Here is a 144,179-nt window from a genome sequence, read left to right as displayed (position 1 = left end):
GCCCGTAACGAAAACACAAACCAACAGAGTGCCGGTTTATGGGTGCTTTATTCGGGGCCCCGGGAACCTGAGGACTAGCGTCCCAAGTCAGGATTCCGAAGACCCTCATTTTCAGTTCAGTTTTTATACCTTTACACAAACATGTCTACGTGCAGTTCTTACTTGTAAGCAGTTACACTTAGTTACAAACACAAACTCATATTTCATACTGATAACAATTGGTAATCATCTACTTTTAATCATAAATCTGTTTAAGTTGTCCTACTCCATAGAAACCCCATAGAAACTGTTCAGCAAACCCTTACTGTATCTAAGGTAACAAATCGTTATATACATGCTTGGCTAAATCTTTTGATTATTGTTCCTACCTCTTCAGTACATTCCATTCTCACGAACAAGGCTGCTAACCTACTACTTTGGAGTGCTGCTCTCTAGGCCTACTCTCCTACTAAGCCTTAGCCATTCTACTACTAAATTTGAATCATTCTGCAACAACCTTGGTTGGATGCCAGGTGCCCACCCAGCCGCTCTATCACTCCCCTTCCCAGAAGGAGAGGGGAGAGAGCAAGGTGGGAAAAAAAAACAACTCGTGGGTTGAGATAAGACAGTTTATTTAAAGCAAAAAGCAAAGTGAAAGATAGTAGGTTTTATTCTCTACTTCCCATGAGCAGCGATGGTCAGCCACTCCTGAGAAGCAGGGCTTCGGTATGCATGATGGTTTCTCAGCAGGCAGCCATTGGAGACAATGAATGCCCACCTTCCTGCTCCATGCCTTAGCTTTTATATCTGAGCTGATGTCATATGGTATGGAATATCCCTTTGGTCAGTTTGGGTCAGCTGGCCTACTTGGGTCTCCTCCCAGGATCTTGCCCTCAACTGAGGAAGGAATGTTACAGTGTTGGTGCTGTGCTCAGCAGTAGCCAAAACACCAGTGTGTTATCAACACCCTTCTAGCTACCAATGCAAAGCACAGCACTGTGAGGGCTACTGTGGGGAAATGAACTCCAACTCAGCCAGACCCAATACAATAACAAAGAACTCACATTCAGTTTTGATCTTATTATCTGAAACAGACTTACAAACATTTTCATCTTCAGACACAGCACTCTAATAGAGCTGAATTAAAAGAAACAGTATTGTATCAAGGGTTAATTATGCTGATACTTTTGGTCTGTGTTTGGCCCAACCACCTGTAAAAGTTTTGTTCTTTCCCTGCCAAGTTATGAGAAAACAAGAACTGATAAAATGGGAAATTTGTCCTTAAAGAGAGTTCTTGTATAAACTATATTTAATTGGTATTCTGTGATTGGCTAATCGTTCTCCAAGGTCACTTGAAGGAGAGATTGAGGAGGAGGAAGATGAAGTAAACCCACCGACAATTAAGAAAGACCCCTCCAGGTGCAGTACGCAGGCACAGGGAAAGCCACACATGCGCAGAAGAGATATTACTTACATAACGGGGAGTGGGACTGAGGGCCTCTGACTGGGCGGTGCTGGTCATACCTGCCTAGGTTGAGGTCACTCAGTTAATTGTATAAAAGCAGTTAGCTCTTTCTTCACATCAAGGACAATGTTGCCTTTTGGCGGGGACGCCTGCCAATTTGTGAACTTACTGACTTTCCAAGGATACAGCTTCTGCCTTGGTAAACTGAGACACCCAGCTAAAACCAGGACACTGTGCCATAGCTAGGTGTCTTGCTGTTTTAATCACATCACATTTGTTTGCAGCAGGTTCTACAAAGCAACCCTCTCAATAACCCAGTGTAGGCATCATTCTTGCTGCACTGTAGATTCCTCCCTACCTTTACAACAGTTTCAAAACAGAGAAGATTCTGAGTTGCAAGGGACCCACAAGGATCATTAAGTCCAACTCTTAAGTGATTGGTCCATAGGGGGATAAAACCCACAACCTTGGTGTTATTAGCACCATACTCTGACCAACTGAGCTAATCTCAGTTCCTCATTCAGTGCTCCATCACTGCACTCACTAAGAAGTAGGGGCAAAAATACTGAAGGAGTGGTTGCTTTTACATTTTTATGAGCAATAATCTTGAGTAAAATTATAAGAACCAAGGAAATATTTACTAAGAACCCCCTATTCATGATTTTGGTTTCTTATTCAATTAAGGTGTGGGGGTTTTTTCTTACACACATGTTGTTCTGTATATGCATTGGGAAAATAGAATTAACTCTGTGTCTCGCTCATATGCTTAAGTCAAAGTATTTCTTTGAACATTTCATAGTTATTATGCAATACCCAAGATGCACGATCTGACACTACATGGTGTTTCTGTTCTCTGAACTGCATCAGCTGTGATATGATTCTGTCTAAAAGTCGTAATTACTGAATTTTGTTTCCAATACACTCCATACAATGTGTTTTCTTTGGTTTCGCTTGTTGAAAATCAAGTAAAATGAAGTATAAACCTACTAACACATTTCAGGCAGCAATTTTTTTAATTTAATTTTTTACTATTGCGCTCTCATAAGGCTTCAAACACACAAAACATTTGCACTAAGATGAAGTATTTAAAACTTCAGTCTTTCCTCCCCTTGGAAAATTATGAGAATACAAATAAAATATAATCCATTTATCATAATGTCCTGGGTTACACAAAAATTCTGGTATCCACCTTTTCTCTTTTCTCCGAATATGCCTTTTTGGTGTTTTGCCTTCTTTAAAGAGACTGAACTGCTAGTGATTAATGACTCAAACATTTGACCACCTGCAGTGACCTCTCAGGTGCTGTAAGAGACTGGACTATTGGTGCTAATGGCTCAATCAACAGTGTGCTTTGTTAACAATGTGCAGAGTGGCCACTCAGGTGCTGAGGGTGTACACATTCGACACCTCAGGCTACAAGCTGAGTGTTGAACAAGACAAGGAGGCAAACCCTGATAGGCGGGGTAGGTTTCTTTGTCCTTACACAGCTGACTCAGATGTGATAACTCCCCTCTGGGGAAGATTAGGGACAATTCATACATAGCCTGAAGATATTCATCTCTGCTGATGGACCATAATGGATCCACCTATGCTGACATAACAGGCAGCTGTAACATCTTGGAAGGTGTCAAAGACTCCTGAAATGTCCCATGATCCAGTATTACATCATCCAGTGTAGAACTCCCCATCCCAGGGGAGGTATTGGGGGCATTCCCAGTTAACCTAAGCCAAATAAAAGACCACACTTGGACTTCACCCAACGCTTGGTTTTCTTCCCTCACTACATGGGACTTTCCTTACCACCTGGGGTTTCTGATGCCTCAGAGCTTTTTGGATTTTTTAATTTTGTAGATTTTATAAGTAGTTGTGTAGTAAATGTAGATTTTAATGTAACTGCATTATATCCCTTACCCTTAATGTAGCAGTTTACACATACCCAATCCTATTATCCCATTTCATATCCCTCTAAATTCTGTTAGCGCGTTTAGTCTTCTTTTCAAGGTAGAATTGTAGAAAAACACCTCTGTTTAAGAAATCCAGCACCCTAGGCCTGGACCAGGAGATATCACGCAGACACAGCAACCTTCAAGCCCAGAACTTTGGAGGAGCTCCAAGGACTGTACATGTTGTGAAGATGAAGATGAGGAAGAAGGGGTCCCAGAGACCCCAAACCCAATTCCAGAAGGGGCATGTCAGGGGCAGAACTGGGCAGAACCAGGGGGTAGATAGATCTGGAATTGGATGGACCTTATTATAAAATCATAGAACCACTGTCTAGGTGAGTGCGCGCATGGTGTGTATTCCCCTGGGCCTGAGGCCTGATTAAAGGACCTGCTCTTTTTATCTTATTTTACTCACTAAATTGGCCTGGAGTCTTTTTCTCCATGATCTCTTTAGGTTGCATTCCATTTTACCTCAATGGATCCAGACTGCAACCACCACTTTGACTAACAAACATCAAAACTGCAACAACCAAGTCTCATCGCTGGATCCAGCGGGTGGCTTGTGAGTGCTTCCAGTTGCCTGGGGGGTCTGCAGCCCAGCTCTGACTACCTGTACCAGCACCACAGCCTCACTCCAGCACCACATAAATGTCTGCAGGTATCGAATCCCAACTATCCACCATTTCCTGCCAGCACTGACTCTTCAACCATTCCTGCCAGGTTTTCTGGGCTTGGGGGAGGAGAACCACTTGGAAAGGCAGCCATCTTGTCTCTGTCCTCTGGTCATGTGTGTTTTTCTGGGTGGGGGAGGCCAGTCGCCATCTCAAATTGGTCCAGTGGGTGGGGCTAGGGAAGCTTCTCCTTGTCAGTTGGTTTAAACCAGTTTTATCAGTATCGTTATTAGCATTTCTTCTTGGTAAAGAGTTATTTTCTTCACTTACATCCGAACGTATTTGGTCAAGAGAAACCAGCAGTATTGAATCTGAGGGAGGAGTCTCTGATCTTCACCCTCCAAATTGTCTCAAACCTAGACACCTTCTCATTTTGTTCCAGAAAGGCACTCAGATACTATAGTTTGTGTAAGTATTGCATAAATGCTCTATTGTATTAATAGTTCTAGAGACAGCAAACTTGTTTTTTTACTCTTTTTTTTATTGCTACACACAGGGATGACATTCTCTCGGTTTCAGCTGCAAATTAATGGAAAAAGCATCTGTTATTGTGACAAGTTTTATTTAATTTCATTACACTACCTACTCCAGATATTGACATCATCATCATGGCTAGGCTTCGTGAACGAAGATTTGGGAAGGACTCTACCCACGTTTGTTGCAAGCGCATTGGTGGCTAAAAAGGCCAATATGAGATAGGCATGACCGGTTGCAAAAGGCACAGCAGAAAGACTCCTTAGATGGTGTATTCTGCAAGGCATGATTCTTTCTGCGTTGTCTTTTCTCCTCAAGGATGATCCTGCGTGCTTTCTGAAAAGCATCAGCAGCGTTATAGGTAGTGTGTCTCCAGGCCTCCTGATTGGAGGTCAGAGTAGACCAGTTATGATGATCAATATGGCCAAGGCCGAGACGTTATTTCAGGGAGTCCTTGTATCTTCTCTTTGAGGTTCCTCTCTTGCGGCAGCCGGTGGCAAGTTCACCATAAAGCAGGATCTTAGGGAGGCGGTGGTCCTTCATCCTTGAGACGTGACCTGCCCAGCGCAGCTGTGTTCTCAGTAACATGGCCTCAATACTTGTGACTGCTGTTTGTTCAAGAACAGATGTATTGGTCACATAATCTGACCAGTGGATGTTAAGGATTGTGTGGAGACAGCGTTGGTGGAAGTGTTCTAGGAGATGCAGGTGGTGATGGTAGATGACCCATGATTCAGATCCGTATAAGAGAGTAAGATATTAACATATAAAATATGTAATTACATAAACACGTGTCATGCACCAGTATGTCCATGTAATTAGCATTATTATAGGAGGTGTCTTCACCAGTCATCATTACATGTATGTCTTTTTAGCGCTTTTCCTTAGAGTATAGGCAAATATTCAGCCTTAAAAAACCCCAAACAAAACGTAGAGTTGTTAGCTTTTCTCCTCCAAGATTTTGTGTAATGTCAATGGTGGCAGGAAAGCTCTTGTCTCCAATAAGAATCAATATCTGTAACAGTAATATTCTCTAAGAACTGGACATTGATGTTGCTTCTTGATCAACTCTCTTTCAAGATGGCACATATAAAAAAAACAATTACACATACAATACTGCAAAATTTCACATTTCTGGTTTATGCATACCAGTGCAACCACTTCCAATAATAAAGTCTGCAGTATAAACTAGATTACTTTAGAAATAAAACCTTAGGTTTAAAAAGTTCATGTTAAACTAAAGTTTAAAGTCTAAATCCAAATAACTGCCAAAATTGTATAATATGAAGATACTTTACAGTGATTTCAAAACACAGTATTTCACAGAAACTAGGTTGGAAAAGACCTCTGAGATCCTCGAGTCCAACCTATGACCTAACACCACCTTGTCTACTAGACCATGGCACCAAGTGCCACATCAATTCTTTTCTTAAACATCTCCAGGGATGGTGACTCCACCACCTCCCTGGACAGACAGCCTATTCCAATGCCCAACCACTCTCTCTGTAAAGAACTTCTTCCTAATGTCTAACCTAAACCTCCCCTGGAGCAGCTTAAGACTGTGCTCTCTTGTCCTACTGTTAGTTGCCTGGGAGAAGAGACCAGCCCCCACCTGGTTACAACCTCCTTTCAGGGAGTTGTAGATAGTGATAAGGTCTCCTCTGAGCCTCCCTCTTCTCCAGGTTAAACAACCCCAGCTCCCTCAGCCACTCCTCATAGGATTTGTGGTCCAGACCCTTCACCAGCTGCATTGCCCTTCTTTGGACATGCTCCAGCACCTCAACATCCTTCCTAAACTGAGGGGCACAGAACTGGACACAGTACTCGAGGTGCGGCCTCACCATTGCCAAGGACAGGGGAAGAATCACTTCCCTGGTCCTGCTGACCACACTTCCTGATACAGGCCAGGATGCCATTGGCCTTCTTGGCCATCCAGACACACTGCTGGTTCATGTTCAGCCTGCTGTCAATCAATACCCCCAGGTCCCTTTCTGCCTGGCCGCTCTCCAGCTACTCTGTCCCCAACCTGTAATGATCCATGGGGTCATTGTGACCAAAGTGCAGGACCCGGCACTTGGTCTTGTAGAATCTCATACCACTGGATTTGGTCCAACTATCCAGCCTGTCCAGGCCCCTCTGCAGAACCCTCCTACCCTCCAGCAGATCAACACTCCCTTCCACCTTGGTGTCATCTGCAAATTTGCTAATGGTAGACTTGATGCCTTACTGGTGAGTTGAGGTGCAGAAAGGACTCCCTTGCTTTCTAAACTCCTTCTGAGGGAAGGGCTTAGGTGCAGCTGAATCCTATCTTAGCCTCGGACTGTGTTAATGGTTTAAATTTAAAGGAATTATAGAGGTGTGATTAAACCACTCTGTCCCGCAGGTTTTAATGATGGCAAAACAGGTATATTTATATAAAGATATATTTATATGAATGAAGTATTTATTATGACAAATTAACAAACCGGTGAACAGACGAAAGATCTTAATCATAATTATTTACTACACAGTGTAAAAGCTAAAAAATCTACTAGTAGGGTATTATATATGTTATGAGAAATAAATAACCTGGTTTTATTATAAGCAAATGAACTTAGTAGGAAGATGGAAGGGGGGTTTTTTTTGTTGTTTTTTTTTTACCCAAGAGGTTTCTTTTTTAGGCGTACTGCAGAAGGTGTAAGGTGGATGGTCCTGTCTGGACCTGATGACAGGGAACCTTTCGCGGCCGGGAATGGGGAAAAATACAAAAATAAAGATGTATCCTCTCTTGTGGAAGTAAATCTGCAGTATATGAGAAAACTGTGGTTTAAACATGTTTCAAAATGGCTTTTTGTAGTCTCTTTGCTAACTCATGCTTTCTTCTTCCCAAGACCCCCCACAACAAGTGTTATCCCATGCAGGAATGTCCTGGGAAGATGTCCTAAGGTGTTCTCATTGGACCTTGTTAACCCCTTCCTGTGATTGGGTGTTCCTGTAAGCAAAACATGCAATGCGGGCAATGAGAAAACTACCCACATCAGATAAAGACACTAACTTGTCATTCACAAAGATAATGCAGGGCCCAACAGAACCATACACACAATTCCTAGATCGGCTGCAATCTGCCCTAGATAGGCAGATTGAAAACGAGGAAGTCAGGGAAATACTTAGCAGGCAACTGGCTTTCGAAAATGTCAACTCTGATTGTAAAAGAGTTCTGCAGACCCTTCCTAAAAGGGAAACCTGTAGCATTTCAGAACTGGTTCGTGCCTGTCAGGGAGTTGGTTCTTTGACACATCAAACTGATTTACTGGCAGTAGCACTGAGTGCCGAATTAAGAGCACAGGAGGGAGCCAGACCCAGAAATGGTTGCTACATTTGTGGGGCCCCCGATCACTTTCAGAGGGATTGCCCTAGGAAACCCCTAGCAGTGGCACCCCGCAAGCACCCAAAAGCAAGGGTGCCAAAAAACTGGAGGCGAGGGGCGCTGCAGCACGCCCCGATACAGCAAACACATGCTACACAGGGGAACAGGTTGGTAATTTGTGCCCCCCCCCATCAACCAGCACTCTGTGCCCCTCCACCCCAACCAGCGCTCTGTGCCCCTCCACCCCAGTCAGCACTGGGCTGGACCTATCCAACAGGGACACAGTCTTCATAACTTCCATGGAGATAGTGCTAATCCTGACTGGGCGTTGGGGTCCCCTTAGTCCAGGGGTACACGCACTGCTGATTGGAAGATCCTCCACCACCAGAATGGGTTTATTTGTGCTGCCTGGAGTGATAGACTCAGACTCTCATAGCGAGATTCTAATAATGTCCTGGACCCCTTCACCCCCCTGTTTCATTCCAAAGGGACAGAAGATTACTCAACTAATACCCTTCTACAGTGTGTCGCCTGCAGGGGAGGGAGGAGGGAACGGGGTTCAGGGACCTTTGGTAGCACAGGACACCCACAAGTTTACTGGGCAGCAGCCATCATAGCCACACAACCGCTCATGACGTGCCAAGTTAATGGACACAGATTTACAGGCCTTGTGGATTCGAAGCTGATATTTCCATCATAAAAGACTCCGAATGGCCGCTTGACTGGTCTACTGTTTGCCCAGTTGCAACCATTCAGGGGGTGGGAGGCACACAAAGGCCCAGACAGAGTGCCCAAATGCTCACTGTCTTGGGACCAGAGGGACAAATAGCAAAAGTAGCTCCCTTTATTGCTCCAATTCCTTGTTCTTTGTGGGGGAGGGACATACTTGGACAATTTGGCACAGTCATGCAAATTCCTCCTGCAAGCAGCCAGGGTTTTCAATAGGGGCCATTGGTCAGCCACCCAAACACCGATTAAGCTAGTCTGGAAAAGTGACCAGCCAGTCTGGGTAGATCAATGGCCTATGAAAAGGGAAGGCTTGAACATTTAAAAAAGCTTGTAAAAGAGCAATTAGAAGCAGGACACATTGTGCCAACAAACAGTCCCTGGAATACTCCTGTGTTTTGCATCCCCAAAAAGACTGGCAGATGGAGGATGCTACGGGACCTAAGGGCAGTAAACGCAGTCATTGAGCCCATGGGAGCACTGCAACCAGGGTTACCCTCACCTGCTATGCTTCCAGCAAATTGGTCACTAATAATAATTGATTTAAAGGACTGCTTTTTTACCATCTTTCTGCACCCCGAGGATGCGTCAAGATTTGCATTTTCCATCCCGGCAGTGAACAATGCACAGCCTATGCAAAGGTATCACTGGGTTGTCCTTCCTCAGGGGATGAGAAATAGTCCTACCATATGTCAAACAGTAGTGGTAAACGCTATTCAACCCATCAGAAAGCGTTTTCCTTCTGCAATAATCTACCACTACATAGATGACATTTTAATTAGCATGACCACAGAACATGAACTGCAAATTGTTGTTAGTGCCTTGACTGATGCTGTCCAAGAAGTGGGGTTGCAGGTTGCTCCAGAGAAAATCCAGCGATCGCAACCCTGGACTTACCTTGGATGGAGAATCACACAACAAGAGATTTCCCCACTGCCACTGCAGCTTGAGGTAAAAGACCTTACATGAGTTGCAAAAACTCCTGGGAGTCATTAATTGGTTAAGGCCTATTCTAGGCTTAACCACAGAGGAGCTACACCCTCTCTTTGTGTTACTAAAGGGGGACTCTGACCTAACGTCTAACAGGGCTCTGACAACAGAGGCCAAACAGGCGTTAGACATTTGTGCCAAGGCGATAGAAAATAGGCAGGGCAAGAGGAGAGATCCTGAACTGCAAATCTGCCTAGCCTTAGTTCCCAGCAGGTACCAGTCATTTGCAGTCTTGTTTCAGTGGGATCAGATTGAGAAAGACCCACTGCTGGTTCTGGAATGGCTTTTTCTGCCCCATACGCCACCTAAAACTGTATGGACAATTAATGAAATGTTTGCTAAGCTTGTTATTAAAGGCAGAGGACGACTACAGGAACCGGACGGAAGAGATCCGGCTGTCATCTATATTCCAACCACGAAGGACAATTTGGATTGGATGCTGGCTGAGGACGCAGGATTCCAAGTTGTCTTGGCAAGTTTTGATGGTGACATTTCAGTTAATCTCCCTAAGCACAGGCTTTGGGCAGAAATCAGCAATTTACCTTTAAAGACCACAACCAGATGTAAAACTGAGCCGGTAAAAGGCCTCACAGTCTTTACAGATGCATCTGGGCGAACACAAAAGGCTGCAGTGACTTGGGTAAACCCTGATACAGGACAATGGGAACGAGAGGTACAGACCATGAACCAATGCTCTGTGCAGGTTCTGGAACTGGTTGCCATTCGTATTGCCTTGGGAAAGTTTTCTGAACAACCTGTTAATATTGTTACTGATTCTTGTTATGTTGCAGGGTTAGTCTCACGTCTGGAATGTTCGTTTCTCCGAGATGTTTCTAATCCTCATTTGTTGTTTGAAATGCATTCTATTTGGTTTCTTGTCAATCACAGAAAGTTTGATTTTTACATAATGCACACCAGGTCTCACACTGACATGCCAGGGTCAATAGCTGAAGGGAACCGGGAAACTGACAAAGCAACTATGTTTAACACAGTACCCAGGACCCTAGAGCAAGTAAAATTGTCCCATTCATTTTTTCATCAGAATGCACGCTCTCTAAAGAGACAATGCAAAATAACAATCAGGCTTGAGACATCATATTGACTTGTCCAGATTGTCAAAAAATCACCCCCATACCATCTCAGGAAGGCGTTAACCCCAGAGGGTTAATGTCAAATGAGATCTGGCAAACAGATGTCACACACATCCCCGAGTTTGGCACCTTAAAATATGTACACGTAACTGTAGACACACATTCACAATACATAACTGCTACAGCACACACAGGTGAGAAAACCAAGGATATAGTGAGACACTGGCTAAGCTGTTTTGCTACCCTTGGCACCCCAAAACAGATCAAGACCGATAATGGACCAGTGTACGTCTCTGAAAAGGTAAGAAATTTCCTATCAGAGTGAGGAATTTCACATATCACAGGAATCCCACACTCACCTACCAGACAGGCAATTGTAGAAAGGGCACACCGCACACTGAAAGAAATGCTAGCAAAACAAAGAGGGGGGGAGAATCTGTATAGTCCGCAAGAACGTTTGTGGAAAGCCACATATGTTATCAATTTTTTTAATTGTGACAGTGCTGAAAGAAGTAGGTATGAGAAGCAGCACAAATCTCAGGTGTTTGCCTCTCCCAAGCCATTAGTCATGGTAAAAGATTTGATTTCGGGACAATGGACGGGACCTCTAGACCTTATGACTTGGGGGAGAGGGTACGCTTGTGTGGCAACAGGAAAAGAACTGAAGTGGATCCCCTCCAGGTGCGTAAAACCCTATTTAGGTACACAATCACAGCCACAGGAACCAGATAACGCAGGAGTTTAAAAAGAGTTATGTTTATGTTCAAGTTTATATTAAGGAATGACCAATGTGGTAACAAGCAGTCTACAAAATATCAGTGTATGTATGAGAGTGAGTGAATGACGGCCGTCAGTGAATGAGAAGAGTGAATGAATAAAAGAATTGTGTGACTGGACAAATATTAAAACACAAAACACCTCACAAAACCACATTACCTCCACCACAAGGTCACTTTAAAAGAATTGAGTTTTGCTAAACTTACCCTGTTTTTTAAATAAAGTTTGAAATCCCCAGTTATTTAAAAACCCTGAGGTTAATAAAGGTTATAGTTTTATACACAGTTGGGCTAAGGCCCTAAGTTAATAAAGTAATTTCTCCAAGTTGCACTACCCTATAGGAATATAAGAAAGTTTTAAAAAGGTTTACAATAGAAGTATAAGAAACCAAGTGAGCAGTGTGCTGGGTCACTGAGAGTTTGGTAGTTTACAATGTTCTGATTGTTTGCACGGTTGTTTGCACTGTTGTTTTGCACTGTTTTTGTGACTTCTTTAGATAATTAAGGGAGGGGATATGTGGGAGGCGTGTCTGAGGCACAAGGAATGTACTGAGGCAGTGAGGCCCAAAAGAGCATGCGTCGACATAGATAACTCCATTGGCTAAAGAAGTCACATGGTATGTAAGGATCAAAGAGCGTGGATTTTGAAATAAAGTCTCTTTGTCCCACCACCCACGAGGAGCTGTATTTCTTCCTTGTTATACAAGGACCGCGTCTGCTACAAGACTGAGGATTGCTACCAGACAGGAGATACTTGAACAAGCTAACAGGGCTGACTCAGAACTTTCCTGCTTCAAAGCTGGTGCTGTGTGTGTATGGTGTGTTTTTTGCAGATAACTACAAGTTTGCGTCTTTGTTATCGTGCAAAGGGCATGACTAGAAGCAGGTCAAAGCAAAAGCTAGAAATGGGAAACCAACAGGGAAAACAAGAGGTTGATAAAAGCCCATTAGGATGTGTTTTAACACACTGGAACGAAATTGGGGAATCCCAGGGTGGGATTACTAACAAGAAAACTCTAATCAAATATTGTTCGGAATAGTGGCCCCTCTATAAACTAGAGGAAGGAACAAAGTGGCCAAAGCACGGATCATTAGACTATAATATTTTACTACAGTTAATGTTGTTTTTGCAAAGGCATGGAAAATGGGATGAAGTAGTTTATTAACCGACAGAATTGCACACAAATCAATATGATTGGCAAAAATGTCCCCTTTATTAGAGGAAAGGCAGCTTATATGCTGCCTGTGGCACAGAGACATGTGATTCTTCCCCAGGTTACATTGGATACATAAGGAAAACATACTGTGGTGTACAGCACTAATTGGATAACTGCAGGTGTCCATAAAACTTGTTTTCCTGTCAAAAGAACTCCTCCTTCACCTTGGCACAAGGCCTGCAACCATATTAGTGGTGCAGTAATTATTAGTGTCTGCACCCAGTCATGCCAAGGTCACAGAAAGGCAATAAAATTGTTCACACAATTTCTGTCCTCCGACAGTTTATGGTGATATGTTCTTTTCCTTGAGGGAACACCCAGAATGGCAGAAGGAGTGTGGTATTAATTTAGCCCCACGAGACCCGTTTGTTCTAACATTAGAGAGAGACAATTTAAAACAAGGTATAGGAGAGCTCAAAAGGTGTTGTTCAGCCTGTTCAATAGGTCAGAGGTGTTTGAAATATACCAACAGGGAATTAGAAAGTGGAATTGATGATTATGTAAGTCCCTTTGGAGAAACGGCAAATGAAATAGCCGAAGGAGGGGCTTCTGCTCCCCCCCAGGACCGAACAGTGAATTGTCCGCATCTTCAAGACAACAAGGGAGGGACAGGGATGGAGAGAGGGGGAGAAGGGAAATCTCCTACTCCCCATCCTTATCTCCCCTGAGCAGGCGGACACGCAGTAAAACGAGAGCAAAATCTGTCTCCCCACACACAGAGGCCAGGCGGACTATACAAGCCCCTTTAAGAGAGGTTGCAGGACCACAGGGGCCTATAAAACTTAAAGTTAATTTCTCTATGGGAGATTTAGAAAATTGGAAGAATATTGCTCGTAAATATAGAGATGACCCAGTTGAGGTAGCAAAGAAATTTAAAGCATATGTTAAGGTTTTGGACCCAGATTGGGAAGATGTGGACTTGATGTTGGATGCTTTGACAGAAACTGAAAAAGAGTTAGTTTTATAAGCAGCAAGGACATATGCACAAACTAAGTTAGCAGCTGGAGATGATTTGAATTTTTATTTCCCACGAGATAAACCACGTTGGGACTATAACGACCCTGACCATTATCAAATTCTCCAGAGATACCGGGGTTGGGTGGCTCACGGAATAGAAAATGCAGTTCCCAAAGTTGTAAACTGGGGTTCTCTTTATGCAGTAAAACAAAACATTGGAGAAACCCCTACTGAATTTATAGATTGATTAAAGGAAGCAATGCAAACTTAGACCACCTTAGACTCGTCAGGAGACCAGGGCCAACAGCAGCTAATTTCATTGTTTTTGGGTCAATCTTCAGATGACATTAGGCGCAAATTACAAAAATTAAAAACTGAAGATCAGAGAAATATCGAAAAATTAATTGAAGAAGCGTGGCGGGTATACAGGAACAGGGAAGGGGTAGAAAGACAGAAATTAGGTAAAACTATCACAAAGGCAACCATTTCTGCCCTGGATAAAAGAGACCATCACTCCGGGAGACCTGGATGGCACCCTGGAAATAGTGACCATCAGAAGTTGAGATCAAACCAATGTGCAATTTGTAAACAAAATGGACATTGGAAAAGAGAATGCCCTCAAAGGAAGTAAAAACCTATTTTAATGGCAGAATTGGACCAAGATTAATGGGGACCGAGGGGTTTGCCCCCAGGGATCCCTTGGTTATAATGGAACTGAGGAAAAATAAACATAAAATAGAATTTTTAGTAGATACTGGAGCAACATTCTCTGTGTTAAATCAGGAATTAGGCATTATAGATGATGTATCTTTGAATGTGATAGGAGCCACTGGTCAAGTTGAAAAAGTACCTTTTATGAAACCACTAAGTTTTAAATTAGGTAAGACTTTAAGTATACATAAATTCCTTTAAATGCCTCATGCACCTAAATCACTTTTGGGAAGGGATCTATTAGAAAAATTGAATGCAGAAATTAGGTTCAACAATGGAGATATGCAAATTAAAGTAAAAGAAAATGAATTAATTGAAATTTTAAGTCTTGCTCTAATCCAGCCACAGATATCGGGAGAAGTACCACCAGCAATCTATGACCAAATCTACCCTGGAGTTTGGGTTGACGGGACCCCAGGAAAAACCAGACACGCTCAACCTGTAACAGTAAGCCTAAAACCTGGGACATGGTCGGTAAGAATTAAACAATATCCTCTCAAACTAGAAGATAGAAAAGGGATTAAAGAAATAATTGACAATTTTATCAAATTTGGTTTACTAAGTGAATGTAAATCAGAATTTAACACACCTATTTTGCCAGTCCGTAAACCAGATGGCAAGAGTTATCGACTAGTTCAGGACCTGAGAGTTATTAATAAAATTGTTAAAGAGCTCCACCCAGTGGTAACTAACCCATATACACTTCTAACTAAACTAAAAAATGAATATGTCTGGTTTTCTGTTTTAGATCTAAAAGATACCTTTTTCTGCTTGCTTTTGGACCCTAAAAGTCAAAAATTTTTTGCCTTTGAATGGGAAAACCCGGATACAGGAAGACGATCACAGCTCACATGGACTGTTCTTCCACAAGGATATAAAAATAGTCCAACAATTTTTGGGGACCAGCTTACCAAAGATCTTGAAGAATAGACTGCACCTTCAGACAGCGGAGTCCTCTTGCAGTATGTAGATGATTTATTAATTGCAATCAAGACACAGGAGGAATGTGAAAGTTGGACTGTGAGCTTATTAAACTTTCTGGGGCTGAAAGGATATAAAGTATCTAAAAATAAAGCCCAGATTGTCAAGAAAGAAGTTACTTATCTAAGATATGAAATCTCAGGAGGACAACGTCGACTTGGACCAGAAAGAAAAGAAGCTATCTGTAAAATACCTTTGCCCCAGACTGGGAATGACTGGTTGGTGTAGGCTTTGGATCTACAAATATGGACTAATAGTCAAACCTCTATACCAGATTCTACAAGATGGGGATCAACAATTAGCATGGACTGGAGAAGCTAAGCAAGCCTTCCATCAACTTAAGAAGGAACTGATGCAGGCACCTGCACTGGGCCTCCCAGATGTAACTAAACCTTTTTTGCTCTTCACATGAAAGGCAGGGAATTGCACTGGGGGTCCTAGCCCAACAGGTCAGACAATATCGCCAAGCAGTGGCATACTTCTCTAAACAATTAGATGAAGTGAGCAAAGGATGGCCAGGATGTCTGAGGGTCGTAGCTGCAGTAGTACTGAACATCCAAGAAGCCCGAAAGTTCACAATGGGACAGAAAATGACTGTTCTAGTGTCACACGTGGTTTCAGCAGTGCTCGAACAGAAAGGCAGTCACTGGCTCTCGCCCTCCAGGTTTCTCAAATACCAAGCCACTCTAGCAGAACAAGATGATGTTGAAATTGTCACCACTAATATCGTAAATCCAGCAACATTCTTATCAAGTTCAACAACCACAGGGGAAACGGTGTATCATGATTGCATTGAAACAATTGAAGCAACATATTCCAACCAACCGGACTTGAAAGATACACCACTACCTGAGGCAGAAATGTGGTTCACCGACGGAAGCAGTTATATGAAAGATGGAATCCACAAAGCTAGTTATGCGATAACAACCACAGATCATGTCCTCGAAGCACAAACACTCCCTGCTGGCACCTCTGCACAAAAAACAGAAATAATAGCCCTTACCAGAGCATTGCAACTAGGAGAAAGAAAAGACATTAATATTTGAACGGACTCAAAGTATGCCTTCGGGGTAGTTCATGCTCATGGAGCAGTGTGGAAAGAAAGAGAGTTACGTCACAAGGAAAACAGATAAAGCACACAGAAGAAATCTTAAAATTACTTGAAGCTGTCCAGTTACCGAGAAAGCTTGCTATTATGCATTGTAGAGGACATCAAAAAGTGAATACAAACCAAGAAAAAGGCAATTGATTGGCAGATCGAGAGGAGAAAAAGACAGCAGAAAACGACCAGGTAGAACTTGCCTCCCTAATTCCTGATGGCAAAATCATAGAGGTAAGCCCTAATGTATCATATTCAAAGGAGGATTTAAAATTAATAAAAGATCAGCAAGTTCAATGCAAAGGTAACATGTACTACTTAGAAACAAGACAAATAGTGGTACCTGAAAGGGTACTATGGAAAGTTGTACAAGCAAAACATAACAAAACTCATTGGGGGGCAGATGCACTACACAAATATCTAAGGAAACAAATTATAGGATGAAATTTATGCACTACAATAATCCAAGTTACTAAACAATGCAAGACTTGCCTTCAAAATAATCCTCACACAACCAATAAAATCAAGATAGAGACAATTGGCAAAGGTAATCTCCCAGGGCAACACTGGCAGATAGATTTCTCTGAGTTGCCTAGGAAAGGAGGTTACAGATACCTGTTGGTTTTGACAGATACTTTCTCAAATTGGCCAGAGGCTTTCCCGACCCGAAGCAATAAGGTTCGAGAAGTTGTCAAGGTACTACTTAATGACATTATCCCCAGGTTTAGAGTACCTGACATCATCTCCTCGGACAGAGGACCACATTTTGTAGTTAGCATAATACAAAGAATTAACAGCATTCTGCAAATCAATTGGCAATTGCACACTCCATATCGACCACAGGCAAGTGGTCAGGTGGAGAAAATGAATCATTTCATAAAACAGCAATTGGTAAAAATCTGTCAAGAAGTAAATCTACATTGGTACCAAGCTTTACCTCTGACCTTATTGCGAATAAGGGTCAAACCTAAGACTAAAGAAGGGCTGAACCCTTTTGAAATGTTATATGGAAGACCCTATGGGAATTATTATCAGAGATCTCATACAAGTTGGAGAAGGATATGTATGGGAATACCTGATCTCATTAAGTAAACAATTGTCAAAAATTAACAAACAAGTAATGAGTACTCGCTCAAGAGGAATAGACCAGCCTTTACATAACATTTCCCCTGGGGAATGAGTATATGTTAAAACTTTTTCAGGCCAACCATTAGAAGAGAAGTGGAAAGAACCATACCAGGTGCTTCTGACAACCTACACAGTAATCAAAATTAAAGAACAACCCACCTGGATTCATTATTCATGAGTGAAGAAGGCACCTTGAGAAACATGGATGTCAGAACCTGTAAGACCAACCACCCTCAAGTTTACTCGACACTAACCGCTGGAACTTTGGTAAGTATAATAACTCTGTCTCAAGCCATTACCTTAGACTGGCCATGGTCTAGGGTTTATATTGGATATTCTAGTATGTCTGGAAAAAACATTTCCAATTTAAACCTGACCACTGTGGTCATGCACAAAAATAGACCATGTCTTGATTGAGAAAAAAGAAATGGGCTTAGTACCTTAACTAGAATAAGTGGGAAAACACAGATAGGATGTAGAGGAATTAACATACCTGACAATGAGAAACAAATGTCCCAAACACAAATCACTGTAAGAGAATCTATAAAAAGAAACCTGATTGGTAAGTCCATCTGTATGTCCGATCAATGCTGGCACAACTTTACCATAGATACACCAGTTTCTGTAATATGTCTTTGGGCTACTCTGAAAGGAGACAAAGCACTATCAAAGAAATTTATAATAGACACCACAACAACAGCAACATCACAGACTCCTGCTCCTTCATCACATACGCCCTCAGAATGTACAAAAAGAAATCATAATCTTTCCCTTGTAGGACCTTATGTAATTAGGCAATCTAATGAGCAGAAGTTACTCTTGGACCCTACATATTCTCTGAAAAAGGTCCAAGTAAAAATACAAACAAATATATCCTCTGTAAACGAAGATTGCCAACCCTTCATTCTCCAAAGTCTTAAAGGATGGAGTGCTTGGTTAAAAACTAGATCCCATCATGAAAGAACCCAGAGAGATCTAATGGGATGGTTTGGATCAGGGTTAGGAGTATTAAATTCAATAGATCAGGAAATGTTAATTAACAAACTCAGCACTGTAACCTCTGATTTGGGAAAACTAGAGGTACCACTCAGATCATCATTAATGACTATAGTTGAAACACAATCTCTTACTACAGTTTTGATGATCTTGTTAACTGAACACACATCTAAAGATTTTCAGGTTGTGACTAACGTCTTTGGAAAATTACAAAAAAATGTTTCAGTAGCAATACAGTGTATCCAAACTCAGCAATGGATACAATCTGTATCGGCAGGAATTATAAGAGAAAGAACATCAGGAATTTTACCTCAAGAGATAAGAGAGATCATATCCAGACAAGACACCACAAGCAAATTTGAAAAAGATCAAGCATGGTGGCAGTTAGTAAACTTCAAATATAACACAGAGCAGGAGCAGATAGAGGCATATGTTCTTACCATCCGTGAGGCAACAGACCATATTTCCTGTTTTAGGATTAAGAGCAATACACCAGGACATTGTAGTTAGACCTATAGGGCATAATGTCTGGGCAAGCTATGACAAGGACATGGGGAAGTAGCAAACTGTCAACACAAAGGCCTGTATACCTAGAGAACAAGTAGGATATGTGTGTGAAAATGCTGTAATAGAAAAGGAGGATTTATGTTTAGATACAGAAGACAGTGTGTGTACATTTGAAATGTTCCCAAATACACAGGCACAGTCCCAAGTGTATTATGTGGGTAAAGGATGTGCCTGCATTAAGACACCTTGCACAAGTATAACAATTGATAATTGTAAAGAGTTAACTAATGGTACTAATTTCTGTGTTTGCAATTTTACTAAAATAATAGGATGTGACTTTAGATACACTGCTCCTGTGACCACCATGCAATTGATCTCGGATAAATATATGTTATATCATAAGGTGCCTAAACTACAAATAGGCATGGACATTAATATCCTCCAGAAAATGCTCTATCATCCTGATATTGAACAAATGATGGAAAAGGTAAATGCTACTTCAAGTTGCATACTGTGGCAAGTGAAACACGACACAACAGAGATAAAAAACATTACAGAAGTGACAAAGACTGGAGAACATCATTGGTGGAGCATATTTTTGAGATTAACCAATAGACATTCACCCATGGCAGCTCAGCTATTTAACTTCCTGATTCACCCAATCTTGGTTTTGATGCTGGCAACTCTCCTCCTTACAATCATCAATCTTTGGATGTAGTGGAAAATAAAGACTATAGCACAACAAGTACATGTGCTCTAGACTGTACAAAAAGTGATACAAAAGAATTTGCATTAGTTAAAAGAAAAGGGGGGAATTGATAATTTTAAACTTGCTACTTTCAAACTGTATAAAAAGCTATGGTATTTCTTTACTCAGTGGAGTGCACTGGGGAAAACACTTGCCCCTTTGCATTTCAGATTGTTCAAAGGTTTCTTTGAATCAGTGTAGCCAGTAGAGCTGTCCACCGCGGTCTGCCTCTTCCTGAGTCGTCTGGGTAGTCTTGGGCAGCCAGCGTCTCTTGGCGAGGAAAATGCTGATGATCGGGAAGACCAAAAACAGGGCAAAAGGGTGATTCCCTTGCCTCTCTCCCTTGCTTATTCCCCGTTCCTTGGTCCCGGCGGGCCGATTCTACTGTCCGGTGTGGAGTAGAGGCAGGCAATGGAGGGGTGCCCCCGCAACGGTGCGGGAGCTGCCCCAGAGGGATCACGTGGTATCACAGAATCATAGAATATGCTGAGTTGGAAGGGACCCAGAAGGATCATCGAGTCCAACTCTTAGCCCCCCAAGAGTCACACCATGTGCCTGAGAGTATTGTCCAAACACTTCTTGAACTCTGGCAGGCTTGGTACTGTGACCACTTCTCTGGGGAGCCCAAGGGGAGAGGAAGCCCCTAGTTTCTCCTACAGGCAATGGACAGAGGGGGTTTTGAGGGTTCACTTACAATCTGAATAGTTAAGATACTTTTTTCTCTTCACCAATTGAAAGATAGGATATAGGTAGACCAAGCAGTCTTTTCACTTATATTGTTCAGTGACATTGGGGGAATATCATTTGCACTCCTTCCATGGATAGATGTATGGATGATCTGCCAGCATCAGTGGTGTGAAACAGCTACCCCCTATACAGCTACCTCAGAGCAACCCTGGCAACACTTTTTATGTCATGGTTTGAGATAGCCCCAAAATCCAATTCCCTAGCTCCATTCCCCCTCCCACATCTCAACCCACTGTGAGATGGGTTTTTCCAGACAAAACACACCAGACTCAAAGTGGGGGAAAGGGAATATATTACAATGACTGTACAAATAAATACTATAACACATTATACACACGATCACAACTATGTCTACCATGACATATAGTATTTACAATGGATCAGATCTCTTCTCCCCTCCAAATAAAAGTCCAGGAGGGAAAGAAGGACAGATCCCTTCCAGTCTCTCAGGGCAGCAGCTTCTTCAGAGTAGCAGTCTATCTCTCTCTCATGCATGCAGCTGTTGCTGGATCTCTGCCAACACTCACGAGGGAGGTATCCAAGCTCCCTCGACCCCTTGACGCAGGCAAAGGGGTCTTCCATGGGCTTCGTAACCCCAGACAAGGTCGTTTCACCACGTCATATCACGAAACGCAGGGGGTCTTCGTGACGGTCTGGTATCTCCAGGAGATTCAAGCTCCTTGCAGGGCCTCTGTGCCCTGTCTCAGGCTGCGAGCTTCTTTGTAGCTTGCAGCAAGGGAGGGCCCCCAAGGCCAACCTCCCACACCGTCCTGGTTCAACTCTCAGGACAACCGAGCTTCTCAGCTCCTCTCTCTCTCCGCTGCTGCATGTACTCCAGGGCTCCTCTCAAATAGGAGTCCATCTATTCCTCCTTCTCGGAGGTCTCAAAGGAGTTTTGGGGGGTCTGGAATCAGTTCTTACCCCCAAGAACTCTGTAGTTCTGCTGCTAGCTTCTGCTGCTTCTCCAGTTCAGTTCTTATCTGTCCTGGCTCTTAGCCAGAGTCTCCGGACGCTGCGTCTGCCGCTACTCCTGCCCACGATGGAGAGAAAACATCTCCCATCATAACTACAGACACTTAGTCCAGTCTAACCCTGTTCCAGGTCCCTGTAGCTCCCCCAGCCTGGGGTTGGGGGGCCAAAGCCCCCCTGTGTGGTTCAGAGCCCCTTCCTCGTGGTTCTACAACATGGCTACTTCTTCTAAACCAAACTACAACTCATCACTTCCAGTGAGCTTGTGGGATGTTGACATTTTTGCAGGAGCGCCCATTGGGCAGAATTTCAAAACTTCCAGGGGTTTCTACCCCTTGGGGTCTACCACTTTTCTTAGCCTCTGGGGGAAAACAAAATCCAAACCACTACAGGGTGCAACTTTGTTCATGATTGCAAAAGCGAAGTGGTGAAAAGATGGTGCAAAAAAAGCCTTGGTTAGCTTTTTGCAGATAGTATTTCTTGTTATTTAATACCAGATCACCTGACAGTACAATTTTTATATGGATTGGGCATGAGCACAAGTAGTAGTTCTCTGAGGTGGAACAAAACAATGTTGATACTGAACTTATGCTAGCTATATGCTGGTTGAACCAATGGTATTTTATCCAGTATGGTGTCAGAGACTGAAATGGTTAATGATTTATGCATTCTAGGAGACTTTTACAGGCTTTTGACTTGCATGATACCTCTGATGAGCAATTGGGCCCCTCCCTCCCTCCAGTGCTGAAGGTGTGAAATCCTGAAAAGGCAAGAAGCCCAGCTCGCAGGCCTTTGACTGTTGATACCTCTGCTGAGCAATCAGGCCCCTCCCTCCCTCTGCTAATTTGGAAAGGCGGGAACCAGGCAAGGCACAAAAAAAAACTCAGCACAGACCCGGGAGATGTTTGGAGGCTCGAGGCACGGCCTGTGACACTGACCATGAATATAACTCACAACTTCTTGGAGTGTGGGGGCTTCCTTCCTTCACCCCCAGCGGATCAAGGCCACTACTTCAGACATGGAAGCATCGTTGGACCACGTGGGCGGTGACTATATACATCTGTCCACCCTCAGCTTTTCTTTCTCTTACTTTCCCTTACTGTCATCCTGGTTTTTTTTTTCTCTCCCCTATGCATTTTCTTTGCCCCCCAAAGGTTATCTCTGTATCACATTGTTGTATGACAGCACCCAAACTGCTAGCATGCCTGTTGATACAGAATTGTTAAAATAAACCTTGCCAGTATATGTTTTCAGACACCGATTATTTAGTGTCGTTTCACTTTAATCCACCCCAAGGGAATTATTGATAAAAACCTGAGTTACCCCCTCCCCCCCTTTTCCTGGGGCGGGTCGTAACATATGGATAAAGTAAAAATAGTGTGAAGAGATGATATCAGACCTATAATAAAGTCTGCAAAACCAGTTATTTCCATTTTGAGCCAATCTGAACTGACAAAGTAAGTTTAAGTACTTTGTGCTTTATAGTTATGTCATCTGCTATTAGATGCCCTGATGTTTAATATATCAATATATTATATACTAAGATACCACAATCTATTCAATCATGACTCATGTTGCTTCTGTGTGTCAAAAGTGAGGATTATTTTAAAGTGCAGTTTAAAAAAGCTAGAACTGTGAAGGAAAACTGCTGTTAAATCCTAGAAGTTACTTTAAAAAGAAAAAAAATCTGTTTGTAGTACATTTAAATATATATAATGTCAACATGTATCTATTGTAATGTAATCAACAGTTAAAAAGCAGCAACTGGAGTTGTTTGTACATTCAAGATTGTTTATTCCCTCTGCACTCCTGTTCTCTGCATATTAAACTTCTGAAGCAGTCTATGTCTGTAAAAGATTCCTTGGCAGGCAGAGGAAGCAGGGACTCATCCAGTGATTCCTTGGGTGCCTTTCTCTTGCCTCATTTGAGGCATTCTGTTACAATTGCAAATTAGTTAATTGCAAGCACAAGAGAGGCATGACTTGTAGACTCATTGAAAATTACTGAGTTTTGGAGGTTGAGTATTGTAGACTGAGTTTTGCCCTGGTTCTGCTGAAATAAAGATAAAAGTTTATGCTCTTTCATAAAATTGTAAAGTTAATCAGGTCAATATTTTGGCAAGTCCACAATGTGCAGACATCTGCAAGCCAACACTTGTCCAAGTTCATATGTCTGCACAGCAGCACTATGCAAAGAAGTCCCATCACCTTGCTGCCATGTCGGTGCCAAAGCCAAAAATGTCAACCCTCTCATCCAGGCTTTGTAGCCTCCTAGTAGCCTTACACTGCTATGCTTAGTACTGGAACTGGCATAGTTGGCACAGTCTTCTTTGTTGGAAAGGCATACTCTCATCCTGTTTAAAGGGCAGTGCTGAAATGTCATAAGTGTTTGTCTTTCCTGGATTGAATTAATTAGGAGAAATTATGAAGAAAGATAATCCACTAAAGGTTGGAGGTTAATTTTTAAAAAACCCCTTCCTCTCAACACAAAAATTACTCTAAATTCTATGTCGATAAGGGGGTTTTTTTCCCTACTGTCTTAAATTTTATCTACTGAAACACTAGTATGCCATCAGGAAAAGAAAACTATGGACAGTCATTTCAGTCTTACCTTTGATTTTTTTAATCTTTTTTTTCTGTACCCACTACCTTTGTTAACATAATGGGTGTTGCCGGGACAGAGAGAATGAGCAATTTTCCTGCACTCTGTAGGCCTTGCTTGCCATGGAAGTGTCAAGCTGTATTGTTTATACTTATAGACTGTGTGAAAATATGTGATGCTTATACTTGTTAGCTGTGTGTCTAATTATAAGGTTTGAGAACATAATATGTTTATAGAAAGAAAACCTTGAGAAACTGAAGATAGTGAAACACCTGCAAATTTAGTAAAACCCTAAAAGCAGATTAATTAGAAAGAGGTTTCTATGCCAAGGATGATTTCAGATCGCGTGGACAGAACAACAGGTCCAATGAACTGGGGACATGAGATGCGTGCACAGACTGAGCTATCCAATCATCTTATTATGAACATGTACCCTGAGCAAACTAAACTGTATAAAAGTTAACTGATTTAAATAATAAATTGACATATGCCGACCATAATGGCCTGTGAGCATTATGTTCATGCCTCCCCATCAATAACTGGTGCCCGTAATACAGGGACATCCTCTTCGTCGAGTTCTGAGGGACGTAAGGCGAATAGAAGGACGTGGGAGAAGCAGTCGTTTACAGGTAGCGTGTCCCCCGGCGCTACGGAACAAAGCCATGCGCATGGTGAAAAAGAAATCTTGCCCTGATCCGGTAAGTCGGCTGAAGAAAGGAGAATCGGGGTCTGCAGAAAGAGGCAGTGCAAACGTTCCTTTATTTTATTCTCTCCGAGAGAGATTCTAATTATGACGAAAAAGCCCTTAAAGAGTTACTAATCCCCACAGTTAAAGCTGCCTTTGAGGTGTCCATTTGGGACGCTATTAAGGAACATTAAGGAAAAAAAAAACACAAAAAGATTTGACGAAGCAGCTCGCTATTTCACATTGTGGCAACTGCTGACTGAAACAGAGCAATTTCTAAGGACTGAGAGGCAAGTTACAGCTTTAGCCTATGCTGCGTTAGCAAGCAGCGAAACTGAAAGCAAAGAAAGCGAGTCATTTTATCAGTTTTTATTCATTTTGTCAACGATTGTGCTGCCGGCGAGTTTCAAAGTGCAGGCTTCTGCCCAACCGTCAGCCAGTGGCCCTAAGAGCAGTTCATCCTTAGCCCCGGAGAATTCCAAAGTGCAGGACGTTAGGGAGGCCACTGCCAGCTGCGCCTTCCCTCGCGGTGAGCTCTCCACCACCCCGCCCGCCGCAGCTTTTCCCGCCGCTGCTTCTAAAGTTGCTGCCGCGCCGCCGCCTAAAGCCGTGCCCGGCACTGTCCTGCTGCTGCGTGGAGCCGCTCCCCCCGCTGCTCCCCCGCCCGCGCCGAGCCCCGGCCGAGAGTCCCAAACTGACGGAGCCCCTCCGGCGCCACCCTGGCCAGGAGCCACTTGCCCATCTGCGAACGCGACCGCCGCTGCCGCAAACCCCGCGCCGCGCCCTGCCAGTCCTGCCGCCACTGTCACTGTGCGCGACCCCGCCTCCGCCATAGCCCGCGCTGACCGACCACCGTCGCACCCTGATCGACATCATCACCGCGCGACACCGACCCCGACCCGCCGAGAGCCACCATCGCCCCCCCCCCCCCGCCGAACCCGGCAAGAGACAGTCTCGGTAAGAAGAAACGGGGAGGGGGGAAGGAACCACGAACCAGCCCACTCCCGTGCCGCCCTGTCTATCGCTGCTGCCGTCTGCCCCCCTGTTCCCGATTCGACATCGGACTACGAGAACAGACAGAGAGAAAAGACCCGAGTGCAGCTGCAAGAAAAGTTTTGCAGACATCTGTGGCAGTACAGAAGTTAAAGCGACAAACCCCCTCTTGCCAGCTCCCTGTACCCCCATGCAGGCAGGTTTCCCCAAACCCTTTTTTTTCTGTCGCTTCCACCACCTCCTCAAACTATTTCAGGGAGGGGGGAGGAGGGTGGGACCGTGCTGGAAAGATCTGTAAATCTGCTGTTTGAAAGATCAGGGGCTGGCGAAAGTGAAAAGTCTGGAGCAGAGATAGAAAGAGATTCTGTTAGATGCTATAATAAAAACTTTAGTTGTTAACTCCTAACACATTTCCAGTTATAACAGATGCGGGAGACAATAGAAGTTATTAAGCATTAAATTAGAAGATGCTAAAAGAAGCTACATCTATAATTATTCAGTATGGGTTGAGAACAGGTTATACTTCATTTGTGTTACAGCATTTTAAGAATAAGTATTATCTTAAATAATAATGATCTTTTTTTTCTTAGCTCTTTAAACTTTATCTGAGATTCTAGTAGCAAGAATACTTGTATAAACTGGAAACACTGAAGTCTGTAAGAGTCTGTACTGTTCTTGCACTGCAGTATTTTAGATTTTTTAGTTTGCAATGATCTTTAACTATTTGAGAAAGCTTTGAAGTTCTTGGACCCCTAGAAGAAATATTAGAGCTTAGTTTTTATGCTCCTTGTCAATTTGCTAGTTTAATATCAAACACCTGATTTAATTTTTATTTCTTTTCTTTTTGCTGCATATATAATTTAGCTTTCTTAGGACCTTGTTATGGCTTAGATGAGACTTAAGTTACAGCACTATTGATTGAGAGAGTTTAAACATAAAAAATGTTTCCTGAATGCTTACCTTGTTTGTATGCTCATTTGAGCTAAGAAAACTGGAAAAGGCCTTTTGAATTTAGGCAGATGAAACATTTTATAAGAAAAGCAAATGCTGGTGCAGCCCAGAGCAAATGTTACCGAGTATGACTGATGCAAAATATGTCCTTTTTCAATGAGAAGGAGTAGACTTCTCTGATTGCTGCTTCTTTTTGCTAAGACAGATTTGCACCTATTTTCTCTAGCCTTTCTTTACAGGCCAAGCCTTTGTAAGAAATCCAACTTTTTGGTGCAAAATACATTACTTTTCTTTTGCAAATCCCATTTAACTGTAGGCCTGAATGATCTATAAAAATTCTTTTCTTTTCACCCATGTATCTTATTTTGTACTTATTATCTATCTGTACTTTTCAGCTGAAACGACTTTTGTAACACAGCTGTGAGTTGTAATCAGAAAAGCAACACAAGCAGCACATGATAAGACAGCTCCATCCTTTACTACAGTACGACAGGAGCTAACAGAACCATTTGGGAAATGTATTGGTTGCATCACGTAATTAATACCCATCCTGACCCAGATGAGAATATGAAAGTAGAATTTTTGAATCATGTTAACCTATAATTTTATCAGAATTGTTAGAAGATGTAGATAGTATTAGCATACTCTGTTATGAAATAGAACTGTTACAGATTTTTGTTATTAGCACAAAGGTATTAAGTAATTCTTAACACACTTTTGCAAAGTGAAAAGGGGGAAAGAAGGATATCAGTTCTCCTCTATTGACCTGCAAAAGTGTTTCATGTGTTTAAGTCTTTTGCAGACAGGTGTTCTTTGGTTATCTGCATGATGAATGAAGCCTTGGTAAGAAGCTGGTTCTTTAGAACAAGGTTGATGTTGTTCCTGCAGGTGACTGTGACACCAGAAGTTGTTGTAGCTAACAGTGTCTTCAATATTATTAAAGTACAAGTTTTAATACTTTTAAGGCACATAATGTTAGAAGTTAAGAAGTATATAAGTTATAGAGGGTAAGAATTTAAGTATAATGTATTGTATGACCTTTAGATTACTCATTAAGTATTGGTAAGGGAAAGCTTATCTATCTGGTTAATTTTATCTGTTTGGTTGAGAAACTTTGACATTACAAGGTACTAGAGAATAATTATGGTTTCTTAGTTCATGAAACACAGTGACATGAATTTCAAAAGTATGTCTGTGTGAAAGTTTGTTTGATGGTGGCCACCGTGTGAAAGTGAATGAATGAAAGCGTATGTACGTGTGAGAATATATGAACAAATACACAAACAACTTTGACACAAACACCTTAAATAAAAACAGAACACACATAACCCTAAGTTGAATGAAGTTCCATTTGCAGAAGTGTTTTTAGATTGAATAAAAGCTTCCAAGAATAAATCCTATATTTAGAAACACCTTTAAGCACAGAGTTAAGAGCACAAACTTTGAGATCAATAGGTGGTGAATCCGAAAAATCGGTCTAAGAAACTGCTCAGAGACTTTGATCTTTTGAGCAGCAAAGGTATTTATTTGCAGCGCTGGGAGCAAGCCAACTCGCGCTGGACAAACTTGCTCACCGACTCTTCAGAAAATCAGCACTTTTATACAATTTTAGATGTGATTAAATGCATATTCAAACGATTACAACATCTATCAATACATATTAAAAATAGACGGAGAATAGGTGGAGCTTGGGGCGGTGCTTCTCTTGGCACCCCATTTCGAGGGGTCATTCTCATCTTCCTCCATGGGGCAGGGGGCTTTAACTCCTCTTCCTCAGCTTGACCTTTCTTCTTTTCCATTGTTCTTGACCCGCTCACTGAAGCTCGGAAAAGGCCCTGGTTCCAGGCCTATTTCTCCTATTCAAATGTCTACCTGATCCTGCTGTATTCCTAATTTATTGCCTCTAGGCCTATTACATGTTCTTGTACTGTTCTCTTAAGCTTTTGGTCCAGTAAGTAGAACAGAACGGGTACAGATCGTTTTAGATGTTGATAACTTGTTTGCAGGCCCAAATTTCTTAGTTAACTCTTTTGGACCTAACCCCTTGTATCAGTGGTTAAGTTTGTTAATGGTAGTGGTATTATTATATGTAATTGTGTTTGTTAATATGTTATAGGTATGATGAAGAATGTTGCAGGAGTGCAGAAAAAATTGTTGAAAGCAGAACTGGGGAATTGTTGCTGGGACAGAGAGAATGAACAATTTTCCTGCACTCTGTAGGCCTTGCTTGCCATGGAAGTGTCAAGCTGTATTGTTTATACTTATAGACTGTGTGAAAATATGTGATGCTTATACTTGTTAGCTGTGTGTCTAATTATAAGGTTTGAGAACATAATATGTTTATAGAAAGAAAACCTTGAGAAACTGAAGATAGTGAAACACCTGCAAATTTAGTAAAACCCTAAAAGCAGATTAATTAGAAAGAGGTTTCTATGCCAAGGATGATTTCAGATCGCGTGGACAGAACAACAGGTCCAATGAACTGGGGACATGAGATGCGTGCACAGACTGAGCTATCCAATCATCTTATTATGAACATGTACCCTGAGCAAACTAAACTGTATAAAAGTTAACTGATTTAAATAATAAATTGACATATGCCGACCATAATGGCCTGTGAGCATTATGTTCATGCCTCCCCATTGATAAATGGGTCAGCATTTATTCACTTTTCAAAGTCAAATAGAATTATGGTTGCAATCTACTGTCTGAATTTAGTGCTATTTAGTATATTAGCAAGATACTTTAAAAAATTTGAACAATCTTATGAGGCAATGAAAGTAATAAAAATATATATTAGGTGCAATCAATATATTTTGTACTCATGATTTTCATTTTACAAAAAAAATAATTATCACTTTCCTTATGTTAGCATGGAGTTCAAGGCAGAAGCAAGGTTAATCACAGGGTGCTGTAAGGTTTGTAATTTGGCATCTTACAACATTTCTGGGTTGTGAAAAACAAGTAGGATTTTCTTTAATTTTGTAAATCTAGGTAAGGAAACCCAGACCAGTGAAAAGTCTGTCAGAAAATGGAGCCCACAAAACTGAAGAACTGTAAATATTAACCTTTCTTCCTGCTTTCTTCAGGGTATTCTAGAGTGCTTAGATGTTGAAGAAACTGTGGTTGGAGATGGAGGATTTGTCTTTGCTCTTGAAAAGAGGGGATATGTAAAATCTGGGCCTGAAGCAACAGTAGAACACCCAAAAGCAGGTCAGTTTTACCAGGAAATGGTAATTCTGTAGTGAAGGTAAACATGGTTGGATAAATAATAAATATATAGGAACTTCTAGTGCATTGCTCAATGATGTCAAATTGCACACTGTTTCATTTTTTCATGGCTAGTCTTCGCGAATGAAGATTTAGGAAGGCACTATCCACGTTTCTTACAGGCACACTGGTGACTTATGAGGCCAATACGAGATAGACATATCCGATTGCAAAAGGCACAGCAGAAAGACTCTTTAGGTGGTGTATTCAACAGGATACGATTCTTTCTGCGGTCTTTTCTCCTCAAGAGTGATCCTGCGTGCATTCTCAAAGGAAACAGCAGCGTTAAAGATGGTGTGTCTCCAGACCTCCCTGTTTGCGGCCAGAGTAGACCAGTTACGATGATCAATGTGGTCGAGGCTATGTTGTTTCGGGGAGTCCTTGTATCTTTTCTTCGGGGCTCCTCTCTTGCGGCAACCGGAGGCAAGTTCACTGTAAAGTAAGATCTTAGGGAGGCGGTGATCCTTCATCCTTGAGACTTACCCTGCCCAGGGCAGCTGAATTCTCAGTAACATGGCCTCAATACTTGTGACTGCTGCTTGTTCTAAAACAGATGTATTGGTCACATAATCTGACCAGTGGATGTTTAGGATTGTACGGAGACAGCGTTGATGGAAGCATTCTAGGAGTCGCAGGTGGTGGCAGTAGACTACCCATGATTCGGAACCATATAAGAAAGTGGACAGCACTATGGCTTTGCAAACACTGATCTTGGTGCTTTTCTTCAAGTGTTTATTACGTCATACTCTTTTATGGAGTTTTCCAAAAGCACTATATGCCTTTACTAATCTGTTGTCTATCTCCCCATCAATCTTACCATCTGAGGAGATGAGGTTACCTAGATAAGTAAACTGTTGGACTGATTTAAACTCTGACTGACCAATGGTGATATGGGGATGATGGAAGGCTTCCTGAGGTGCAGGTTGGTAGAGGACTTCCGTCTTTAAACTGACTTCCAGCCCAAAGAGCTCTGCAGTGTCTGTAAAGCAGGATGTTAAACGCTGAAGAGCTGCTTCTGTGTGGGCAACAAGGGCGGCGTCATCAGCATAAAGCAGCTCCCGGACAAGATGGTTTAAGGTCTTGGTGTGGGCCTTCAGTCACCTTAGGTTGAAAAGGCTTCCATCAGTACGGTATCTACATTCGATATCGAATGTAGATACCGTCCTGATCATCGAGGTCTGCTGTGGCCCTTTGGAGCATGATGCTGAAAAAGACTGTGAATAGGTTTCACACTATTTTTTATTAGAAAGGGCTCAGAAAGTGCATTGCCATATCTGACTTGGCCGTGCTGATCCTCATGGAGTGAGATGATCATTTTAAGGAATTTAGGGGGACAACCTAAACGTTCCAAAATCTGCCACAGACCTTTTCTGCTCACAGTATCGAAAGCCTTGGTGAGGTCGACAAAGGTTACATAGAGACCCTTGTTCTGTTCCCTACACTTCTCTTGCAGTTGTCTGAGAACAAATACCATGTCTGTGGTACTCCTGTTGACTCTGAAACTGCACTGACTTTAAGGAAGAATTCCTTCTACTATAGCAGGTATTAGTCTGTTCAAGAGTATTCTTGCCAGGATTTTGCCAGCAATGGAGAGCAGAGTAATACCACGGTAATTTGAGCAATCAGATTTTAATTCCTTTCTTCTTATACAAAGTGATAATGACTGCATCTCGAAGTTCTGATGGTAGCTCGCCTAGTTCCCAACAGCGCACCACAAACTCGTGAAATTTGGTATGGAGTGCAAGGCCCCCATGTTTCCAGACTTCAGGTGGAATTCCATCAATCCCAGTTGCCTTGCCGATTTTCACCTGCTGTATGGCTTTGAGGGTTTCTCCTGAAGTGGGGGCGGTATCCAATTCGTATTTCACCGGTTGTTGTGTGATGGACTGACTTGCTGAGTCTTGGACTACACGGTTGGTACTGAAGAGAGTCTGAAAGTGTTCAGACCATCGATTCAGTATGGAGGTTTTATCTGTTAGAAGGGTTTGACCATCGGCGCTGAGTAGAGGGCTTTGGACCTGGTATGTAGGCCCATATGCTGTTTTCAGGGTCTCATAGAATCTTTTGTGATCTCCCGAATCTGTGCATAATTGAGTTTTTTCAACTAGATCAATCCACCACTTGTTCTGGATGTCACGGAGTTTCTGCTGGAGCTTGCTGCATGCAAGACGAAAGACCATTTTTCTTGCGTGACAGGATGGCAGTGCAAGGTTTACTTGGTGGGCCGTTCTCTTCTTCCTCAACAAATCCTGGATTTCTTGATTGTTTTCATCAAACCAGTCCTTGTTCTTCTTGAGGGAGAACCCTAAAGATTCTTCAGAGGATTGCAGGATGCTGTTTTTAATATGGTACCAAATTGTTTCAGGAGAGGAATCTGCAGAAACTGTGGAATGGTTTTCGAGCCTAGTTTGAAGGTTTACCTGGAATCTGTCTCTCACTGTGGATGATTGAAGATTGTTAACTTGGAGTCTTCTCCTTGGGATGTTGCCCCTTTTAGGTTTAAATTTGAGATTGAAATTGAGTTGACAGCGCACAAGTCGATGGTCTGTTTGGCATTCTGCGCTGGGCATCACGCGGGTATGGTGGACATCACGAACATCTCTCCGTCGCACCAAGACATAATCAGTGAGGTGCCAATGTTTAGAACGGGGGTGCATCCAGGTTGTCTTCAGACTATCTTTCTGCTGAAAGATAGTATTAGTGACAGCGAGCTGTTGCTCTGCACAGAATTCTAGCAGAAGTCGACCATTATCGTTGCAGTTTCCAACACCATGTTTGCCTAATACTCCTTTCCAGGCTTCAAAATTCTTGCCTACTCTGGCGTTGAAATCACCAAGGATAATGATCTTATCGTCTGCAGGAACCTTTTGGGTAAGGAGGCGCAGGTCAGTGTAAAATTTATCTTTTTCATCAGGGTCAGCTTGGAGAGTTGGGGCATATATACTAAAGACGACAACATGTTGCTTGTTGTTTAGTGGAAGGTGTAGGGAGATAATGTGGTCAGAGTGACCTGTCGGCAGATTTTCAAGTTTAGGAACAATAGAGTTTTTGATCATGAAACCGACTCCTGAGAGATGTTTTTCGGTTCTGGGCTTGCCTGACCAAAAGAGTGTGTAACCGGCACCATGTTCTCTGAGGCTGCCTTCTTCATGAAGGCAAACTTCACTGAGAACGGCAATGTCGATGTTGAGACGAGCCAGCTCATGGGCAATTGGGGCAGACCGACCCTCAGGACATCCGCTATCCGCAGAATCGAGCATGGTTCTGATATTCCAACATGCTAGAGTTAATTTAGGTACACCTTTGGAGGCAGGTGCATGCCTTTGTCTTTTGATCTTTGTGCGACTGCATTGGAAGAAGATGCCCGTTGGTCTGCGGTTAACCAACCGGTTGGAAGTGGAGATGAGCTTTGCTTAAGTCATTTTTTCTAGGCCCCTCTCCGAGTGGAGCAAGCAGTGCTGTCCTTGAAAAGGCTACTTGGTCGTTCAGGATGTTGCCCCAAGAGACTGTCATCTCCAGTCAGTCTCAAATGACCAATATCCTGAACCGCCTGCATGCAGGGTTGGGTCTGCGGCTTCCAGTGCACTTTTCACCTGCCGTTTCGACCCTCACCCGTTGCTACAGGACTTTTTGCATGTGGGTAAAGCCTTCAAGCCTGCGCAATGGATTTCTTAGGTGAGATACAGTATGCACGGAACTGAACCCACCCTTTAATTCTTAGGTTAATCTGCCAGGGCTGAGCAAGCTTGGATGGTGGCAGTGAGTTCCTCAGGACGTAGGTTTGATTAGAGTGACCTTCTCTTAGATGGATGGCCTTACAGGGCTAAGCGAGCTCCACCTGCCCGGGTTTGGGACTGGAGTTGTCCTTCTCCTAGGATGACTGCCAGGAGGCTAATGAGCTCATCCTGCCCAAGAATGTATTAAATCTGGTCCTACGGTTTTGATCTGTCTGGCATGGGCGACCCTACTGGAGGCATGTACCACATAGCTCGCAACCACATAGGTGTACAGAGGCTATGTTCCTATTAGAACGATTTGGGCAAGTCTTTCATTTCCTACTTTATTATCACCTATCTATAAACAAACTGAAGGAGATACCCAGGAACAACCCTTTGTCCTGTCCACCATTTCAGGATGTAACAGAGCAAAGCAAATATATCCAGAACATGCCGAACCTGGGCAGTAGCCACAGGTGAACCAAAAACAAACAGACAAAACAAACAAAGCAATCGTTCTGACCCCAGTACCCATCCAGGCGGGGGTGGCTTTCATGGCCCCAGCCTGGCCAGGACCCCCATTATTCTAAAAGAACCCACTATCCACCCTGACCTTATCCTTCCCCCACTGTGTTTCCACGTATCTGCAGGCACACTGCTCACCTGCGACATTTCATACGGGATTGTGCTGCTCTCCCTCCTGCCGGTCGGCGGACACCCTCGACCCGCTTGACACCCTGACCTAATCCCCCCCCCCCCCCAAACCTGGAACGGCAAACCTCTGTGTGCTCCGAAGCTTCCCTCTCCTCTTTCATGGAGGCGCAGTACCTGCCGGCAAGGTTCCCCTTCTCTCTCCTTTCTCCTGCAACAACTGCGCCCGAGGGCTCAACCGTGCGGGAAAGCTCCCGGCAGCCGAGGGTCCCGGCCACATGGCACGGGAAGCCCTCCGTAGCCGGGGGTCCCGCCCCCGGAGCGCGGGAAAGCTCCCGGCAGCCGAGGGTCCCGGCCACATGGCACGGGCACATGTGACACACTGTTAATAACCTAAGAATCCACAGACCAAATGCTTATCTTACCCCTTATTCTTGCTCTAACACTAGTCAAAAGCAGTTGACTGGGGAAGAAAATGAGTAACACATAGTGATACGTCTCCAGAATGCTCTTCCAGTCTTTGATAATTTGTAAAACAGGGACTTTTTGACCCAGATATGGTATCTTTGTATTTAATAACATTCTGAGATTTCTCTCTCATGGACTTATCCAGTCTGTCCTTGAATTGATATAAAGTTTATCATTCACAACAACTTGTGAGAAAGAATTCTGCAATGAACTCTTTTTTGTTGTGTTCTGACCATTATAAATGAATATAGTTTGTTTATTATTCTTTCAGGGCAACAGCCGGTTTTCATAAACAATGGAAGAGGGGTATTTAATGTATCTGGCTCCACTGTGAAATGTGGAATGATAAACCCCATAAAAACCTAAGAATTGCAATAAAACTGCATCGGTTGCAGAGTCAAGGGTATTACCTCAGCTTCTGCCTATCACATTTAATGGAGTGACTCTCTACAGCAGTGGGACAAAATGAGGATTCATTCTATGCCTTACAGCATAAAGATTATAGTGTTTAGCATAAATAGTGCAAAAGCAGGTTGTTATAGGTTATAATCTGAGAGCAGAATTTTCTCTTTCCCCGCTTCCCTGTAAGAAAAACTGAGTGAGTGGGGGGAAGGGAGGTCATTAGCTTTACAAAGGATGTAACTCGCTAGCCTGCATTCCTCACTAATGGGACAGTCAGAGAACTCCGGACCCCCTCTTCCCGCGTGGTGACTGCCAGAGACCAACAGCGCCCCCTGCTGACCACAAAAGGGTACTGCAGACCCTACACCTTCAGTGATCCCACAGCGCCCCCTGCCGACCACGCCAGGGTACTGCAGGCTTGACACCTTCAGTGATCCAACAGCGCCCCCTGCAGGCAACAAAAGGGTACTGCAGGCCCAACACCTCTAGTGATCCAACAGCGCCCCCTGCAGGCAACGATTAGGACTGCGCTAAAGGACAGAGAAGTATTCCTTCAGACTACCATCTAGTTTTTTTTGTGTTCTGTTACTGTTTTTGCCAACATACATATATCTTTTAATAAAGGGTTGTTATTTCTTCTGGTTTTTTCCACACTTCCTCAATTAAAGCCCCTTAATTTTGAATTTACAATTGCTGAGAGAGAGGAGTTTGGTCTATCTCATAACTCATCCTCTTTAGCAAACATTCCAGTCTCATCAGACTGAGACACAGGTGCTATTATCTGTTTATATATGCTTTATTACAATTAAAAAAAAAAAGTGTGAGTTGAAGGCTATTATCTCTGTTACAAGAGAGGAGAAGTTTTACCAGACCGATAAGTTTAGAAATGAGGTCTAAATATTTTATCTGAGCCAGATCAGGTATCTGAACTACTGCTCTGTACTGAGTAATATGATTATGCACGTACTGCTCCCATCTCCTGTTAGCTTAAGTCTGTGTCTTTTTTGAAATGTCCATCTCATGGTGGATTGAAATAAAAACTAAGTTTTCTATGTCTGACTCCTAAAATGCATCAAATTGTTAATAATCGTTTAGCCTCATGTGTGGCCATTATCCTCATTTCTCAAATAGTGGAGGAAAACAGAGCTTCAGAAATATGCTAAATGTAACATAAGATGTGTGTGACATCCTTATGGGGGACTTCAACTTGCCAGATGTTAACTGACAATGCCACACAACTGGTACAAACAGGTTCAGAAGATTCCTAAAACACCTGGATGACAACTTCATGGTACAGGTATGAAGAAAGCCGACTTAGGAAAGATGCCCTCCTTGATTTGTTGCTTGTTGTATGAGTCAACACAGGCAGGCAGCCAGAACAACCACAAGACCACGGATGAAATGCAAAGAGTAAATTTATTTCATTACCTTGCTAACCACAGGATCCCAAAGTGTCATGGTTTGAGATACCCCAAAATCCAATTCCCTAGCTCCATCCCCCCCCCCCCCATCTCAACCTAATGTGGGATGATTCTTTCCAGACAAAACACACCAGACTCAAAGTGGGGGAAAGGGAATATATTACAATGACTGTAAAAATAAATATTATAATACATTATACACACGATCACAACTATCTCTACCATGACATATGTATTTACAATGGATCAGATCTCCTCTCCCCTCCAAATAAAAGTCCAGGAGGGAAGAAGGACAGATCCCTTTCCAGTCTCTGAACAGCAGTATCTTCTAAGGTAGCAGGTTCTCCTCATCTGTCTTCCATGCAGAGTTGCAACTGGATTGTTGTAGCTGGATCCCTTTTCAGTATACACAAGGGGGTCTCCAAGCCCCTTGGTTCTCCTTCGGTCCAAGCAAAGGCCTCACCTGTGGACTGCCAGCAGGGACAAGACTCGCTTCACCACAGGTATATCACGAAATGCAGGGGCATCTTCATGAAAGTCCCTTCCTCAGGGGTTCACCCCTGAGTCAGAACATCTTGGGCAGCATTCAGTTGCAAGCCTTTGCCTCAAGAGTTCTACCAGAGCTCCTGTGCTCCGTCTCAGGCTGCCAGGTTTGTCAGCAGCAGTGGGGGGGCCAAGGTCAACTCCCCCCACATTCCTCTCCGTCCCAGTCCAGCTTCAGGACGCTTTTGAGCTTCTCAGCTCCTCTCTCTCTGGTACTGTTGTACTCCAAGACTCCTCTCAAATAGGAGTCCATCTACTCTTCCTCTCTCTAGGAAGGGTCTCCAAGGGTTTTTGGGGGGGTCTGGTTCAGTTCTTACCCCAAAAACTCTGTCTCTCTGCTGCCAGTTCTCTATCTCGGCTCGAGCAACTCTGAGTCTTCCTTGGTTGCATGCTGTTTTGCTACTTCTACAGTTATCTCTTGGCTCTTAGTCATAACCTCTGGACGCTGCCACCGCTTCTGCTCTGTCTCTGCTCACTCACGGTGGAAAAACATCCCCCAGTTCACAGCTACAGACACATAGTCCAACTTAACACTGTCCAAGTCTCTGTAGCCCCCAACTGTGGCTGGGGGGTCACAGAGGCCCCAAGGGGCTCCGAGCCCCCTTCCTCGTGGTCTTACAACATGGCTACCTCTTCTTCTACCACCACCAAACAACAACTCTTCTCTTCCGTTTGGTTGTGATATGTTTATATTTTACAGAAACACTCATTGGACAAAACTTCAAAACTTCAAGAGTTACCACCCCCTGGGGGTTACCACTTTCAACTGCAGGGGGAAAACTTGGTTTAAACTACTACACAAAGCAACACCCAGGTGGAGACACACAAGTGGGAACACAGGCATCGTTAGGCTCAGGTCATGCTAGTGGGCGGCGAGCCTGCTGTTTGCACCGATTTATCAAGGGCCTGCACACATGTAGTTTGCCACCATGCTGTGATCTCCCCTGTGTTTTTTATGATCTCTGAGCTTTGATCTTCTCTCTCCCAAAACAGGGAGCTCAAGCATGTCTGTCAGAATGCCTTCAAGTCTCTCCAAACACCTACGTTATCTCTACAAAGAAATTCTACTTCTCAAAACAGACAGAGGATAAACAGCAATAAGCATAATGTATGGGGTTTCCCACACTGTTATTCTTCAGGCCTTGGCATTCCCAGCTGCAAGGTCACCTGAGCGAATCTACCATCCTCCTTGCCATTTTTCTGCTTTCAACCCTTTCCTCCCAACATTCCACCCCCTCGCTCAAGAGACCGCTGCCACTGGGGTCAGAAGTGTAGGACAGGGGAATTTGCAGAGGCACTTAATGGAGCATATAGGAAAAAAGGAATAAACATATAATGCTCTAAGGTAAATGTCCCAGTCCTCCTGTCAGGGAATTAAACCACTCAGGCATCACCGATAGGTCGCCTTAGTTGATGTATGAAGTCCTGTTGATGTCAAATGTTCTTCTCAATGCAGCTGATTCAGCAGTCGTGTTGAAACAGCACATGCGGTCAAACTCTGAACAGTCAATGTGGTGTTGAGACAGGAGGTAGCTCATCAGCAACGGATCTGGTAAGATTCCCAGGTGTAATGCAGTTACTTCCACATTCAGGGAAATGATTTCCTTTGATGCCCAATTTAAACCTTAGGTGAAGTCATACCCCAGGTGCTCTATATCTATGTGGAAAAGAAAAAGGAAAAAAGTTACCACATGCAAGTATTTACATAGCAATCCTGCAGTTGCCCCTATACAGAAGAAAAAATCCAAGACCAAATCAGTTTGCATAGTGAGGGATGAAGAGGAAGCAGGGCCCTCAGAACAGGAGGAAGAGGCAGGGCCAGAGATAATCACCCAATCCCTATCTGCAGGTGAGCTGCAAGATATGCAAAAAGATTTCAACTGCCAGTTGGGTGAGCCCCTGGTGACCTGGCTGCTCCGATGCTGGGATATCGTGGTCCGCGATATAAAACTAGATGGTAGTGAAGCCAAGCAACTGGGATCCCTGTCCTGGGATGTGGGCATTGCCAAGGGGATTGGGAAGAGGACAGAAACTCTCAGCCTCTGGAGGCGACTCCTGTCCAGTGTGAGGGAAAGGTATTCTCTCATGGATGATCTAATAGTGCTCCCAAGCAGGTGGAACACCATGGAGAAAGGTATACAGTACCTGAGAGAATTAACTGTGCTGAAGGTAATCTAGAGGGGTTCAAATAACGAGCAATTCCCTGTAGATCCAGATGAGGTCCAGTGTAGAGAATCCATGTGGCAGAAGTTTGTACAGAGCCCATCATCGTCATATGCCAACTCATTGGCATTGGTGCCAACGAAACAAGGAGAACAGTGCTGTGGAAAGACTCTAAGAAAGCAGACAGACTCAAAAGATTCAAGCAAGTTAGGGAGGAAATGTCCCATGCCCCGCCAGTATGGACCAGAGTCTCTGCTATTAGGAGCAAGTGCCCCCCTGCTTGAGAAAGAGGGTACACACCACAAGGTAACCTGTGATTTTACCTGCATGACCTTGGAAAAGACATGAGGAAGTGGAATGGAAAACCCATCTCTGCCCTAGCAGCATGGGTACGTGAGTTGAAAAGAACAACCATTGCAGGAAATTCTTCAAGGATAAATGACGCTAAAGTTTCCAGTGCACAAGTCCTCAGAGAGAATGGAAGATGTTACTTCTGATCCTCTTGAAGGGACCTCCATATTTACAAGAAGTGAGCAACGAGTACAATGACCAGGACTAAAGGGGCCCTGCCTCCAGCCAGGTGGAGGAAAGGGACAATCATATCTATTGGACTGTGTGGATCCGATGGCCTGGCACATCAGACCCACAAGAGGTTTTAACTGACACCGGCACACAACGTACCCTGATGCCATCAAGAATATGTAGGGGCAGAATCCATCTCTATTTCCGGGGTGACAGGGGGATCCCAACAGCTGACTGTACTGGAAGCTGAAGTGGGCCTGTCCAGGAATGAATGGCAAAAACACCCCATTGTGATTGACCCAGAGGCCCTGTGCATCCTTGGCATAAATTACCTCAGGAGAGGGTATTTCAAGGACCCAAAAGGGCATCGCTGGGCTTTTGGAATAGCTACTGTGGAGACAGAGGAAATTAGACAGCTGAATACCCTGCTGTGGGACTCCTGAGGGTTGAAGAACAACAGGTACTGATTGCTACCACAACACTGCACTGTCGATGATACCGCACCAACCAGGACTCCAAGATTCCCATCCGTGAGATGATTTGTGAACTGGAGAGCCAGGGAGTGGTCAGCAAGGCTCATTCACCCTTTAATAGTCCTATATGGTCAGTGTGTAAGTCCAACAGAGAGTGGAGACTGGTAGTAGACTATTGTAGCCTGAATCAAGTCATACCACCAATGAGTGCTGATGTGCCGGATATGTTGGAACTTCAGTACGAACTGGACTCCAAGGCAGCAAAGTGGTGCCACCATCGACACTACTAATGCTTTTTTTCTCCATTTCTTTAGCAGTAGAGTGCAGACCACAGTTTGCTTTCACCTGGCGGGGTGTCCAGTAGACCTGGAACTGACTGCCCCAGGGCTGGAAACACAGCCCCACTATTTGCCATGGACTTATCCAGACTGCACTGGAAAAGGGTAAAGCTCACAAACACTTGCAATACACTGATGACATCATTGTGTGGGACAACACAGCAGAGGAAGTTTTTGAGAAATGGAAGAAGATAATCCAAATCCTCCTGAAGGCTGGTTTTGCCATAAAGCAAAGTAAGGTCAAGGAACCTGCCCAGGAAATTCAGGTTTTAGGAGTAAATTGGCAAGATGGATGTCATCAGGTTCCAATGGATGTGGTCAACAAAATAGCAGCTATGTCCCCACCGACCAGCATGAAGGAAATACAGGCCTTCCTAGGCACTGTGGGTTTTTGGAGGATGCATATTTCAGATTACAGTCATATTGTAAACCCTCTCTATCATGTGTAAGGGCAAACATCCTTTTTGCCGGAAGAATTCACTTCAAGGAGACAGGTGTTGCTTAGGAAACCTTCCGTGCCTGGAAAGTGCCTTTCTCAAAGGAGTTAGATGATTATTTTCCTTTCCCTTCTGCATTTCAGAGAAAGTTGAAAAGTTCTCTTTCTCTGGTATGCAGAGAGATAAGCAGATGCCTCAGGCCTCTGAAGTCAGTGGGGAGAGCTGGGGGGGGGGGCAGCGATAATAAAACCCTAAGAGGGAACAGGAGGCGTGTCTTTCTCAGGCCCAGTGCTGCTTTGCAGCCTGGTGTGGTTTTTCCTTTGTAAGTTTTTAGCGTTATTGTTTTCAGAATAAACCTTTCTGGATTCTTTCCACTACCTTGGCATTTTGGGGGGTTACCTGTGTGGATCTTACTTCACATTCTGGCGTAGCTTGGCAGTCCCCCAGAATAACTATGCAGTGGTTGAGGAGTAGATCAAGGACTGCGGAGGCTGTGTCGGTGACTCCCCATGTCGTCACATAGCCTGACGATGATTGTTGGGCCCCTGTGGCTGCCTTTTTCTCAACAATGACTCCTCTGGAAGCCTGGCTCAAAGTGAGGTCTGTGACAGAAGCTGACCAGCAAACTATCAAAGCAGTTCTGCATACACTGCCATAGGGCTCAACGTGTAACTCTGCTCGCATGCTGGCAGGCAGGGTGGGCTGGTTTCTGTTGACTGGACTTAGAGTTCTTGACCAGAAGATTGTGGCTTTGCGGGGCCAACTGGCAGCCCTGGAAGAGCAGATTGGTGATCTGAAATGTGCACGAAGCTTAGAGCAGGCTGTGTTGGTTGCTCACAAACAGCATGACCGTGAGCTGCAACGAGTCATGGAGTGCTTGGTGTCCTGCCTCTCTGGCGTGCGGCTGATGGAACAGGGTGCAGGTACTCTTTCCACTTCTTCAATTTTTATCCCTGTCCCAGATTTCTTTGGAAGTCCTGGGAAGTGTGATGGATATTGTTTGACAAAGTCTTTGGTCTCCGAAGTCGAATGTGAGCCCAGGCCAGTAGATGCTGGCCTGGTGCGGACCCTGCCCTGGCTGCGGTGTGTTTTGCCTGGCGGAGAGGTTTAGTTTGCTGGGTCGTATTCCCCAGGGACATTGAAACAGTTCTTAGATGCTTGTTGATGGGGGTCTGGGGACTGCGTGCTGGCTGGATTTTGGCGAGCAAGTCATGGAGTTGCTGCGTCTAAAAAATTTTGCTGCTTGCAACAACCTGCAGGAGAGGCATAACCCTCCCTTGCCTCCCCCCCTCCTTCCCTCGCAGCTGCTTGGAGCTGCATCTCCTGGCAGAGGCTGGAGCAAGGGGGCTGGCTCCACCCTGCAGCTGAGACCCCATGCCACGGGAGGAGGGGGGGTGGCTCTGCGGTTTTGTCTGTATTCATGGTCTGTATCACTCCCCTTGTGGTCTAGTGGTTAGGATGCAGCACTCTCACCGCTGAGGCCTGGATTTGATTCCCGGTCAGGGAAACTCCCCCGGGCAGATGGAACTCCTCAGCCCTGTAAGGCCATCCATCTAAGAGGTCACTCTAAACAAACCTACATCCTGAGGACCTCACTGCCACTGTCCAAGCTTACTCGACCCCGGTAGATGAACCTTAGGATTAAAGGGTGGGCTCAGTTCAGCCCACACTGTGTCTCACCTAAAAAATCCACTGCGCAGGCTCGAAGGGTAAAGACCTTTCCCAAATCTTCGTTCCGGAAGAGTGACCATACATACATCACCCCCCTTGAAGGTTTTGTTTCAAGTGCTAATGCAATGAAGATGGTTATCTTAGGGTTTCTCGAGGGGGGAGTGAACAGCAGCCCTCGGCTGGTAGATAACTATACCTTGGTCGTTTCTACTGATTCTGCTTGAAACTCATACAGTGTTTGGAGAACAGCTGTTACTTATGACCGTGTGGGCAGAGTCCACCATTAGCTCCCAGATATGATATCAGATGTGTTTACCCCACCGAGAGACAGGAAGGGGGTATTTGATTCAGGGAGGATGCAGGGCCCTACTAAATTGTACATCTTTCTGGGGTACTGGTGAACCTTTGTTCCACTCCTGGCAGCCTTACTGAGTTACCTGCAAGAACTGACCAGGACGAGAACTGTTTGGCTGTGGACCGAACAGCAACAAAAAACCTTGAGCACATGTAAGAAGGCCTTAATTAAGTATGCCCGATTGTACTTAATTGTATTTGAAGAGATTACATAAACCTTGGAGGATGTTAAAAGGGGGTCAGTAGGTTTGCTGCCTGGCAGGTACCTGCATTGACCCCTCTGCCCCTGTCAAGAGGGTGACGACACATGTTCATGAGCCATGGGTACTTGTGCTGCATTCTCTGCTAATGTCAGCTTCTCGAGTTCCTGTGTTTCAGGTGTTTTTTACAACCCCCAAGGCCTTCTCCTAAAGGGAAAGCACTGAACTCGTGTTTTTGAATTTTGGGCTCGCACTTTGATTGACATCCTACTTGGCTAGTCATTTGTGCCTCGTTGGTCTGGGTGGGCAGTTACCCCATCTTGAGTTATCAGATTTGGATGTATCCTTGTAGGATTACCGTGTGTATACTTGAGTGTAATATTTCCTCTAGGTTATTTCTACTTTCCACATAGTAGATACAGAGCACCTGTAATGCGTTTGCAGGTAAGAACTTTCCCAGTCCAGTTGCTGCTATGCTGCCTTATGTCTTAATGCTGCACATGCTGTTTGAACCTGATGGTCTGTGCTGTTTATACATAACTGCTGACCCAGATGCATTGAGAGAGGCCTTGACAACAGCAAGACTTCAAAGTGACGACTGTGGCACCTTGTTGGTGATGCCTGGCTGGCTGAATGGTTTAATTTCACAACAGAAGGATTGGGACATTTACCTCATAGCGTTACGTGTTTATCCCTTTCATGTATGCTGTGCCATGTGCCTTTGCACGCTGTCACATCCTGTATTTCTGTTCATGAGCGAGGGGGGTGGATCAAGTCAGGTTGCAGAGCTGAAAACCTTCCAACTGGCTTTAGATATCACTGAACAAGAGAAATGGCCAGTGCTCTACCTCTACACTGACTCATGGATGGTAGCAAATGCTCTGTGGGGGTGGCTGGACTGATGGAAAAAGACCAATTGGCAGCGCAGAGGGAAACCCCATCTGGGCTGCTGAATTGTGGCAAGACATCGCTGTCTGGGTAGAGAAGTTGGCTGTAAAAGTATGTCATAGATGCACATGTACCCAGGAGTCAGGCTACGGAAGACAATTGGAACAGTGGACAGGTGGATAAAGCTGCCAAGATTCAAGTGTCTCAGGTGGATCTGGACTGGCAACATAAGGGTGAATTATTTCTGGCACAGTTGGGCCCATGATGCCTCAGGTCATCAGCGAAGAGATGCAACATACAGATGGGCTCATGATCGAGGGGTGGATTTAACCATGGACACTATCTCCCAGGTTATCCAGAACTGTGAAACATGCACTGCTATCAAGCAGACCAAGCAGGTAAAGCCTCTGTGGTATGGGGGGCAATGGTTGAAATATAAATATGGGGAGGCCTGGCAGATCAATTACATCGCACTGCCACAGTCCTGCCAACGGAAGTACTATGTGCTTACAATGGAGGAAACAACCACTGGATGGCTGGAGACATACCCTGTGCCTCACGCCACTGCCCAGAACACCATCTTGGGCCTTGAAAAGCAAGTCCTGTGGTGACATGGCACCCCAGAAAGAATTGAGTCGGACAATGGGACTCATTTCAAAAATAACCTGATAAACACCTGGGCCAGAAAGCACAGTATTGAGTGGGTATATCATATTCCCTATCACGCACCAACCTCTGGGGAAGTTGAATGGTAAAATGGACTGTTAAAAACCATGTTGAAAGCAATGAGGGGTGGGACCTTCAAATATTGGGAGCAACATTTAGTGAAGGCCACCTGGTTAGTTAACACTAGGGGTTCTACCAATCAAGCTGACCCTGCCCAATCAAAACCTCCATGTACTGTAGAAGGTGATAAAGTCCCCGTGGTGAATATGAGGAATATGTTAGGGAAGACAGTTTGGATTAGTCCTGCCTCAAGCAAAGGCAAACCCATCTGTTTTTGCTCAAGGACCTGGATGCACTTGGTGGGTAATGCAGAGGAACAGGGAAACACGATGTGTACCTCAAGGGGATTTGATTTTTGGGTGAGAACAGTCTGTAATGTTGAATTGTATAATACTGGTTGCTGAATGACACTGCCACTGTATGTCATAACTACCATGGTCAATGAGGATGGACTGCTCCACATACACCAGTCGTGAGCTCCTGATGCAGCTTGCAACCAGTTGACAGCACACCAGCCCTCCTGCCCTGGAAGACATCTGGGATGGATAGAACCCACAGTCATGGACTAAATGAACTCAACAGACATCTTGGACAGATGACCATTGACTATGGAAATGATACCTCTGTGTGTATATATATATATATACACGTATAAAGTTGGAAGGTGTAGGATCTGGGGATCTGGGCTTGAACCCCCTCAGAAGTTGTTGGGACAGAAGCATGTCTCCTCTTGGCATTGCGATTGCCCATGCTACATTGGATGTTCAAAGGAAACATCCCCATAACACATCATGCAACCAGTGCTACATGAAGTAAGTGGGTAGCATTAACTACACAATGAGCCCAAATGGGAAAATACAATTTCCCAGGAATCCTGGAAGAGATTATGGACCGGACAGAAGGCAGAGATTTTGGAGCATTGCCTGAGAAGGTGACTCATGCCCAAGAAGTGCGACTATGTAACAAATTACCAGAAAATGAAAGAGAATGCTCTGTTTACTGATGGATCTTGCCATGTGGTAGGAAACCATCTGAGGTGGAAAGCTGCTGTGTGGAGTCCCACATGACAAGTCGTTGAGGCTGCTGAAGGAGAAGGCGAGTCAAGCCAGTTTGCTGAAGTGAAAGCCATCCAACTAGCCCTAAAGATTGCCAAACGAGAAAAGTGGTCTGTGCTATATCTCTATACTGACTCCTGGATGGTGGCTAATGCCCTGTAGGGGTGGCTACAGCAATGGAAGAAGTCCAATTGGCAGTGGTAAACCCATCTGGTCTGCTGCATTGTGCCAGGGCATCGCTGCACAGGTAGAAAACATGACTCTGAAGGTGTGTCACGTAAATACTCACATGCCCAAAAGTCACGCCACTGAAGAACATCAGAGCAATGAACAGCTACATAAGGCTACCAAAATTGAAATAGCTCAGATAGACTTAGACTGGGAGCAAAAGGGTGAGCTATTTATAGCCTGATGGGCCCATGAAACATCAGGGCATCTAGGGAGAGATGCAACACACAGATGGGCTCATGATGGAGAGGTGGACCTGACCATGGAGGCCATCACATCACTCATGAATGTGAAATGTGTGCTGCAATCAAGCAAACCACATGAGTAAAGTCTCCCTGGAATAGAGGGCGGTGGATGGATTTCCAATATGGTGAGGCCTGGCAAATTGACTACATTGGACCACTGCCATGAACACGCCAGGGCAAGAGCTACATACTGGCTGGCTAGAAACATACCCTGTAAATCAGGCCCCTGCCAGAAACACCATCTTAGGCCTTGAGAGGCACATTCTGTGGTGACATGGGACCCCAGAGAGAATTGAATCGGACAATGGGACTCATTTTCAAAATAACCTTATAAACTCTTGGCCAAAGAAACATGGCATTGAGTGGATATATCACCCACAAGCCTCTGGAAAGACTGAGAGGTATAATGAACTGCTAAAGACTATGTTAAGAATGTTACGTAATGGGACATGGAAGCACTGGGATGCAAATTTAGCATAAACCACATGACTGGTTAACACCAGAGGATCTACTAACCACCCTGGTCCTACCCAAACAAAAACCCTACATACTGTGGGAGGAGATAAGGTCCCCATACTACACATGGGGAAGTGGCTGGGGAAGGCAGTGTGGATTTCTCCTCCCATGAGAAAAGGCAAACCCATTCTTGGGGTTGTCTTTGCTCAAGGACCAGGGTGCATTTGGTGGGTAATGAGGGAAGATGGGGAGACCTGGTGTGTGCCTCAAGGAGATTTAACCTTGGGGGAAAGATAATCTGTGTTCTAAGTTGTATATTGCAGGAAGTAAAGTAGACCAATGAAGAACAAATTTTGCGAGGAACAAGGAGAGTGTGACGATGACCTGAGCCAGACTGGTGTCGGTGTCCAACGATCGACTGTGTTGCTTCTCCTGCCCTGAGTACCCATCCCGATGGAATGGAGCCCAGGATCTGGGGAGGTGGAAGAAGACCATAAAATGGGATCTGTGAAAGCATGGGAGATAGTCAGATATGGGATCTGAGTATGATGCAAATGGTATGGAATAAGGGGTGGAGATTGTATTGGGTCTGGCTGAGAGGGAGTTCATTTCCCCATAGCAGCTCTCACAGTGCTGTGCTTTGCATTGGTAGCTAGAAAGGTGTGATAACACACCAGTGTTTTGGCTACTGCTGAGCACAGCATCAGCACTGTAACATTCCTCCCCCAATTGAGGGCAAGATCCTGGGAAGGGACACAAGTAGGTCAGCTGACCCAAACTACCAGAGGGATATTCCATACCATATGACATCAACTCAGATAATAAAGCTAAGAAAAGGAGGAGGAAGAGGGAGTATTCCTTGTTTTCAATGACTACCTGCTGAGAAACCACTATGCATGATGAAGCCCTGCTTCCCGGGATGTGGCTGGACATTGCTCGCTAATGGGAAGTAGAGAATAAACCTTGTTATTTTCTGCTTTGCTTGTGCGTGCGCAAGCTTCCCCTTTTGCTTTAGTAAACTGCCTTATCTCAATCTACGAGCCATTTTCCATCGTATTCTCTGTCCCCTGTCTGGCAGGGAAGGGGAGTGATAGAATGGTTTGGTGGGCAGCTGGTATCCAGCCAGGGTCAACCCACTGCAGTGGCATACAAAACTGAATCTACTGATGAGCTAAATAGAAATCCTCAGTCATTCTTAGCAAAGAAAAACTAAGGAGAAAATTTTCTACCTAATGTTCTAAGAGTGGGAAGAAAGGAATTCTACATAGACTGGGGTACTGCTTCTACTCTTTCATAATCACTCTTTTAGTAAACACAGTGTCATTTCTTTTACAGTAACATTAATTCAATAAACATTTAGTTTGGGGATAACAGTAGTAATAATTGTACCAAACATCTCTTCATCTCTTAATTCTTTGCAGTTTACCAGCTTCACTGGGAATTCCTCAGAGCTGGATACAGTGTTCTGCAGACATTCATCTTTTATGCCAGTGAGGACAAACTAGAGAACACGGACAATTATGTAGATGAGAAAATAAGTGTGAGTAAAATACTATTTTGATGGAGATCAGAACTAAGTGGATTAATTTCAAAATGTCTAGTAGAAAGAATTATTTAGTATTTTCAAAGTTTGTCATAACAGTTTTGGTTATATTTGAGGACCAAAGAATGAGATGATGCAATTTCAGAATTTGGAATAGTAGGAAAGGCAAGGTTAAAGGAGAAAAAATACCATAATGGGACAAGAATGAAGAGAGGAAAAAGGATCTTATTTTTCCCACCAGAGAAGATCGTTTACTAGAACTTTGATACAATTTATAGGGAGGACTAAATGCACAGAGAACTAAATCAATTGAAAAAAAAGAAATACTTTAACATCCAGAGAAACAAATCAACTGTAAAAATACTGAAGAACCCTAGAGAATAATGACTGTCTAATAAGAACTCAGTGGTTTTTAGAACCATGTCTTCAATAAAGTAACAACTAAAAAAATCCAAGTTATACACTGTGGACAGTATTTTCCTTCTCATGTGTAAGGATAATCTGGTACAGTAACAGAAGTACCATGTTGGTGTTTTTTTATACCCTACACAGAGGAGCTGAAGAATGTTGGGTACCTTCAATAGATGCAGGCCCCATCTCTACTGGGACTTCTGGCACAAACATTTCTAGATAGTTCCTTTGAGACTAGAAGGCAAGTACAAAGGCAAGTGTTAGATTCTGCACCTGAAACAGGGGAATCCTGGATACATGTATAGACTAGGGAACAAGACGCTGGAGAGTTGCCCTGTGGAAAGGGATCTGGGGGTTCTGATTGATGGCAAGTTGAATATGAGTCACCAGTGTGCCCTGGCAGCCAAAAGGGCCAACCATGTCCTGGGGTGCATCAGGCACAGCATTGCCAGCTGGTCAAGGGAGGTGATTGTCCTGCTCTACTCTGCACTGGGGCAGCCCCACTTCAAGTACTGTGTGCAGTTTTGGGCACCACAATATAAGAAAGATATTAAGCTATTAGAGAGCGTCCAAAGGAGGGCAATGAAGACGGTGAAGGGCCTAGAGGGGAAGCCTTATGAGGAGCGGCTGAGGTCACTTGTTCTGTTCAGCCTAGAGGATACTGAGGCGAGACCTTGTAGTGGTCTACATCTTCCTCATGAGAGGAAGCCAAGGGGCAGATACCAATCTCTGCTCTCTGGTGACCAGTGACAGGACCCAAGGGAACAGCGTGAAGCTGTGTCAGGCAAGATTTGGGTTGGATATTACGAAAAGGTTCTTTACCCAGAGGGTGGTTGGGCACTGAAACAGGGTCCCCAGGGAAGTGGTCACAGTATCAAGGTTGCCAGAGTTTAAAAAGTGTTTGGACAACAGTCTCAGGCACATATCCAACTCAGGATATTTTCTGATTCTATGAATTATAAGAACCAAGTGAGACATAAAATCATAGAATATGCTGAATTGGAAGGGACCCATCAGGATCATCGAGTCCAACTCCTGGCCCCATGCACGATTCCCCAAGAATCACACCATGTGCCTGAGAGCACTTGTATATAGATCAACCACCCTGCATGTTATCCTGACCTTTAAAAGAAAAATCCCTATATTGTTCAAAACTATACGGAGCAAATATCCAGAAAAAGGAAATCTTTTTTTATTCTATGACACTGTGTTAATACAATAAATAGACAAAGCTTCTGAACTACTCAAACATGCAACAGAGGAACAGAAGTGCATTTGTAGAGAACTATGACATTCACCAGGATGGCAGAGTATTGTTAGTAATTTACAAAATATACAAACATCCCCAAGATAAATAAAACCAACTCCTAAATTACAGAGCAATGACTACAGACATTCCAGTGTTTAAACTTTGTACTCAGTTTTCCACAATACTACAAAATGACAACTTAAGTGGGCACCATATTCTGATTAATTAATAAGAGGTTGTAAAATCTAGTTTTGCTAGGTACAAAATATTCTAATAAATATCAACCTTCTGTTGTCAAAGCTAAACTCAAACTTCTCCCTCACTTTTGGACTGCAAAGCATCAGAGATTTCTGGTTTAAATAATTCATGTGTAACTGAACCTTGAATTTCACTTAGGAGGTTAAAATCTGTACATTCAACCCATGACATTACAAATCAACAATCTCTATATATAGAACATTAAATATGTTTTCCCAAAGAACAGTTAAACATTTGTGTGTGTGGGGGGAATCTACCTGTCAAATTCAGGTTTTATTCCTAATGTTTCTTCCATAATATATTCTGGTAACGTATGTTATTATGCAATCTTTAAATTGCAAGGATGATGTCCCTAGGATTCATAGCCAAGAGATATCCAAGAGAATTGCTTAAATTTAAAAGTAATCTATAGTAGAGTTCCTAGATACAACCTTCAAGTTAGAAAAAAGGCAACGCAGAAAGAACCGTGTCTTGCAGAATACACCATCTAAGGAGTCTTTCTGCTGTGCCTTTTGCAATCGGATATGTCTGTCACATATTGGCCTCATAAGCCACCAGCGTGCCTGTAGCAAATGTGGATAGTGCCTTCCCAAAATCTTCGTTCGCGAAGCCTAGCCATGATTACATAGAATATTTAAATTACTTTTAACTTCATGATGAAGAGAATATTTAGAAGCAAGTATATTCATTAATATGAACTTCAGCATAGGTGAAACTACTACATTTATCCAAATTCAAGATGGATTTAAAGAAACTGGTAAAAGAAAGGATACTAATAGGGACTTCATGGTAACAGTACAGTCCTGACTGGGGGATTAAGCTAAAGGTTTCCTTTTTTGTAATACTCTTATGCTATTATAAATATACTGCAGTGAAAAAGAATTTATCTATGAAAGTCTGTTCACATTCAGAACATGAATTTTATGCTCAGTCTTACTAAAGGTAACTCACCCTAAGAGCTGAATTCCTTCCAGCTACAGTGTGTACTTATACAGGTTGTGGGATGTGGTCCCTTCCTGTTTTAATTTCCTAAAACAGAGTTAAAAAAAAAAGCCCAACTATTGTGCATAAGACTCATGAGGCAATCCAAGAATATCAAATAGCCTTCAAAGGAGAGAAATGTTGCTTTATAGTAAGACATGATTCAATTCTAGAATATTTTGATAGTATGCACCATTATGGACTGTTCAGTTCCACAGCACCAATTTAACCTCTTAGGACTCCAGTTCAACCAGCTAAAATTAACTTTGTGAAAGATGAAGATTTCTCACTTTTCAGACTCAAAATAGTTTAAAAGCTTTTCCCCCCCAGCTTAAATCAAATCACAGAAATGGCTGAGTTATGTTAAAATGAATGCATGTATCTGTTAAGTGTCATTGCTTAAAAAGCTTTATTTTAGAAAATTAAATACTGTATATTTAGATTTTTGGACAAGCAGTAAACATTGTGACTGATAAGGCTAGAGATTTTGTACCACTGTTAAACACAAATCTACACGTCCCAAACACAACAAAAATACCACTGCTTGTAAGAGGGAAGGGTGGCACAAAACTAGGGTTCTAAAGGTCAATATTTTTTTCTTTTCCAACAAAATGACTACCCCAAGACATGAATACTGAAATTAAAACTAGTAAATATATAATCATTTAGCTCTGTGATTGAAACCATCAGTTAACTTCCTTAAACTATAGACTGCAGTACACACTCTATTAAAGACAGCATTTCTGCACCATAGCAATTTCTCACAGATAGAGAATACTCCATGAAAATAGATACAAACAAACACTATAATGCAGCACAGGCAAATTTTGGACCAAAACACTATTTAAACAAGATCAGATAACAGTATTCATGCAAACTTACATGTTTATATCAAAAGACTTATCCTAAAAATAAAACCAACATAATTTATATCTATCGTACTTGTATTTGTCCTCCAGCAGCTGCTGAAATTGCAAAAGCAGTAGCCAAACCTAAACTTCTACATCTCTCAGTCTCCCTCACTTATAGAAGAAATAGAGAAAACAGTTCTTACAAAGAAAAAAAAATGGATCCAAAGTCCTTTCCTGAAGTTAAAAAGAAATACCAGAGTGAACCACTAAAAACCCCTCCAAATTCATAATATATTTATTTGATCATTATATACCACAATTCATTCTCAGGCCAATTGTTGAAATTATTTATCTTCCCTAAATAAGGAAAACTTTATATTCCAAAATGCAACATTTTAAAGAAGCACAGAGAATGGTTATCTTTTTAAAAGAAATAAATTTATTATAAAATAAACCAAACATTTCCCATTTTACCTATGCACTGCTGCAGAAGAAACAAACATGCTGTGTGCATTTTGGTATATGTTTTTAGAGAATATAATAAGTGACTGGAAAATAAAGTACAATGGAAGAGAACCATCATGACTTTTTATATTTCTCTACATTCAGTTACCCTTGAACACATTCTGAGCTCCACTGGTTGCTGCTGTTGATGCGGCGTTGGCTGCAGCAGTTTGTACAGTTTTGTTGGACATCACTCCTGTTGCAAACTCCTGCTGTGCTTTCTCAAAACTAGCACCAGTTGTGCGGTAGAGACCATGCACCTAGGGAGGTGGAAAAGCAGTGAAAAAAGTGTGCTGAGCCTTCCATTTCTTGGTAGAGTAATAGCAAAGTCTCAAACACGAAGTAGAGCTGTGTGGTGGAAAAATATGATTTGCTCATATGTTTGGAAGGATCTGAAAATGAGCAAACAGATTTTTTTTCCCCCCACAAACTCTACAACTTCTGACTGCCCTGCTGTCCATGCAGTTTGACTGTAGGGATGCCTGTAACTTTTTGCAAGTTTATGTGTGTGCTATCTACTATCTGAAACAACACATTTAAATACACAAATAGACTGCATCCTTAGCATAAGGCGTGCTAAGTGTGCATGTTTAAAGCAACAGCAGGAAATAAAAAAAAAAAAAAGTATTTTTGAATTTACAGTGTAACATTCTGTTGAACTTTTTTGTACATTAAATTTTTAGAAACATCTTAATTGCACTGATTGACATAGTTGCAAGAACCTATTAAACTAAGCTATGACTGAACATTTGTCCTGGTTTCAGCTGGGATAGAGTTAATTTTCTTCTCAGTAACTGGTACAGTGCTGTGTTTTAGATTTAGTAAAGAATAATGTTGAGAACACACTAATGTTTTGGTTGTTGATGAGCAGTGCTTACCCTGAGTCAAGGACTTTTCAGTTTCCCATGCTCTGCAAGTGAGGAGGTTCACAAAAAGCCATGAGAGCATAGCCAGGACAGCTGACCCAAACTGGCCAAAGGAATCTTGGATACCATGGAACATCATGCCAAATATATAAACTGAGGGAGTTGGCCAGGAGGGGATGATTGCTGCTCAGAGACAGGTTGGACGTTGATCAGTGGGTGGTGAGCAATTGTATTGTGCATGACTTATTTCTCTTGAGTTTTATTCCTCTCTCTCCTTTTCATTAAAGTTATTATCATCATTATTATTGTATTTTATTTTGTTTCAATTATTAAACTGTTCTGATTCTCCTTCCCACAGAGGGTATGGGGAGAAGTGAGTGAGCAACTGCATGGTACTCAGTTGCTGGTTGGGGTTAAACCAGGACAACATTAAAAAGTATAAAATATCCCAATAACGCAGATAAATATCCACTATACTAATGTGATGAGCAATTGTTCTGTATAGCAAACAAAAGTATTAAACAATATGTCTTATCATCTCTAGTACAAAAAACCCCCAACCAAATCCTGAGTAACTTCCAAGTATCAAGTATTAAAATTCAAATACTATTTCTGATTCATATCTAATCAGGTTGCAGGGAGTGCCAGAGCCTGGCACTGGTATTAGATGGCAGTAGAGACAACAGCTCTCTGAGGTGCAACGAGGTGGATGATCTGCTCAGCCTGGTGGCAGAGGTGAGAGCAGAAGTAGAAAGGCTAAGAAGTATTAGGGACTCTGAGGAGGAGACTGACTGGTGGAGCTGTACTCTATATCATCCCTTAGACAAATGCACATGCTGTGCACATCACAAGAAGCAATGGATCCCCTGCTTTCTCACCATCAGACAGGAGAGGACCTTAGGGACGGAGGGTAATGGAAACAGGTTTCTGCTTGAGGCAGCAGGCGAATCCTCTCCTGACCTACCTCATCTTCCCAGGTGCCCTTATACAATAGGTATGAGACTCTGGAACTTGAGGACCAGGGAAATGAGAATGTGGATGAAGGTCCATCCAGGCTGGAGGGGTAGCCTAAGGCAGGGCAGCCTACCCCTGCATGGTAATCACTTCAGTTAAGAAAAAAAGAAGGGTAGTTGTCATTGGTGACTCCCTTATGAGAGGAACAGAGGGCCCGATATGCTAACTGGACCCAACCCATAGGGGCCCAAGTAAGGGACATAACCAAGAAATTTCCCATCCTGGTATGGTCCACTACTGGTTTTCCAGGTAGGCAGCAACGAAGTCCCAACAAGAGGTCTGCGGACAATCAAGAGGGACCTCAGGGCCTTGGGATGATTGGTTGAGGGATCTGAAACACAAGTAGTGTTCTCTTCTGTCCTGTCAGTTGCAAGGAAGGATGGGGAAAGAAACAGGAAGATCGTACAGATGAATACCTGGCTTTGAGACTGGTGTTACCAGCAGAATTTTGGGGGTTTTAATTATGGGTTGGTTTACATGACACAGAGCCTGCTGGCAACACATGGGGTCTCAAAGGGGAAAAAGGATCTTGTCTCAGGAGTTAGCAGGGCTCCTAGACAGTTTTAAACTAGATTGGAAAGGGGACAAGGATAAAGCCAGGCTTCGCAGAGATGAGCCTGAGGGTGGCACACCACTGCTTGAAGGATGGTGTGCTAACAAGGTCCTTCGGTCTGCCATATCAGTGGAGGTAGGGGATGAAGATCCATACAGCAGCAAGGATGCAGGGGTTATTGATGTTAGAAATCCCATAAGTACCTGAGAATGGTCACACAGGAATTAGGTCTTTTCCCTGCAAAAAGGCAGCAGGGTCATTAGCCCAACTGAAGTCCATCTACACCAATGCACACAGCATGGGCAACAAAGAGGAGGAAATGGAAGTCATTGTGCAGATGGAAAACTATGACATTGTTGCTATCATGGAAACATGGTGGGATGACTTGCACAACTGAAATGCTGCAATGAGTGGCTAAAAACTCTCCAGAAGGGATATGCAAGGAAGGAGGGACAGTGGGGTAGCCCTGTATCTTAGGGAGTGTTTTGACTGTCTAGAGCTTAATTGACAGAGATGAAAGGGTTGAGTGTTTATGGGTAAGAATCAGGGAGAAGGCCAACAAGACAGATCTCCTGATGGGAATTTGTTATAGATGACCCAACCAGGATGAAGAGGCAGATTAAATATTCTATAAACAGCTGGGAGAAGTCTCACCATCATTAGCCTTTGTAGTCATGAGGGACCTCAACTTACCAGATGTCTGATGGAAATACAGCACAGCAGAGAGAAAACAGTCCAGGAGGTTCCTGGAGTGGGTGGAAGAGACCTTCCTGACACAGCTGGTGAGCAAGCCAACCAGGAGAGGTGCCCAGCTGGACCTGCTGTTTGTGAACAGAGAAGGACTGGTGGATGATGTGATGGTGGAGTCCATCTTGGGCACAGAGATCACAAAATGACAGTTTTTGATTCTCAGAGAAGTAAGGAGGGGGGTCAGTAAAACTGCCACCTTGGACTTCAGAAGGCAGACTTTGGCCTGTTTAGGAAACTGGTTGAGAGAGACCCTTGGAATGCAGTCCTGAAAGGCAAAGGAGTCCAGGAAGGTTGGGACATGCTTTAAGAAGGAAATGTTAAAGTTACAGGAACAGGTCTCCCCCATGCGTCAAAAGACGAGCCAGCAGGGAAGAAGACCAGCCTGGCTGAACAGACAACTTTGACTGGAAATCAGGAAAAAAGAGAGTTTACCACCTCTGGATAAAGGGGCAGGCAACTCAGGAGGACTATAAGGATGTCATGAGGTCATGCAGGGAGAAAATTAGAACGGTCAAAGCCCAGTTAGAACTTAACATGGCCACTGATGTAAAAGACAACAAAAAGTGTTTCTACAAATACATCAACAACAAAAGGAGGGCCAAGGAGAATCTCCATCCTTTATTGGATGTGGGGGGAAACAGTGACAAAGGATGAGGAAAAGGCTGAGGTACTTAATGTCTTCTTTGCCTCAACCTTCAATAACAAGACCAGTAGTTCTCAGGGTACCCTAGCCCTCTTAGCTGGAAGACAGAGACAGGGAGCAGAATGAAGCCTCCATAATTCAGGAGGGAATGGTCAGCAACCTTCTATGCCACTTAGACCTGCACAAGCCCATGGGGCCTGATGGGATTCACCCAAGAGTACTCAGGGAGCTGACAGAACTCACCAAGTCCCTTTCGATCACTTTCCAGCAGTCCTGGGTTACTGGGGAGGTCCCAGTTGACTGGAGGTTAGAAAATGTGATGTACATCTACAAGAAAGGTTGGAAGGAGGATCCAAGGAACTACAGGCCTGTCAGCCTGACCTCAGTGCCAGGGAAGGTCATGAACAGATCATTTTGAGTGCCATCAGGCAGCACATATCAGGCCCAGTCAGCATGGGTTTATGAAAGGCAGGTCCTGCTTGACCAACTTGATCTCCTTCTATGACAAAGTGACCTGCTTAGTGGATGAGGGAAAGGCTGTGGATGTTGTCTACCGAGACTTTAATAAAGCCTTTAACATCGCTTCCCACAGCATTCTCCTGGAGAAACTGATTTTCCATGGTGTGGATGGGTATACTCTTCACTGAGTAAAAAACTGGCTGGATGGTTGGGCCCAGAGAGTGGTGGTGGAGTTACATCCAGTGGTGTTCCCCAGGGCTCAGTATTGGGGTCAGACCTGTTTAATTTCTTTATCAATGATCTGGAAAAGTAGATCGAGTTCACCCTAAGCAAGTTTACAGAATCACAGAATATGCTGAGTTGGAAGGGACCCACAAGGATCATCGAGTCCAACTCCTAGCCCTGCACAGGACCATCCCCAAGAGTCACACCATGCACCAGAGTATTGTCCAAATGCTTCTTGAACTCTGTCAGGTTTGGTGCTGTGACCACTTCCCTGGGGACCCTGTTCAGTCAGTGCTCATCCACCCTCTGGGTGAAGAACCTCTTTCTAATATACAACCTAAACCTCCCCTGACACAACTTCAGGCCATTCCCTCAGATCCTGTCACTGGTCACCACAGAGATCAGTGCCTGTCCCTCCTCTTCCCCTCACGAGGAAGTTGTAGACTGCAATGAGGTCTCCCTTAAGTCTCCTCTTCTCCAGGTTGAATAGACCAAGTGACCTCAGCCACTCCTCATACAGTTTCCCCTCAAGGCCCTTCACCTTGATGAGTCTTGGTCAATTGTATGAGATTCAATAAGGCAAAGTGTCAGATCCTGCACTTGGGTCACAATAACACCATGCAACGCTACAGACTTGGAGAAGAGCAACTGGAAAGCTGCTCAGTGGAAAAGGGTGCTGTTTGAAAGCTGGCTGAACATGAGCCAGCAGTGTGCCCAGGTGGCCAAGAAAGCCAGTGGCATTCTGGTTTTTATCAGAAATAGTGTGACCAGCAGGACTAGGGAAGTGATCATTCCCCTGTGCTCAGCACTGGTGAGGCCACATGATAAAAGCTTGTGTTTAGGTTCTGGGCCCCTCACTACAAGAAAGACATTGAAGTGCTGGAGTGAGTCCAGAGAAGGGCAACAAAGCTGGAAGGGGCTGGAGCATAAGTCTTGTGAGGAACAGCTGAAGGAACTGGGGTTGTTTAGCCTGGAGAAAAAGAAGTTCAAGGGGGTCCTTATCTCTCTCTACAACTACCTGAAAGGAGGTCGTAGTGAGGTGGGCGTCAGTCTCTTCTCCCAGGTAACAAGCGACAAGATGAGAAGAAATGGCCTCAAGTTGCACCAGAGGAGGTTTAGATTAGATATTTGGAAAAATTTCTTCACAGAAAGGGTTGTAAAGCATTGAAGTCGACTGCCCAGGGAAGTGGTAGAGTCACCATCCCTGAAAGTGTTCAGAAAACATATGGATATGGCACTTGAGGACATGGTTTATTGATGAACATGGTGGTGGTGCTGGGTTGACGGTTGGACTTGATCTTAAAGGTCTTTTCCAACCTTAATGATTCTATGATTCTATAAATGTAGCAGGAAAATTCATGTTGTAACTTTTTTTGTTGTTATAAATGTCACCAGATCATATCTGAGTATACATGTTTTTTTGAAAAGAATCCAGATGCATTTGCCTGGAGTCTTTTTTGGCTCTCGATCTTAAGGCAACAGTTTCTTTCTCTTATACCTGAGTATTTATGCAAAAATCAAACAAGGAGAAGGGAAGTTTCTACCTTACTGTAAATAGGCCAGTAGAGTTTGGGTACATGAAAACCTTCAAATGTAACTGTAACTGAGGTTGAATTATTAGAATTACCAGCACATCAGCAGCAGAATTCTCAGTTACATTTAATCAAAGCAACATAAAATACTTACTAGAATATTATTATCTAAACTGAGGCCTTCTGGATGGAAATTCACAAAAAGAAACCAAGGGAGAAAAGCATCTGAGCTTTTATGCTATGCAATCATTAATTGACAGCAAAATGTTAAAATAATGCAAGCAGAGAAATAAAAATCCTTTTCCGAGGTGCCAGGCATCTCACTCTTCTATTGATTTTAATGGGAATGATTTTTATATGAGCTGAAACTTAGCAATCATTTGAATCATGCTTCACTCAGCCTGATGAATAACCACAGATTTGAAAATTGCAATCTTGCATCTACAGGTCCCTATCTTAGTATCCAGTGCATTCACCTACCCTTTCATTGGGGGTTCACCTCCCAACTTCTCTTATTCAAAGCTATCCTTCCCCATTTTAGTTTGCGGAAATAAGTGCACTGTTAAAACAGCATTTCATAATTCCATGACAGTATAAGCAAAAAAGTACTAGTTAAGCACAGTTGTTAAAAGGTAAGGTACAGGCACATGCCCAAGAATATAATTTAATCCCCATTACTTTCTGAGCAAGTACCTCTCAAGCAGGAAAGTAAATTCCAGAACACAGAAAACAGAAGAGGGGAATAATAAGTAACTTACCTTTTTAAACATAACTAATGAAATAACAGCAGATGCTGTGAAAAGTGAAGCTATGATTATCATCATAATGCCAACAGGGATACTCTTATTAAGACCAGTAAGAGATGAAATCCACCCACTGAAGAAAAAAGAAAAGACAAACTTGACTAGCACAGCACAGGAACCATTCAACCACAGGTATCCACATCAAGGGAAGCTTTACAATATCCTGGTTCTGATCAACTGAATATTTTTGAAGAAAAACTAATGAAAATTATACATGAGTATATTTCTGTTCTATAATAAGCTTTTATAGCTTAGCTGCAATTTTCCCAACACATGCAATGAAATTATAAGGAAAATTTTAGCAAAGATGATTATTCTTGAGGAGAGCTGTGAAGAAATTAAGAAAGACATTAGAGAGTTGCTCATCAACTTCTTGGGTTTTTTTTGTCATACTCTCATTTTAGAATAATTTAAGGCTACATAACTTTGTGGAAGAGAAAATTTCCCTAAAAAGATAGCGTCTAACTTCTTCAAAAAGAAAAGAAAAAATATGGCACACAGACAGAGCTTCTGTGGGAAAATTAATTTCATTGTATCCACACAGTGATGCTTCCTCAATTGGGGTTAATATATTTTTTTAAGTAGATAGTGTCAGATTAAGAGAACAGATTGCTATATCAGTATCTACTTCAAATATTTCCCCATTCTTCAAATTTGAAACATCAACATAAACTTGAATTCACAAAAATCAGGTCGCCTTAGGAAAAATAACACATTAAGACAGAAAAGATTCTTTCACCAAAAAGAGCAAAAAATTTCTGTAAACCCAAACAACCATAAAACTTTCTTCTACTTGTTTCAAATTGCTTTGATATCCCCTATGTTCAACTGGACTCTACCACAGAACTCCAAAATCAAAACTGCAATTAGCATCTGATGATGATCTGCTACTTTTCATACCCCTTACCCAAGTATCCTTAAAAGCACACACCCCATACTTGGAGAGTTGGTCCTCTAAAATCACTTTTTTACTTTGTTCATGTCAATCGAGGTATCTATGAAAAAGCAAAATAGTGGCTTTGAGAGCAAAAATAATAAAGCAGGATTTTTTCTTACACTCCAGTTCTAAAGTAATGATGTTTTTTCTGCCTTATGTACATTTGGAGGTCAGCAGAAAACCAGTGATACACAGAAATGTCATTACCCAGGTACATTATTGCCAGTCATAGCTCTCCATGCTATCAGTTGACTACTACAACCATGCTTTTTGTTAATTCAAGTTTGTTGTTTTGTTTTTCTTCCAAGAAGGGTGAGCGATTCCCAATAGTTTTTCCTTGTAAAATCTTAATATTAGACCTTGAAGCTTCAAATAAAGCTATACCTATATAAAAACTTCAAGTAAAAGCTTAAATATTTATAACCATCAAAATGAAAAATCAACTATTACAGAATAAGAAGCTGACTCAGACAAATGAGTTTTTCAAATAATATCAAAGATATAACACTATATTCACTCAAATACATTATTGCTTCATTCTTCAAATTTTAACAATAAATTTCATCAGTATATTAATATAATTAGAAATAACAAACGATACAAAATAATATTCAAAGAGTAAAATATTACAGCCTAAATTATTCTCATTTTCTCCAAGTTTTGCTTATTTATTTATCCTAAATATAGAGCAAATTACTTCTCCATACACCACTAAAAGAGGAGAGGTAATATATAAAAGAGTAGTTCAAAGTGGCTGTGCTCGTTTTGGCTGGGGTAGAGTTAGGCTTCATCACAGTGGTTGGTATGGGGCTGTGTTTTGGATTTGTGCTGAACACAGAGTTGATAATACAGAGCTGGTTTTGCTATTGCTGAGCAGGGTTTACACACAACCAAGGTCTTTTCTGCTTCTCATAACTGCCATGCTGGCAAGGAAGCTGGGGGTGTGTGGGAGGTTGGAAGGAGACACAGCCAGGACAGGTGATCCCAACTGACCAAAGGGATATTCCAGACCATGTGACATCATGCTCAGTATATAAAGTGGGGGGAAGAAGGAGGAAAGGAGGAACGTTTGGAGTGATGGCATTTGTCTTCCCAAGTAACTGTCACATGTGATGGGGTCCTACTCTCCTGGAGATGGCTGAACACCTGCCTGCCCATGGGAAGCAATGAATACATTCCTTGTTTTGCTTTGCTTGTGTGTGTGGCTTTTGCTTTCCCTATTAAACTGTCTTTATCTCAACCCATGAATTTTCCAGCTTTTACCCTTCCAATTCTCTCTCCCATCCCCCTGGTGGGGGAGTGAGCAAGTGGTTGTGTGGAGCTTGGTGGTGGCTGGCTGGGGTGAAACCACGATAGTGGCTTACACTGAAAGAAAATTTTGACTAGCCTAATAACAGAAGTATCTCACACTCTTGGGATATGTTTCACATACTTTTTCTTGTTAAGAGCACTCCAAAAATGCTTTTTTGAGTGCTAAATGTAAGAATTCCAGTGAACACAAGATTATTTTTTCTTTTAAAAACACAGACTGGTTTGTAGTTTCTATATCAAATATGAGCGTTTGTCTTACAGACAGTACAATACTACAGAAAGCAGAATACTCACCAGTTTCCCCATCTTTGAAATCCTGCAGCTTGAAGTATATGTACAGCAAACTGACAGATATATACAAAGAAGAACACAAAGAACCTGAATGAACTGTCACTCCTGAAAGAGGGGGGGGAAATTAATGCAGCCAGGAAATTTATTACTTTTTACATATATTGTAGTACCAACCTAAATTTTTTTTCTGCATTAACTAGAGGAAAACTGCTTTTATATTTTATTGATGGTGACTTGAAATATCAGTAATTCTGTGGGTTTGTAGAGTGTTTATTTGTAAGAACTGCTGCTACTTCTTTAATATAGTACTTTTGCCACTTGCACCTCTAACAGAGGCAAGACTAACAAACAGCCAGATACTATTTCTTAGTGTTCCGTTCAGCACACAGCAGGGCCTCTTAGACTAAACATACAACTTTTGTTACAATGCATTAAGAACAAAAATCCGGTCCACTTTCAGACTGAAGTTCACAGTGCTGGCATGATGAGAAGAAAATATTTTACTTGTAAGAGACAATAAAATCTAATATGGAATTACTGAAACACAATTCAGATCAGAATACTGAAGCAGCTGTTGTTTTAAAATAAAATATACAAAATGTTTGCTGTTTAAATTACTAAAACGCTACCCTGACAAAGATGGAAAGCATTAAAAGCCTGTGAAAAAAACCCCAAATATAAACATACAGGCAGAATCTCAAAGACCTCAATGTATTACTATGAAAATTAATGACTGCATGATATGCTTTCTACCAAATTTCTAAAGGAATTAAAAATCACTTAAGTCAGTGAACCAGAATTTGCCAGTAATAGCTCTTTCTGCAGAAGGGAATTTGTTAATTTCTATTTATTCAACAAATTCAGTTCAATGACTATTTCAGTTGAACAAATGATTGAAAGTTGAATATGCAAGTAGTAGTTTTCCTTTTCCAAACAATAAATATTCACTAAGAAATGCTAAGGAAATCTAAAACCCTGAAAGATAACATGACACTGAACTCCACCAAATCAGGAATAATTATTTCATATAAAAGAACACTACTAAGAGAGAATATGTAGGATTTATGATGAAAATGAAATGCTATCAATTAAAAATACTGGTGACTCTCTGCTAAATACAGCAGGATGATCACCTCTCTTGACTGGCTGGTTCTACTGTGTTTGATGCACCCCAGAATGCAGTTTGCCTTCTTGGTTGCAAGGGCTCACTGCTGACTCCTATTGAGCCTGGTGCCGACCAGCATCCCCACATCCCTTTCTGCAGGGTTGCTCTCCAGCCACTCCTCTCACAATTTATACTTGTGTCCAGCATTACTCTGTCCCAGGTGCAGGATCTGGCAATTGGACTTGTTAAATTTTATGCCACCAATGGTTGCCTGGTGCTCCAACCTATCTAGATCCCTCTGCAAGGTCTATTGTCCCTTGAGAGAGTCAACAGCACATCCCAGTTTAGTATCATCAGCAAACTTGCTAATGGTGCATTCAACTCCTGCATCCAGATCATTGATAAAAATATTGAACAGGACTGGCCCTAGAATTGAACCCTGAGGAATACTGCTAGTGAATAGTCACCTGCCAGATGCAGCCCCATTCACTACAACCCTTTGAGCTCTGCCCTTCAGTCAGCTCTTCACCCAGTACACCATGAACTTGCTCATCTTGCAGTTGGACAACTTGTCCAGAAGGATGCTGTTTGGGACAGTATCAAAAGTCTCACTAAAATCCAGAAAAACTACATCCACTGCCTTCCCTTCATCCACTAGGTGATTGACTTTATCGCAGAAAGATATCAAATTAGTTAAACAGGACTTTCCCTTTGTGAACCCATCTTGACTGTGCCTGATGATTGCATTATTCTTTAAATGTCTTTCAATAGTACCCAGTATGACCTCGTCCATAATTTTTCCAGGAATTGAGATTAAACTAACAGGTCTGTAGTTCCCTGGGTCTTCCCTCATGCCCTTTTGTAGATTGGAATAACACTGGCTAGCTTCCAGTCAGCAGGGACCTCCCCAGACTCCCAAGATCTTTGGTAGATGATCGAGAGGGGTCCTGCCATAAGATGCGGTAGGTCCTTCAGAACTCTGGGACAAATCTTGTCAGGCCCCATGGACTGATGAACATTCAGCTGATACAGCTGGTCCCTTACAATTTCAGCATCTACAAATGGAAAGTCACTGTTCCCACACTCATGGTCCTCTGACTCAGTATTTTTAAAGAGACAATAAAAGCATTTTATGTCTCTGTTTTTTCTTTATCCCTGTTATTCAAATGACCATCAAGTATTGGTCCAATGTTTTCTTTAGCCCTCCTCTTGCTATTGACATACTTAAAGCCCTTCTTGTCTGACAAAACACTGGTCAGTTTGAATTCTAGCTCAGCTTTGGCATTTCATGTCTTCTCCCTGCATATGTGAACCATGGCTCTGTAATCTTCCTGCTAAGCCTGACCTTTCTTCCAGAGGTCATACAATTTCTTTTTCCTCTTGAGTTCCACAAAGAGCTCCCTGTTCAGCCAAGCTGGTCTTCTGCCCCACTTGCTTGGCCTTTGACACACTGGAATTGCCTGCTCCTGCACTTTTAAAATGTGGTTCTCAAAAACTGACCAGCACTTGTGGACTCCTAAGCCCTCAAAATCAGGATACTCTGCTAGGTAGCTCCCTGAATAGCTTAGAACTCTGCTGACCTTTTTTCTCATTACACTGAAAATTTTAAACTCAGCCATGGTCACTGTGGCCAAGACAGCCACCTACCATCACATCTCCCATGAATCCTTCTCTAGTCACAAACAAGTCTAGGAGGGCATCTTTCCTAGTGGACTCCCTGAGTCCTTGTGTTAAAAAGTAAGCTTTCACAAACTTCAGGAATTTCCCACACTTGTCTGTCACAGCAATATGGTATTCCCAGTTGATGCCTGGGAAGTTGAAATCTCCCATGAGGACAAGGGTCACTGATCCAGAGATTTCTATTGCCTATAGAATAACTCATCAGTGCTATCATCCTGTCTGGGCAATTGGTAGTAGACACCCACTAAGACATTTCCTTTATTTTGTATCCCTCTAATCCTCACCCACATCATCACTAACTGTAAGGGCTGTAAAATCAAACCTCTCCCTTACATACAGTGGAACTCCTCCTCTGCCTCGCCTGCCCTGCCTATCCCTCCTGAACAGCCTGTAGCCCTCCATCCCAGCACTCCAGTCGTGGGACTCATTCCACTAAGTCCCACTAATACCAATGATATCACAGCTCTGGGAACTGATGCTTCCAGTTAATCTTGCTTGTTTCTCATACTGCATGCATTGGCATACAAACATTTCAGATGCACTCCTGGACCTTCAGTGCTCTCAGGAGTAAATAGTTTTAAAATATTTTAAAGGATATTCTATGATAATCCTAACCACTGCCATTGACATTTCAGATACAGCAATCAAATTAATGGCAAATGTTCTATTTGTTTCTAATGAAATTATATTGAAGGATTATCTTAATGATAAACAAGCAAATTCTGGAATGTTCATGCATTTCAGCAAAGTGAAGTATTTTTTAAAAATATTTTAAGTCAAGCTGAAGTTCTTACCTGAAAGCTCCATAAAGTGGTCTGTACCAGCAGACAAAAGAACAAGGGGTAAAAAGCAAGAACCAGAGGATACTCAATCCAAAATCAACCCCTCGTGTAGCATCAATGTAAAACCAGGCCAAACATCCAAAGATATTAAGAAACAGTGTCACTGTATGGACTGCAGAAGCATAAGCAAAAGAAAGTCTTAATTATGTTCATATAATAAATTATTGCAATTGTTAAGGTAATACCCAAAACGTGCATTTTTAAACAAAACATAAGCATGCTGACAATAAATCAACATCCTCTCTCAGCAATATGTTTGTTTTTATAGTTTTCTAAGTTTCAGGTTAAAGTAAACGTTTGCAACTGAAAGTAGTGAACATGAAAATTCAAGTAATATCAGGTGTATAGCAAGGAAAAAAATCTGTCATAAAATATTTTCAAACCTAAAATGAAAAAGAGGTTTCTACAGCTGCAATAACTGATACTTATTCTACAGTAATTACTGGATAGATATTTGTACTTTTTTGAACATGCTAGTTAATTATTTTTTCTTACAATCAGGCAAGTAAATTAGTGCAGGACTGTCAGCCTTAATATTAAGATACAAAAGGAAAATTAAAAAAAAACCACTCTTTTAATGAAAGGTCTTTGTCTTACATGTAACAGAGCAAAAAAAATCAGCTAAGTAAAAAGGCTTCTCAGTAAAACAAGATCTGCAAGAAGCTGTTCTAGAATCTTTAATACATATTGAATACTCAAATATTTCTTATAATATTGGTCTTAAAAATCTGCTTTTTTGGTGCTCAGTTTAGCTCAATACTGACATTTTCTCATTGGTAGACCTTGTTAATGGTTAACTACTGAATTTCTACTAAAGAAAATGCATTGGCATTACAACTTCGCAGTTTTACCTCTTGGAACAAAAAAAGATACAACAGTAGTAAGAACCATTACAACTACTATTTTCATGCTATCTGGCACAAAAGCTAGTTCTGCCAGACTTAAAATTTTAACATGAATTTCTGTCTTTGTTCAGCAACAACCAGGGATTCAGAAGTGATTTCATTATATCAGAGGACAGTTTCTATCCTTGTGGACCAGGACAAAATAGAGTATTTATGAATGAGAGTGCATAAGCAGCTCCTTACAGGAATGATTTATTATTTAACTCCACATAAACACTCTAGTTATTCTACTGGAAGTTAAAGTTAACAGAAGAATCATAGAATGATTTTGGTTGGAATGGACCTTTAAAGGTCATCTAGTCCAACCTCCCTGCAATGAGCAGGTGTTCCATCCCTCTGATCATTTTCATGGCCCTTCTCTGGACCTGCTCCAACAGGTCCATGTCTTTCCTGAACTGAGGACTCCAGAGCTGGATGCAGTACTCCAGGTGAGAAGAGAGAATAGAAGAGCAGAATCACCTCCCTTGACCAGTTGGCCATGTTTCCTTTGATGCAACCCAGGATAGGTTTGGCTTTCTGGGCTGCGAGCGCATGTTGCTGGCTCATGTCCAGCTTTTCATCTGCCAATACCCCCAAGTCCTTCTCTGCAGGGCTGCTCTCAATCCCTTTATCCCCCAGTCTGTACTGATATCTGAGATTGCACCAACCCAGGTGCAGGACCTCGCACTCATGTTGTGGTTTAACGCCAGCTGGCAACCAAGCCCCACACAACCGCTCACTCACTCCTCCACAGTGGGATGGGGATGAGAATCGGAAGGGTAAAAGCTAGAAAACTCATGGGTTGAGATAAATGCAGTTTAATAGGGAAAGCAAAAGCCATGTGCACAAGTAAAGTAAAACAAGGAATTCATTCACCACTTCCCATCGGCAGGCAGGTGTTTCTCATCTCCAGGAAAGCAGGGCATAATGTTTACTTGGGAAGATAAATGCCATAATTCTGAACATTCCCCCTTCCTCCTTCTTCCCCCAGCTTTATATGCCAAGCATGATGCCATACGATATGGAATATCCCTTTGGTCAGTTAGGATCAGCTGTCCCAGTTGTGTCTCCTCCCAACTTCTTGTGCACCTCCACTCTACTCTACTGGTGGGGTTGTACAAGGAATAGAAAAGGCCTTGACACCGTGTGAGCACTGCTCACCAGTAACAGAAACATCTCTATATAATCAACCCTGTTTTCAGTGCAAATCTAAAACATAGCCTCATACCAGCCATTGTGAAGAAAATTACCTCAGCCAAAACCAGCACAACTTTGCCTTGCTGAATGTTGAGGAATACATCTAGCACAGGCAGCTCCATGTGCAAGCTGTAGTGCAAGCTGCAAATTGCGTGCTAGGTGGGGGGAAATGGCTGGAGTCCCAGGCAACAAGCCATGAACTAGTACTGACCCTTTGCAAGCAGGGAAAACAGACCTGCTATGACCAACCAGGTGGCTGGTCACCCAGAGACTCTGCAGGAGCCAATGAACAATGAGAAGATCCCAGTCTACATATCACCATTGGATTGGGTGCACAGACTGTAAGACTATAAAAGCCCAGGGATTCCTCCCTGGAGGTACTAGTTCAAGCTGTTATATTGTGGCAGTACAATTAAAACACTTAAAGGAATCAGATGTCTGAGACTGCTATGGGAAATGTAGGGTCAAGCTAGTAAGGGAAACATGTCTGACTGTGTGAGTGTGATGTGTGTAGGGAGTCAAGCAGGGCATGCGTTGGCTCACTGGAACCACCCGCTGTGAAGGGGCTTCAGTCCTAGTAGTTACAAGTCTGAGGTGGTGCAAGTGTAACTCCCAGAGTGGCTCCTGAATGGTCAGATGGGAAAGTTTCCTTAACATTGAACCTCATGAGGTTCCCATGGGCCCACTTCTCGAGCTTGTCCAGGTCCCTTTGCAACATCCTGTCCCCAAGGCATGTCAACCACACCACTCAGCTTGATGTCATCTACAAATGTGCTGAAGGTGCACTTGATTCCACTATGTCATTGATGAAGACATTAAACAGGACTGGTCCCAATACAGACCCCTGAGGGACACCACTGGTCACTGATGTCCATCAGGACTCTGAGTCGTTGACCCCTACTCTCTGGATGCAACCATCCAATCAGTTCCTTATCCACTAAATAGTCTACCCTTGAAATCCATCTCTGTCCAATTTAGAGAGAAGGATGTTGTGGGGAACTGTGTTAAACGTTTTACAGAAGTCCACATAAATAACATCTGTAGCCCTTCCCTTGTCCACTGATGCAGTCACTCCATCATAGAAGGCCACTACGTTTGTCAGGCAGGACTTGCCCTTGGGGAAGCCATCCTGGCTGTCTTGGATCACCTCCCTGTCTTCCATGTGCCTTAGCATAGCTTCTAGGAGGACCTGTTCCATGATCTTCCCAGGCACAGAGGTGAGGTTGACAGGTTGGTAGTTCCCAGGGTCCTCCTTTCAACCCTTTTTTAAGATGGGTACAATGTTTCCCTTTTTCCAGTTGCCGGGGACCTCACCTGACTGCTGTGACTTTTCAAATATCACAGATTGGCTTGGCAACTACATCAGCCAATTCCCTCAGGACTCTGGAATGCATCTCATTGGGTTCCATAGACTTATGTACGTTCAGGTTCTTCAGGTGGTCATGAACCTGATCTTTACTTACAGTTGGAGGGACTTTGCTCCCCCAGTCCCCATCCTGGTGTCCACTCATTTGAGAGGTGTAGGAAAAGAGGTTGCCATTGAAGACTGGGTCAAAAGAGTTGTTCAGTAGCTCAGCCTTCTCCTTGTCCATTGTTACCAGTTTGTCAGCCTTGTTCATTGCATTGTACACTTTCTTTGACCTTCCTTTTCTGGTTGACATAGCTGTAGAAGCCCTTCTCATTATTCTTTGCATCCCTTGCTAAGATCAGCTCCAGTTGTGCCTTTGCCTTCCTGACCCCATTCCTACACAACCAGACTGTGTCCCTATACTCTTCACAGGATACCTGTCCTTGCTTTCACTATCTGTGCATTTCCTTCCCATCCTTTAGTTTGATCAGTAGATCTTGACTCACCCTTGCCAGTCTCTTGCCTTCCTTGCCTGATTTCTTACACTTGGAGATTGAGAGATCTTTTGCTTTACTGAAAGAATGCCTTAAGATCTGCCAGCTCTGTTCTGCTCCCTTGTCCCTGAGGGTAGTTTCCTAGGGGATTCTATTGACTAACTCCTTGAAGAGCTGTAAGTTTGCTTTCCTAAAATTATGGGTCCTAACTTTACTCTTCGTCAGACCCGTATCCCTCATGACTGCGAACTCCACCAGTGCATGCATGATCACTGCAGCCCAGGCTGCCTTCCAGCTTGATGTCCCTGATTAGCTCACTTGTGTTGGTGACCAACAGGTACAGTAACGCATCCCCTCTGGTAGGGCTGTCTATTACCTGGCTCAAGAAGTTATCCTCCATGCATTCCAGGAGTCTCCTGTATTACCTACAGCTTGCCATGCTACTTTGCTAGCAAATGTCAGGGTAGTTGATGTCCCCCAGCAGGACGAGAACCTGTGAGTGCAATGCCTCCTGTAGCTAGAGCAAGAAGGCTTCATCAATAGGCTCCCTTTGATCAGACAACCTGTAGTAGACACCAACCACAAAGTTCCCTTTGTTGCCTCGGTCTCTGACTCTTACCCATAAGCTTTTGACCTGCTTGTGGCTATTCTTCAGAGACAGCTCTTCACGATCTATGAATTTCTTGACAAAGAAGGCAACCCCTCCACCCCTCCTTCCCCTTCTGAACAGACTGTAACCATCAGTAGCTGCACTCCAGTCATGGGATTTGTCCCACCAAGTTTCAGCAATGACAACTAGGTTGTAGCTTTCTAGCAGCACGGTGCCTTCCAACTCCTCCTGTTTGTTGCCCATGCTGCATGCATTGGTGTAGAGGCACTTCAACTGGGCTGTCAGCCATGTCACCTTCCTTGAGAAACACCCCTTAATTCCTTTGAGATATTTCATGGGTGTTTCCCTGTTGGCTCTTATTACCTCAGGAGCCCCTGGCTCATCTCCATAATGCTTCAAGTGTGCTCCAGTGTACCCAGTACATCTTAGAGCAACAGGCTGAGGTTCCTTGGTTAGCACCCCATCCCTCAAACCTTGGTGCATTGTCCCATGGCTTGCCATGGGCAAGCCTGATATTATCCCCCTCCCCTTTCATGTCTAGTTTAAAGCTCTGTCAATGAACCCCACTAGCTTGTGAGCAAAGACCCTCTTCCCTATTTGAGAAAGGTGAATGACATTTGACACCAGCAGGCCTGGTGCCATGTAGGCCATCCCATTATCAAAAAAACCAAAATTGTGGTGTTGACACCAACCATGAAGCCATATATCAATAGCCTGGGCCCATGTTTCTTCCAGTATTGCTGCCTGCAACTGGAAGGATAGAGGAAAAAATAACCTGTGCCCCAGATTTCCTTATCAACTGTCCCAAGGCCCTGAAGTCTCTTGATTGCCCTTGAGCTATGTGTTGCAGATTCATCAGCACCCACGTGGAAGAGAAATAATTGCTAATAGTCTGAGGACCATACCAGGCTAGGAAGTTTCCTAATGATGTCTTTAACCCAAGCTCCAGGGAGGCAGCAGGCCTCCCTAAAAGGAGGGTCTGTCCAGCATATTGGATCCTCTGTTCCCCTCAGAAGGGAGTCACCTCCAACTATAACCTGTCTTTTCTCCCTCACGGAGGTGGTTGTGATACAGGGGGTATGCATTTCTGACCTTGGTGTAGATGGACCATCATCCACATCAACTGACTAACCTTCTCCAGATCCAGAGCCTCATCATACCTGTTATATAGAGGCACTTGGGAAGGCAAAGCAGGCAGTTCGCCTGCCACCTGAAGTGTAGACTTGCCTTTAAATTACTGCCTTCTGCCTGGTGGGGGGAGGATATAGGATCCCCCAGTCTTGTGTTTTTTCAGGTGAATGTTCCTGTTTCTGTCTCAGGGAGGGCAGAGCACGATTCTAACAATCTATCTCTTTCTCACACTCCCTGATGCTCCTTAACTTTTCTACTTCCTCTCATAGCTCTGCCACCAGGCTGAGCAGATCATCTATTTGGTCACACCTCACACAGGTGTTCTCACTACTGTCATCAGGTACTAGTGAAAGTCTCTGGCATGTCCTCCAGCCTGAGATGTGGGTGGCTACATGTTTTTGTGGGAGCTGTCTAGACTGCCACATCAGTTCTAGTGAGTGCAGAGGACATAGCTTTCTGCTGTGTGGATACCACAGATAAGTTCCTTCTGGGAGGGTGACGACCACCAAGTGAATGGGCTTTTTGAGCTCTTTCTGTGCACCCTTCCACGCAAACTGTCGCACAAATTGCTGTGCCACACCCTGGTCACTAGCACTCCTTAGGCTGTTTTTTATAGGTGTGGAGGTGGTTGCAGTTGCTTTGGCAATGCCCAGGCCTCACAAGAACTGTAGGCTCCTGGTGGGTCTCTGCTGTCCTGGCATTTCCCTGCCTCAGGAAACCCCCCTGTACACCAAGATCTGCCTTGGCTCCAGAGCAGCTCACCTTGGCTTTGACTGTAAAGAACTGGCAAGATAATAAATATTCTGAAAAATACTCTTTAAAGATGTTTGCTTCCCCCTTATTAAGTACTTAAATAAGCCCTAAATCAACTTAGTGGAAAAAATCTTAAAGCAAAATGCCCACATCAATGCATAAAGGGCTAAAGGAACTCAAAATACATTTCCCTCAGACAAATCATATTTTCCTTCAACAGTTGCCAGAAACAGAAAGCTTCATACTTTTAAACAAAGAGCATTTAATGTATCTACATCTTAGCACTGCTCCAAGAGGTTAGCAAAGCAACTAATTTTAGAATTTGTATGTGCACGCCTCATAAAGCACAGTAAAGGATATAAATCCAAATTCCTACCTTCTTTTGATGAATATGAAAAAACTTAATAAGGGGCAGTCTTACTTTTTCTAGGCAATACTGGAAAACAGGGAGACCCTCTAGATTACTAGAAAAGTCCACATTCTGAAGGAGTTTGAACTTTCCAAAATTATTACTTTTTTTGTAATTGCAGTTACAATAACAGGACAAGTTTTAAAAGAATACCATCACTGCAGAAGAGGGTTGAAGCAATGTCTCACCCACTACTGATACTTACTAGCACAATAAAACTGGCAACACGGGTCTACTTCACTACTGTCACAGAGAATCCCAGTCATAAAAGTTGAGTATTAACAAGCTAGAGATGAAGACAGGAATTCACTGACAGTTCTTCCCTCACTCTACTCACCCTTTTCTCTGCCTGCTGCAAGCTAAGCCTTTGCTAAGTGATGTAATAAGCTTTACTGTTGTATGAATACACGTTTTCATGTTCAGGGTAATGGTTTAAATACCTTCCACCTGGACAAACTCAAGAAGGGGGTCCATGGGACTCTCATGAGGTTCAACAAGGTCAAGTGCAAGGTGCTGCACCTGGCTGAGAGCAATTCCCATTTATCAACACAGGCTGGGGGATGAAGGGATTGAGAGCAGCCCTGTGGAGAAGGACTTGGGGATGCTGGTGGATGAGAGACTGGACATGAGTTGGCAATGTGTGTTTGCAACCCAGAAAGCCAACCGTATCCTGGACTGCATCAAAAGCAATGTGGCCAGCAGGTTGAGGGAGGTGATTCTACCCCTCTGTTCTGTTCTGGTGAGACCCCACCTGGAGTACTGCATCCAGTTCTGGGGCCCTGTCAAAGACTGAAATGGTTAATGATTTATGCATTCTAGGAGACTTTTGCAGGCTTTTGACTTTTTCTCAGATGGACAGTTGGACCTGTCCCTCCCTCCAGTGAAGAGCCGAGCTTGCAGGCTTTTGACTGTTGCATTGTACCTCTGATGGGCAATTGAAGGTGTCGGGCCCTGAAGGGGAGGGACCTCTGATGGACCATAGGAGCCCATCCCCCCCTCTGCCAGTCTGGAAAAGGGCGGGAACCAGACCAGAAAAAAAGCTCTGCGCAGGCCCAAGGAGAGGTTGGAGGTTCGAGGCATGGTCCGTGACACTGACCATGGATATAATAACTCATAACTTCTTGGAGCGTGGGGGCTTCCCTCCTTCACCCCCAGCAGATCAAGGCCACCACTTCAACTGACAGACATGGAAGTTGCAACTACTAAGTTTCATCGCTGGACCCCGTGGTCAGTGACTATATACATCTGTCCACTCTCAGCTTTTCTTTCCCTTACTCTCCCTTACTCTTATCCTGCCTTTCTCTCCCCTATGCATTTTCTCCCCCCCCCAAAGGTTATCTCTGTGCCACATTGTTATATGTCAGCACCCAAAATTCTAGCATACCTGTTGATGCAAAATTGTCCCCTATGCATTTTCTCCCCCCCCCAAAGGTTATCTCTATGTCACATTGTTATATGACAACACCCAAACTGCTAGCATGCCTGTTGATACAGAATTGTTAAAATAAATCTTGCCAGTATATGTTTTCAGACACCGATTATTCAGTGTCGTTTCACTCTAATCCACCCCAAGGGAATTATTGATAAAAACCTGGGTTACCCCCCTCCCTTTTTCTGGGGCGGGTCGTAACATTTTTGGCGTAGTCGGCAGGATCCTTTGGATGTGGTGGAGTAATCGGTGTAGTCTAAAACTGGTACCGAGGGCGAGTCAAATGGTGACTATCCCCTCTCTGTAAAATTATAGTAAGAATTTTTCTCCTCTTGGTGTGACCCAGGCGCATCGGACCTGTTGAAAGGTTTCCTGGTGTGGCCTGGACCTGTTGAAAGGTTCTCTGGTACCTGGACCTGTTGAAAGGTTTTTCCAGGGGAGAGTCAAGCTGACCCTCAGAGGGTTAAGGGGGAGAAAGACATTAACCTGAGTTGGGTTAATGACTGAGGCAAAGGGGATGGCACCCCTGGTTGAGTTATATGGGGGTTATTCCCTCCTGATGTTTGTCCTTGGTTTAGGACTGTTTCTGGTAGTTGCTGTTTTGGGCATTGTCCTTAGAACAGTGCGAAAGGAAAGACTGGTTATTCAGAAATCTGTAAGTGAGGTGATAAAATCTTTCCAAGAGTCAATGAGAGCTTTGCAGGACCAACTAGAAAAAGAGGCTATTCAAAAATCTACCGGTGAGGTGATAAGATCTCTTCAGGAGTCAGTGAAGGCATTACAGGAGCAATTAGAAAAAGAACGCTTGCAGTTAACTGCTGAGCGTGAAAGAGTTCGGGGAGAGAGAGAGAGATAAACTTGTTGCTTCGATCAGCCCTGCAAGATGAGGAGGAACAAAATGAAAGGCTGAAAAGGGTACTAGAAATGAAAAATTGTGAATCACGAGATATCAATTTAAAATACCCTAGACCGGTGTATGTTAACAAATCCCTGTATCCCTCTGGGGAATTGGAAGAGCTTAAGCAAAGTTATCCAGAGAACGAGGTGATACATATGCGTCCCCTCATTAAAACTGAAACCACTGGCCAAGGGGCAAATCGGCAAACTACCACACGGACTGCCCCATACACGGGGGAAGCACTGGCCAAAATTCAGGAAAAATACAACCGTAAGGCCAGTGAATCAGAGACTGAATATGTGTGGAGGGTGTCCCTTACTGGAGGGGATCGGATTTTGTTGAGTGAAGATGAGGTCAGAGGATTTTGGGGCCCAGGGGTCTTCCTGACCACAAATGATAACCGAGCACCGTGGTCCTTGACCCAGAGAGCTGCCTACTGGGCTGGTGGGTTAGACCCTATAGAAAGGGGAGATCCTCACACGATTAAAACACCCACAATTGACCACATTGTAAAAAGTGTACAAAAAACCGCATGCCTCCAATTAATCCATACAAGATTGTTAGACCCACAACGAAATTCCCCAATGGAACTCGAGGCGGATCCACAGAGATTTCCGGTCTTAATTCGAGGTCTGCCTGATGCACTAAAAGTTTATGCTAAACAATTACAGGAGCGCATAAAGGCAACCCCCAGACCTAGAAGAAGGGGTGCTCCATCAGGAATAACCTGGTTGGAGACAGCCCAAGAATTAATAGCTACTTATCAGCAGCTGGGGCTCTCTGGTACCAGTGGCCAGAGAATACACTGCAGGAGGGCAGGGAAGGTCCAAAAACCTGCCTCCCCAGGTATTTGTCAACAAAATGTGTCATCTAGCTGGAGAAAGAGATACAGTTTGTGGGTGGAAGGTGTTGCAAAAGGAATTCCTCGAGAAGTGATGGATAAATTACCCACTGCTAATTTGGAATACTTGATAAAGCTGTGAGGGTGATGAGGCACTGGAACAGGCTGCCCAGAGAAGTTGTGGATGCCTCATCCCTGGAAGTGTTTAAGGCCAGGTTGGATGGGGCACCTGGTCTAGTGGAAGGTGTCCCTCCCTCTGGCAGGAGGTTGGAACTGGATATCTTTAAGGTCCCTTCTAAGTCAAACCATACTAGGATTCCATGATTCTATGAACTTCACTTTTATTAGTATCATCTTCCTTGTATAGAAGAACCCTAATTACATATACGTTCCCTATCTTAATTAACTACATTTTGTCATCCATTAACATTTGGCAGTGAATTGTAGATAAAGATCACAAGTTGCACTGATGCTATTAGGCATCTACATTACCAAGACTATTATTTTTCAGTCCCATTTGGGACCATATGAAAATGGATTTTTGTAATAAGTTTCATTTCAGTAATGTTTTATTGATGGTATTCTTGGGAAACCAAAGTCCTCACTAGAATATGTGACAAAAGAATGTGCTTCTTTCAGGAACCAGCTGGGCTGTCACCCTGTAATAGAGTGCCTCAAGGGAAATGGGATACCTGAAAAATGGAGGGCTTTGAAGACACATGGCAACTGGCAAGTGAGGACAAGGCTGGTGAAATTTGATCGTACACAACCTTGGAGCACATCAGAGTGGTTTCAAATGTAGTTTAGCCTTTTATTCCTTGTCTGCTATGCCCTTTGTGGAGAGGGCAAGACATTTGCAAACACACCTTACAAGTGACACAAGTATTTTTCATCAGAAAAAATATATTCTGAAACAAGCTTAGATCAGCACAGAACACAAGCACATACTACCAAAAACGTCAAAGTATTTTTTTTAACTCTACACAGTACATTAGGACTTGAGCTAAAATATTGGACGCAGTCCACACTGTCCAATTCTCGATGCTACACATTAAAAATCCCATAATAATATGGAGTAGACCAAGTGGCAAATCTGTAAGAGAGCAACAAAAAATTAGATGTCTAGAAAACATGATGTACAAAGAAAGGCTGAGGGGACTATTCTAATTTAGCCAAAAGATGATGGCTAATGGGCATAAATGTATCTCCATAAAAACGGTGGACAGAACAGGGGAGATCAATCATAGGAAGGGAAAATTAAATTACATAATGTAAACACTTGCTAAGGATAAAGATGACAACACACTAGAACAGGCTTGGGGGAATTTATGAGGTGTCCATCCTTTTGGAGGTTCTTAGGAACAGGCAAAACAAGCATCAACACAGACTGTTATATGTACTATTGATTGTATCCTCAGATAGAAGAAAGGATGGATGAAACAAAACGCTCCTAAATGGAAAAAAACCCATGGAAGTTGTCACCTCAGGGTATATTCCCACCAGAATCTATAGTTTGTTTGTCTTTGGAAAACCTTTAAAAGTCTTGTTCATAGAAAAAGGAAACATTCACAGCCTATATAAAGTAACAAACACAAATGCTACAAAAGCTTTCTATGAGATTCAACAGCTCTTCAGTTTGCAACTTCAAGTAAGAAATATACTTTGAAAATCACTATTCTTCATTTTACACATGCTATCAGCCTGTGGGAAAAATGGCTGGAAAACAGGCTTTTTGACAAAAAAATATTTGGTGTCAGATAACAGTCAAGAGACATGGGACATTTCCCTAGTAACAGCATACAAAGGTCTAAAAAGTAGTGCCTGATGCTACAGAGCCAGGATAACTGCCAATCTATCTGCAAGCAACTAGAACGGCAATGGTTGCAAAAACAAGATAATATAGAAAAGTTCCACTGGCAGCTGACAGAAACCATTGCTAATTGATTGCTGCAGTTCACAAAAACATGGGAGCAGTCAGTCAAGTTAAAAAAAGAAAAGCTCTCCCCAGGGGAAAAAAAAAAACAAACAAAAAAATTTGTGCAAAGAGAAAACCACATCAAGGAATCTGAAAACTCCAACTTGAGATAAAAATAGAGAAAGGATAAATTCACAGAATAGGGATACAAGCAGAGATAAAGAGCATTTAGATCTGAAGGAGGTAAAAGTTTCCTCAGATACATAAAAACCATGAATAAAGATATAAAAATTGCTACCAACCAAAGCAAAACCCAGAAAAATGAAATAGAAAGGTGTGTTCTTAGGGCTGCTAAAAAGGAAGAGGGAAACTAACCTACTTTACGAAGTGCTGAGCAAGCAGTACTAGATTTATCCAAGCGTGATCATGTTCACAGACCCCCTAGACCTTACAAGGTCTAGGAAGTTCTGGAAGAGGAAATAAAATGTAGCGTAGACTAACAAGGAGAAACAGGTTGATTTGCTATAGTAATGAGTGCCTCCACCGAGGAAGCAAAGCCAAACCCCATAGAAAGAAGAACCACAAGGATTGATTCAACAGCCAGCCCTAAGGCATGAAGTTCTATACTCAATCTTTTTTTTTTTTTAGCCTGAAATAGATTTTGTCTTTCTTTTCCTTTATTATGCCCTTTTCCTTCTTTCCTTCCTGAGTAATCCCTAAGTCAGAGAGCACAAGAGCTAAAGAAGGAAAAGAACAAGAGGACAGTTAAAAATCTGTCTACCTAGAAGATAATCTGTCATGTTAGTTAGTATAAGAGCATACCTTGTAAACATTTTGAAATACTATAATGTCATTGCTTCCTTTATTTATTGCCATAAGAAGGAAAAAGAAAACCAGTATTAATATTCCAATTCTCATTGCCCAACTTCACCTTGTGTTTGAAACATACAGCACTTTTAGAACTCAATCCTGCAAATGGCCAGAATTAGTAACTATCCTAGAATTTTGGAGTACTTGATCTTAGATTTCATATAAAACTTAAATATCTGCCAGATTTATGAGAGTGACTAGTCCCACATTCTACAGTGGATCTAGTTGCTTAAACATTAATAACCCAACAATGAATATGAAAAGCTGTGGATTACGATGACATGGAATTTATTTGATTCAATGCTGACTGCTCATTTTATGTTTTTCAATGACATAGTTCAATCACAGTAATAAGATTACCAGATTAACAGGAAAAATTATGCAGATTTGAAAAATAAATACAGAAGAGTTCTGAAATTCACATCCCCTTAAGTATGCTAAAAATATATTAATGGCATCAAAGCACCTAAATCTTTGGAATTTCATCAGTCTCAGAGTATTTATTAGGCTCTCATCACACTGGACAAGGTAGAGAAAACAAATGTCGTGGCATTTGTACATTTGGTTCATTCAGCATTTTTCCAGTCAAAACATGGCACCTGAATGAAAGCAAAATTAACCCCACAAAGACTGTGCAGAGCATTCTTGGTGTACAAAGGACAGTTGTAACATGGACTGATTCTTCAGCTAACTTAATTTACAATATTTTTTTAAATAGATTAAAATTATATTGTCTCCACTATAGACTGAAACTACCTTAAACTATATAAAACTATATTATAAAGCAAATGGATATTACACTTCTTAAACTCAAAAGTCTATTAACACTGATGGTAAATTATATTTTTTAATATGTAAGCTGATTTTAAAAATAGTAAAATTATTTCTAAAGTAATAAAAGGTCAAAGCTCATTTTACAACATGGATATTTAAAACAGAAAACTGCAATATACTATAACCAAATTGCCTTAGGGTAATTCTCCTTTTTTCATGGAAATTTTTATTAAATAATCCAATACCTTTAAAACTGAAGCTAACAAAAAGATTTCAACATTTGACTTCTGAATTTAAAAAAATTTCTCATTACAGATATTGCAAAAGCCAAAGTAGTAGGCATGTATCATCAAGTTCAAATAGGCACTTGGTTTTTTCTTTAAAAAAAAATACTTACACATCCACAAATAGTACATAATCTTTACTGTCTTCTGAAATTCTACAGGAATGTCTACAGAAAAGTCCTGGTAGAAACATGGACCCACTGGAAAATTCTGAGGAAGAGGTGGCCAGTTATTTTTTCTACCTGCAAATCAGAAAGAAAAAAAAAAAGGAAAAAAGGTGCTCTATAAAACAGTTTTAATCTCTGTATACTAGAAAGAGAGATGCATTTGGAGTTGTTCAAATTGTTTTATGCATGTTTCACATGTGTATAGATAATTTGGGCTACCAAAACCCCAAGGTTTTATTAGCAATCCTCACACAACACTAAAAATAAACTTCAGAAATAAAATACAATGAAGTGCAGACAGATCAAGGAAAGTACAATATTTTATCTATGTAAAAGACTTAAGTAGGTATCTGACATTTCCTATAAAGTAATGAGAAAAGAGAATTCTTCACAAAACAATTTCACAGAGTTACTTGACTTTTAAATACACATTTCCCTAAGTCCCACCATACTCTCATACTTTGTAGAACACAAAGACTGGGAACTGAAAAACATTCTCCATTCTCAGAATCCTGATATTTGTAATACCTGGATATTTCTAACACTTGGAACCAGTTCCTAATTCAGTTTATAGTCAAAACTTTACCTAAAAGCTCATAAGCCTGAAGAAAGGCAGTAATTTAAATACTGTAAACTACTTTTTTTGTTACAGAAGATGCCCTACAGCATCAATATATTTTGATTGTGTGACAGAATGAGGATACCACAAAGGACAACACAGTATCAGTTGCTTGTATTTCCTGTATACTCACAGACTAGAGTATACATTCTATGGAACACAAGTCAATACAAGCATAGACTCAAAGATTCAACTGAGATAACGACAAAAAACCTTTACCATAGAATTTCAAATTCTGGATGCAAGAGATACATTAATCACCATATTCAAAAAGTGGAACTGAATTAAAGACTAACCTAAAGGAAACTTTATTTGAGATTCTGACAAGGTTTTGCTTGCAATTGCTATCTTCAACCATATCTTTACTAGCAGTTCATCTGTATTGGGTCTGGCTGAGATGGAGTTTATTTTCCCATAGCAGCCCTCACAGTGCTGTGCTTTGCATTGATAGCTAGAAAGGTGTTGATAACACACCAGTGTTTTGGCTACTGCTGAGCAGTGCTGGTACAGCATCAGCACTGTCTCTCCAACATTCCCCCCATCAAGGGGCTGGGGGTGGGCAAGATCCTGGGAGGGGACACAAGTAGACCAGCTGACCCAAATTAACTAAAGGGATATTCCATACCATATGACATCAGCTCAGATATAAAAGCTAAGAAAAGGAGGAGGAAGAGGGGGGGCATTCATTATTTACAATGTTTGCCTTCCAGAGCAACTGTTACATGTGTTGAAGCCCTGCTTCCCGGGAAGTGGTTGAATATCGCTTGCTGATGGGAAGTAGAGAATAAACTTTTTTTTTTGTCTTTGCTTGTGCATGTGTAAGTGCATGCGCAAACTTTCACTTTTGCTTAGTAAACTGCCTTATCTCGACCTATGAGTAGTTTTCAATCTTATTATCTCTCCCTTGTCCAACTGGGAAGGAGAGCAACAGAGTGGTTTGGTGGCCACTTGGCATTCAGCCAAGGTCAACCCACCACATAAGAACAGAAAACTTGCAAAGATTACACACTTGCATTATTTACTTCTTTTGCCATTCAGACAAGATGAAGCTGACAGTTCTGTCCAAAAAGGTCCAAGGCACTAATTATCTGTTAAATTTTCTGCCTCTTCCACTGAACATTTTTTATCAAGTCTTTTAGAACAGGGGATTTACAGAGGGAGCATACAGAAGGCAACCAAGCAATATTCCCATCCATATTAAAAACTTCTTTGGGATTTCTTATATGAAACATCTGATAATAAGGCAGATCTCCATTCTGCAGTATATGGTTACTTCTTTCAGGACCGATAGTTTCAAGACAGTCACAGAAAAAATAAGATATAATAGTTCAAGTTCTTAGTTAAGAACATTATCTGATGTGTTTTCCCACCCCTGTGGCATAAGTTTCAAAATTTTCAACTAAGACTGAAAGACAGACTGATGAGTTGGTCTAAGATCAAAAACCAAGTGGCATTTTTCTAAATACACTTTGGATATTCATATTCCAAGACTGTATCTTGATAAGCAAAAATCTACCTCAGAGTTATTTCATTCCACACAAGTTGCCATCTCAAGGCCAATTAACATAACTTCAATGGCATACCTACACTATGAATGCAGTTTCCCCCAAACTAGCTTCATGCAAGTCCAGAAAGGGATTTTCAGGCATGCCCAAATGAGTTTGCTGAAATAGGAAGTAGCACACATTAATAAGCTCAAGTGCAATACTGCACAGAACCTGAAAAGAGTGAAGACATCATAGAATGGTTTGGGTTGGAAGGGACCTTAAGTGTCATCTAGTTCCAACACCCCTGCCATGGGTAGGGACAACTTCCACTAGACCAGGTTGGTCAAAGCCCCTTCCAACCTGACCTTGAATGTTTCCAGGGATGGGACATCTACAACTTCTCTGGGCAACCTGTTCCAGTGCCTCACCACCCTTATAGTAAAGAACTCCAATCTAAACTTACTCTGCTTCAGTTTAAAACCATTCCCCCTCGTCCTATCACTAAATGCCCCTGTAAAAAGTCCCTCTCCAGCTTTCTTGTAGTTCCCCCTTTAGGTACTGGAAGGCTGCTATAAGATCTCCATGGACCTTTCTCTTCCCCAGGTTGAACAACCCCAGCTCTCTCAGCCTGTCTTCATAGGAGAGGTGCTCCAGCCCTCTGAGCATTTTGGTGGCCCTCCTCTGGAGTTGCTCCAAGAGGTCCCTTTCCTTCTTATGTTTGGGGGCCCCAGAGCAGGATGCAGTACTCCAGGTGGGGTCTCACAAGAGTGGAGTAGAGGGGAAGAATAATCTCCCTTGACTTGCTGCTGAGCAGACATACCAGCTTGAAAATCTTTGCATTTTAGTCAATTGCATATGACAACAGTGTCCTAAATGTGCAGCCAGTATCTTAAATTGAATGCAAATAGCTAAAGTACTGTTGCAAAAGATATTGTCCTCCAATCAAAACATCTCTAAAAGGTTTCCAAAGGAGTTCAAATGAGTGTGACAAAAAAATCAGAAGGAAAGGAATATTCAAGCTTTAAGAGCTCTCACTTCTCTATTCAGCCTACCCAAAGAATCCTTTAGATTCTTCATGGACTCTTCAAACACTTGGATGTGAACAACTTGCCATGGTTTAGAAATGGTATTCCCCAATTTAGTGCTCCCTCCAAAACCACAGTGGCATGCACTTCCCCTCCCCCTCCAGTTGGAAGCACAAAAGGCAAAGATAACAGGTTGAGATGAGAACAATTTACTGGAAACAGCAATGAGATAAGAAAATGAACAATAACAACAATATTAATAACAAAAGGTATAAGACAAAGAAACTATTTACACGGAAAGTCCGCAACAATACCGACCATTTCATCCGCCATGCTTTCTCCCCCCAGAAGGAACACCCTTCTTCTCGGAAGCAAGAGAGAGACCCTTTCCCCCACCCCTGGCAAATGATGTCAGGTGGTATCGAATAACCTCCTAGACATGTCCACAGCCATGCTCTCATATTGAGCGTCCCTCACTTCCCTCGTCGCGACAAAATGGCGCCGAACAAGGGACGATAACGAGTATCCTGCTGGGTTACCTGCAGTCCCCGAAGCTTGAACAGGGGCTAAGTTAAATCTGCAGCCCCAGGGACTAAGTTGAATCTGCAGTCCCAGGGACTAAGTTGAATCTGCAGTCCCAGAAACCTGAACGGGAGCTAAGTTAAATCTGCACTCCCCGAAGCTACGGTCCGAAGCAGTAACCGGTCGGTCTTGCAGCAGCACAAGAGGCAAAAGAGTTGGACTCTGTGCCCCAGGCGACCTCACAGGAGGGTCCTGGCTGACAACGCCGCCAAAGTCTTCAAAGGGCTGCAACAGCACGCTGAATAGGTATGGAAAGACAAGCGGCGCTTTTATTACTCCAGTGCTTTTTAGAAAAGCGGGGACCTAAGCATATAAATTTGAAAAAAGAATTACCAGGATTGCTTGCGACGGGGGTTGCTAAAGGTTGTTTTGTGGACCCTAATATAGTTTTGGATGCTTAAAAAAAAGAGAAAAATTAGACGAACTGGCTTTGCGACAGATGCTGCTTTCGTGTAAGGGCCAGGGATTTGAAGCGAACGCTGTAACTGCCTTTATTATCTCTACTTGGAAAGAACTTAGTGATAAGCTCTTTACTGCTGACTCTAAGGGAGAAAAAGTTGCTGCTTCCCTCTTTACAACTTGGCGATTGTTATCTGGAACAGTAAAAGACATTAAAGCACAGTTTGAGGACATTAGAATGCTACTAGATACCATCATACGGAGAAATCGTGCAAAAAGGGAGTCGAGCGGACTTGAAGGGAGTCGGAGCGGGACCAGAGATCACGGAGGGGGGTCGGGGACAACCGAGCGGCCCCGCCAAAATGAACGCGGTGCTAGCGTCTCGGCAGTGCATATCCAGGACGATCGGAGACGACGGTTGCGGCGTGAAAGTACTGCTGATGGACCAGGGATGAACTTTACGAACACTATGACTGAGTTCCACCTTAAGACATTTCCAGCTTTTCATCTGAACTGTGCTGCGGACTGTGCCGCGCATTTGTGGCTGTGTTCACGGCGCTGGGTGCTTGCGCCGCCGTGCTGAGTGAACCCGGGGCGGTGCCGGGTGGCGGGGCATTGGCGGTGGTCGCGGCGCCGTGCGCGGCCCCAGCTCAGAGCGGTGTGCCGGCGCCTGTGCGCGCCGGCAGCCCCGGGGGCGGCGGGCGGCGGGGGGGCTCTGTTTCCCCCACACTGCTGACAGTCATGGTCCCAAGAGATGTAGGTCCCCCTCCCCTTCTTTACAGCAAATGTTTTTTCCCTAGTGCTGCTCCTCTTCCTAGAGTGGTGAGTTAATGACGGTAGCAAAGGCTTCGAGGGGTGCAGGTAGAAGGTTTGCAGACGGAACGATGAGACAAAAGGGGATATAGTTCTGCCCCCTGCAGAAGTAGTTTTATTGCCTTTATGACAGAATATCATTGCTCTATAAGAAGGGTTGAAAATTTCCAAGATAATATTCTGTTCTTTCTTGCTGCATTTGTCTTTTACATGGAGAGTTATGCAGGATTTGCAGATTGCTGTTGGCGACTATGCCATGAATTTCCTTTGAATTATGAAACTGATAAGAAGCGCACAGCCAATGACTACTTGAAAATGTGTGTGTGAATGATGAATGTCTGAGGTGGCCACCTAAGAGTGTATGGAAAAAGATTGTGTGAAAGAGAAAAGCTACATGAATGTGTAACTGTGTAAACTTAAAAATACTTTCCGTCGGTGTCGAGATTTTAACAAGGTGTTAAGACTGAAGTTAAATAAGAGATTCTTACAAAAATTTGGTATTCTATTACAGCCTTGTATGAAATTTATGCAAGTTAAGTCTCAGGTGGAGTTTTTCCACTGCTGTTGTTCCTTAGCTGTGCGAGCTGCGCAGGAGACCACTAGTCTTAGAGCGAGTAAAAACCATAAGCCAGCAAACATTAGTGCAGACTGCGAGGTTAGCAGAGCCCGGAGCAAGGTGCACCACTATGCATCCAGGTGCCCGGGAACCATTCTTACAATTCGTGGAGAAGCTGCAAGACGCTGTAGAGAAATAGGTTTTGTGGCAGTTATAGAAGCTGCTAGTTACATAACTAGCTAGAGATAATGCAGGCTTGTGCTGGGGTGGGTCCTTAGACCATCAAATAATTGCATTTGCATCTGCTATGGCAGTAGTGAGGGTCGTTTTGAGCTTTTCTGTGTTTTCCAGGATTTAAATCAAGAGTTGTCAATGTTGCTGCCTTGCTTGTTCAACTCGTTGCAGGGGGGGCCCTTGCAGACTGTCAAGGCCATCCTGTGTGCCTTCTCAAAAACATCTGCAGCGTTGTGGATAGTGTGTCTTCAGGTCTCCTGGTTGGAGGCCAGAGCAGACCAGTTACGTTGATCAGTGTGACCAGAGTTGAAGTGTTGTTTTAAAGAGTCCTTATATATTGTCTTCAAAACCCCTCCCGTGCAACAGCTGGTAGCAATATTCATTGTAAAACGGCTAGTCTCTCCTCCTTAAAATATGCCCTACCTATTGCAGCTGTGTTCTCAGCAAAATAGCCTCACTACTTGTGACTACTACTTGTTTCATACCAGACGTATTGCTTGCATAATTTGACTAGTGAATGTTTAGGGTTGTACGAAGGCAACCTGTACTCTTTGTGATACTCAAAGCTTACTGTTAATTGTCCAAGCAAACAAACAAACTTCTGTAGTCATTCCAAGGGTTAGAGTTGTAACACTAGGAGGTACTGCTCGGAGTTTTCTTTTAGAACATACAGACCCTGTGTGACTTAAGCAATGGCTCCTACCTACAGAGCAGCTGTTGGCCCTGCAACAGCTTGTCAAAAAGCAGTTTGATGCTGATTACATTGAACCATCTCAGAATCCTTTAATTACCCCTGTCTTTGTGATAAAGAAAAAATATGTGAAATGAAAACTGTTGCATGATCTCAGACGGGTTGGTGCAGTCATGGTTAGTAAGCATTGGCTTACTGACCCCTTCTGTGCCTTCTGCTGAATAACCCATTGTTATTATTGATTTGACAGGTTATCTTTTCACAATCCAGTTAGATCCCAGTGATAGAGAAAAAATTTGCATTTTCAGTTCCATCTATTATTCGTGCAGAACCTTATGAGTGTTATCCATAGAAAACCCTCTCCCATAGAATGAAAGGCTTTTCTATAATTTGTCAGTGGTTTATGTTTCCAACATTATTCCCTGTACTAATGCAATTTTCTGACTGTCTTTTGTTGTCATTATATAGATGATATTTCTGCTGGTTGTAACCACTGAGGATCAGCTGGGTGTGTTAGATGCTGAAACCAAAAAGAGTCTACAATTCTTTGGCCTAGTAGTTGCTCCTGACATGGTGCAGTGAAAAATACCCTGGAAATATTTAGGGTTCACGTACACAGAAAGCAGTCATTCCTCAACCAGTTCAATTGGGTATTAATGTTAAAACTCTTACTGACATACAGTAGCTATTAAAGTCTTTGAATTAGATTGCATCGTACTTGCAATTGCCAAACACCCAGTTGGCACCTCTATTTGACCTGCTCAAACATTCTGACAATTTTCAGGAGCAACAGTTGCAGGAGTGGGTGGTCTTACTCTGGCAAGAAGATCCCCTCCAATAACTATAACAAGTCAATCGTCCTTTTATTTGTCTTTAGCATCTGCCTCAGATCCTTTTCGCACTTGTTTATTTGGTATGCCTCTTAGTTCAGTATACAAGTTGAACTTAGTGTTTACTGGTTAGGTTTCATCGTCGTGTGAGAGTGAAACAGTTATTTCTAATGCTTCTGCCTGCCTTATGAAGGCTCTCAACACCTCTTTGCCCTGGGATCCCCAAGAGTTAGATTTAATGGGATCATTGTCTGTACGTAACACAAGTGATAATGGGACTCAAACCTGTTTTATGTTGGGATTATTTCAATCTGGGCTAAGTGTTTATCAAAGCCATGACTTGTCCAGCTGGACTAATGTCACTTCACATACCCCAGGATTTAATTACAAAAAATACAAGAGACTATTGTGGTACTAATAATAGTGACAACCAAGGCCTTGGGGCATATGGAGCTGAAGTAAGGCCTTCCTCTCCGGGCATTTGGGTTAACAACACTGCACGTGCTTTTCCACCAGGTGTGTTTCTTATTTGTGGTGACACAGTAGCAACTAGTCCTATAGACTCGTGGCTTCAATCTATTTTTGGTTCTATGTCTGAATGAGTTTTAAGTCTTGTTAAAGAAGGCCTACGATGGTTATTGACAATTGTTGTAATTTTAGTAATAGTTCGTGTTGCTTTTTCTTGTATTGTTAAACATGTAAGTGCTATGACAGAGAAAGTATTGTTGGCCTCAAATAAAAACGGGGGTATTGTGGAGGATTGGCTGGCAGGACGGGGACATATGGATGTAGCTGGAGCTATGGATGAACTGTTGGAGTATAGAACATGGCCTGACTAGGCCATGAGAAAATCTGAGATAGCAAAGCTACAGTGTCTTTGTGCCTGCTACTTGGCTGGTAAACAGGAACAAAACAAAAGCAACTGAGAGCCACCTGTGTCAACATGGGAAGGGAGTGAGAGGTGGAATCAACATCTGAGCCAGAGCCAATGGTGAACTCGGCTTTTGCAATATGCATGAGCTAATTATGAGGCCTATATTAAGCTGTTAGCACTTATCAATAAACGAAGTCTGCTGATTCTCATATTGAGCGTCCCTCACTTCCCTCGTCGCGACACCATGCCACCTCAGCTACTACAAAAAAAAATTAGCTTTCTCCTGGTCGAAACTAGGACACAACTGCAAATTACTAACACAGTAAATACCCATTTTTTAAATATCCTGAAACATGCATGCAGTATCAGAGTTATGTTCCGTATGATATAGATGAACAAAACTGTACCTGAAGCCTGAAAGAGACAAGCAATCAATCCAGACCATCAATATAAGTTAGTAAAATTAGATGAGGAGCAATATATAGAGAAGAAAATTAAAAAAAATCCAAACCCACAAAAAATAATTATCTAGGAGAAGAGGTACAGAGATTAAATAAAGACATTGATAAGAATAAATACTGAGAAAATAAAAATGGTTTAATGTAGGGACACTATCATCATGATTCTTTTCCTTAGAAAAATTCCTTATTCCCAGATCCTAACATATGACTGGCATAAAGTTCCTAAGAATTTGAATTACTAAGTGATCATGCAATCTGGAATTGTACTGCTGTACATTCTAATAACCACAGGAGCAAAAAAATCCCAGCACATGTGGAAATACAACAGTCAGAAAAGATCACACAAAGTCAACGTAGCATAGTGTTTTGTTTTGTTGGGGTTTTTTAACTTCAGTCTAAAGTTTTTCCCATAGATCTACTTCTAGCAAAGTATCTTCATTTAAGAGGATGTAAATCTCATATGTGAAATTGCAGTATGAAAACTGATGGTTACTTACAGTTTGTGGTAAAATGAGATACAGATCTTGACTATGGGTTCCAAAGCAACACATGAATAATTAATAAAATATTAATAATAAAGTAAATACTTCTGCTATTTGTATAGAATATTGTGCCTGTAACATAGCAAAAAGATCAGAAAATGTTTCAAAATGGTAAAGTTCTCCTGCAGCTATAAATACTGACAGAAGAGAAATCAAAGGTGTTACTTATGAAGTTACTTTTACTTCTCAAACTGCTCCATTTCTATTCAATACTATTACTTGGATATTAACCTAGAATAAAAATAGCTTATAGCAGACAGTAACCTGTAACATAGGTCTCATTTAAAATTTCTGCTGTGAAAATCTGGACAGGTCAGTTTTTATTCACTGTATGCATTTCTCCAAAGGAGATAAATTTTCTTTTCCTGAAGAGGTTATAAAAAGTCTTTTGATATGTTTCACAGTAACACTGTAAAACTAAAACAGTTTCTAAGAAAAAAGTGAAATTTCTGTAATTTAATAAAGTATTTTTTATGCATACCCCCTTGCTGATTGACACTCTGCATTTCCCTTTCTTTGCGATCTAGTTCAGTTGCTTTTCTTTCCAGTTCTTCTTGACGCTTTAGCAGTTCTGCCTGGGCCAAGGCACGCTCCTGAATAAAATAAGCATCATTAGATATTGATTAAAAAAATACAAACAGAAAATAAATATTCCAAGTCTATTTTCCAAAATTAAGCATCTCCAGTTATGAAGACTGAGCTAATATTACACAAATTCATGCAGTAACTGATTACTTAAAGGCAGTATTCATTTTCATAAATCATCAGGAAAACAATGTTTATTTATGAAATACACTACTCCAGAAGTGTATTTATTATAGTTGAAAGGCACCTAGTGCCTGAAAGTTATAGACAAACCTTTGAAATTTGTGTGTAAGTAGGTGGTTCTTCTGTTGGTTTCATTATTGCTGGTTGGGTACTGGGTACATTAGGCATTTTCACATTTCCTAAGGGAGGCTAAGAAAACAAGAGACATTTATGGGGAAACAATCTCCTAATAAACATCTTTTCATTAACTCTATAAGAACTAATCCAGTCGTTTTAAAGGAACTATTACAGATAAACTGAACATCTGATATGCTGCACGCAATATTTATAACTTTTAGGTTATAATATATATTCTGTGGTGCAGCATTCCACTTGTTTGTTTTTACTCTGCACTATTTGCCATAAACACACATGGAATTTTATGGATCAATAAAAAGTAAAAAGAATTTTAATTTTTTTCAGACATGAATATGAATAAGGACAGTTATTATTTAAGACAATGGCAGGATTTAACAGAGATCTGTTCCTATTCTCAATCATGATGTCATTTATTAGTAATGTCTTCCAGAGTTTTCTACTTAACAAAGGTTAACCAGAGAAGCAATGTACTGTATTCAAAAAGGGCAAGAAGGAGGACCCAGATGTAACACTCTGGCCCTGGAGCTGCAAGCTCAAGGGCTTGGCCAGGAGTTTTGCTTTAAAATATATATATAAGGTTCTTTAATACCTTGAGATAGCGTTGTGATGGACTGAAATGTTGGTAATGTCTTAAACATTGTCAAAATCATAGAAAGACTTTTTGTCAAACTACACAGAAGCAACTGCCTGTCTGCAACCACTGAAGCCTGACTAGAATTTGGACTTTGAAGGGGGACTTCAGATAAGACTATTGCCTAATCATCTCAAGTCTGAGGAGAAGTAAACAAGGTTCAGGAAAGAAGAATGTATCTGTGTTAAGAATCCGCCCTAACTGAGCTCAGTGGGTGGTGGAAGAGAAGGGTTTTGAGTGTATGATGGTGAAATCTCCCCACACCAAACCAAAGGAGTAACCCTTCCCCCTCCCCCGGTGTATTGAGTCTGGCTGAGCTGGAGTTCATTTCCCCATAGTAGCCCTCACAGTGCTGTGCTTTGCATTGGCAGCTAGAAGGGTGTTGATAACACACCGGTGTTTTGGCTACTGCTGAGCACAGCATCAGCACTGTAACATTCCTTCCTCAGTTGAGGGTCAGATCCTGGGAGGGGACCCAAATAGGTCAGTTGACCCAAACTGACCAAAGGGATCTTCCATACCATATGACATCAGCTCAGACATAAAAACTAAGGCAAGGAGCAGGGGGGCAGGCATTCATTGTCTCCAATGGCTGCCTGCTGAGAAACTGTCATGCATACTGAAGCCCTGCTTCTTGGAAGTGGCCGATCATCACTGCTCATGGGAAGTAGAGAATAAATCGTGTTATCTTTTGCTTTGTTTTGCTTTTGTGCATGCAAGCTTCTCCTTTGTTTTTTGCTTTAAATAAACTGCCTTATCCCAATCCACGAGTTGTTTTTTTCCACCTTACTCTCTCCCCTGTCCAGCTGGGAAGAGGAGTGTGACAGAGCAGCTGGGTGGGCACCTGGCATCCAGCCAAGGTCAACCCACCACACCCGGGAAGGTCACACAGGACATTCATGTGAGAGGCAACTGAGAAGGGGTCATAAACCATCAAAGACCCCCAAAGTGCCCATACTATTGACTTTGGCATCTGGTCTTGTTTGCACCTTAATTCAGGCAGAGGTATTTCTAATAATTTTAATGACCAGATCATAACAAGCGTCAGGAGAGTAAGCCACAGACTTGTTCCCAAGAGGTACTTTTATTGATAATTTAGGGGAGAAAATAGAGGAACTTAGCAAAAGTTCAAAAGGGCACCACACAAACTAGACAAACCATTCCACCACAGTATTGACCCAGCACAAACTAATCCACAACACTTAAGTCAAAATCCAATCCCTCCAGCTTTAAGCTACCCAAAGCATCAAGAAAGGAGCAAAGAAAGAGAAGAAGAGGGAACAAGAAGAGAGAAGAAGGAGAAAGAGGGAGAGACAGATTATATAGATACCATTGGAACCTTGTGGAAGACCAGCTCTCATATGTCCAGATGGCAGGGCTGTGACCATGTGGTGAGCATATGCCTTTGGTTTTATCTGCTCTGGTCCTTGTGGCCACCCTCCCACAGTCAGGGCTTCTGACCCACTGGCTGCTTGGGGGCCCCAGGCCAGGGTGAGGGGCAGCATTCTCACTGTCCCTGCCAATCTGAGGTTGGTTTAGGGGCTCCAGGAGGTGTGGTGTGTTGAAGTTTTCCCAGGCTGCTTTTGACTGACTGCTGCTCTGGGGCTTCCCTGTGTGGGCTCCGGGGCCTGCCATGAGGGATATGACACCACCTCACCTCCATGAGGTTCGACCTATCCCCTTCCCCTCCACACACACACATACACACACCCTTACCCCCCCCCCCCCCAGGTGATTCTGACCCAATAATTACTGATCTGGTGTCTAACACCAGGGAACTACCATCCACTCAGCCTCATCTCAGTCCCTGGAAAGGTGATGGAGTGCCTTATCCTGGAGGCCATCTCTACCCCCATGGATGACAAGAAGGTGATCAGGAGTAGTCAGCAGGCATTCACTAAAGGGAAATCATGCTTGACCAACCTGATTGCCTTCTACGACGAGACAACTACCTGGATGGATAATGGGAGAGCAGTGGATATTGTCTACCTCGACATCAGCAAGGCTTTTGACACTGTCTCTCACAACATCCTCATAGGCAAACTCAGGAAGCATGGACTGGATGAGTGGATGGTGAGGTAGATTGAGAACTGGCTGAAAGGCAGATCCCAGAAGGTCGTGATCAGTGGCACGGGATCTAGTTGGAGGTCTGTAACTAGCAGGGTCCCCCAAGGTTCAATACTTGGTCCAGTACTATTTAACTTGTTCAATTACTTGTACAGAGGGAGAAAGTGCCTCCTCAGCAAGTTCGCTGGCAATGCAAAGCTGAGAGGAGTGGCCAATATCCCAGAGTGCTGTGCAGCCCTTCAAAAGGATCTTGGCAGGTTGGAGAGATGGGCAGAGAGGAACCTTCTGAAATTCAATAAAGGCAAGTGCAGGGTCCTGAACCTGGGGAAGAACAACTCCATGCACCAGTACAGGCTGGGGGCTGACCTGCTGGAAAACAGTCCTGTGGAGAAGAACCTGGGGGTCCTGGTGTCCATGAGTCAGAAATGTGCCCTTGTGGCCAAGAAGGCCAACAGAATCCTGGGATGCATTAGGAAGAGCATCGCCAGCAGGTTGAGGGAGGTTATCCTGCCTCTCTATACTCAGCCCTGGTAAGGTCACATGTGTAAGTACTATGTCCAGTTCTGGGCTCTGCAGTATGAGACAGACATGGAGCTCCTGGAGCAAGTACAGTGGAGGGCTACTAAGATGATTAAAGGACTGGAGCACGACTCTTAAGAGGATAGGCTGATGGAACTGGGCCTGATTAACCTCAAGAAAAGAAGACTGAGAGGGGATCTTATAAAACGTAATTTTCTTTTATGACAAGGTAACCCACCTAATTGACAAAGGGAAACCAGTTGATGCAATATTTTTGGATTTCAGTAAAGCTTTTGATACTGTCTCTCGCATTACAAATGGACAAAATGTCCAGCACACAACTGGATAAACACATCATGCAATGGGTGAGCAACTGGCTGATGGGTTGGGCACAAAGAGTTATAGTAAATGTGGTTACATCAGGTTGGCGATCTGTCACTAGTGGGATACTGCAGGGCTCCATCTTAGGGCCAGTTCTCTTCAACATCTTCATAAACAACTTGGATGCAGGACTCAAAGGTATACTAAGTAAATTTGTCAATGATACTAAATTGGGAGGATCTGTTGACTCCCTTGAAGGCAGAGAGGCCCTACAGAGAGACCTGGACAAATTAGAGGGCTGGGAATCACCAACCACATGAAGTTCAACAAAGCCAAGTGCCAGATTCTGCACCTGGGATGGGGCAACCCTAGATGTTACAGGACATACTGGGGAATGAAGTGCTGGAGAGCAGTGCCATGGAAAGGGATCTGGGGGTTCTGGTCGACGGCAAGTTGAATATGAATCAGCAGTGTGCCCTGGCAACCAGGAGAGCTAATCCTCCTGGAGTGCATCAGGCACAGTATCGTCAGCCAGTTGAGGGAGGTGATTATCCGGCTCTACTCCACGTTGATGAGGCCTCACCTCAAGTACTGCATGCAGTTTTGGGTGCCACAATATAAGAAAGATATATAGCTATTAGAAAATGTCCAAAGGAGGGCAACGAAGAAGGTGAAGGGCCTAGAGGGGAAGCCGTATGAGGAGTGACTGAGGTCACTTGGTTGGTTCAGCCCAGAGGAGACTGAGGGGAGACCTCATAGCAGTCTACAACTTCCTCATGAGGGGAAGCAGAGGGGCAGGCACTGATCTCTTTTCTCTGGTGACCAGTAATAGGACTCAAGGGAAAGGCACGAAGCTGTGTCAGGGGAGGTTTGGGTTGAATATTAGGAAAAGGTTTTGCACCCAGAAGGTAGTCAGACACTGGAACAGGTTCCCCAGGGAAGTGGTCACAGCACCAAGCCTGCCAGAGTTCAAGAGGCACTTGGACAATGCTCTCAGGTACATGGTGTGATTCTTGGGGTGGTCCTGTGGAGGGCCAGGAGTTGGACTTCGATGATCCTTGTGAGTCCCTTCAAACCCAGGATATTCTATGATTCTATGATAATGTATATAAGTATATGAAGGGTGGGTGCCAAGAGGATGGAGCCAGGCTCTTCTCGTTGGTGCCAAACAATAGGACAAGAGGCAACAGGCAAAATCTGATGCACACGAAGTTCCACTTGAACACAAGAAAGAACTTTACTGTGCAGGTGACCGTGCACTGGAAAAGATTGCCTAGAGAGGTTGTGGAGTCTTCCTCGTTGGAGATATTTGAGGACTGTCTAGACACAATCTATGCAATGTGCTCTAGGAAGACCCTGCTTGAGCAGGGAGGTTGGACCAGATGACCCCACCAGTCGTCCCTTCCAACCTTAACCAGTCTGTGGTCCTGTATTAAATTTTCCAGTTGAGGATCCACAATATATTGCTTAACTATTCCACCAGTATATCCCGTAGTATTGTTGGGAGGAAAGGGTTAAAAGCGGAAGATTTGATAAGGAGGCAGTAGATTTCACTCAAGAGACTTTTGCAGCTGGGAATGCTAGACCTGGAAAAGATCAGTGTGGGAAAATCCCATTTATTACCCCTACTGATGTTTGTCCTCTGCCTGGTTTGAGAAGTGGGATTCCTGTGTAGAGATAACACTTTCTCACAGCCCCTGCTGGGAGAGAGACCATAAAAGCACAGGGGAGAACGAAACCTTGAAGTAATGTGCATGCGCCAGGCCTGTTGTTATGTAGAGGCCCGGAACGGCCCCCATGGGCATTTTTCTGCCTGCTGCTACCTAGCAGTGTAATGTCCTTGTCTGCCAGCAAATGGAACGAATCTTTTCTTCACGCTGTAGCTGTCGTTCATGGTCATCTTGGTTAACCTGCATCAATTCTTACAAGTATCTAGTTCCAAGTACCATTAGCAATTTGGTCACTTGATCATTACCTATAAGAACCCATCTTAGAAGCAGTTTTTAGTAGCTTGGTGTTTTTCAATTTTGAATTTTTATTTTTGGGGCTTTGTTGTTTTTTTTAAATCCTCTCCTACATATTCCTGTTTGTCATCTCTGACTTTCTACACATCTCTCTATCATACGCAGTGTTAAGCAGTACTTATCAAACCAAGGAAATTACTAATGCCTACGTTAAAGTTATTGACTGAACTTTAATAAAGTAGACCAATATAGCCCTACTGTATTTGCTTGAGAGAAAACTACAATTCATGTATTTCTTTGTGCTTACAAAAAAAAAGACCTTCCCATTTTGTGTTCTTTTAAGACAGAAAACCACTGTTTCCTAATCAAGAACAAAAATATGGTTAGAAATGTGATGTTTTAAATACAAAAGCACCTTAAAACAAAGCAGGAATCAACTGAATACTACTAATTTGGCAAATTATGACTTGGTCCACCTTATATGTATCTTTTACTGCTGTGGTGGGTTGACCCTGGTTAAATGCCAGGTGCCTGCCAAGTCACTCTATTACTTCTACTTCTCAACTGGACAGGGGAGAGAAAAACATAATGAAAAGCTTGTGGGTTGAGATAAGGACAGGGAGAAATCACTCACCAATTACAGTCACAGGCAAAACAGACTCGACTCATGGAAATTAATTGAATTTATTACCAATCGAACCAAAGTAGGATGGTGTCTCATTTTAACAAGATAGAAAAGTTTGCTAAGGAGGGCGAGATGAGAAAAACCCAACTCCTCCCTCTGAATAATTATAACTTTGAAATTAAGAGGTTTCAGTTGAAAAAGGTTTGGAAAAGAAAATAACAACTCTTTACTAAATATGTATATATATATGTAACACAACAGAACAAACTACAGTTCCGTAACCAAACTTCCACTGAAAACAATTAAGTCCTTTTTGCCTTTTGGCACAGTTATAACCAAAACCAGCAGGGGCACTAGCGTACCTTGGGAGGCAGGGGCTGCAGTGCCTCACTCATGGTCACCAGGGGGTGCTGTTGGGCCTCCAGAGGAGCTAAGGCTGCAGTTAGTCCCTGATGGTCAGCAGGTGGTGCTGTTGGGCCTTTGGGAGGCGCAGGGTGGGGGGGCAAGGGAGCAGTGCCGACCTCTAGACGAACCCCATGTGGCAAATGGCGGATGGATCTCAGCCGCAGCAGCTGGTCTAAGACCCCAAGGTGGGTCCCCACCCCTCAGCTATGGAGATGGTGGCTGGCAAGGGACAGAGATGCTGGTCTGTCCAGCGAAGCGCAGGGAGACCCAAGAAGAAACCCACGAGGCACTGGCAGCCTCTGTGACAACAGAGGTGGTGTGTGACCCCCTACCGCAAGCACCGCAGGGACGAACAGGAGCTCCTTTGGTCCTTGACAGCTCCAAAGGGCACCCAGGCAGTAGGCAGAGCAGGACGTGAGGAATCAGAGGCGAACCAGGACCTCCCTCGGGGCTCGAAGAAGCCAGTGACCCTGCCAAAAATGAACCCGGAGACCCGCCTCTCCACCTCACTCCCTGAGTCAGGGCAAAAGGTGAAGTCCTGCCCCCAGAGGAAAAACAAACTTACCTCCCCCTACAGTCTCCTGAAGCCATTAGTTTGGAATGTGGAACTATCAGCTAATCCTTCTGTGTGTGGCTCCTCCTTGGCCATCCCTTCAGACCAGGGGGGATCCAGTCAGCTAGTTCCCTTCCCCCTTCCATTGCTCAACACCTTTCTTTCACAGTGGTAAAGGGAAAAAATTCAAAGGAGGACTTTTTTTCTTTAAAAAAGAAAAACTTATGACAGATGGTAATGAGAAATAAAATCAAATCTTAAAACAACTTTCCCCCACTCCTCCCCTATTCCCAGGATTAACTTCACTCACAAGTTTATCTACCTCAAGGACACAGAAGGACAGGAAATGGACGTTTCAGTCACATGTTGTCTCTGCTGCTCCTTCCTCCTCAGGGGGAGCACTTCTCACTCTTCCCCTGCTTCAACGTGGGGTCCTTCCCATGGGAGACAGTTCTCTACAAACTGCTCCAACGTGAGTCCTTCCCACGGGCTGCAGTTCTTCACTAAGTGCTCCAGCATAGGTGCCCTATGGGGTCACAGGTCCTGCTAGGAGCCTGCTCCAGCATGGTCTTCCCACAGGGTCATAAGCTCCTTCAGGCACATCCACCTGCTCCGGTATGGGGTCTTCCACAGGCTGCAGGTGGATATCTGCTCCACCATTAATCTCCATGGGCTGCAGGGGGACAACCTGTCCCACCATGGTCTTCTCTGCAGGTTGCAGGGGAATGTCTACTCTGGCACCTGGAGCACCTCCCCCTCCTCTGGCACCTGGAGCACCTCCCCCTCCTCCTTCACTGACCTTGGTGTCTGCAGAGTTGTTTCTCTCACATATTCTCACTCCTCTCCTGGCAGTTTCTCCCCCCACCCTTCCTCTTCTTAAATATGTTATCCCAGAGGCACTACCACCTGTAGAAGCCTGGAAGATAAGGGGGCTAATGTGCATGCCTCAAGTATCAATAACCAGTAGCTGTGAAGCCAACACAGCTTCACAGCCACTGTTGTGGCTGGAGAAGGGGTCATATGGAGGTAGGGCAGCACTTTTCTGGGACAAACGTCCTTGTTCTGGCTCCTGGAGATAAGCACAACACAGTACAGTGCAAGTGCAGAAATGAGGTCAAGAAGCAGGTATGGACTGTAGGGGGGAATCAAGACCACCGAAAACCCCTGAAGCCCTCCGACCCATTTCCAGAAAGTTCTAGAAGAACAGACTGTGCATGATAACTAATTTTCATAGAAATCAAGAAAGTTATCTCCAGGGCAGGGGAAACATCTATAAAAAGGTATCCCCAAATGAAGCCCATGCATGTATGTTCCCCCAGGACCCTGGACATCTCATCAGTTGGATTGATGCTGGAGCCAGGACTGGTGATCTCTCTCCTTTTCTTTCTCTCTCTCTCCCTCTTTAATTTATCTCTCTCTTTCTCCCTTCCTCACCCCTTCATCCAAAACCCACTGCTGTGGGCTTAATTTCTTTTCTCCCTTCACCCTACCCCTTTATCCAAAGCCCACTGCTGTGTCCTTATATAGTAGGTCAGGGACAAAGTTGGTTAAAGACAGTATTCTTTACATTGGAGTTTTCTGTGATAAGGGCAAAGGTCTCTTGTATGACAACTCCTACAAAAACTAGACAACCATCAAGAGTCTTATCATCTGCTTCAAACATAAAATACAAACCCTGGACCAAAGTAATAACTACTGAACAAAAATGTGTTATGCATTGAAGGTCAGAGCAATGCTACAAAAGCCCCCAAAAGTCTGATTATTGTAGTTCCATGGCTAAAGTAGCAGTAGTTTTGAAAGCATAATTGCTAAGCACCTTGCTAGACTAACGAGCAAGTCTGTCCACAGTCTCCAGTAAGGACTCCAGTAGCCCTTCACAGACACCTGTAATAGTGTTTAAAGGTGGATTGGCAGACTAGAAAATAGTTGAACAATGTATTCAAAGATACTTATCCTTGAAAGACACTTTGTCCAAACAACCTGCAGTGCTGCTAAAGACTGGAACATGCATATATGCTTATGAATAAAGGAACCAATCAGAAATCTCATTAGAGATACATAATGAAAGATGCTATCCAACAGCATATATGATAGATGACATTAATATAAGGAATTAATTATGTACAAAATTCTTTGGATTCACATTTCTACTTAAGTTCCACTATATGCTAGCTGGCAACCTATACAGTGTTAGAATTGCTGTCCATTATACACGTTTAGGTAAGAGCCTGTTGTCATGGCTTAAGCCCAGCTGGCAACTAAGTACCACAGAGCCACTTACTCAATTCCCCCCCCCACTCCTCCCCCTACGGGGAGGAGAATCAGAAAAAAACCTTAAACCTCGTGGGCAAAATAAGAACAGTTTAATAACTGAAATAAATAAATACATAAATAATAACAAAAATAATGAAAAGGAGAGGAAGAGGGAAATAAAACCCAAGAAAAACAAGCAATGAGCAATACAGTTGCTCACCACCTGCTAATCAATGCCCAGCCTCTCTCTGAGCAACAATTGGTGGCTCCTGGCCAACTCTCCCAGTTTATATACTAAGCATGATGTTCTATGGAATGAAATATCCATTTGGGTCAGCTGTCCTGGCCATGTTCCCTCACAGCTTCTTGTGCACCTGCTCACTAGCAGAGCATAGGAAACTGCAAAGTTTAGTGTAAGCACTATTTAGCAACAACCAAAACATCAGTGTGTTCAACATTATTCTCATACTAAATACAAAACACAGCACTGTACCAGCTACTAAGAAGAAAATTAACTCTATCCCAGCTGAAATCAGAACAAATGTTCAGTCATAGCTTAATAGGTTCTTGCAACCATGTCAATCAGTGAAATTAAGATGTTTTTAAAAATTTAATGCAGAAAAAAGTTCATCAGAATGTTACCGACACAGTAAATTCAAAACTACCTCTTTCTTTTTGTTTCCTGCTGTTACTTTTAACATGCACACTTAGTACATGTTATACTAAGGATGCAGCCTATTTGTGTATTTAAATGTGTTGTTTCAGACAGCAAGTTTGCTGATGATACAAAACTGGGAGGGGTGGCCGATACCCCAGAATGCTGTGCAGCCCTTCAGAAGGACCTTGACAGGTTGGAGAGATTGGGAAAAAAGAACCTTCTGAAATTCAACAAGGGCAAATGCAGGGTCCTGCACCTGAGGAGGAATTACTCCATGCACCCCAATACAGGCTCCAGGCCAACCTGTTGGAAAGTAGATCTATGGAGAAGGACAACAAACTGTCCATGAGCCAGCAGTGTGCCCTTGTGGCCAAGAATGTTGCAGAATGATTCAAATTTAGTAGTAGAATGGCTAAGGCTTAGTAGGAGAGTAGGCCTAGAGAGTAGCACTCCAAAGTAGTAGGTTAGCAGCCTTGTTTGTGAGAATGGAATGTACTGAAGAGGTAGGAACAATAATCAAAGGATTTAACCAAGGATGTATATAACGATTTGTTACCTTAGATATAGTAAGGGTCTGCTGAACAGTTTCTATGGGGTTTCTATGGAGTAAGACAACTTAAGCAGATTTATGATTAAAAGTAGATGATTACCAATTGTTATCAGTATGAAATATGAGTTTGTGCTTGTAACTAAGTGTAAGTGCTTACAAGTAAGAACTGCACGTAGACATGTTTGTGTGAGAGTATAAAAGCTGTATGAAAAATGAGGGTCTTCGGAATCCTGACTTGGGACGCTAGTCCTCAGGTTCCCGGGCCCTAAATAAAGCACCGCATAAACCGGCACTCTGTTGGTTTGTGTTTTCGTTACGGGCAACAAGAAGGTCAATGGAATCCTGGGATGCATTAGGAAGAGCATTGCCAGCAGGTCAAGGGAGGTGATCCTACCCCTCTACTCAGTCCTGTTGAGGTCACATCTGGAGTACTGTGTGCAGTTCTGGGCTCCTCAGTACAAGAGAGACATGGAGATCCTGAGGCAGGTCCAGTGGAGGGCTACGAAGTTGATTAAGGGACTGGAACATCTCTCTTACAAGGAAAGGTTGAGGGAACTGGACCTGTCCAGACTTAAGAAGAGACAACTGAGAGGAGATCTGAATGCCTATAAGTATCTCTGAAGGGAGGGTGCCAAGAAGATGGAGTCAGCCTCTTCTTGGTGTCAAGCAATAGGACAACAGGCAGAAACTGATGCACATGAAGTTCCACCTGAATATGAAGAAGAACTTCTTTACTGTGCGAGTGATCACGCACTGGAACAGATTGCCCGGAGAGGTTATGGAGTCTCCCTCACTGGAAATATTCAAGAATCATCTGGACGCAATCCTGTGTAATGTGCTCTAGGATGACCCTGCTTGAACAGAGAGGTCAGACTAGATGACCCACTGTGGTTCCTTCCAACCTGACCCATCCTGTGATTCTGTGCCTGGGACTGCTGCGACCCAGGTGTAGGACCTTGCACTTTGCTTTGTTGAACTTCATGAGGTTTGCACAGGCCCACCTCTCAAGCATGTCAAGGTCCCTCTGGATGGCATCCCTTCCCTCCAGAGTGTCAACCACACCACACAGTTTGGTGTCATCAGCAAATTTGCTGAGGGTGAACTCAATCCCACTGCCCATGTCACCAACAAAGATGTTGAACAGTATCAGCCCCAACATCAACCCCTGAGGGCCACCACTCATCACTGGTCTCCACGTGGACTATGAACCCTTGACCGCAACTCTTTGCATGCAGCCATCCAGCCATCCAGCCAATTCTTTATCCACCAAGTGGTCCATCCATCAAATCCATGCCTCTCCAAGTGAGAGACAAGAATGTCATGTGGGACAGTGTTGAATGCTTTGCACAAGTCCAAGAAGACTATGTCAGTTGCTCTGCCCCTATCCATCAATGCTGTAGCCCTGCCACAAAAGGCCACCAAATTTGTCAGGCATGATTTGCCTTTAGTGAAGCCATGTTGGTTGTCACCAATCACCTTTTTGTTTTCTATGTGCCTTAGCATAGTCTCCAGGAGAATGTGCTCCATGATCTTGTCTGGCACAGAGGTGAGACTGACTGGTCTGTAGTTCCCCAGGTCTTTTGCTTTTCCCTTTTTAAAAATGGGGGTTATAGTTCCCTTTTTCCAGTCATTGGGAACTTCACCTAACAGCCATGACTTCTCAAATATGATGGATAGTGGCTTAGCAACTTCATCTGCCAGTTCCCTCAGGACCCGTGAATCTCATCAGGTTCCATGGACTTGTGCACATTCAGGTTCCTTAGATGGTCTTGAACCTGATCCTCCAGTTGCCTTATGGTCTTCTTTCTCCCCGTCCCTGTATTTGCCTTTCCCAACTTGGGCGGCATGGTCAGAGCACTTGCCAATGAAGACTGAGGCATAGAAGTTGTTGAGAACCTCAGCCTTCTCTTTGTCCAGGGTAGCCAGGTATCCTGTTTCCTTCTGGAGAGAGTCCACATTATCTCTAGTCTTTCTTTTGTTTGCAACATACCTATAGAACCCCTTCATGTTATCCTTGATATCCCTGGCCAGACTCAATTCTAACTGGACCTTGGAATATATACATATATACATATATACACACGGTGCTCAGAGGAGTTCGACATGCATTAACAATACTTGTAGAAGTTGGAAGAGTTTAAAAGCTTTCTTTTACAATAGTTTCATTAAATGATGAAGCAAAAATACTAAATGTCTAATCTCATCTGATCCTCATTGTTTTCAGAAACATGAAAGACACAAAGTCCTCTCCATGGCAACTGTTAGAGCTGGAGACAAAACCACTGAAGATGCAGGCAAAGATATTTAGTCTGACATTTATATCATTTACTGAAAACTTCTTTTGGTCTAACGATCAAAAATAAGACAAGTTTTGAAATTTGTTAAGAAGTCAAAAAAGAAAGACTCCTGATTCTCATGTTAGATATCAAGGTGGTGACACTTGAAACCTGAAGCCTCCTAAGCTCATTCATTTTCCTCATTATGTCTTGCATGTTAATTTTCTACCAAAGTCCTCATTGCAGATGTGAAGAATGTAAGTTGACAGAGAAAAAATGAATGCATTGAAATACTAAAATAAATTAAATAATTAGAAATACAGGGGGGTGAGGGGTATAAAATAAAATTTAACTTTTTTTTCTGTCCTATCCTGATAACCAAGAAAGAATTGACAAGCAGCATCTCCCTTGGCAAAAGGAGAACACAACTGAGCTAATCCATGTCAGTATTGAAAGTTTGAAGTCACTTTCTCATAGAAGAAACATATCCCTGCCTGTATTTGAAATGGAGAAATATTTGTGCAGTCCAGAATGTTTTATTAAATTGAATTCAGAGGGAAGGGGGGGAAGTTTAATGCTCTAGACTTCAAGATACCATCTGAGCTAATGCTAAGATGTATAAACAGAAAAAATTTGGATTTCTAATTGAAACATACCATTCTCAACTTCCTTAAAAGCTACAACTACACACAACTTGAAGTGAAGCACAAACATCATTTTAAGTCTTACAGGCCAGTGATTCTCACACTGAAGAGCACAAATCTCCAAGACATATTTTGCTACCACCAGCTGTAGTGGTGTATCTCCCCCCATCCTCAGGCCTGCTCTATGCTCTCAGAAGCTCCTGATAAGCCTTGACCAAACCAGCTGAGCTGTGAAGGGACTCTTGACCATACCAGTCGAGCTGTGAGGCACTCCCTGATAGTACCAGCTCTTGCATGGTAGAGGTAGGAACAACCAGAAACATCAGCTGCCCAACCAAGGTGGAAAACAAAGGATAAGCAATTATCCTTTGTAGTCTTGGTAAACCATTTACCTAAATTGTAGCCCAAGTGGAGTAGCACCATTGTGAATTGTAGCCAGAGTGGAACGCTACCACTGTTACTGCACTTTGGGAAAAAACCCCAGTAGTTACTGACCTGGGTTATGGCCAGGATGGAAGCTTACTGATGACCAAAATCAATCATCTCATGACCCTGTAAACAGCAGTCCTAAGTGAGGCCCTTTGAACTCTCCTGGACTGCAGTAGGCTGCAACCAGCAACCTCCCTGAGTGGGACACCTCTCAGAGCTTGCAAACCCTCAAGTTTGCGAAACTCAAAGAATCATCACTGATTATGAGGCCTAGGCTCATACCCACACACACCTCCACACTCCTAGAGGCACAACCCTTGCCTGTTGGGAAACACATAGGGATTTAATGCATTTCACTGAACTTGAGGGTGAAATGAGAGGGTCTCCTTTCTAAATGACTTAGGAAATCAGAAGTTTTAGCTTAGATAAAAATTATAACCTAATCAACTAAGGGATTTGCTTTCTTGACATAGTAGTTGTCTTTTCTTTTTGTCATAGGTTGACCCTGACCGGATTCTAGGCACCCATGAAAATCACTAAGAGCTGGGAGAGGTCACACAGGCAAGACAGACTCAACATGGGGATAATACTAAATTTATTACTAACAAGATAAGAGCTAAAGAGTAAGAAATAAAACAGTCTTAAACACACTTTCCAACCACCCCTCCTTCCTTCCATGGGTTGCAGGAGGACAACCTGCTCCACCATGGTCTTCACCATGGGCTACAGGGGGGCTATAGCTCTGAGTCCTTCCCCTGTTCCATGAGGTCCCTCCCATGGGAAACAGTCCTTGATGGACCTCTCCAACATGGGTCCACACCCCCCCCAGGCTGCAGGTCATTCCTCCATGGGGTGCAGGGGGGGCCTATACTCCGATGGTTTTTCATAGGATGCAGTCCTTGACAGATGAGTTGCACCGATGTGGGTCCCCCACAGGGCCATAAATCGAGTCCTACCCGGGAATAACCTGCTCCGCTGTGGGCTCCTCTCTCCACAGGTCGCAGATCTCCTGCGGGACTCTGTTCCATCCTGGGCCTCCCACGGGTAACAGCCTTCTTCATGCATCCACTCAGTCCAGCATGGGCATGGCTGCACTGCAACATGGCCGCCCCGGCCCGTCTTGGCTCAGTGGGGATGGGAGGGGTGGAAACGCCCACCAGTGGGGCTGCTCTGCTGCCTTGGTCTAGCCCGTGGCCGGGACGGGCCTGGGGGGGCTGCAGGGCCTCTCTCCGTGCCGCACACCCCAGTCCCAGCCCCGGTCACCCCTTTGCAGGGGTTGCTGCTCAGCTCGGCTGGCACTGCTGAGAGCAGCACGGGCAGCTCGGTCGGGATGGACCCGGAGGGTGTTGCGCGGTTGCCCCTTCGCAGGGGTTGCCACTGCTCCGAGCTAGGTGCTGATAGGTCCGGGATGGCCTGCTGCTACCCCCCCCCGTCATGGTGGGGGGAGGCAGTGGGGTCACCCAGGAGCTTTGGTCAGCTCTTCCCCGGCTGGAATTTCTTCTTCGCAACAAGTTCTTTCTTAAATATGTTATCACAGAGACATTACTAAAACTTCTAATTGGCTCTCCTCCTGGTCAGCACCAGGAAGTCTGCTCCATGGGGGGAAACTTTTAGAAGCTTCTACAGAAACTCTGTACCAAAAAAACCCCAATCACATCAACCCACGACACTTTTAGGACTACAGTAAGTTTCAGGATGTAGAATGCAGATGAAACATGGGAACTAATAGAGAGCGTACCGTATGCCCACCTGCAAGAAATTAGCTTACATGCCTCAGAAAACTTGATCAATAAGAGATTGTTCTGTTAAAAAGTAAATTCAGCTGAAGATTGTTTAAGTTAATGGGAAATTCTAGTTATTTTTAACCAATGATGAATATATGTGTCTTAGTTGGTCCTAGAACAATTAGTTTAGGGATTAGAGGTCAACTGGATCAATCATAGATGCTAGGAGACCTGCCAAGCAAGAAGACTACTCTGCAAAAACAACTGTCCTAGTTAGAACATATGGGACCAGTTCATCATTGTATGGGTGTAACCCAAAACTGTGTATGCTATAGCCTTCCATGCCATTTCCCAGAAACTGTTATCAATGAACCATTTACACCATCTGCCCATAGAGCCTGACTCCTCAGGCTATAAACTAGGTGTTAAGAGGCCTGTGAGATAGGAGGATGCTCTTGTCCTCACACCCTTTGTGGAGCTCCCCGCCCTGAGGGAAGTGATGGGCATTCCTGCCTGAACTGGAGAATATATAATCTTGGAGTCTTGGGACTTTTTTAACCACTTGTGGGATCCAGAGGAAGACTGCAGATCACCGCTCTCAACCAAACTGCAGACCACCACTCTCAACCAGACTGAGACCACCACTCTCGACTGGACTGCAACCACCACTTTTCAACCAGACTGCAACCATCACTCTCGACCAGACTGCAATCACCACCCTTGATCAGACTGCAACAGCACTCTCACCAACAGGTTTTCCCCTCTCCTTTTACTTTGGACTCAGGGGGCCCAAAGAACACCACTCTGTTCATGCCCCAGGGTGCTGGGTTATACATTTGGGTTTTGTGGGTTAAAACCAATTGTTTATCTGTATAATCATACTTATTGTATTATTTTATTAAATTGTTATTCAGACTTATAATCTCTCTTTTGAGTTCATTTTCCCTACTGGTTTACCTTTAAACCAGCACAACAACTGCCCCCCCCGGAAGAAAAGGATGCTAGATGGCAATCTTGCTCCACGAATGAACTCCAAGATGATATTTGACCCCAAAATCATGACATAATCAGGGATTCTGTGTGAAGGGGGAGTCTTTCAAGTATCACTGTATTTATATTCAGAAATCTGTGCTGATTCTTTGGGTCATGTATAGCAAATCAATTCCCCATGAACACCCAGCTGGCATATTAAAGAGATGTCCGATCCAATGATTTCTGGTTGTTGAGTTTAGTTCTTTTGTTTCAGGGGAACTTTTGATAGGTACCTTTACACATATAGAAATAGGTGTACACATTGTTTTACCTGTGTGCATGTGAATTGATTACAGTATGAATGTTACTATCTCAAATTTATAGTCAAGTCATTGTTATAATTGTAGTGACCCCTATCGAATCACTTTGTAAATGTTAAAGTACTCAATAATTAAGTGCAGCTAAAACCCTTTGCACCCTTATCTATGCATCCATATCCTTTTCACCCTTACCCCCTTTTGCATTCCCAGATTCCATGTAAATAATTCCAAATTCCTTCTAATTTGATCTTCCTTTGTATGCTTTAATCTGTGTACTAAGTAATAGAGTGAACCTTGCCATCAAACTCAGTATAATTGCACTTTCACAAATTCATATTAAACCTTGCTTTTGCCAATACTTTTGATGGTGTTTCTTTAAACGGCCAAACCACTCATTCATGATAATTTGGTGTAGTTGGCAGGATGGCAAGTGATATCACTGATTACTTACAAAAGCATGGAATAAGTCCAGTTCCTAGATTCCCAGAAGAATGGGTCCATGATAATTGGCATGACTGGAAAGCCATAGAGGATCGGTTAAAGGTGGCCAGAGTCCGTGTAAAAGATGGAAAGGACAAAGGAACTATTTTTAAAATATTAGGTGCCTGCTTAGAAGCTACCTGTCAGTTTAAGAAGTATAATGATAAAAGGGAACAGGACCTAAAGGAAGAAATAGAATGCAGGAAAGCAGTTATTACTGTCTTTGAAAACTGAGCAGCTGCAGAAACAGTTACAGGAAGAAAAGGAGAAAAAACAAAAATTGGAAGAAAAGGTAGAGATGATGCTTATGCGGGCTCCCAATCCCCCTGACATTGTACAGATTAGAAAACTAATTGTGTCCCCAGATGAATGGGATGGAAATATTTAGGGTAACCTCTGTGATAAAGCATTGGGAAAATAATTCTTTATTTCTTCCAAATCCCCCTGAATAAGAAGCCAGATCCATTATAAAAACAGAAGCAGCAACTGGACCATGAGGTGGAATGGGAAATCATACCTGTAAAATGATCCTATTCAACCCTATTTGGATGGCTAATTTGCAAGTATGCTATGGTCATAAACCAGGCAAGACTGGAACTGAATATTTATGGCGTGTTTAACCAGAGGAGATAGAATTTTACTAAATGATGATGAAACCAATAGATTTTGGGGTCCTTGTGTCTTAATAAATTCTAGACCCGAAATCCTAGATGTTCCCCACTTGATAACACGTGGCATATTAGACTGGAGGAGTGGATGTGTTGGAGAAAGGAGAGCCTCTGTTATTTTAAGATTAAATGTAAAAAGCCTTTCCAGTCAGACGGGGTCCTAACGTAAGAATCTCTGATAGCTGCAACCAGTCCTAGTGTATACAATGACTGCAATCCATACTCTTTGATGGATTTACGTACCTCTTTTACAACTTCATAAGGGAGACGCTCAAACTGAGGAGGATGGTGTGGCCTATAAAGTACTGGCATAGCATTTAAGAGTTCAACATCCCCGCATTTTAAAGCAGCCAATTTACAGTCCTCCAAAATAAAGGAATCCACATTAGCCTCTGGGCAATGCTTGTAGCGGAGCAGATAACAGAGGTTCAGGTTGATTATACTGCATCTGTAAAATTTCCTCTGCTGTCGGAGCAGAAGCCAATAACAGTTTCGCCTGTTCTAGGGGATATAGAGCTGTCTCTTTTTCAGGGGTTGCAGGATCCAGATCAAAGGGCTCATTAAGCTCATCAGTCACTGTCAACTGGTTGTTAAGTATTTTATTGCCCTCGGAGGATTCACCAGTGGCCTCTGAAATGGTGTCTGTTTGTTCCACAGCTCTTAAAGCTGTATACACAGCTTTCCAAGCAACTGCAACTTCAGTCGGGATATTTGAAGCTAAGTCAGTCTTTGTTCGAAGCTCCTCACTGACCCTAGCCCATAACGCAGTCTCATAAGAACTATGTTTAGGAAACCAGGGACAAGAATATCTAACCCATACTAGCAATTCAACCATGTCAGTCGTTTTAACAGCAGATCCCTGCTCTTTTAAAATGCAATGCAAAATTTCTGCATATAACTTATGTTCTTTTGACACTGATTGACCCATAGTTCTGCAGCCGCTCATGTCTGTCATGACGATGGGTGATGATCCCAAAACAGGACTGATCCCGACACAGGATGATGCATGCAAAATGACCAACCCCGTTCGGCTGCAGCTTCTGTCACGGAGCACTCTCATGCAATGATTCAGCCTCGTTCAGGCACCATTTGAGAATGGAATGAAGATTACGGACTCCTGACTTGACGGACAGAAATAAGTTTATTCTCTCATGACTTTTATAGCATTCACTTTTAGCAGGGAGTGGTTAAGCAAATTAAGACAGAACACAGTTGCAAGTCACACATCCATCACTCACTCAGGCCGACCTATTCACACAGACACCACACACGCAAGCCCTGGCGTTTCAAGTTACCCATCATACACCCCCACGTAGTAAAAATGCAAACAGAGTAGCTGAGCTTGTTTCTGGGCTGTGAATCACAGCCTACAGAAAACAACACAAGGTCGTCTTAGACATTCTGTTCTCACTCAGGCCTTTCTCTTCTTGTTCTCACGCTGGTTGCTACATCCTTGCAACCCTATTAGTGCAGAATGAGGTTTTACTGAGCATGGTACTTACTGTAACCTATTCCAAACTGGCCTGGATGGACCAAAGATACCTTTAATGTTCAACTTGACTGCTTTTAAAGAGACAGAACAGAGAAATTCTGAGTGGGAAAAGGGGCTTTTATCTTTAGTCTGAACAGTAAAAAAAGCTGAAAAAATACATCAGGATCAGCCTGTGCAAACCAGAGGACCCTTTAACTTGCTGGAAGCAATACTAAAGGGGACTGCTGCCCCAGAAGAAGTTGTGGAGTTGCACAAAAATCTACAGTCAGGAAATGGTATGCCTACTTGACAGGGATTGCAGAGGGAATGGAATTAACTGAAGGACATACTAAAATATCCCAGTTTCAAATGCCTATAAATGCAGATCCATTAGCATTACACCAACTTTTTAAACCCTCACCAATTTTAAATGCACCTCCCTTTACCGAAGAAACACCGACAGAAGATATCTGTTTCACTGATGCCTCAGCAAGGAGGATAAATGGTAAATGGCAATACAAGGCTGTTGCATTAAACATTAACATGGGCAAAGAAGTAATAGAAGGTGAAGGTAGTGTACAAGTAGGAGAAATAAGAGCAGTTGTTCTAGCAGCTCAGAATGGAGTAAAAGTGATGTATGTAGACTCCTATGCTGTTTGGGCTCGCACCACACAGTGACTCTCTCAATGGGAATGGATGAACTGGGAAGTAAACAGATCTCCAGTTTGGAGAAGTCAAGATTGGCAATTATTGCTATATATAGCCAGAAAAACACCATTTAAGATGGGATGGGTGAAAGCTCATGCCAAGGATGATAAACCAACCGCATACTGGAATCAAAAGATAGATAAACTAACTAAAATCAGGGAAATAAAAACAGAGGACCTCTTAAATTTTGAGTGGTATTGATTGGGAGAATGGTTGCATCAGAAATTAGGTCACACTGGTAGAGAAGCCCTTTGCTGCACAGAGAAAAGGGTGGCCCCTTAACAGGAAAACTTGCAAAACTCTTCTTACAGAATGCCCTCAATGCAGATGAAAATTACAATCAGATCACCCTGATAAAGCACCACCTCTACACATTAATTAAGGAAAAACTTTGTGGTCTACCTGGCAAATTGATTGGGCCATTCAAACCATCTGCAGGATATTGACATATCCTCACAACAGTGGAAGTGGTCTCTGGCCTACTTATGCCAACTAAGTGCCATAAGGTTGATAAAAAGGCCCTTGGGTGAAACAGTGTGGAGGCTGCTATCTTGGTTCTCAAGCTTGCCTACCCTGGATACCATCCAAAATGATAATGGTTTGCATTTCTCATGTAAAGGAGGTACAAGAATGGGCTAAAAAGGCAGAAATTCAATGGGTATTCCACACTTCATATTAGCCCCAATCAAATGGAATGGCAGAAAGGGTTAATGCCTCATTGAAAGGAAGCCTTAAAACACGAGGCCCAGTGGGATGCTCAACTTTCCGAAGTACTTCATCAATTAAATAATAGATATGGGTCCACCAGGAGTCTTGTGAGTCAAGTATTCTTTGCAAAAGATGGACTTCATGTTCCACCAGCCAATGAGATAAAACCCCCAACACCACTACAACTAGGACAATCTGTTATGGTGAGTTTACCACAGATTGGAACTGTGACTATGACTGACTAAACCTTGTGGACCACTTGTTTGGGAAGCTACTGACAGCAGTGGTACAACACACACAATTAGTACATGGTGGATTTTTCCTTCTCTTTGATGGGGTAATCTGTCTGGGCAAACCCCAACAAGACTTGTATTCTTTTACCTTTCAGGAACAATACCAGGAATTATGTCAGCATGCATCCACTAAACCACTGAAGGACTGCTTATCCTTCTTGTAGGAATAATCAGCACCAGCATGAACCGAATTTGGCATATACATCAACAAGCTCAACCCACCAGATGGAGACTCTCAATTCTTTTATCTGTAATGGTCAGTATGGTAACAGTTGTAACTGCATTTAAGTCCAAATGCATTTCAGTGACAATCGCTAATAAAGCAAGCTATAATTGTACAGATTTAGAAGCTCCACCTAATAACATGAATTTGGTAGAGGGAAATACAACCAAAATATGTGAAACACAACCTCCAACCACCAAAGGGGAAATTTACTTAGTTAGTTTTCAGTATATCTCCTTCAAAAAACAGAATAGGTGTTACAAGGTCAGTAGCTGTTTAATGAGCATTACATTGAAAGAAAATATGTAAAGGGAAGTAGTATGCATGTGGAGGTATAATATATGCATAACTGTAACTGGGTTTATGTATATTGGCACAACAAAACCTTATTTAAACCCCACAATGCATTCCACTACCTCCAAGGCTCCCAATAACTGTTAAAACCTTGTCTCCACAGATTTCTAAAATTGCACCCTATGCCATCAAATATACAGGCCAGCAACAAGTGCTATTTAATCCTTCACGGTCCCTCAAATGAGTGGAATTATCAATGCAGATTAATATCTCTGCAATTAAACCTGCCTTCTCACCATTCCTGTCTACATCCTATGCAGGGTGGTTAGCACAGATGAATGGATGGACCCTCATCTCTCCGAAATGATCAAGGAGAGATGGGACTGGTATCCTGGGGACTGGATTAGGAGTATTAAATAGCATAGATGCTGAAGTCCTAGCAAACAAATTCAGTAACAAGTGATTTATACTAATTGGAACATCCATTATGATCTTCCTTATCGGTATTAGGAACTAACCAATGGTTCTTATCAGATATACTACCTCAATGGAGAGGACCGATGCAATCTATGGTACTGTTGCCGTGGAGTTTCTGATTTTTAATTTTCATAGGCTTTAGAAGTAGTTATGTAGTGAATGTAGATTTTAAAGTAACTATATTATCCCTCACCCTTTAGGGCAGTGGTTTATATATTTTCGCAACACTGTTCCCCTTCCCATATCAAAATTCCATTAATTCCATTAGTTTGTTTAGACTTCCCTTCATCCTATTTAAGAACATCTGCACCCTGGCCTGGACAACAAGATACCACACAGGCACAGCGACCTTCAAACCCAGAACTTTGGAGGAGTTCCAAGGACTGGACGTGCTGTGAGGAGGAGGAGGATGAGGAAGAGGGGGTCCCAAACTCCCCCAGACTCAATCCCCGAAGCGGTGTGCCAGAGGGCGGAACGGGGCAGAACCAAGGGGTGGATAGACCTGGGATTGGATGGGTTAACACCTTAAATTGTGGAACCCCCTGGACATGAGGGGCACACAACGGTTGTATTCCCCAGAGCCTGGTGGCTCATTAAAGCTTTCTGCTTTCTTATCTTATACCCTAATTTGGCTAGGAGTGTCTTTTTTAGAGGTCTCTTAAGGCAACAGTACCAACAATTATAAGAAAAGGTAAAGAGGGCACTTTTCCCCTGAAATTTGAAAGGTATTCTGGGATAATGCAGCTAAATTTGAAAGGGAATTCCAATTCTGGTAGTATTTAGTCAGTTTCACTTATGATCCCATAAACAATGAAACCACGGCTTTTGCCTTAACCATACGCAATGTTTTAGTATATACTATATACCTAATCATTGCACTAGTATTAAATCACCATGGAGTTATTTTAGCCATTAAAACATAGAGCGTGGTCCCAACAAAACAGAAACAAATGGCAAACTATTGATGTTAGCGCATGCATTGTACAAGGGCAACAAGGATTTATTTGTGAGAGCAACACCAAAGCCCAAGACATTTGTCTTGACACTGAACAAAATGTTTGTCATTCTGAAACCCCTGAAACTGTACTTGTAGATGTTGGAAAAGGATGTGTTTGTCTGAGAACCATTTGTGATTTCATATTCGTACATTCTACATTACTGTAGATACAAGCAATCACTCAAATACTTGTGTTTGTAACTTTACTGAAGTTGTGGAATGTGACTTAAATTAGTCAGCTCCTGTTAAGTTTTATCAATTGTTACAATCTAATTATACTTTGAGTGAAGATTTATTGCCTACTCCCATTGGAATGAATCTTACATTGGTGAAGAAACTACTACAACACAATGACTCATGTCAACTGCTAGAACATGTCTGAAACAATGGACACAAAACTCTAATCATAGTTCATCATGATACTGAAGGGATACACCATGTTTTGGAAAGAGTGAAGGATGAAAAACACCATTGTTGGGAAACTCTTCTTGGATGGTCACCAACAGCAACAGGAGTATGTAATCTTATGCTTCACCCAGTTGTGATTTTGCTGATTCTAACTTCGATATGTATATTGCTTATAATTATGTTGTATATAAAGGTTTGGTACATGATAAAACAAATAACACAACTTCAACCACCCAAAACATACAAATTAATGAATAACAAATAGCAGGGCTTCACCATCTACTTACCATGGATCTATCAGCACACAAACCATCAATATATTATTTATGGTTGTAGTGGTTTGGACTTTGTTTTCCCCAGAGGATAAGAAAAGTGGTAGACCCCAAGGGGTGGAAACCCCTGGAAGTTTTGAAATTCTGTCCAATGAGCGCTCCTGCAAAAATGTAAACATACCACAACCAAACGGAAGAGAAGAGTGGTAATTTAGTGATTAGAAGAAGGTGGTCATGTTGTGAAAGGCCACGAGGAGAAGGCAGGAGCCCTCTGGGGGGACCTCTGCCCCCCCCAGCCCCAGCTGGGGGCTACAGAGACTTGGAACACTGTTAAGTTGAACTATGTGTCTGTAGCTGTGAGTTGGAGGATGTTTTCCATCGTGAGTGAGCAGAGACAGAGCAGAAGCGGCAGCAGCGTCCAGAGGTTATGGTTAAAAGCCAACTGATAAGACCTGAACCGGAGGAGCAGCAGAAACAGCATGCAGCTAAGGAAGACTCAGAGTTGCTCAAGCCAAGGTAGAGAACCGGCAGCAGAGAACAGAACTAAGTTTCTACAGAGAGAAAGCTTCGGGGTAAGGACTGCAAAACTCCCCTAAACCTCGTTGGAGATCCCTCCAAAAATGGAGGGGGTGGACTCTTACTGATTAGAAGTCCTAAATGGGTAAAGGAGCTAAGAAGCTCGGTCGTCCTGAGAGCTCAGCCAGGACGGAATGTGGGAGGTTGGCCTTGAGGGCCCTCCCTTGCTGCAAGCTACAAAGAAGCTCGCAGCCTGAGACAGGGCACAGAGGTCCTGCAAGGAGCTTGAATCTCCTGGAGATACCAGACTGTCACGAAGACCCCCTGTGCTTCGTGATATGACGTGGTGAAACGACCTTTGTCTGGGGTTACGAAGCCCACGAAAGACCCCTCGGTTGGTTGACGACGGGGCCGCGAGGGGTTTGGATTCCCCCTCGTGTGTGCTGGCAGAGATCCAGCAACAGCTGCATGCATGAGAGAGCCTGTTGCCTTAGAAGAAGCTGCTGCCCTGAGAGACTGGAAGGGATCTGTCCTTCTTTCCCTCCTGGACTTTTATTTGGAGGGGAGAAGAGATCTGATCCATTGTAAATACTTATGTCATAGTAGAGATAGCTAAGGTTGTATATAATGTATTGTAGTATTTATTTGTATAGTCATTGTAATATATTCCCTTTCCCCATTCTGAGTCTGGTGTGTTTTGTCTGGAAAAACCCATCTCACATTAGGTTGAGATGTGGGAGGGGGAATGGAGGTAGAGAATTGGATTTTGGGCTATCTCAAACCATGACAATGGCACAGAGGCAAGAGGTGACCTTACCACCACTCTGTGAAGGTAAGATGAATCAACTATAGTCATGGGGTAGAGCGTGATTGTTGGGAGGAAAGGGTTACTATTTGTACACAACTTCATTTAAGGCCCTGGGGAAAAAAAAATTGGGGTCAGTGAGCTTTGTCTACCTGGCAGGCCCCTTGCCCCCATCAAAGGAAGTGGCGATATGTATTCTCTGCTGTGGATACAGTGTCAGGATTGCTCTTTGCTAAACCAGCATGATTGAAGCATTAGAACTCCTTTATCAATACGGGCCTCCTCATCAAATAGAGTGACCAAGGAACACACTTTAGTGAATGCAATATTCAAGACTGGGCTCAAAGCCTGGGAATAGATTGGCTATTCCACATTGCCCACCATCCCCAAGCTAATGGACTGATTGAAAGAATGAATGGGATGTTGAAGGAACAATTGAAAAAGTTGACTAGTACTAAAACTTTACAACAGTGGAGTTCACACCTTACTAAAGCAGGTTTTTTTGTTAAACAACCGGAATATTCATAATCAAACACCTTATGATCGTATCATGTCACCTCCAGTACAAAACATGGTGAGGACTGAGATTCTTCCAGATGGGGTCTCTCACAAAATATTAACTACAGGAGAAATGGAATTGTTTGCACCAATGGATTGTGTGGTGGGACCACAGTCTGTTAGTCTAAATATGAAAATTCATAACCCCCGAAAATGCAGTATAGTTCCATACTCCAACTTCTCCCCTTATGCTACATTCTCTGTTAATATCAGATTCTTGAGTTCTTGTATTTCAGGTGTCTTCAACAAATACCTGGGCCTTATCTAGAGGGGAACAGGATTGGAATTCTGTTATTGGTGCCACGAAGTCACCATCAAATTGAAGTTCAGTCTGAAAAAGCGCAAACCATTCCTCTTTAATCTGTGTGGGCAATCACCCCATCTCGAGATACCAAGCCTGGAGTAATTTCAGCTGACGGAGTTGGGGCAACGGCATATGTATTACTGGAAGGAGATGACACTCCTATTTTCCTTCCTTATCACAAGTTGGCTCTTCATGCTTTGTAGACTTGTACTACATGCACATACTCCGGATACATTTCTGCAGGATTACTATGTAAATACTTGCGTGTAGTAACTTTTTTTCTTTTTCTTCTCCACATAGCAGATATAGAGCACCTCGGATATGCCTCCGCTTAAGGTTTAAATTGGACATCAAAGGAAATTGCTGCCCTGAATGTGGAAGTAACTGCACTACACCTGGGAACCTTACCAGATCTGTTGCTGACGAGATACCTCCTGTCTCAACACTACATTCACTGTTTGGAATTTGACTGCATGTGCTGCTTCAACATGACTGCTGAATCAGGTGCATTGAGAAGAACATTTGACATCGACAGGACTTCATACATCAACTAAGGCAATGTATTCGTGCTTAATTCGTGCAGGGTGCGCTGTTGTTTGGTTTTTTTTGTGGAAAAAGTGGGAACCACATAGCCTGTGGGCCTGCACCACTTTTTTTTATGGGGAGCAGGTTAGAGAGTGTAGTTGCCACCTCGTGTTTTTGTTGTTCTCATGCTAGTTGTGTTGTCTGTCCATTGCGTCGTTGTGAGCTCGAGGTGTTGTTAATAGTACCGTAATATCTTATCTGTTAAATGGGGTTTTTCTTGGACCCTACAGTGCTGGTGTGTGCAGTGTCAGCTGGTTGCCGTCCGACGAGACTCTTTCTGAGTCAAGTGCTATTGCATGTGAGCGTGTTGGGGGCTGTGGGTTGAGAAACGAGCATGAGTTTGTTAGCAAAAGTTTTGAAACCCCGGAATGGGGGCCCGGGAGGTGCTCCTCTCGTTGAGCATCCTGGGCGGATGCAGGAGCCTTGGAATATGCTCTGGGATCGTTTGGAGACCTGTACCGGGGTCGGTCTTGAACCGTGGAATACTGATAGTCCCACAGAATTATTGATGTATTGGGGACAGTTCATGGAAACACCACAAACTAAGAAGGCACAATGGTTAAATCATATTGGTCATATGGCAGGAGCACTTCTTTTTGCTTATAAAGTAGCTATGGGTCATGTAGGAGATTTAGAGAAGCAGATAGAGCAGTTGAAAACAGAACTACAAGAGACAAGAGCTACATCTATAGTGCAACAGCAGGCTCTACTGGCCGCAACTACTCAGTGCAGTGTCATGGAACAAAAATGTGCTATGGTAGCAGAAAAATTTGCAGTGCGTGCCGCAAGACGGAGAAGGGGAAAGACATGGAAAGGGAAGGACATGGGGCCCTGGGTAAGGGCTATCATAACAGACCCAGATGGGATCCAGAAAAATGGGATGGCAACATCTGGAGCACCGGTGAATCTGATAGTGAACCAGAGGACACAGGGAGAGAGAGGGAGGAAACATCCCTGGGACCTGTAAAGGCAGCCCCTGTGGTTAAACGAAAGGGAGCTTTAGACCCTACCACTGGGCGTTGGGCATAAGTCAATACGTTAGAGGATTTTACACCAGAGGATATTAAAAACCTTATCAGCCATTATGGCCAACGCCCAGGGGAGAAACCCCAACAATGGCTAGTGCGGTTGATGGAAGAGGGAGCCGACAGTGTTTTAGTTGATGGGGAAGTATCCTTGGAAAGATATAGATCGTACCCTCGCCCAGTTCCACCCCAAAGCAGAATAGGGAAGTGGCCAAGTCCCAGGTCCAGATATCCATGTAACCCAGTATGACCCGCACCCCTTTGTCACTTGTATCATTTGGTGGGGTCCCACCAATTGACAACGGGTGCAGGTTTTAGTGGACACTGGGGCGGAGGTCACAATTTTACACGGAAATCCTACAAAGCATAAAGGGGAGTCATCATCGGTATGGGGACTTGGAGAACATCCAGTCCAAAGCACTCAGACAAAAATAAAATTACAAGTAGATGATTGGCAGTCATGGGTATATCAGGTCATGATAGTTGCTATAGGAGAATACATAATTGGCATAGACATATTAAAGGGCAGCACTCTGACTTTAGATCAGCACTTATGGGCATTTGGTACTACACGGTGGTTAAATGCCTGGGTGGTACAAGTTGGATGGGTGCAGGAAGTTGCACAAATACCCGTTGCCACACAAATAGTAAACATTAAACAATACCACATACCTGGGGGGGATGAAGCCATCCAAAAAAACGATCAATGACCTTTTAGAGGTTCAGGTTTTGCGTTATGCACATTCCCCATTCAATAGTCCAATTTGGCCAGTAAAGAAACCAGATGGTAGCTGGCGGATGACCGTGGACTACAGGGGAGTGAATCGAGTTACTCCACCGATAACTGCAGCCGTCCCTGAGGTTGCTACCCTTGTGCAGCGTATACAGCAACATCCAGAATGGTATGCTGTAATAGATGTAGCTAATGCTTTCTTTACCATCCCCATCCCTAGTGAAGTGCAGGACCAATTCACTTTTACCAGTACACTTTCACCCATCTGCCTCAAGGTTATAAACATAGCCCGACCTTTTGTCACCAGGCTATCCATAGAACCTTGAAAAAGGTTATAGTACCAGAAGAGGCACAGGTTACTCAGTATGTGGATGATATACTGGTGCATGGACAAACTTTTGAGCAGACGGAAAAGTTTGGATGCTGTTCTAAAAATCTTGACTCAGGACGGATGGGAAGTCAATCCAAAGAAGGAACAGGGACCTGCCCAAAAAGTGAAATATTTAGGTATCCTATGGGACAAAGGGAAACAGCAAATACTGGACAAGGTAAGGGAGACTATAGCGAACTGGCCTAGACCAGAGACAAAGAGACAGGTCCAACAATTTGTCGGAGCTGTGGGGTTTTGGTGAGCCTATTTACCAGGATTGGCAGTACTGTTCAAGCCTCTGCACAAAGTAGCATGGAAAAAGAGTCAGTGGGAATGGGGTCCAGAACAAGAGTAAGCGTTTCAGACAACGAAATCAGCAGTGCAAGAGTATATGGAGTTATACCCCTTGGAGGACAGACCCGTTGAATTACAAGTAACAATAGAGGCAGATGTAGCCCTGTGGAGTCTCTGGCAGTTACAGGATGGATGGCACTGGTCGCTTGGGTTTTGGTCTCATTGGCTGACTGGAGCCGAAGTGCAATATACAGCATTTGAGAAAGCACTGTTAGCTGCATATTGGGTGTTGTTGGATACAGAGGGCAGAACCATGGGACATGAGGTCACCCTGCATTCAGATGTGCCCATTGTAACATAGGCACTGGGGCCCACAGCAACTCACAAGATAGGGCATGCTCAGGAAGCTACCATTGTGAAAATGAAATGGTACCTGTAGGAGAGAGTCAAACCAGGACCAAAGGGAGCCTTGCACTTATATGTGGAAAATAGGAATGAAGAATGTGTGGGGTAAAGAGTTTTGGGAATGAATCTGGAATGCTCTGCAAGATCCTGATGTTCGTGTCTTCCATGTAGATGCACACAGAAAACAGGAAACTGATATGGTAAAGCGGAATGCTCATGTTGACCACCTAGCCAGAGTACAGAAAGTTGCCGTGGTCAGTCCTGAGGATCACACTTTAGCTCTGTGGGCACATGATAAGTTGGGGCATGGAGGACGAGATGCAACACTTGCTTGGGCAGGAGCCTGGGGGGTTCTCTTACCCTAAGCAGTAATTCAGCAAGTTCTCTGTGAGCGTACAGTGTGTCAACTCTTAAGGGAGCGCAAAGTGCTCTCGCAGCCTGTAGGGCATTTTAAACGAGGGTCGTGCGGTGGGGAAATATGGCAAATTGATTTCATTGGTCCTTTACCTGAACAACGCAGACAACACTGTATTTGCGTGGCTGCAGTCTAGTGGTAGTCACACCCAGTTGGTACGCTAACAGTCACACCACCATAAGGTGCTTGAGTACAATTGAACTCTACTTACGGGACACCCCTGGAAGTGCAATCAGATAATGGGACGCATTTTAAAAACCAAGCCGTTGCAAAATGGGTCGAGGATCGTGGAATCATGTGGACATGGCACCTGCCATATCATCCGCAGGGGGTGGGGTTAGTGGAACCCATGAATGGGTTTCTGAAGCTGCAACTCCGTAGACTGGGGATGGTTCATATAAAAAATGGGTGGACAATCTTGATGAAGCTGTTCGGGTACTAAACAACCGTATGATGTCACCAACCCTAATCCCATTAGTTTTAATGAAAGGAACTCAGGTAAATTTGGCATGGGTAGCACGGGGTTCTATTTCAGCAACCAGTGGCACGTTGTTTACAGTCAAGTCCATAAAACGAGGCTATATATTAATGAATACACAAACACAGTCACTGGGGGTAAACCAGGATCAATGGGTCCGGACAGATGTCATACTGTCCTATGCGGGTCAGCAAGAGAATATCCTCCGCTATATGGTGTCACGACCAGGACTTTCTAGCCAAGGCCTGACTCTGCTAAATCCTGTGCAGGGGGATACAGTAAAACCTCTATTAATAGGACTGAAAAATACCACAGGGCATCCAATTACAGTACCCCCGATGGAATGGGTTGACATTTATCATGTGCGCCGCTTGCCTGTGATGCCCATAGTCCCAAAGTAGTTTGCAGGTGGTCAGGTATGGTACCAAGCCCCCAGGAATGAGAACCCCGTTGCTGCTGAAATTGTGGTAGCTGACGATTCTCAAGCAGTTACAATTACAATTGAGGGGCAAAGAAAGTGGAAATGGGTCCCAACCCAACATCTGAGACGGTGGGAGTAAACTGGGCAGGGGGTGGGGGCTGCTAACCTATCCTTTCCCCCCCCCGTTTCCTTATACAGGTATCCGGGTGATCACGCATGGATGGTCCCGCAACCACAGCCATGGCTACTCCTGCACTGGTCCATTCAGTGCAGGCCATGCATACACTGGCCAAGTGTATTGGGCAATATGGTAGCATCAGTAGCAAGCTTTTTAATAATCTGTTTTTAACATTTTAAGTTCTCTGGAAGCATATCAGATGAACCCGAAGACAAGGAGTCCGCGTCCTGGCCCTCTCCGCAGTGAACCCTGTATGTTAAAACAAAAAAGGGGGAGATGTGGGAACAAGCTGAGTTACTCTGCACCTGTATTTAGTTAATTGGAATCAAAAAGAAGGATCGACCTTGGCTAAGTGCTTCGAGAGAGAGAATGCTATTTCTCCAAGTGGAAAACCACTTTGAACGGTCTGCATGATAGCATGTGTTTGTCTCTTGCGGCTGAAGGTAGCCACCACAGGATGCAAGGTGAATGTGTGGAATTGGGGCACTGGTTTAGGACAATCCTGGGAATTATGGTTAACTAAAAGATAAACACCAGGTGTTGTCTGTACCTGTTTTAGCTACACAGGTAGTGAGAAATTGCACTGCCTGGTCGGTGAGCACCACTGGGGAACTCTATTGAGACACTACAGTGTGGTACAATTTCACATCCCGTGGTTTAACATTGTCCTTTGATGCCCACGTGGCTCTACCCCTGGACGGTTTTTGATTTGTGGTGGCAGGACACGGGCCAGTCCACCAGTCGTTATATGGAGCGGGCCGTATGCATTAGGGGAACTAACCATATTTATTTCAGCAATCATTAGTAGAAGAAGGTAGAAACATACTATAGCATTCTCACCCGAGTGTAAGAGTAATGTCAAGTTTTAGAATGCCAAGAAAATAATTTTTTGCTTCTCTTTTAGCACCAGGTGTAGCAGCTGCACACACTTTGGCAACATCGAAAAAAATTAGGACGCTAGTGCGGCTTTAAGTGACTTGTTAGTAGATGTAAATTTGGCTCAATGTACAATGCTTCAAAACCGAGAAGTTGTATATTATTTCATTATTAGCCCAAGGCCATGGTTGTGAAGAACTTGATGGGATGTGCTGTATGAACTTAAGTGACTACTTCAAGTCCGTCCAATTGCACATTGTCGACTTGAATCATTTGACGCAGCAACTCCAGGTGGATGACGGCTGGAACCCATTTGGATCTCTACACTGAGGATGGACATGATTACAAAGATATTATTGTTTGGACTATTGCTGTTACTTATCTTTATGAGTATTTTATGTTGTTTTCCTTGCTTTTTACCTTAATACACAATGTTTTAGAGATGACATTTCATCAATATGCTGTTTGAGTCATTCAGCAGTGGCCTGGTCCAACCACAGACCGCACGGTGGAATGTATTCGTGCTTAATTAGACACTGCTACTTTTGGTCTTCGTTTGGCCCAGTCACCTGTGAGAGTCTGTTCTTTGCCTGTTTATGAGAAAACAAGCACTGATAAATGAGAGCTTTGTACTTGAAGGAAGTTTCTTGTATAAACTGAAATTAACTGGTGACTGGTTATTGGCGGATGGCCCTCCAAGGGCATTTGAAAGAGAAAGTGAAGAGGAGGATGGTGAAGTAAGCCCCCAGACTCATTTAGGAAAGACCTCCTGAGGTGTAGCACGCAGGTGCGGGGAAATTCCAATGTACGCACGCATGCGCAGAAGGGGTACCACTTACATAACGGGGGGAGGGACCAAAGGTCTCTAATTGGGCGGTGCTGGCCACACCTGCCCAGGTAGACATCACAGACTAATTGTATAAAAAGCAAATAGTTCATGCTGGGAGCTAACTCGAGCTTCACACGGAGGACAACGTTGCCTTTTTGTGGGGATGCCCGCTATCTTGTGAGCCTGTCGACGCTCTGGGGATGCAGCTTCTGCTATGGGGAATTCTAAGCATTCTGGGGTCAGTAAGACAACCTCGTAAGTAACACCTGAGTGAGTAGGGGGTTGTACTGAAGGCTTATTTCCCTCCTCTTTCCTGTCTCTCGGTTTCTCGTCTTGTTGGTCACTTCTTTGTAATAAATATTGTTTTGTTGAGCTTTCAACAGTGCACTGGTTTCAGTTTCGGCATTCTCCCTGATACAGGAAACCTATCAGTGATGCCTTACTACCTGAGTGGTTTAATTCCCTGACAGGAGGACTGAGACATTTACCTTAGAGCATTATATGTTTATTCCTTTTTTCCTATATGCTCCATTAAGTGCCTCTGCAAAATTACCCTGTCCTACACTTCTGACCCCAGCGGCAGTGGTCTCTTGAGCGAGGGGGTGGAATGTTGGGAGGAAAGGATTGAAAGCAGAAGAATGGCAAGGAGGATGGTAGATTCGCTCAAGTGACTTTGCAGTCAAGGCCTGGAGAATAACAGTGTGGGAAACCCCATATATTATGCCTACTGCTGTTTATCCTCTGTCTGTTTTGAGAAGTAGAATTTCTTTGTAGAGATAACATAGGTGTTTAGAGAGACTGGAGGCATTCTCACAGACATGCTTGAGCTCCCTGTTTTGGGAGAGAGAAGATCGGTTGTTCCGTCTGCCTGCCTGTGTTGATTCACACAGTGACAATGTGCTTTCATATAAGTCAATCATCCTACTTTATAAATAGTGTACAGCCCATGGCCCATTGAGCTCTCCTGCACAGCAGCAGGCTGCACACCAGGATGTCCTCTTGAGTAGGGATGCCTCTCAGTGTTACTCCTCAAGGTTCAAAGTTTCCTTACCACAATGGATGCTTGGTAAGTGATTAATAGCATGTTAACCTCTGAAATCTTAGCTAAGTGATGTAGAAGATTGATTGTGCACCTATCCTTTAGACATAAACCACTGATCAAGTCTGGGACTAGGACTGGATCCAGTTGAACGTAGTCTCCTCTCTGAGGAGTTTAGAAAGCAAAGGGGTACTTTCTGAACCTCGTGACTCAATGGAAGAATCTTCCCGACAGCTTTATCTGACCATGTCCTCTATGCAGTAAATAATCAAGTGTACCTTGCTGTCAAATCTTGTCAAACCACTGCCACATTTACCACTAAATTTCGTTAACTCACTGATTTATATCAATAAAGTATATTGTTGCTTCTTTCTTATGAGTGAAGTGCATCATTCCATTAATGACAAGGAAAAACTCAATTCTGTCTCGGGCCCCCTTTCAGCGAGTCACCTTTCCTTAAAGGGTCAAAGTTCATTTATGTCAACCTACCCACTGATCCTCCAAATACTTTATGGGACTATCTATCCTTACACATCTTCCATTACCTCTAACTAGCCTGTTGGGAGGAAAGGGTTAAAAGTAGATTTGGCAAGGAGGCAGTAGATTTCGCTCAAGAGACTTCTGCAGCTGGGAATGCTAGACCTGGAAAAGATCAGTGTGGGAAAATCCCATTTATTACACCTACTGATGTTTATCCTCTGCCTGGTTTGAGAAGTAGGATTCCTGTGTAGAGATAACACTTTCTCACAGACATGCTTGAGGTCCCTGCTGGAAGAGAGACCATAAAAGCACAGGGGAGAACACAGCCTTGAAGTAATGTGCATGCACCAGGCTTGTTGTTATGTAGAGGCCGGGAACGGTCCCCACGGCATTTTTCTGCCTGCTGCTATCTAGCAGTGTAATGTCCTTGTCTGCTGGCAAACAATGAAATAAACCTTTTCTTTACACTGTAGCTGTGGTTTGTGGCTGTCTCGGTTAACCAGCATCTATTAATTCTTACATAGCCCTTGACATAGAATATCTTAAATTGGAAGGGACCCATAAGGAGCATTGAGTCCAACTCTCTGCTCCTCGCAGGACTACCTAAAACTAAGCCATATGACTTGAGGGCGTTGTCCAGACACTCCTTGAACTCTGACAGGTTTGGTGTTGTGACCACTTCCCTGGGGAGCCTATTCCAGTGACCAACCACCCTCTCAGTGAAGAAACTTTTCCTAATGCCCAATCTGAACTTCCCCTGACACAGGGGAAGTTTCCATGTGCCCTATCGTTGATCACCAAAGAGATGAGATCATCACCTCTTCTTTGCTGCCCAACCTTGAGGAAGTTGTAGACTGCAATGAGGTCATCCCTTTTCCTTCTCTTCTCCAAGTTGAACAAACCAAGTGACCTCAGCTGCTCCTCGTAAGTCTTGTCCTCAAGACCTCTTACCATCTTAGTTGCCCTTCTCTGGATGCACTCTAATAGTTTGATGTTCTTCTTAATATTGAGGTGCCCCAAACTGCACCCAGTACTCGAGGTGAGCCCGCACCAGTGTGGTGTAGATGGGGAAAATCACCTCCCTCGACCAGCAAGTAATGCAGTGCTTGATGCACCCCAGTACCTGGTTGTCCCTTTTGGCTGACAGGGCACATGGTTGACTCATATTCAACTTGCCATCAACCCAAACCCACAGATCTCTTTCCACGGGGCCTCTCTTCCCCTAATTTGGATGTTTTACATCAGTCCCAAACTCTGAAAACAATACTCTACAAATCTTTTTAGAAAAGATAAACAGCATTATTAATAAATAAATGTGCTTACTGTTCTTGAATCAGAGAAAGGATTATACTCATCTAGTCCTGGTGGAACATTTCTTGTCACTTGTGCAACAGAAGGATCCTAGAAGGGAAAACAGTTGTGTAAATGTATGCATATGTATACAAGCAATGAGTCAACATACATCATCATATCATATAAAACTCTAAAAAAGTTTGTTTTCTCTAAAAAAAAAAAAATCCATCTTTCTCTATCCCTGAAATGACATAATTCTATCCTGAGTTTGTTAAATATCTTTATCAATAATCTGAATGAGGGGATTCAGTGCACCCCAAGTAAGTTTGCAGACAACATCAAGTTGGGTGCTGATATGCTTGAGGGTAGGAAGGCTCTGGTTGAGGGATCTGGACAGGCTAGACTGATGGGCCCAGGCCAATTGTATGAGGTTCAACAAGGCCAAGTGTTGGGTCCTGCACTTGGGTCACAACAACCCCATGCAGCACTATAGGCCTGGAGAAGAGTAGTTGGAAAGCTGCCTGGTAGAGAAGGACCTGGAGGCGCTGGGCAACAGTTGGCTGAACATGAGCCAGCAGTGTGCCCAGGTGGCCAAGAAGGCTAATGGCATCCTGGCTTGTATCAGAAATAGTGTGGCCAACAGAGGTAAGGAAGTGATCGTTCGCCTGTACTTGATACTAGCAAGGCCACACCTTTAATCCTGTGTCCACTTTTCAGCCCCTCACTACAAGGAGGGCATTGAGGTGCTGAAGCGTGTCCAGAGGAGGGCAACAAAACTGGTGAATGGTCTGGAACATAAGTCCTAGGAGGAGCAACTGGGGTTGTTTAGTCCAGAGAAAAGGAGGCTGAGGGGAGACCTTATTCTCTTCTACAACTACCTGAAAAGAGGTTGTAGCAAGGTGGGCATTGGCCTCTTCTCCCAGGCAACTAGCAATAGGACAAGGGGAAATGGCACAAAGTTGCACCAGGGGAGGTTCATGTTGGATATTAGGAATAATTTCTTCACTGAAAGAGTGGTTAAGCATTGGAACAGGATCCCCAGGGAAGTGGTTGAGTCACCATCTGTTAAAGAAGAGTTCAGACCCTAGGTTCTAAGGCAGAGATGCTTCTGGAGAGGAACCCCAAAGAAATCTCTGGGCCTTTACACCCTCACAGTCTGTGCATCCGATCTTCACATGCCCTGCATGCACCTCTTAGTCCGATGGCAATTTATAGTCCACGGTCTTCTAACACCTCATTGGATTCTTTCTCCATGTCTACATGGCCAGGCCATTAACCGCTCTTATCTTCCAGCTTGGTCCAGCCTTGGGGACCTCCATGGTCTCAACCCTTATCTGAAGATATCCAGTCTTTCTCTGTTTCCTCCCCTGCTTAGACATTCATGCTGACAGAGTTCATTTAGAGTTCACCTACACTAAGTTTTGAGCAAGGCCCACTCATGCTAAGCTGTAAGCAAGTTACAATTCAACTTAGCCCTACACAATGAATTTCTAATATTCTATAAGTAAACTTATTTTAATCCCCAACATCATCCCTGGAAGTGTTCAAAAAATGAGTAGACGTGGCACTTCACAATATGGTTTCATGGACAAAATGGTATTCAGTCGAAGGTTGGACTTGATGATCTTGGAGGTATTTTCCAACCTTAATGATTCTATGATTCTTATAAAACTAGATTAATACAGTCTAAAAGAAACACCATCTGTCATATATTTGATGTGTAAGGGAAGAAAGTTCTCAACAGATAAGGGAAGAAAACTGTATCTTTCCATGTTGACCACTGGATTCCACAACTATACACCCAAAGAGCACAACAAAAGAAAAGAGTTTTCTGTAAACTCTTGGTTTTCCCTACCCAGAAATACCTCCAACACCTTCAACAATAGGAAAAGCATTTCAGAAAAATGAAGTTGAGGAAACAGTGTCCCATAATGCCAAAAGCACCTCCAGTTCAGCTTCTGCATGAACTGGTAATAACAAAAAGATGTAATTTTTTCCTCCAATGAACTCTACAGTAAAAGAAACTACTTAAGGTTTAGCTTGAGAAAACTTCAGGAATTAAACACTTTTCTGTGCTAGAGACAGCCTGGCTTGATTCTGCAGAACAGCAGAATTGCCCACTATCATAGACCACTCTAACTTCATAAGAAAAACTGTACATATTTCATGTGATGCCTTGTTTCACTACATTGTTTCTGTGGCTTAATTTAATGGTTTTGCATCTTCAGAACATAAGAATGGATGGACTACCTGGATGTCCAGGTGCAGGCTGCTGGACTTGGAATTTTTCTGAATACATACAGTGCAGTGAACAACTGATGCCCACAAGAACTGCACTTCATAATTCAAAACTACTTACAATATTTCTAAAAACATTAGACCTGTCATCCCAAGGAATAGACAAAATTACTGTGAATCATTCACCTTACACTCATTACAGCTCACTTTAAAAATGGAGCCAATGCCAACTCATCTAGATGCAGCAAGAATAACTGCAAAGCACTCATACTTATTGCTGCAGAATAATGAAACACTGAATTTAGAAGTTAATCAGAATGTGAATAATGAGTATGTAAAACAAATGCTGTGCAGGACCACATGCTCAAAGAAAAAGTGGCATTTAAATGAATACTATCAAATTTGTATGTGTCATGACATATCCTAGTGGTTAAAAAAGTGAAAACTATAATATTCTATAGAAATAAGTAAGTCTAGGTTGGCATAACTTATTTTTCCATATTTGATATTTCAGCTAGATAATAAAGGTAAAATGCATTATTTTTTAGTTATTTTTGTTAATATTAAGAAACAGAAAAAAGCCACAAATACAAGTTCCAATAGATGATAATATACAGACACCAACACAAAGCTACAGCGTGGCTGGAACCACCAAATATCCAGAGACCTCGACCTGCTCCATGATTTAAGTGATTAAAAATTTGGTTACTCTCTGCAAATACAGAAAATAGATAATTTCTGAGACAGATTTTAAATATCTGATGTCAGTTGCTGAATGCAGTAACTGTAAAATGCCTGATCCTATCTCAGACTGAGAAGGCTATGTCCTAGTGGGCCAGTACTTCTGCCCAAAATGGACCTGCCCTTGCATTAACTCCTTGCCACAACCTGATTGTCTTCAGCCACCCAGCCAGTCCCAGTCCCTGCTCCTTAGAGTGCTGATCCCAGTAATTATCATCTTGCTCACCTAACTCCTTGTTCCCTCCTTCCAGTTCACAGTCCTTCTCCAGCCTTATCTCACCCAAGCTCCTGCCAGTTCAGCACCTTGAGTTTCTAGTCTTTTTATTTAACTATTAGTCATACTGACCAGAGCAGAATTTAAGTATAGGACATTTTTCATACCCAGATATTGCAGCTACTGGTGAGCTGAAGTCACACAGTCATTTCAGATGACATTTTAAAGATCTGAATTAGTTCAGGAGACTGGAGTTTTAACAAATCAGCACAACCTAATTAATCATTTTCCATCTAATCTTTCATTTTACCTGCTCCTTGTAGTCTCTCCCCCACAATATCAATCTCAAAAGCAAAGATTAGAATCACACTCTTGGAATCATGAGGAGTCATGGACAAGCATCACCCCAGTATTACATCAAAAAAGGAAAAGTCAGTTGGGAAAAAAACCCAACCCAACCAAAACCAGAAAACCACAACACATCTATATCATACATATAGAACTATTAAAAATGTCTCCTGTGATAGTGTATTGGGTTTACATGGTAAGGTTTTGGTAGTCAGAGGGGGGGGCGGGGGAAGCTACAGGGGTAGCTTCTGTGAGAAGCTGCTAGAAGCTTCCCCTATGTCAAATAGAGCAAATCAGTGCCAGCTGGCTCCAACATGAACCCGCTGCTGGCCCCAACATGGACCCGCTGCTGGCCAAGGCTGACCCAATCAGCAATGGTGGTAGCACCTCTGGGATAACATATTTAAGAGGGGGGACCGGGAGGCAAACTGCTGCCCAAGATCAGTCTTAAGTGAGAATATGTGAGAGAAACAACTCTGCAGACACCAACGTCAGTGAAGAAGGACGGGGAGGAGGTGCTCCAGGCACGGGAGCAGATTACCCTGCTGCCCGTGGTGAAGCGTACCGCAAAAAAATTAAAATAGCCACTGTCTCAAAACCAACATTTTGTGATCAATCCAAGCAAGCAAATACTTAAAAAAACCCCCACCTATTCTATCAACTAAATTTCTTTACTTCCAGGAGATAGTAAAACAGAAAAATAATTTTATTTTAGACTTCCAAAAGAATTAACTATGCAAAATACTGAGCAAACTAGATGTTTCTTCTTAACCTTTATCTTCCCAGAGAACATATTTTTGATTCAACATCAAGTAAGAATATCTGCTGTAATCTTTTTATTAAAAGGCATAAGAATAGTCACAGGGAATCTCACGAGTAGATCACAAAAAATTAGTAAAACCAAAATATTAAAGAAAAATTGGCATCTATCTTCAGGCCTTGGCAAAGTCTTGCACATGATGGCCCCCTCTCCTTTCTCTGCCATACTAGTCTGTGATTTTACACAAGCACAAGAAGCGGCTTCAAAGGTAAGGAAAATAAATAATCTCATCATACATAAAATTGTTCCCCCCTCCCAAGGCCAGCACTACCTGCCGCGGCTGAGAACGGCCCCCCAGCACGCAGCAGAGCCGATACCACTCCCTCCCTAGGACGTCCAATAGCTTCGCGCAGCGTGCTCTGCTCTCGCCGCGGCACCGAGGAAGGCTCGCGGCACCCCTGTCACCCGCCGCCTCACCTTGAAGGGGTTATTGAGGTCCGGGTCAGCAAAGGGATTGCTATCGAAGTCCGACATGGCAGGCGCAGGAGGGTCGCTACAATCACTGGGTGGCCACTATCACTAACCGCTGAGACCCAAGTCCAACCCCGACCAGCCACAGAGCAAAATGGCTGTCCCGGAAGTGAGATTGAGGGACGGAAGCGCCCCGGAAGAGAGAAAGAGCACCCGCTCCCAGGATGAGCAGGAGGGAGTAGTGCCCAACATCGGAGGAGGAGCTTCAGAATTAGAAAAGATACATGATTAGCCAAGGATGTCCCCCTCAACAAGTCCTCTCTACACCTTGCTTTCCAAATAGTAGAATTTATTTTTTTGTGCTAGGTAAGAATTACCTACTTGCAATTAACTGTTTCTAATTTTGGTACAAGATACAGCTCATAAATATATCAATTTGATTTTTAATATGCTAATAAGTAAGTTCCACTATTGAATGAGTGACTTTAGATAAAAATTCACCAGCCTCACAGAATTGGCTGTTTAAACTTCAACAAACAGTAGATTTCAACTGCCTGTGCGAGTACTGTACTTGTATGCTCGTGTTTAAGAAATCTTGTGTAAGGAAACTGAAATTCCTTCAAGTCCTGGTTCTCTCAATTTTCTATCACTTATGGAATTTGCAATGTTTATGCCAACCTCAGATGGTGGTGAGGAATGCTCAGATCAACTAAGAGGAAAATCCATCAGGTTTTTCTCAATCCAAAATGCTTGAATGCTGAGGAGGCAACCAAGTGATGTGTCTTGATCAGATCTCTGTCCCAATAAAGTAGATCACAGTTTTACAAAGGATGGGCCTTCAAAAAATAAAACCAAGCTGTAACAAATAAACACTTCTAAAAAAGTATTTCCTTTCATTACAATGGAGAAGTCTATGCAGCATCAAATGCAAGAATAATTGTTAGGAAAAAAACAGGGATGGAGAATGTCAATGTGCTATGTGAGCACTTAGCTAAGCTCTGCTATAGAAGTTTGGAAAAATGAATGGCATGGAAGATTGATCACTAGAAACATGTAGAAGAAAGAAGCACAAGAACTCTATGGTAGTGTAAGTGCAAGGTACAGCTTTAAATTAAATCATATGCAGATACTGGTTTTAAAGTCTTGCTGAAAGTTTAGGGAGAAGACACCTAATCTGTTAGGTAAAACTACCTGAAGAGTTATTTGATAACAGATCTTGGAAGAATTTAAAATAGTGAGAATGTTTTTCTAGGTTTTACAGCAGACAGATTTACTTGAAAAATGTTGAAAAGAATTTAACAAGGAGAGAGAAAAGAGACGTGTGGTAAGCAGGCATTTCAGTATAATACTTGAACTGTAATATTCCCCAAAATTTTTTTGCCTCAATTTAAAAGAAGAAAGTGTGGAGAAGAGAGGAGAAATGGCAGAAATAACAGCAGCATTCAGAACTCTCAAAATCTGCTACATGCAGGCTCCTATTTAACCTTTCTTTCTCTTTCTTACAATCAATGAAGCCCTGGTTTTGCAAGATAATAAATCCCATTTCAGTGTGCTGATTGCTGAATCAAAATCTGTTTCCAACATTGTTGTGATTTAACTTCAGCTGGCAACTAAATACCATGCAGATGCTTGCTTCCCCCACCCACATGGGGAGGAGAATCAGAAAAAAAGTAAAATTCATGGGTTGAGATAAGAACACGTTAATAATTGAAACAAAGTAATATACAAAAATAATACTAATAGCACTAATTATAATAACAACAATAATAATAATTGTAATGAAAAAGAGAGAGGACTAAAACCCAAGAGAACAAGTGATGCACAATACAATTACTCACTGTTGCCTAAAGACTGGGAGCCAAAAAAACTCACCAGGCAAATTTAGTGTAGAGATAAGTTATAGAGCAGGTCTTTAATGACAGCCTCCTGGCCACGGGAGTACAGACAAGATGCACACCCCGTCCCTGTGGTTCTACAATTTTATAGTATTGTTCATCCAATCCCAGAACCATCCACCCCCCAGATCCTTCCCCAGAAATTGAGTCAGGGGTCCTAAGACCCCTTTTTTCCTCATCCTCCTCTTTTTCATGGCACATACTGTCTTTGGAGCTCCTCCAAGGTTCCGAGTTTGAAGGTTGCTTTGACTATGATGGTATCTTGTTGTTCAGGCCAAGGGTGCAAATGTTCTTAAACAGAATATGTTTATTACAATTCTACCTTGAAAAGAAGTCTAAACAAGTCTAAGGAATTTAGAAAATTTGATATGAAATGGGGAAATTGGGTTTAGTGAATGTAAACAACTATTCTAAAGTGTGAAAGACTATACAATTATATTAAAAATCTATATTTACTACACAGCTACTTCTAAAATCTACAAAAAGCTAAAAATCAAAAAAATTCAAAGGCATTATCACCATCTGCTAACCGATACCCAGCCCATCCCTGAGCAGTGATTGGCAGCTCCCAGCCAACTCCCCCCAGTTTATATACTGACCATGATGTTCTATGGTATGGAATATCCCTTTGGCCAGTTTGGGTCAGCTGTCCTGGCCATGTTCCCTTCCAGCTTTTTGTGCACCTCCTCACTGGCAGAGCATGAGACACTGAAAAGGCCTTGATTTAGAGTAAGCACTACTTAGCAACAAGTAAAACATCAGTGTGTTATTGTTGGAAATGATATAACTTTCCTAAACTTTTAATTAATGGTAGTGGGTGGCTAGGTTTCTTTTCACAGACTCTTGTTGGTTTGATCTTTAAACCACCAAAGCTTTGAGTTTCTCTGGACTAGCTCTGATAAACTTCAATAAACAAAGCTTGAGGGAATTGAAGATTGGACATCTGAGATCTTAAATTTATGGACCTTCAAAGACCCGTTGGAGGAACCAGAAGATACAGAGGAGATTAACAAAGACATTACAGCCTGAAAGTTGGAGACCCTCTGTCAGAGGAAGAATGATAAGAGAACCAAAGAATGCAGACCAAATTAGCCAATAAAGGATAGAATACTAATTAAATTAAGAGAATTGTGTAACTTAGAACCAATGAACATTAATTTCTTTGTTTGCTAAAATGTATAAATACCTGAAAAGACTTGAAAGGGCAGATATGTAACTGGAATGATTCGCTACATATCTCTGGCCAGAATAAAGTAATGTCTGGCTCACTAACAATTAAAAGGTAGTGTTGGAGGGTTTCATTTCTTCCTGACGATTTCCGGTGACATTATCAACATTATTCTCACACTGAATTCAAAACACAGTGCTGTACCAGCTACTAAGAAGAAAATTAACTCTGTCCCAGACAAAACCAGGACAATCATGCAAAGTGTTGAGCTAATATAAATTTATTTAAAGTAGTCTGAAGAGGTAGCTTTAGTCTTTTCTTGGGAGTGGGGCAGCTTTACTGGTTCTGTTGTTTTGCTCTTGCACCCTTTTCTGAAGGGTGAACCAGTTTAAAACCAGCTTAGCCAGCTCACAGGGAGTGATGCATGACCAAGCCAAACCTCTGGGGTTGCCTAACAAGTGCAACAGTGAATACTCACAGGTTGGTGAGTCTCTTGCCCTTTTTATGTGAACACTGACCACTTTCTGAAGCTGAACATTTAGATTTTCCCATTGTGTTCCAGAACTGTAGCAGGATATTTGTAATTCTTCCCTGTGGAGAGTTCACCTTTTCAGAGGTAGGTGACAGATTCCCAGAGCCATTTCAGCAAGGACTCCGAGGCAAACTGCACGGACAGACCTACTCTGGAGCCGAGAATCGCGCTGAGGGAGGGAGGTAAACTTTCCTGCTCGCCAAGACCTCGAAACTAAAGCAGAGAAAGACACCCCAGCCCCGCCCCCTCCCGAGCAGGAAGCGGTGGAGCCGTGACTCAGAGGCAACGCTGAGTCAGCGTGGGCGGCACCAGCCCCCAGGGAGCATGAGCGACTTGGAGTGTGGTGAACGTAGTTGGCACTGCCAGCTCAAGCAGTTAACTCGGTGGTCAGCGCCCTCGCCAAGAGAGTTCAGGTACGGTGTCCACTCAGACAAAAATTGCTTCCTCTGTGCACACCAGAAAGGACATGGTGACCCAGACAGAGCGCCCATGAAAGCATGCAGGGGTCCAGGTCTCAGGCTGCAGGAAGTGTCAGAGCCTGGCGCTGCTCTCCGAGGGCAGCAGAGAGAACAACTGCGTGAGATGCGATCGACGATCTGCTCAGCCTGGTGGCAGAACTGAGATGAAATAGAAAGACTTAGCGAGTTCTTCCGCCTGCTCCCTCAGTACCCTTGGATGAATCTCATCTGGTCCTATAGACTTGTGAGTGTCTAAGTGGCACATCAGGTCACTAACTACTTCCTCCTGGATTCAGGGGATCTATTTTGCTCCCCATCCCTGTCTACCAGCTCAGGGGGCTGGTTGCCCTGAGGGTAACTGGTCTTACTGTTAAAGACTGAGTCAAAGAAGGTGTTAAGTACCTCAGCCTTTTCCTCATCCTTGCTGACAATGTTCTCCTCTGGGTCCAATAAATAAAAACACTTTTTATTATCTTTCACAGCAGTGACCAGATTGAGTTCTAGTTGAGCTTTTGCCTTTCTAATTTTCTGTCTACATGACCTAATAACATCCTTGTACTCTTCCTGAGTTGCCTGCCCCTTCTTCCAAAGGTCATAAACCCTCTTTTTTTCCCTGAGTTCCAGCAAAAGCTCCCTATTCAACCAGGCCAGTCTTCTTCCCTGCCAGCTCATCTTTCAGCACATAGGGATGGCCTGCTCCTGTGCATTTAAGATTCCCTTCTTAAAGTATGTCTAGCCTTCCTGGACCCCTTTGTTAAGAACTGTTTCCCAGGGGACTCTCTGAATCAGTGTCCTGAATAGCCAAAGTCTGCCCTCTGAAAGTCCAAGCTAGAGGTTTGGTTGACCCACTTCTTTATTTCACCAAGAATCAAAAAGTAAAATATTCACAGGTATTTTTCCCAAAAAAATGCCAAGGCAGTGGAAAGGATTCAAAAGGGTTATTTTGGAGGCAAAGACACTAAAAAAACTTACAAAGGAAACCTGCGCCAGGCTGTGAAGCAGTGCTGGGCCTAAGAGAGAGAGCGAGAGAGACATCTCCTCCTTCTTCTTCAGTTTTATTATCTCCACCACCCCCCCCCTGCTGTGGGGGGGCCTTCAGACATGTCTGCAAGAACTTCTCTGGAATGCAGGAAGAGAAACATCTAAAACTGTCTCTGGGAAAGATGCCTCATTCCAGGCAGGAAAGCTTCCTTAAGTGAAAAACAAGTTCTACCTCCTTGTTACAAATTCTTCTGAAAGGGTATTTACTGCTTCATCGAACCCCTCAAGATTTAAATCAAACTTTGGAATTTTTTTTAGTTGTTAATCAGTAGCTATAGCTGGACAGTTATGATTAAGCAATTGCATTATGAATGTTGTATGCTTGTCTAATCTTTTGTTTTAAGGAAAAGGGAAGACAATCCCAATATGAATGGTCTGTCTGGACAAGAGCCACCAGGAGTGAAGTCAGCAGGACTGAGCAGTACCTGAGGGAAAGGTAATTCTGGCGGTGGGCGATCACAACCACCGACTCAGTGACCACCTACTCAAAATGGACCTCAGACTCAAATGGAGGGAAGAACTGCATCTATGGACTGGTCAGCATGAGAAGAGAGAGATATAACTAGCAAATAGGGAGTTGAGTACTAATTAATAGAAGAGTTATGTAATTTGTAACCAATGAATGCTGATACCTTTGTTTACTAAAATGTATAAATAAAGTTTTGATGATCGGGGATCCAGTCTTTTGTGAGTTACCACCTGTCATGGTTTGAGATACCCCAAAATCCAATTCCCTAACTCCATTCCCCCTCCCACATCTCAACCCAATGTGAGATGGGTTTTTCCAGACAAAACACGCCAGACTCCAAATGGGGAAAGGGAATATATTACAATGACTGTACAAATAAATACTATAACACATTATAGACACGATCACAACTATCTCTACCATGACATATAGTATTTACAATGGATCAGATCTCTTCCCCCTCCAAATAAAAGTCCAGGAGGGAAAGAAGGACAGATCTCTGCCAGCACTTACGAGGGAGGTATCCAAGCTCCCTCGGCCCCTTGACGCAGGCAAAGGGGTCTTCCGTGGGCTTCGTAACCCCAGACAAGGTCGTTTCACCACGTCATATCACGAGACACAGGGGGTCTTCGTGACGGTCTGGTATCTCCAGGAGATTCAAGCTCCTTGCAGGACCTCTGTGCCCTGTCTCAGGCTGCGAGCTTCTTTGTAGCTTGCAGCAAGGGAGGGCCCCCAAGGCCAACCTCCCACACCGTCCTGGTTCAGCTCTCAGGACGACCGAGCTTCTCAACTCCTCTCTCTCTCTGCTACTGCATGTACTCCAGGGCTCCTCTCAAATAGGAGTCCATCTATTCTTCCTTCTCGGAGGTCTCAAAGGAGTTTTGGGGGGTCTGGAATCAGTTCTTACCCCCAAGAACCCTGTAGCTCTGCTGACGGCTCTCTCTCTTTCTCTTTCCAGGAGTTCCCTCCTGCTTGGCTGTAATGCCTCTGCCGCATCTTATCTTTTCTGGCTCTCTGCCACCGCTCCGGTCAGTGCAGTTCTGCCACTGCCGCTCACAATGAAGAAACATCTCCAGGTTCAGCTACAGACACTTAGCCCAGCTTAACACTGGTCCAAGTCTTTGCAGGCCCCCCCAACCAGGGACTGGGAGGCCCCAGAGGCCCCGAGGGGCTCAGAACCCCTTCCTCGTGGCCTTTCACAACATGGCTACTTCTTCTAACAACCAAAAACTACAACTCTTCTCTTCCGGTCTGGTTGTGGTATGTTTACATTTTTGCAGGAGTGCCCATTGGACAGAACTTCAAAACTTCCAGGGGTTTCCACCCCTTGGGGTCTACCACTTTTCTTAGCCTCTGGGGGGAAAACAAGATCCAAACCACTACAACACTTCATCGATTATGTCCTGGTGCGACGGAGAGATGTTCGTGATGTCCTCCATACCCGCGTGATGCCCAGTGCAGAATGCCAAACAGACCATCGGCTTGTGAGCTGTAAACTCAACTTCAATCTCAAATTCAAACCTAAAAGGGGCAATATCCCAAGGAGAAGACTCCAAGTTAACAATCTCCAATCAACCACAGTAAGAGACAGATTCCAGACAAACCTTCAAACTAGGCTTGAAAACCACTCCACAGATTCTGCAGATTCCTCTCCTGAAACAATTTGGAACCATATTACAAAGAGCATCCTGCAATCTTCCAAAGAATCCTTAGGGTTCTCCCTCAGGAAGAACAAGGACTGGTTTGATGAAAACAATCAAGAAATCCAGGACTTGTTGAGGAAGAAGAAAACCGCCCACCAAGCACACCTTGCACTGCCATCCTGTCATGCAAGAAAAACAGCCTTTTGTCTCGCATGCAGCAAGCTCCAACAGAAACTCCGTGACATCCAGAACAAGTGGTGGATCAATCTAGCTGAAAAAACTCAATTATGCGCAGATAGGGGTGATCACAAAGGTTTCTATGAGGTCTTGAAAACAGCATACGGACCTACAAACCAGGTACAAAGCCCTCTATTCAGCGTTGATGGTCAAACGCTTCTAACAGATAAAACCTTCATTCTGAATCGATGGTCTGAACACTTTCAGACTCTTTTCAGTACCAACCGTGTAGTCCAAGACTCAGCAATTCAGTCCATCACACAACAACCAGTAAAATATGAATTGGATACTGCCCCCACTTTGGGAGAAACCTTCAAGGTCATACAGCAGGTGAAAATCGGGAAGGCAGCTGGGGTTGATGGAATTCCACCCGAAGTCTGGAAATATGGGGGCCTTGCACTCCACACCAAATTTCATGAGTTTGTGGTGCGCTGTTGGGAACTCAGCGAACTACCATCAGACCTTCATGATGCAGTCATCATCACTTTGTATAAGAAGAAAGGTACTAAATCAGACTGCTCAAATTACCATGGTATTACTCTGCTCTCCATTGCTGGCAAAATCCTGGCAAGAATACTCTTGAACAGACTAATACCCACTATCGCAGAAGAAATCCTACCTGAAAGTCAGTGTGGTTTCAGAGCCAACAGGAGTACCACAGACATGGTATTTGTTCTCAGACAACTGCAAGAGAAGTGTAGGGAACAGAACAAAGGTCTTTATGTAACCTTTGTAGACCTCACCAAGGCTTTTGATACTGTGAGCAGAAAAGATCTATGGCAGATTTTGGAACGTTTAGGTTGTCCCCCCAAGTTCCTTAAAATGATCATCTCACTCCGTGAGGATCAGCACGGTCAAGTCAGATATGGCAACACACTTTCTGAGTCCTTTTTAATTAAGAATGGTGTGAAACAAGGCTGTGTTCTCGCTCCTACCCTATTCACAGTCTTTTTTAGCATGATGCTCCAAAGGGCCACTGCAGACCTCGATGATCAGGACGGTATCTACATTTGATATCGTACTGATGGAAGCCTATTCAATCCAAGGCGTCTGAAGGCCCACACCAAGACCTTAAACCATCTTGTCCGGGAGCTACTCTATGCTGATGACGCCACCCTTGTTGCCCACACAGAAGCAACCCTGCAGCGTTTAACATCCTACTTTGCAGATGCTGCTGAGCTGTTTGGGTTGGAAGTCAACTTAAAGAAGACAGAGGTTCTCCATCAACCTGCACCTCAGGAAGTCCCCCATCATCCCCACATCACCATTGGCCAATCAGAGCTCAAATCAGCCCAGCAGTTTAATTACCCAGGCAGCCTCATCTCCTCAGATGGTAAGATTGATGGAGAGATAGACAACAGGTTAGCTAAGGCATATAGTACTTTAGGATAACTCCACAAAAGAGTATGGTGTAATAAACACTTGAAGAAAAGTACCAAGATCAGTGTTTACAGAACCATAGTGCTGTCTGCTCTCTTATACGGATCTGAATCATGGGTCATCTACCGCCACCACCTGCGTCTCCTAGAATGTTTCCATCAACGCTGCCTCCGTACAATCCTAAACATCCACTGGTCAGATTATGTGACCAATACATCTGTTCTAGGGCAAGCAGCAGTCACAAGTATAGAGGCCATGTTGATGAGAACACAGCAGCGATGGGCAGGGCTCGTCTCCAGGATGAAGGACCACCGCCTCCCTAAGATCCTGCTTTATGGTGAACTTGCCACCGGCTACCACAAGAGAGAAGCCCCAAAGAGAAGATACAAGGACTCCCTGAAACAACATCTCAGCCTTGGCCATACTGATCACCCTAACTGGTCTACTCTGGCCTCAAATCGGGAGGCCTGGAGACACACCATCTATAACGCTGCTGTCTGCTTTGAGGACACACGTAGGATCACTCTCGAGGAGAAAAGGTAACGCAGAAAGAATCATGTCTTGCAGAATATACCATCTAAGGAGTCTTTCTGCTGTGCCCTTTGCAATCGGATATGTCTGTCTCATATTGGCCTCATAAGCCACCAGCGTGCCTGTAACAAATGTGGATATAGCCTTCCCAAATCTTCATTTGGGAAACCTAGCCATGATGATGATACGCATTGTTTGATATAAGTTTAGACAAAACTATCCAGAAGGCCCAGAATCCTTGAAATGGTTCCAAGCAGGACGTGAGGTGTTGACGAAGAGGAAGATGTGGAGGAAGGAGGGGTCTTTGCAACCCTAGACTCAATTTCGGGGAGGCGTGCCTAGGGGAGGGTCTGAGGAAGGTTCAGGGGACGGACAATTTTCAGGATGGGTGTATCCCATTAGATATGATAATTAGCTAGCATTATAAAGTTGTAACAGCTATTCTGTGTGCTTGTGCTAAAAGTATTTTACGCACCTTAAGGTCTTAATTAAAGACCTGCTCTCTACCTTACTTTACTAAACTGCCCAGAGAATTTTTCTTTGATTTTAGGCAACAGAAAAGGATCAGGTCAGGGAATACTTCAGCAAACTGAACATACACAAGTCCATGGGCCCAGATAGGATGCACCCATGAGTGCTGAGGTGACTGGCAAATGTCATTGCAAGGCCACTCTTAATAACAGTCTAGGAGGTTCCTGGAGTATGTGGAAGAGAAATTCCTGACACAGTTGGTAGGTGAACCTACTAGGGGTGGTGCCCCGACAGACCTGTTGTTTACGAACAGAGAGGGTTTGGTGAGAGATGTGGTGGTTGGAGGCGGTCTTGGGCACAGCTGTTGCCGTGAATGCAGGCTCATTACCTGGTGTGCAATGCCAATTCACACACCAAGGTGAGGTATTTCTGTATTTTATTCTGGTTTGCGCAAAGTAGGGAGCTGGGTGGTGTAGTGGTTTGAATCTTGTTTTCCCCCCAGAGGCTCCTGCAAAAATGTAAACATATCACAACCAGACCGGAAGAGAAGAGTTGTAGTTTTGGGTGTTAGGAGAAGTAGCCATGTTGTAGAGCCACGAGGAAGGGGCTCTGAGCCCCTCGGGGCCTTTGGCCCCCCAGCCCCTGGGCTGGGGGAGCTGCAGGGACCTGGAACAGCATAAAGCTGGACTAGGTGCCTGTAGTTATGCCGGGAGATGTTTTCTCTCCATCGTTGGCAGGAGTAGTGGCAGACGCAGCGTCCGGAGACTCTGGCTAAGAACCAGGACAGATAAGAACTGAACCGGAGAAGCAGCAGAAGCTAGCAGCAGAGCTACAGAGTTCTTGGGGGTAAGAACTGATTCCAGACCCCCCAAAACTCCTTTGAGACCTCCGAGAAGGAAGAATAGATGGACTCCTATTTGAGAGGAGCCCTGGAGTACATGCAACAGCGGAGAGAGAGAGAGGAGCTGAGAAGCTCGGTCGTCCTGAGAGCTGAACCAGGACGGTGTGGGAGGTTGGCCTTGGGGACCCTCCCTTGCTGCAAGCTACAAAGAAGCTCGCAGCCTGAGACAGGGCACAGAGGCCCTGCAAGGAGCTTGAATCTCCTGGAGATACCAGACCGTCATGAAGACCCCCGCGTTTCGTGATATGACGTGGTGAAACGACCTTGTCTGGGGTTACGAAGCCCACGGAAGACCCCTTTGCCTGCGTCAGGGGGCCGAGGGAGCTTGGATACCTCCCTCGTAAGTGCTGGCAGAGATCCAGCAACAGTTGCATGCATGAGAGAGAGATAGACTGCTACTCTGAAGAAACTGCTGCCCTGAGAGACTGGAAGGGATCTGTCCTTCTTTCCCTCCTGGACTTTTATTTGGAGGGGAGAAGAGATCTGATCCATTGTAAATACTATATGTCATGGTAGAGATAATTGTGATCGTGTGTATAATGTGTTATAGTATTTATTTGTACAGTCATTGTAATATATTCCCTTTCCCCCACTTTGAGTCTGGTGTGTTTTGTCTGGAAAAACCCATCTCACATTAGGTCGAGATGTGGGAGGGGGTTTAGACTAGGGAATTGGATTTTGGGGCTATCTCAAACCATGACAGGTGACAATGCTTAGATCTGGGGTGCATCCAGGTTGTCTTCAGACTATCTTTCTGCTGAAAGATAGTATTAGTAATGGTGAGCTGTTGTTCTGCACAGAATTCTAGCAGAAGTTGACCATTATCGTTGCAGTTTCCAACACCATACTTGCCTAATATTCCTTTCCAGGTATCAAAATTCTTACCTACTCTGGCGTTGAAATCACCAAGGATAATGATCTTATCATCTGCAGGCACCTTTTGGGTAAGGCGGTGCAGGTCAACGTAAAATTTATCTTTTTCAGCAGGGTCAACTTGGAGAGTTGGGGCATATATACTAAAGAGGACGACGTGTTAATTGTTGTGGAGTGGAAGGCATAGGGAGATAATGCGGTCAGAGTGACCTGTCGCAGATTTTCGAGTTTGGGAAGAATAGAGTTTTTGAACATGAAACCGACACCTGAGAGATGTTTTTCGGTTCTGGGCTTACCTGACCAAAAGAGTGTGTAGCTGGCACCATGTTCTCTGAGGTTTCCTTCCTCGTGAAGGCAAACTTCACTGAGAGCAGCAGTGTCGATGTTGAGACGAGCCAGCTCATGGGCAATTAGGGCAGAACCTCACTCAGGACGTCCGCTATCTGCAGAATCGAGCATGGTTCTGATGTTCCAACATGCTAGAGTTAATTTAGGTACACCTTTGGAGGCAGGTGCATGCCTTTGTCTTTTGATCTTTGTGCGACTGCATTGGAAGAAGATGCCCGTTGGTCTGTGGTTAACCAACCGGGTGAAAGTGGAGATGAGCTTTGTTTAGGCCACCTTTTCTAGGCCCCTGTCTAGTGCTGTCCTTGAAAAGGCTACTTGGTCGTTCAGGGTGCTGCCCCAAGAGACTGTCATCTCCGGTCAGTCTCAAATGACCAATATCCTGAACCGCCTGCATGCAGGGTTGGGTCTGCAGCTTCCAGTGCACCTTTCACCTGTCATTTCGACCCTCGCCCGTTGCTACAGGACTTTTTGCATGTGGGTAAAGCCTTCAAGCCTGTGCAATGGATTTTTTTAGGTGAGACACAGTGTGCACGGAACTGAACCCACCCTTTAATCCTGAGGTTCATCTGCCAGGGTCGAGTGAGCTTGGACGGTGGCAGCAAGGTCCTCAGGACGTAGGTTTGATTAGAGTGACCTTCTCTTAGATGGATGACCTTACAGGGCTAAGCGAGCTCCATCTGCCTGGGTTTGGGATTAGAGTTGTCCTTCTCCTAGGATGATTGCCAGAAGGCTAACGAGCTCATCCTGCCCACAGATGTGTTGTATCTGACCCTTCGGTTTTGACCTGTCTGGCATGGACGACCCTACCGAAGGCATGTACCATCGAAACAATGTGTATATTATATTCTCTTAGGTACATTCTCTACACACTAGTTGTTCTTGCTAAAAACTTTCCTTAAAAAAGAACATTAAACAGAATTTCAAAAATTTGGCACAAAGGGTGACTATTATAAAGTGTTAAAAGCTACATTAAAATCCCATATACTTATAAACCTTAAGGCATCACTTCCACCAAGGGTGCATATTCCTTTCTTCAGATTTTCTCCCCTAGTCTCTGGGACCTGGGATTCCTGAAGACCAGTCTTGCTAGTAAAAACTGAAGCATAGAAGGCATTCAGTGCTTCAACCTTTTCCATGTCCTGTGTCACCATGTCTGCCGTTTATTGAGCAATGGGCCCACATTTTCCCTAGTCTTCCTTTTGTGTTTGATATATTTGTAGAAACCCTTCTTTTCATCTTTGACATTCATGTACAGATTCAATTTCATGTGGGCTTTAGCTTTCCTAACCTGAACCCTGCATACTTGGACAATATCTCTCTATTCCTCCCAGGTTATCCCTTCTTGCTTCCACCCTCTGTATGCTTCCTTTTTGTGTTTGAGTTTTAACAAGGTCTCCTTGTTCACCCATGCAGACCCGACATTTTTACCTGAGTTCCTGCTTTTTGTGATGGAACTCTCTTAAAATTAGAGGAGGTAATCCTTGAATATTAACCAGATTTCTTGTACCCCCTTCCCTTCAGGGTCTTATTCCATGAGACTCTTCCAAGCAGATCCCCGAAGAGGTCAGAGTCTGCTCTCCTGAAGTCTAGGGTTGTGAGTTTGCTTTTTACCCTATTTCCCCTCAGGATCCTGAACTCCACCATCTCATGGTCACTGCAACCAAGGCTGACTTTGATCTTCACATCCCCAGTGAACCCCTCTTTGGTTAGTAGGAGGTCCAGCAGAGCACCTCTCTTCATTGGCTTCTCAATGATTTTCTTTCCTTTCTCAGGAACATCCTCTGCTGTGTCCCCCATACGATGATGTCATCAATGTACTGCAGGTGTTCTGGAGCCTCATCTTTCTCTAGTGTAGCCTGGATTAGTCTGTGGCAGATGGTGGAACTGTGTTTCCACCCCTGGGGCAATCGGTTCCAGGTGTACTGCACACCCCTCCAGGTGAAAGCAAATTGCAACCTACACTCTGCTGCTAAGGGAATGGAGAAGAATGCATTTGCAATGTCAATAGTGGGGTACCACCTCGCTGCCTTGGACTCCAGCTCGTACTGGAGCTCCAACATGTCTGGGGTGTTTCTACCAGTCTTTCCCAGTCAAGCTCACCTCAGCTTCCAACACGGTCAACTCTTGAGACCCTCCT

The 144,179-nt window shown here is 43.3% G+C and overlaps 1 protein-coding gene and 1 long non-coding RNA gene across 3 annotated transcripts; both read right to left on the bottom strand.

Annotated features, from left to right (window-relative positions):
* Positions 1-52,876: 52,876 nt before the first annotated feature.
* On the bottom strand, positions 52,877-130,158 carry LOC116780038 (secretory carrier-associated membrane protein 1-like). 2 transcript variants are annotated; one of them, XM_032674546.1, is made up of 9 exons: positions 130,102-130,158; positions 125,354-125,431; positions 89,762-89,860; positions 89,385-89,496; positions 79,737-79,865; positions 65,739-65,898; positions 62,163-62,264; positions 59,576-59,693; positions 52,877-53,035 (listed from the first exon to the last, which is right to left on the bottom strand). In XM_032674546.1, the coding sequence occupies exons 1-9, from the start codon at positions 130,156-130,158 to the stop codon at positions 52,877-52,879; spliced, it is 1,014 nt and encodes a 337-aa protein (XP_032530437.1). The 2 variants fall into 2 exon arrangements, with proteins under 2 accessions (XP_032530437.1, XP_032530438.1); XM_032674547.1 differs by lacking the exon at positions 125,354-125,431.
* LOC116780067 lies at positions 84,076-89,322 on the bottom strand. Its single transcript, XR_004354310.1, has 3 exons — positions 89,312-89,322; positions 88,024-88,027; positions 84,076-84,143 (listed from the first exon to the last, which is right to left on the bottom strand). It is a non-coding gene; the product is annotated as an uncharacterized LOC116780067 (long non-coding RNA).
* Positions 130,159-144,179: the final 14,021 nt, after the last annotated feature.

Source organism: Chiroxiphia lanceolata, chromosome W, assembly GCF_009829145.1.
Source record: "Chiroxiphia lanceolata isolate bChiLan1 chromosome W, bChiLan1.pri, whole genome shotgun sequence".
Lineage (NCBI taxonomy): Eukaryota > Metazoa > Chordata > Aves > Passeriformes > Pipridae > Chiroxiphia > Chiroxiphia lanceolata.
The sequence above is the reverse complement of the archived record's forward strand: the minus strand, read 5'-3'. Positions and strand labels throughout refer to the sequence as shown.

Bases quoted from the DNA above. Each gene is read 5' to 3' on its own strand.
- LOC116780038 (XM_032674546.1), bottom strand. From the start codon at position 130,158: ATGTCGGACTTCGATAGCAATCCCTTTGCTGACCCGGACCTCAATAAC. The intron at 89,497-89,761 runs GTTTGTCTATAA...TATTTTATTCAG, and splicing joins CTTACACACAAATTTCAAAG to GAGCGTGCCTTGGCCCAGGC. The intron at 62,265-65,738 runs GTAAGAACTTCA...CCCCTCTTTCAG, and splicing joins CCACTTTATGGAGCTTTCAG to GAGTGACAGTTCATTCAGGT.